The sequence below is a fragment of the Vulpes vulpes genome, chromosome 12 (assembly GCF_048418805.1).
Source record: "Vulpes vulpes isolate BD-2025 chromosome 12, VulVul3, whole genome shotgun sequence".
In the NCBI taxonomy this organism is placed as follows: domain Eukaryota; kingdom Metazoa; phylum Chordata; class Mammalia; order Carnivora; family Canidae; genus Vulpes; species Vulpes vulpes.
The window spans coordinates 116,623,751-116,743,071 of NC_132791.1; the positions used below are offsets into that span (position 1 = coordinate 116,623,751).

The window sequence follows — 119,321 nt, forward strand, 5'->3', positions numbered from 1 at the left end:
ACCCAGGTGCCCCTTAAATGGGGGCACCTTTTAGTGGAAGACCTAAGAAGCCTATATAACATGAAACAGTATATAATTCAAAAGATATTTATCAACTGAGGAGCAATGAGCACCCCCAGTATCCAGTCTGTAGCTCAAATACTATTTCCCACTAAAAGAATCTGGAATCATTGAAGAATTGTGGGTGATTTCAGGTCTAGGGCAAGAAGTGTACAAGACGAGCCTGGAATACCTTATCATGTGTCAAAATGATTATTATGTGAGAAATTACCTTGATGTTATGATAGCCTCTTCATATACTATAGAACAAGTAATCCCAGAGATCACTGAACAGAATGGCTCACAGGCAAAGTTAAGATCTTTGGATCATTTGGTTTATTTAACCAATGAAAAACATTTAGTGAAAAGCAGTGGAATAGAGATGGGGAAGGTTAACCCCCTTAGGATAGGCTGCAACTCAGTAAAGAACCATCCAATGTGAACTTGTGTTATGTAATGTTCATAGATCCTATCTTTCTGCTGCACCAGCCTGTTATAAGGACTAGAGTTATGGGTGAGCAAGGGGACTCAGCAGATTGATGATCACTGGTCCCCAAATGCTCTTGCTCTTGATGGGGTTCAGGACATGTTACCCCAACTATGACACCTTAGCATATTGAATACTTCAAGCTGAAGGAATTTGAGAAAATAGCAAAGCAAGACAGTCTCTCTGATCTTTCCCTGACCTTCCCTGACACAGGTTATAAAATCCTCACATAAAGGATTTCTCCTATGCCTGAAGGAAAAGAGTATCCTTATCTCCACCCTGAGAAGAATCTGAACAAAAAGCTCTTGCTAAGATTCCTCCAGTTTGCTACAATTACCTCGGACTCCTCAACTTATTCCTGGCAGCTGTCCTCTTTTCATCAAATGTTGCATTAAATACTCAGGTCTGTTTCTTGGAGCTTTCATTTCCTTGTGAAGTCTCCTGTGTCACATACAACTTATATTAAATTTGTAGCATTTTCTGCTGTTAATCTGTCTTTGTCAGTTTAATTTTCAGACTCAGCCAGGGACCCTAAGAGGGTCACGGAAAGCTTTCCCTTGCTTACACCCTGTTGTAGGAGCACAAGGGCAAGAATTTCAGGCTCTTGATGGAGTTTGCAAGTTACCATGATGGGTAGCTCTGAGTTTTAGCTGTAAATCTTAGGCAGAGGACACAGAGGGTCAGAATAGGTGTCACAAAGGTATAGCTGATTTAAGATTTTATAAATATTGAGTGTCTCATATTTATTGGAGTTTCATGTGCCTCATGAATATTCAGTGCTAACTTACTTTGTTCTTTTCTTCCATATCAGCAGACACCTGTTCTACTCATCAAGGTCTAACTTGTTTCAAAGTTATCTGATTCTTTTTTAAAATTTAATTAATTTATTTACTAGAGAGAGAGAGAGATATCATGCATGGGCACAACTGGGGGAAGGGGCAGAGGGAGAGGGAGAGGGAGAAGCAGGCTCCCGCTGAGCAGGGAACTCCCTATGGGGCTCCATCCCAGGACTTTGAGATGATGACCTGAGCCGAAGGCAGATGCTTAACTTACTGAGCCACCCAGGGACCCCAAGTTATCCACTTCTATACTTAATGTCATCTATCTTTCGTATTGGTTTCATTTTCTTATTTTCTATAGCAGATCTGAATATTCTTAATATTCTTAAGTAACGTGGCAAACTCATATCACAAGTGATGTAGTTTTTTAATGTTGGTGAGGTCTGAAACTGATGGCTGAGAAAAAATTCTTGAGAAGTCTTTGCTGTGAAAAGGTGATTTTATTAAAGCACAGGGACAGGGCCCGTGGGCAGAAAGAGCTGCTGCACCAAGGCTGTGAGGGGTGACTGATTATATACTTGGGAGTTGGAGGAGGTAGGAAAAAAGGGAGGTTTTCAAAAGAAATGTTCCTTTTTAAAAAAATTTTATTTTTTATTTTTTAAAAAAATTTTTGTTTATTTGATAGAGAGAGAGAGAGAGAGAGAGAGAGCACACAAGCAGGGGGAGCAGCAGAGGGAGAGGAAAGGGCAGGCTCCCCAATGAGCAGGGAGCCCGATGTAGGGCTCGATCCCAGAACCCTGAGATCATGAGCCAAAGGCAGATGATTAACTGGCTGAGCCACCCAGGTGCCCCCCAAAGAACTTTCATATACTGAAGAGAACCTACAAGATATTGGAGGCCTTGCCATGTCAAGTTAAGGTTGTTTTCCCCTCTAGCATTATATTAAGACAGTTTGGAGTTTCCTTCTGGAAGTTAGGTTATTGAGAAGAATGCTTTTTTTCTTGTAAATCACTAAGACATTTGTAAACTGAAGGAGTCTGCCCTCCAGCAGGATTGTAATCTCTATAAATTAACCATTTGTTTTTCCTTCCCCTGCTTTTAGAGCAGCCAGGAGTACCAGAGGAATGTCACACATATCTCGCCTCAGGGGAAGTGGGAGTGTGGGATGTCAGTTTGTGCTTTGCCCTCAGCTTGCTTTCTGCTCCTCCATCACCAGGATTCAGGAGCCAACTTGAAGAGGATCCCACTGGTCAAAGATGAGATAATTTAAGAATCAATAAGGATAATAATTGTAATGTAAATGGAATAGAAGGGATGGGAGAAGAAATGGGTAGGAAATATCAGAAAGGGAGACAGAACATAAAGACTCCTAACTCTGGGAAATGAACTAAGGGTGGTGGAAGGGGAGGAGGGCGGGGGGTGGGGGTGAATGGGTGACGGGCACTGAGGGGGGCACTTGATGGGATGAGCACTGGGTGTTGTTCTGTATGTTGGCAAATTGAACACCAATAAAAAATAAATTTATTATTAAAAAATAATTGTAATGTTCAAAATGCATCAAACACATTTAATGACATGAGTTTATAATGACACTACAAATAAATACAAATACAAACAAAAACAAATCTTTAGCTGGTAACCATTAGATGATGCTGGTGAAACAACTCATTATTCTCAAAATGGGGCTTTCCGATATGAACTATCCCACTGGGTAACTATTTAGTAGATGAGGAAGTTTCTCTTCCCACAAACAGTCTAGTTAGTAAATGAAGAAGGAATGATAAGAATATCACCATTTTGCAATACCAAATAAATGAATAGATCTAAGCACTGAGCATCAAAGACTATTCATATCACACAAAAAAGACAACCACACAGGTACCTCTTTTTAAATTTAAATTCAATTATTTAACACAGTGAATTGTTAGTTTCACAGGTAGAGTTCAGTGATTCATCAGTGGTATATAACACCACGTGCATTATGTGTCTCTGGACAGGAGAACACAATACCACAGGTGAGGTAGTCTTGCATACAAAAAGCCAACTCTGAATCTGAATGAGCCCCGGTGTAGTTTATATAATCCATTCTTGGGTAATGTCAGTATCACCTGATGACTTGTTAGAAATGCAAATTTTCAGGACTGCCCCAGACCAGAATCAGACACTCTGAAGGTAGGGCCCTGCAATCTGTTTTAACAAGTCATTCAGATAAGCCTGATACTTTTGGGAAGGATTGAGAGTCACTGCCTAATTTTTTTTTTTTAAAAAGATTTTATTTATTTATTCACGAAAGACACAGAGGGAGAGGCAGGGACCTATGTCAGGTGCCCTGAGAATCACTGCTTTAAATATAATACCGATTTACAAGAAATCAAAGGAAAATATTACACAATATCAAGCTCATATAGGTCAAATAAATCCAGACTGTGGAAAATTCTTATCAGAAAAAACGACCCAGGGTAGCCTGGGTGGCTCAGTGGTTTAGCGCCTGCCTTTGGCCCAGGGCATGATCCTGGAGACCCAGAATCGAGTCCCATGTCAGGCTCCCTGCATGGAGCCTGTTTCTGCCTCTGTCTGTCTGTCTGTCTGTCTCTCTGTCTCTCATGAATAAATAAAATCTTAAAAAAACAACAACGAGAAACTTAAAAAAGGAAAAGAAAAAACGACCCAGTTTCTTTACATTTAAATTGTATGGAAATAAAAAACAAAGAAGGGGAACTATGCATTAAGAGACTTGGGTAACATGCGGACCAATGACTTACTGAGTTCTTTGAAGCCAAATGCTGCGGCATCTTCCAACATTTTTTTTCAGCAGTGCTTATCATATAATAGGTGCCTTGTAAATGTTTAGCTTCAGTATTCTTATTCAATTAAATCATTATTTATTAAATGAATGAATAAATAGGTACACTCCAAATTCTGGGTTTCAGATCCCTAGATCATTTATTTAATAATTTATTTAAGTTCCATTATTATTCAATAATTTTTGATACTCATTCAATAATTAAGACTTTTTAAAAAAGATTTTATTTCAGAGAGAGAGAGAGAGAGAGAGAGAGAAGCAGACTCCTGCTGAGCAGGGAGCCAGATGTGGGGCTTCATCCCAGGACCCCGAGATCACAACCCAAGCTGAAGTCAGACACTTAACCGACTGAGCCACCCAGGTGAGGCAATAATTAAGACTTTTAAAAAAATAATTAAGACTTTTATTTTTAAAAATATTTTATTTGTTTATTTATGAGAGACACAGGGAGGGAGAGGCAGAAACACAGAGGGAGAAGCAGGCTCCACTAGGGAGCCCGATGTAGGACTCGATTCCAGACCCTGGGATCACACTCTGAGCCAAAGGCAGACGCTCAACCGCTGAGCCACCCAGGCGTCCCAATAATTAAGACTTTTAATGGTTGAATGAAAGTAGGAGACATCTTCTGACAATAATTATTCAATGTTGCATTACACATATTCAAATATAATCTATTATATATTTTATAGATTACTTTGCTCTTCTTATTTCATCATGGCTTCTAGGCTGAAAATAGTGTAAGATGGGAAGCTCTTGTGCAGTGCATATTTTTCTGTCTTGGCGATGATCTTTGTAAAAATACGCAAAGTTGAAGCGGGGACTGATTTTAGGTCTTTCCTCTTGGAGCTTCCTTGGGTTCCACCAGAGGGCGCTCCATACTGCGTGGCTTTAGGGAGGCACGAGGTACACAGGACACTACTCAGTACGGGCACATTCACTTATTTAGCAAATGTGTATTGAGTATACAATGGAATATTCCTCAGCCATTATAAACGACAAATACCCACCATTTGCTTCAACGTGGATGGAACTGGAGGGTATTATGCTGAGTGAAATAAGTCAATCAGGGAAGGACAAACATTATATGGTCTCATTCATTTGGGGAATATAAAAAATAGTGAAAGGGAATAAAGGGGAAAGGAGATAAAATGAGTGGGAAATATCAGAAAGGGAGACAGAACATGAGAGACTCCTAACTCTGGGAAAGGTACTAGGGGTGTGGAAGGGGAGGTGGGCGGGGGGTGAGGGTGACTGGGTGATGGGCACTGAGGGGGGCACTTGATGGGATGAGCACTGGGTGTTATTCTATATGTTGGCAAATTGAACACCAATAAAAAATAAATTTAAAAATTATTTTTCTTGTATAAACTTAAAAAAATGTGTATTGAGTGCCTATTATATGCCTAGAAGTCTTATGTGCTGAGGTTGCAGAGACGATGAAGACCTGGAATCTGGGGGATGCCTGGGTGGCTCAGCCCTTAAGCGTCTGCCATCAGCTCAGGGTGTGATCCTGGAGACCCGGGATCGATTCCCGCATCAGGCTCCCTGCATGGAGTCTGCTTCTCCCTCTGCCTGTGTCTCTGCCTCTCTTTCTGTGTCTCTCATGAATAAATAAATAAAATCTTAAAAAAAAAAAGAAAGAAAGGACCTGGAATCTTCCCTCAAGGGAGTGGACAAAGGTAGCACGTGGATGGCTCAGCAGGTTAAGCTTCTGACTTGATTTTGGCTCAGGTCATGATATTAGGATCCTGGAACAGAGCCTGGACTCTGTGCTCAGTGAGGAGTCTGCTTGAGGATTCTTCCTCTCCCTCTGCTCCTCCCCTTGCTCCTGCTCTCTCTCTCTCTCTCTCAAATAAATAAATCTTTTTTAAAAAGCGGAGGCAGACGTGTAAACAAGTAATGATGGCATAGTGCAGCAAGGGCTATAATAAAAGTTTTGCAAGGTGTTAAGGGAACTATTAACTCTGACTGGAGGGGCCAGGAAAATCTTCATAGAATGTGAGCTGAATCTTGAAAGGCAAATCAGGATTCATCAGGTGGACATAACATGTATGGGTACACCTGAGGAAGTAAGACCAAGCGCGTGATTAGTTTGGCATGGCTAAGAATAAGGTTCAAGGATGCTGGAAAAAGGGGAAGTGGGGCTGGATATTTGGCAGGGGCCAGATGATCAAAGGCCTTAATCCATGAAAAGAGAATACCCATTAATGTGTAGATCAACTCAATAACTGTATGAGAAATCTTAGACTTTTAAAATATATATTTTTTATTTATTTATTCATGAGAAACACAGAGAGAGGCAGAGACATAGGCAGAGGGAGAAGCAGGCTCCCTTTTGGGATCCCAATACAGGACTCAATCCCAGGACCCTGGGATCAGGGCCCGAGCCAAAGGCAGATGTCAACCACTGAGCCACACAGGCATCCCAAGATTTTAAACTCTTAGGGGAGATTATGCCCTTATCATACTTACACACAAAATAGTTGTTTATTTAAAAAATTAAAAAAAAATTTAAAGTAATCTCTACACCCAACTAGAGGCTCAAACTTACAACTCCAAGATCCAGAGTCTCATGCTCCTCTGACTGAGTCAGCCAGTTACCCCTATATTTTTATTTCTTAAAGGTCCTCAGGGACCATTTACACAATTCATAAGATAACCATTCTCGTGATTTTACAACTAATGCCCAATTTGGTCACTCATTTCTTCCTCCACCTTCTTAAAATTTGATCTGTGTGACTTAAATGTGTCTAAATATGAAACTCACTCTCACAAGTGTGAAGACTGGCCACGATTAAGGATCTCAAAAAACTTGTGGTTCTTTCACCCTTCTAAGACAATTCCAAAAGAGTCATTCTAGAAATGTTTGGGATGATGTCAGCATCATTACAATAAAAGCTTGCAGTGAAGGTGACAGCTCTAATGCATGAATAAATTTTATTTTAAAAATTGAAGTATAGTTGATGTACAATGTTGCATTTGTTTCAAATGTTTTATTACTTTATGTAATTTAGTTTTTAAATTGAAGTATAGTTGATACCCAATGTCAAGATGACAGCTTTATTTTTTTTATTTTTTAAGATTTTATTTATTTATTCATGAGAGACACAGAGAGGCAGAAACATAGGCAGATGGAGAAGTGATCCCAGGACCCCAGGATCATGCCCTGAGCCGAAGGCAGACGCTCAACCACTGAGCCACCCGGGTGTCCCAAGGCGACAACTTTAAGTGATACTTTTTGCTTTTTCTTTAAAAGAAAGACCCTTCCTCTGGTTATGTACTAGCCTGGCACCACAGACATTGATCCTGGGGCTTCACACACCGGAACTAACTTTTCCCTGAGCATTTCCGCCTTCTGAAGCTGGGGGCAGTCCCCCACCAAGAGGGGCAGGAGCCCTTTCCCTCTCTTGCTCTGACTCACCTGAGAAGACTCATACCCTTTTTGCCTGGACAAGTGGCTGACTGCCCTTTCCACCCAGAAACACTCCTGAGCCAACAGGTCCAACCTGCTCTCTTCCCTTCAAGGCCTCAGGCCTCAGTGGGGAGGGGAGAGGAGGGCAGACAGGCTAAAATGCCTTAGCTAACTCAGCACCTTTGCTGCTTCTCCACATTGAACAGATCCATGGTGAGAAACAGTGGTCCTGAGGCCTGAGGCAGCTTATTAGTGAAAGAATAACCTGACTTTAATTTTCTTTCTGAGTTCGACTGAACTCAAGGACAAAGCACTATATATATTTTTGAATTTTATTTATTTATTCATGAGAGACACAGAGAGGCAGAGACACAGGCAGAGGGAGAAGCAGGGTCCCTGTGGGAGCCCGATGTGGGACTTGATCCGAGGACCTCGGGATCATGACCCAAGCCAAAGGCAGACGCTCAACCCCTGAGCCACCCAGGTGCCCTGGATGAAGCACTTTAAATCAGAAGAGTAGACTCTTTGAATGGAAAGGGCTGGCAGGGTTCTTGGAAGTCACCCTGTCCACTCCCATCGTCTTATAAATGTGGAAACTGTGAACTCAAGAATTTAAAGTAGTGTCCCCGTGACAGTCCTGCTGTCTGCCTGTTTTTCCCATGTAAGTGTCAGTAATGCCACTTTCACTCTCAGAAGTGTCCTAGTTTGGATGATAAATTATACGGCCACCCACACGCCCTGACTTAAAAGAAAAGAAAGGCTGTGAGTAGGTGGGGAGCAGAGGAAGAAAGTTAGAAGGAGGAGACAGTATGAAAAAGAGATAGAGGTACATGTGGCCGGCTCAGTTGGACCCTGTGACTCTTGATCTCAGGGTCCTGAGTTCAAGTCCCATGTTGGGCATAGTGTTTACTTTTAAAGAAAAGGAGTGGGTAAGAGATGAAAGTAAGAATGCATTTAGTATGTCTGATCTCTTGATCTCTTTTTCAGTGATTCTGTTGCTAAATAACATTTTCTTTCATGAGTTTTTGCTTTTCAGGGTAAAAGAGATAATAATAATAATATAGGGGTGCCTGGGTGGCTCAGTTGGTTAAGTACCTGCCTTCAGCTCAGGTCATGGTCTCAGCATCCTGGGATCCAGCCCTGCCTAGGGTGCCCTGCTCCATGAGGAGTCTGCTTCTTCCTTTGCCACTCCCTCTGCTCATGTTCTAAGTTTCTCTCAAATAAAATCTTAAACAAATAATAAATATAAATTTTAAGATTTTAGCCAATTTGGGGCTCCTGGGTGGCTCAGTCGTTAAGCATGACTTCAGCTCAGGTCATGTTATCAGGGTCGTGAGTTCAAGCTCTAAGTGGAGCCCTATGTTGAGACCACAGAGAGCTCTGAGGGCGCTGTGCTCAGCGTGGAGTCTGCTTGAGATTCTCTTCCTCTCCCTCTCCCTCTGTGCCTCCTCCTGCTCATGTTCTCATGCTCTCTCTCTCTCAGGTTGATAAATAAATCTTAATTTTTTAAAAGCCAATTAGGAGTTTCTTATTACTAGTTCTATGGTTGAATTTGACTGTTACAAGCAAATCGCCACACATCATTACATATAAGAATACCAAAGAAACAAACTAGGCAAAAACCTCAAAATGGTAGTGGCTTTTTGGGAAAAGAACAACCTGACTTGGGTCTTGTCAAGAAAAAGAATTTTTACTCAATACTTATGCTTTCACCATTATCCTTAAGAGAACTCACTTCTGCTAAGCTAAGATCAGTTTACTCACCAATGTGTGGGGAACACCTGCTTTGTGTTAAGGTGCTGTGCTGATCAGTGAGATGGGGCACTTCTTTTCAAGAAGCTGGTAAACTTTTTAATGACCGTGTGTTTCGTGTGTTTCAATGAATGATTACAGATATTTTATAAGAATGTCACAGTGTCACATCTGTCTTATGTTTTAGAATTCCCTGTGTTCCATTGTACCATGATTAAGATGTCAGGTCATTGGTATAGAGAGTTTTCTTTTTTTTTATTTTTTTATTTTTTTATTTTTTTATTTTTTTTATTTTTTTGAGAGTTTTCTTTTTAAGTCAGGTTTTTATTTACCTAGCTGTAGAAAAGCATACAATCAGAAGCATGCAGCCTGATGAATTTCCACAGAGTGGATATATCCATGGAATGAGCACCAGGAGAGGAAAACAGCAGGTCAAGAACCTCAGAAGCCAGACTCATGCTCCCTGCTGGTTACTGTCCTCACACCAAGGATAACCCCCATCCTGCTCTTTACCACCATAGATTAGTTTTGCCAGTTGTTGAACTCAATATAGATTAAATCATATAGAGAATGTTCATATGGTTTTTAAAACACGTGTATTCAGGGGTACCTGGGTGGCTGGTCTGGGATTGGGTCCCGCATTGGGCTCCCTGTGAAGAGCCTGCTTCTCCCTCTGCCTGTGTCTCTGCCTCTCTCTCGGTGTCTCTCGTGAATAAATAAATAAATCTTAAAAAAAAAAAAAAGGATGTGATAGGATCCTTGTGGTGATGGGAATATTCTGTATTTTGACTGTTAATATCCTGGTTGTGATATTGTGCTAGAGTTTCACAATATGTTACCATTGGAGGAAACTGAGTCATACCATCTCTGTTATTTCTCACAGCTGATGTGAGTCTACAAGTATCTCAACATAAAAAGTTTAATTAAGAAACATATTAAGATTAATTTTAAAAAGCGATGTGACAGTATTAGGTCTGCCTTTCTCATGTCAACAGCATCAGGGGTCAGTGGATGGGGATGTGTTCTTTCTGGTTTGCCACAGTGCCCACTCACTTCTTATTGTCTCATCGTTGGCTAGCTTCACTCATTTGTTACCTGCTTATGCCTAGGTCGAGGTCCATGCTAGATGGAGAGAAGGGCTACAAATGGTTTTCCCACTTTTTTTTTTTTTTTTAGGTATGTGCTATTTCAAGATTAGATTTCCTCAATCTAGTTCATTATGGAGATTCTTACCAGATTTTGACATTAGCTTTGCCTCTTTTGAATTCATTTTCATTTCACATCTTTGTAGCATTGCTGGGAGGGGCTGCACGATGATTTGCTGGCTGAATGCCATTGACAATCAGAAACACCATCATGTAATCATTTTCAGTGACATTCTCCTCTTTTTAATTTTTCTAGTTCTTTAGATAGCTTTTCTTCCACTTGGCTCCCCCCATTGGCAACCCATAGGCTCACCCCTTTGCTGCTGACCTTCATGAGCTTGAATAACTTTATCTCTCTGGGTGTGAACACTGCCATATGTATAATAGAGATTAGGCCCATCAGTGTTTCCTTAACCAGCACTCAGCCAACACTGGAGTATGACCAATATGTGGTTCTACTGCATGTGCTTAGTACAAGGCTCACACCATATGCTTCCTGCCGTGCCATCTGCGACACCCACGCTGTTCTATACCCTATGTGATGAGTCCTCTGATCATGGCCTTGGATGCAGTGACAATGTCAAGTTACTTATAATACCTTTAAACACTTAGTTTTGCATTTTTCTCCTTAAGGACCTATAGTGTCCAGGTAGTCTGCAGATACCATTTGGAGAAGCACTGTCCTCATTTTTTTCGGTGAACAGAAAGTTCTGGAAAGATTAACAGGTGATGTGTACAGACATTTTTTTTTGTTCTACGTTAACCTATTAACACCCCTGAGAAGTACTGTAGCTATAAACAAAACAAACAAAACAAAATCTGTTTTTGTTTAACCTAGCATTTTTCCTGAGTACAGAATCATCTTTTTATTCAACACTTACTAACACCTGGAGAAATGGTGTTTGTCTGAATGATCATTTAGGGCATGTTAGTAGCAGCGACACATCTCCACGATTCCTTGCAGTTCTAAGACTTGGACCCTTGATCCTATGCTCTTTTCCTATCTCCTTTTTCCCTGGAACAAACACCATCCTTTCATTGCTTGAGTTACAGATGCCATACTTCTCTGGCCTGTGATGTCCTCTTAAACCTAGTGTGTCTCCAATTCCCTTTTCCCTGTGAGATGATTGTTGAAAATAGTAAAGAATGAGAGGTGGCATTAAAAGGACGCAGGAGAGAATAGTGCTGAGTCTGAGGCCAGGGGGAGAACAGAATTGCTGATTTGGATTTCAAGTAAAGACTTGCAGCAAACTTGTTCGGGAAGCTTCCACTTGCAGTTATCCTGCCAGCAGGGTGATTGCAAGTTCAGCTTTATTCTGGGAAGCTTAGGTCTGTTTTCAAAGGTAAAGCATGCTGTTTTCATGATGTTTATGGAGCAAAATATTTGGAGGTGTTGGAAAAGGTGAAGCCTTTTCCTATTTTGCTTGGCACAGTGTGGCTCAAGTGGAGACTCTGTCTTTTAATTAACCAACAGATTATTTTCCATCCTCTTACTGTTATAATTCAGTGGGTGCTTGTTGCCACCACTTTTGATTATCCTTAAATCCTTAAGTGGGTGTAAACCCTTTAATAACGTCTATTATCTTCAGGAGAAGTGAAGCCTCTTTATCATTACTGACATTCTTATTGCCGTTATCTTATTTGTGTTTAAAATTTCCAATACTGGGGTGCCTGGTTGGCTCAGTCAGAGGGCACATGACTCCTGATCTCCAGGAGTGAGTTCGAGCCCTATGTTGGGTGTAGGGATTACTTAAAAATAAAATCTTTTTTTTTAAAGGTTCTATTTATTTGAGAGAGAGAGAGAGAGAGAGAGAGAGAGAGAGAGAATGAGCAAAAGAGAGAGAACGAGTGGGAGGAGTAGGAGAGGGAGAGGGAGTAGACTCCCCACTGAGCAGGAAGCCTGATATATGACTTTATCCAGGGACTCTGGGATCATGACCTAAACCAAAGGTAGATGCCCAACAGACTGAGCTATTCAGGTGCCCCTTAAAAACAAAATATATATTTTTAAAGATTTTATTTGTTTATTCATGAGAGACTCACAGAAAGAGGCAGAGACATAGACAGAGGGAGAAGCAGGCTCCTCACAGGGAGCCAGATGTGGGACTTAATCCTTGGACCTGGGATCATGCCCTGAGCTGATGGCAGATGCTCAACCACTGAGCCACCCCAGGTGTCCTTAAAAATAAAATCTTAAAAAAAAATCAAATTAAATGCCCATGAATTATTAAAATATCCCTTACATTTTCAGAATTTAACTGAGAATGCTTGTCATACAATGGAGACAAAAGAATCTTACCTTCCATAGCTACTTTCCTGAAATTCTGCTCTTATATTCTAAGCTTGCTTTGTAGAAGTACCACAGGGTTTAGAATTAAAACCAGGCTACACCTGGGGCAGCTGGGTGGCTCAGTCAGTTGAGTGTCTATTGGTTTTGGCTCATGTCATGATCTCAGGGCTCTGTGCTCAGCAGGAGTTGCTTATGATTTTCTCTCTCCCTCTCCCTCTGCCCCTTCTCCCCACTTGGGTGTGCCCACTCATGCTTTCTCTTTCTTTCTCAAATAAATGAATAAATCTTAAAAGAAAAAAAAAAAAAAACCCTGCCACACTATATCCCAGCTATGTGGTCTTGGGCAAGTTTCTTCCAGGATCATTTCCTCAGCTGTGAAATGGGAATATAAGGGGTGGCTGGGTGGCTCAGTCGGTTAAGCGTCTGACTCTTGATCTCAGCTCAGGCCTTGATCTTGGGGTTACGAGTTTAAGCCCTGCATTAGGCTCCATGCTGGGCATGGATCCTACTTATAAAAAAATAAATAGGAATATTAATAAAGTACTTTCTAAGGTTGTTGTGAGATGTAAAGATATGAAAAGTAAGCTATATAACAAGTGATGGTTCTAGTATTACCACACTCCAGCATCCTACTTGAAATTCCTACACAGGCCACACTGTTTCAACCCTAATTCCAAGACCTTGGCCCAGAGGGCTCTGAGCTTTTGACAAGTAGATGCCAGGTATGTTTAACCTCTTCAGAGCAGGCTTCCCGAGTGCTCCCAGGCAGAGTTTGTTCTTATTCTTGTGCTATCACTTGCACCTGGCATGTACTTTATCATTGCAAAGCACCTCATATTGTGATACTTCTTAAAAACCTGATCACTCCTTGAGGGCTAAGATCTTATCTTTTCTTTAATCTTTGCATTCCTGAAGACAGCACCTGACTCTTGTAGTTGCTCAAAACGATTTAGTTTTTGAAACTGTTAAAACACACACACACACACACACACACACACACACACAGACACACACCCAAATGAGTAATAGGATACAGATAGAACAAAATGATGATACTTTGGCATAATCCAAACCCACGGTAGACACAATTTCCAAGTATTTTCCCATCAAATCTTTTCTTTTAGGAGAGATGCTGAGAAGAGGATGCCTAATGTGTACTTCACTGATGTGTGTTTCAAAAGTCTTCCAGAATGATGGAGGTGATAGTCGTGGGAAGGGAAGGAAGGCCCTGTGGGTCAAAGAGTGGCCTGCAGGCCAACTGAGGTTGACGGCAGACATGTCTGATAAATTCTAATGAGGAAGGGAGACTAGTATTGTAGAGAGACTTACTTGGCCCTGGAGATGGCCTGGAAGTTAAGCAGGCCTGGTTCCGGATTCTGGTCATGTCAGTAGGTGGGTAACCTTGGGTACATACCATACCTGACCTCTTAGTCTCAGACTTGGGTGAAATTCCTCTGTCATTCTTGCCATCAGCTTATCGCAGACCTCCTACTTTCTCTTTCACACAATTGATCCTCCATCTCCTGTCTCATTCTGGGGCAGTGACCTTTCTTTCCTACCAAACACATAATGGAGAAGTCATTAGGGGAGAACTCCCTCAAGAGGAGAGAAAACTTGATAAACACACACACACATACACACACACACACACACAGGAAAACTTCTTCAGTTTTTGTCCCCCACCCTTTTACCTTCAAAGTTAGCCTTGTCTATGCCCATCCTGGGGGTCCCCTTATCTAGGCTGACCATATAAATTACCTCCCAAACCATAACACTGAGGTGTGAAGGGGTACTGTTAATCATTACAGCAGGACAACAAGTATAAACTAGAATGTTCCTGAGCAGCCAGAACATTCTTAATCTCTTATTAACAATGAAAGGAGTACACTTCCTTCTGTTTACTGGCTCATTCCTAAAGCATTTTAACCTGCTAAAACTTTCCCTTCTTAAAATCAATATATGAGCCCAAATCTCAAAATCTTCTTTCTACCCGTGTTCCCTTCCAGCTATCTTGTTTTCTGCTTGTCTTCCTAAGCTCTGTTGAAAACTTCTTCCTCACCTTGTAGTTACCCCTCAAAGTACTGCAAAATAGCCTCCACGTCATGACTTTCCCGGTGAAACCACTTTCACCAAGGTCACCAATTGGGGCATCTGGTGGATACTTTTCAGTCCTTATTTTACTTGACTCTCAGCAGCATTTTCTATTTTGTATATTTGCTCTGCTTTCCTTTAGCTTCTGTGACAACCACTCTTTCCTGTTGCTTTCCTCTCTCCTTCCCTTTCACCCGGACACACCTCCTCAGTCTCTGCAGACATTTCCCTCTCCTTGTTCCTTAGGTGTTTTTCAGCCTGTAGATTCTGTCCTAGGACCTCATCCTTTCTCCCTCTACAGTGGTACCGGGACATCTCATCTATTCTCATTCCCACAATTGCCTTCTAGAAGGGTGAAAGACCTGAAACTGGAATCTCTAGCCCAGAGCTCTCTTTGGAGCTCAGGTCTGTTTATCTGGTGGGGTGCTGAGCATCTCTGCTTGGCTGTCCCACCACAAGAATGTCAGATTCAACCACTCCTCATCTGCTCTAATTCAGAGAAAGGCAGCCACTGTCCACCAAGTCAATTATGCTAAAAACTTGGGAATTGTCCTTCAGTACTGACTCACCCTCACTTCCACTTCTGATCATGTACCAATCTCTATCCATTCTATCTCCTCTCCTTCACATTTCCCAAGTGCCTAACTTCTCTCCATTCCCTCTGCCATGGTTTCTGTTCAGGTCAGATCACTGGCCTGAGTTACTATTCCTAGAACAGCCTCCTGCTTCCAGTCTCATTCCTCTCCATTTGCTTTCTCTATGTATTAGTTGAGTGATCATTTAAAAAAAATTTTTTTTTACATTTAAAAAAAAATTTATTTATGATAGTCACAGAGAGAGAGAGAGAGAGAGAGAGAGAGAGAGAGAGAGAGAGAGGCAGAGACACAGGCAGAAGGAGAAGCAGGCTCCATGCACCGGGAGCCTGATGTGGGATTCGATCCCGGGTCTCCAGGATCGCACCCTGGGCCAAAGGCAGGCGCCAAACCGCTGCGCCACCCAGGGATCCCTAAGAAAATTTTTTTTAAAAAGTAAACTCTATGCCCAATGTGGGGCTTGCACTCATGACCCTGAAATCAAGAGTCACATGCTCTACCAACTGAGCCAACTGAGCCAGCCAGGTCTCCAGTTGAGTGATCTTTCTTTAAAATATTTTATTTATTTAGGGGCATCTGGGTGGCTCAGTCAGTTAAATGTTTGCCTTGGGCTCAGGCCATGATCCCAGGGTCCTGGGATTGAGTTCCACATCAGACTTCTTGCTCAGTGGGGAGTCTGCTTGTCCCTCTGCCCCTCCTCTGGCTCATGCTCTCTCTCATTCACTCTTTTAAAAAAAGATTTTATTTATTTATTTAAGAGAGAGAGAGAGTGTGTGTGTGTGCATGGGCACGAATAGAGGAAGGGATAGAGGGAGAGGGAGAGAGATTGTGACTTGAACCAAAATCAAGAGTCAGATGCTTAATTGACTAAGCCTCTCAGGTGCCCCTTGAGTGATTTTTTTAAATATACAAATCTGATCAGGTTATTTTTTGGTTAAAAGTTTTCAAAGTCTCTCTACTTGTCTTCAAGATAAAGTCCAAACATCTTAACCCTTATCAAGAGCCGTTAGGGCCTGGCTTCTGATTAGATTTTTAACCTCACCCCTGGTTAATCATTCTTTTTAGTCTTTTCTCTCTACCTACAATAGGGTTCAATAGGTACTAGAATGAATAAATCTCTCTGAGCCTCAATTTCCTCATCTATGACGTAGAGACATTTGCTTATCTTGCAATTATGGAGATCAGAAATAATATGTATAATTTGCCTACCACAGCACTGGGTACATATTAGACAACTTAAAAAAAAAGATTTTATTTATTTATTCACGAGAGATACAGAGAGAGAGGCAGAGACACAGGCAGAGGGAGAAGCAGGCTCCACACAGGGAACCTGACAAGGGACTCGATCTCGGGACTCCACGATCACGCCCTGGGCTGAAGGTGGTGCTAAACCACTGAACCACTGGGGCTGCCCAATATTAGACAACTTTAAAAAAAATTATTTTTAAGTAATCTCTACACCCAACATGGGGCTGAATTTGTAACCCTGAGATCAAGAGTCTCACACTCCCCTAGCATGGGGAAGGGTAGAAGGAGGGGAGAAACAGACTGCTGAGCAGCTAGTCCAACTGAGCCACCGAGGTGCCCCGGAATTATTTTTTTATTAATGGTAATTTTTATTTGTTAAAAACTACTAGTGGGTTGCCTGGGTGGCTCAGTGGTTGAGCATCTGCCTTCGGCCCAGGGCATGGTCCTGGAGTCCCAGGATCAAGTCCCACATCGGGTTCCCACGGAGGGCCTGCTGCTCCCTCTGCCTGTGTCTCTGCCTCTCTCTCTGTGTCTCTCATGAATAAATAAATAAAATCTTAAAAAAAAAAAACTACCAGTATTCTAAGGAATAATGTTTAAACTAGAATAATGTAAAACAATAAATCTTAAACATTTTATAAACATTTACTTAATGGGAGGCGCCTGGGGGGCTCAGTTAAGCATCTGCCTTTGGCTCAGGTCATGATCCCAGGGTCCTGGGATTCAGCCCCATGTCAGCCCCATGTCAGGTTCCCTGCTTAGTGGGGAGTCTTCTTCTCCCTCTGCCACTTCCCCTGCTCGTTCTCTTTCTCTCTCTCTCTCAAATAAGTAAAATCTTTAAACAAAACAAAACAAAACAAAAACATTTACTTAATTCTAAGGAAACTTGGTGAAAGAGGGAATAGATTTTGCCAACATCTTATGAAAGTTTTCAAAACTGCAGAGAAGTGGGAAGAATTTTATAGTGAATATCTGTACATCCCACCTTGGTTCTTCAATTAATATTTTATTATACATGTTTTGTCATGCATCTGCTCATTCCTCATCCATCCCTTTATCCACTCATCCATCAATGTATCTTATTTTTCTGATGCATTTTAAAATTAAATTGCAGATATCAGAACACATCCCTCTACATACTTTAGCATTAATGAGTCTAATAGTTGTTTAAAATTCCTTTTAAAAATATTGAAATGGGTAGCCTGGGTGGCTCAGCGGTTTAGCGCCTGCCTTCAGCCCAGGGCGTGATCCTGGAGACCCAGGATCGAGTCCCGCATGGGGCTCCCTGCATGGAGCCTGTTTCTCCCTCTACCTGTGTCTCTGCCTCTCTCTCACTCTCTCTCTCTCTCTCTGATGAATAAATAAATAAAATCTTAAAAAAAATAAAAATATTGTAATAAAATTTTCATAAAATGAAACACACAAAACATTAAATGTACACCATTTAAAGAGTTTTTTCAAATGCACAAACCTGTGTAACCAAAGCCTCTATCAAGATGCAGAATAATATCACTCTAGAAATTTCCCTCATGCCTCTCCTGTCAACCCCTGTCCCCACTTTCCTAAGAGCAAACACTGTTATGATTTTTTTCTACCAAAGATCAGTTTTGCCTGTTCTAGAACTTCATATCAATGAAACCAGAGAGTACATACTACTTTACATCTGACTAATTTTGTTCAACATAGTATTTTTGATATGCATACATGTGCTTGAATGTATCAGAAGTTTGTTCTTTTTTATTGTCGAGTAATATCCCATTGTATGAGTATTCTACAGAAGTACCCATTTTTCTGTTGATGGAGCCTTGGACTGTTTCCAATTTGCAACTATTATGAATTAAGCTTTGTGCAGTGGCAGTATTGTAGCCAATGAGGTTTATCTGAGGCATGATTATTGCTAAATGAAACTATTATGAATCAAACTTCTACAAATATTCTTTTTGTTGTTATATAGCTTCATTTCTCTTGGATAAATACCTGGGAGTGGAATTGCTAAGGTGGTTAGCTTTATATGAAACTTGGGTTTATAAGAAACTCTCAGACCTCCTCCCAAAGTGGTCATGGGAGCAGTTTTCAATATCTTAACTGAATATAATCACAAACAACCGAATTTCCTGTTTTTCTATGGGCACTGAGCATAGAGCTGTATTTAAATATAGTATTTCATCTGATTCTTACACCAAGCCTATGCAGCAGATATTACTATTCTCATTTTACATATGACATAATCGAGGCACAGAGAATGAAAATATCTGCCCAAGGCCCCACAGCTAGTCAGTGGCCCAGTGTCCATTTGGGTCTAAGCAAGTGGGATTCAAACTCTTGCCTCATGCCTCCCAGTGTATAGTAGAAAAAAAAAAAGAAAAGGAAATGGCTGTGTCTTTTCTCAGGAAATGAATTAATTTCCTAAGAACGAATATTAGTCATGGTAACCAGAAGATACTATGCTCATCAATAAACATGATGTAAAGGTAAATTCTCACCTATTATTTCGATGTGGTACCTATGGTGAACAGGGAGGTCCTTCGGTTATCTTCAAAGACACCCATCTCTCCCGCCCTGTGCAAATCATCTAGCTGTTCTCTAGAGTAAGGGAAGGGTTAAACTTCAGAGTCACTTCCATGGGCTGGTTAATAAGAGCGCAATGCCCCTTCTCTGTAATTAAGAAAGGAGCCCGGGGCTTTACTGGGGAGGTATAAAAGCTGCTGTGAGGTGGGGAGATGGAAAGCTGTTCCCTCCCGTGGTTTTTCTAAGCTATTAGAGCTCAGTCTCAGATCCAGACTTGGCTTTGGAATAAATATCTCTAGAGGATGCAAGGCAAGGAGGCAAGGAGGGGAACCAAGGGGAACACATGGCTTCTTTTGGGCTGAGAGCCCACCTATCATCTATATCCCAGCTTCCCTCTCTCATCTTTGAGAAGCTCACCAGAAGTTTCAAAAAAAAAAAAAATAAATAAAATAAAAAAAAAAAAGAAAGAAAGAAGGAAAGAAAAGGAAAAGAAAAGAAAAGAAAAGAAAATGAAAGAAAGAAAGAGAAAGAAAGGAGCTATAAATTGGCACTGTTGTTGGTAGGGATGGCTGGGAGTCCCTGTGTCTTCTGAAGGTGGGTATTAAGTTTGTACTTTTCATTCTGGCTCCCAGGCCAGTGAGCCTATGAGAAAGTTGGTAGAGTATGTGGTAGTTGAGATTCCAAGGCTTTTCCTCATTATTTTCAATGGTCTGGTAAATACCAGAGTAGTTCCTCTCTTTTTGGGTCAAATATTAGCTACTTCCAAATGGTGTATTTGTCAGGATCAAGTCTGTACTCCCTAGGATGGAGAATGAGGACCCCCTCAGCCTCTGGCCTGGCCTGTCTCTCCAGCCTCCTGGCCTGCCACTCCTGCCTGAGCACGGAGAAATCATTTGCAGGCCCCCGCAGAGACCACATTTCCTGCCCATTCCCCTCCCATTTGTTTCAACACGAGTGCCTCTGTTTCTCTTTTCTCTCCAGAATTCCTGTTTGTCCTTCAAGGACACATTTCAGGGACACCTGGACAGCTCAGTTGGTTAAGCATTTGACTCTTGAATATGGCTCAGATCACGATCTCAGAGTCGTGAGATCGAGCCCCACGTGGGGTCTATGCAGGGGTGTGGTGTCTGCTTGGAATTCTCTCTGCCCCTCCCCCCAGTCACAAATATGGTAAGTATTTGTTAACATACACATTGCACCTCCCAAAATCTTCTTTGGACTCTGATTTTTCTCCCTGGGCAGATATGTCTTATTCTATATTATATGTCTTGCCTAGCATATAACAAAAATTAATTATAATCTTTCCTAAGAAGAAAACATATGGACAGAAAGTTTTTGAGTAAACAAATGCTTTATTTGAACCATCCTAAGAGCTCCATTACTTGCTTCCCTTGCTTTGTAGAATGCTAATTTTATTTTGTGGTGGAAAAAAAGCCAACAACACATTTTTGTCTTGCATGTGAAGATGACAGTTTTTACAAATATCGATACTGGCCAGTTGTCCTTTCTATCTTTTGAGTCCCTTGGGATGAGTTTCCTCCTCGTCAGTGGGTTTCTAGGTACCCTATTAGAAATATTTTTGGGAAGCATGGAGGGGTTTGGGACAGATGAGGTGCTTTCACAACTCTTGGTACTCCATCAATTTTAATGATAATCTGGATTTTTCTCCGGAAAAGTTTAGGGAAAAAAAGATGATGTTTCTAACATTTCTCTCTTCTTCGTTTCTCCTTTTCCTAGGCACGAAGCATCCTTTAGCTAGATGCCTCCAGTTTTTTTTTTTTTTTTAAGATTTTATTTATTTATTCATGAGAGACACAGAGAGAGAGGCAGAGACACAGGCAGAGAGAGGAGGAGGATCCCTGCAGGGAGCCTGATGCAGGACTCGATCCCAGGACCCTGGGCTCATGACTTGAGCCAAAGGCAGACGCTCAACCACTGAGCCACCCAGGTGCCCCTATGCCTCCAGTTTTGATCACAGCCCTGTGACAGGCACCCTGGGGACTCAAGGGCAAATGTCCTGTTTACTCATTGTTTTCTCCACTAAAGGTGTCCAGCCCTTGGTCTCCTCCCTCCCCTCCCAGGGAAGGGAATGGGATGACTCTGGAGCCACTCCTGTTCACAGGAAGAAATTGGGCGTTGCTGGGCCAAAAGCCAGGAACTTGAACTCTGCCTCTGATCTGAGGAGCTGGGGACCCTCAGAGCAGGGCTGGCGGCCAGCTCACAAGGCATCTGGCTACCTGGGGGCAGAGAGAGTCCTCTGCTCCTGACAACAGGCAGTTTGTTCAGGGCTGCCTGCCCTGATTCCTCTCCTGCTGCTTTTTCTGTGTCCTTGAGCTCTTTGGTAACTCTACCTCTCACCAAAGTTTGCAATTTGCTCTAGACTTCAAAACCTCAGGCTTTGCCCCCCTCCTTTAGAGCTGCATTTCTCTGCAAGTTGAAAGCCGACAAAGAGGATCGAGTTTCCTCCACTGCTTTTCTTTTGGGCTCCTGGAGCTGAACTCTACAGACCTACATACCAGAGAGCCTCTCTATTTTATCCCATCACCATTTTGAAGATTTTCCCCAGCATTCTGATTTTAGGTTGATCTCTGACCTAGAAGCTGACAAAGGAGCCACTCTATTTTCAGGAGCACTCATCTAAATAAAAAATTCATGCTAGGACCCTGCTGATCTTCATTTGGGGTAGCCCTTGGGTTTCTCTGTTCTAACAACTGTTGTTTGTTGTTTATCGTTTTTTTCTTTTTTTTCTCATTTTCTTTTTTTGCCCCACAATCATGACATTTCTCCTGCTGCTTTTCTTTATCTTTCTGGCTTTTCTTTCCCATTTCTTTTTTTTTCTTTTTTTTCTTTTTATTTTTTTTTTCTTTCCCATTTCTGTATGCTGCCTGTCCCTTAGTAGAATTTTCTTCCCTCTTTATGAAGTTTTGCCCTTTCCAGTCAGCCTGCCTCCTTCCTCTCCCTTTTCTGGCCACTTCTCCGTTCCAGGGTTTAACGAGGAATCACTAGTTTCTAGGTTGTTGATTCAGAGATTAGGCTAATCTGTTTCTGTTCAGGGTTAGGCTCCTGCTCGAGCCTATTTCTTCACTTCATGTGTAATCTTCATTTGTCTTCGGCTGTTTTGCAGTGCTGTGTCGTTAATCTGTAACAATTAGCCACCTTCTTTCCAGACAGGGAGGCACCTTTTCTCATTTAAATTTCTCAGTTCTTCAGATTTTTCAGACAGATGGCTGCCCTAAAAATGGCAGATGAAAAATGAGGCACAGAAAAGTTATTATGAAAACCTTTTCCTTGAGTGTCTTCTGGGTTTAATGGTTCACACTGGGTGTAATTTTGCAGCAAGAGCATTGGACTTAAGGTCAGATAAATTCCAGTTTTGCTACCTCTTGGCTGTGCCACCTTGGGCAAATCACTTACTTTCTCTGAGCTCTTAGTATTCTCTCTGGAAAAATGAGAACACTTTATGGGAGTATTGTAGAGGTGAACTGGATTAAGATAGGAGGTTAAACGAGCAGGGGTGATGTCCTGCTTCTTCTTTAAGTTCTTTGACGTGGAGGGATCATTACACATTGAGATTTGTTTGGGTCAGTTTATTTACTGATTGATTTATAGATTTTATTTATTTATTCATGAGAGACACAGAGAGGCAGAGACATAAGCAGAGGGAGAAGCAGGCTTCTTGCGTGGAGCCCAATGCGGGACTCCATCCCAAAACCCCAGGATCATGACCTGAGCTGAAGGCAGATGCTCCACCACTGAGCCACCCAGGCGCCCTGGGTTAGTTTATTTTAGGTGGATGTCAGGGAAAGCTCCAAGCTGGGAAAGATGCAGAGATCCTTGTGGTAACATTTGACTGAGACTGAGGGTACAAGAGGGAGGACATTTTGTTCAGAGAGAGTCTTAAGGAATACTGATTGCTTTGGAGTCATGCATCCAGTCTAGGCTCCTGTGGCCCCAGGGAGATGCTTTGGGAAGTGGAATCACAGCAAGGCGGTTTCAACATTTATTTCCCAGGCAAGCCAGAAGCCCGCTTAGAAAAAGCAGTGTGTGTGGGCCAAACCCAAAGCAGCCTGGGACGGTTCAGGCTGGCACCACCTCCTCTGGCTGTTTCTGAGGCCAAACAGAGGCCAGAGCCCAGGCAGATTGACTGGAAAGTAAAGAGCGGAGTGCGGAGTTTGGAACTTGTGCAGACAGACTGCTTGTAGAATAGAGGGCGGGAGGGAGGAAAAGAAGGAGGGCGTAGGGAGCTGAGGCCCCACCTTTCATTCCAGGAAGTGCACCGGCAGAGCAGGGATGAGTCACAGGCTCTGGCACTCAGCTTCCCAATAGGTGAGGGACTGGCTCTGGTCTCTGGGAAAACTCGGTGCTTGTTCTTACTGGAGTGGCCTTGGCAGGGTGCTGGAGCCATCGGTCTGCCCGGTCTGGTCTCTGGGGCCAGGGCTGGGTTCCCTCATGTATGGCAAGAGCACTTCGCGCGCTGGGCTGCTTCTCCTTGGCATACAGCTCACAGGTAAGGACAGGTGGGCGTCTCTCCGCGTGTCCTTCTTCACTGCTGACCCCACAAAGTTAGCTAATTATCTCAGAAGTTGCGAGAGTTTTGTGGGGGGAGTCTGAGCCATGGTGGCAGTTTGCTCAGGTTTTGACTTTACTGAAACTGAAGTTGGTGGGTTGGTTTTGGAGAACTGATTTTGGACAAACAGGTTTAAGTGTGTTTCCGCTGCTAGTGATTCCGGCACAGAGAAGGCTTTCTAATCTCAGGTTACAAACTGTGTGTGTGTGTGTGTGTGTGTGTGTGTGTGTGTGTGTGTGTCTACTCTCAACTTCCCAATGCAGGCAGGACTTGGCACTTGGGTTTCTGTGTGCGGGTCTTCTCTGGGACTCGCAGCAACCCTGGGAAAGCTGAAAGAAAAAAGACCCTCCGGTAATTTTTGCAACTGCCCCAATGTGCGCAAGCTCTAAATGCAAATATCGTGTTAAAAAAAAGAAAGCCACGTGGTATACAGGTTCCAGGAGTGCAAGCAGAAACTATCTGGGGTTGATTAATTCAATTTCTGCAGAAGATGAGGAACAGTATGAAATCATAACCTAACCAGGACCCTTTCTGGAAAGCTTCTAGGGGACCATTATACACACACATACAACGCATAATGCTTCATCTGAAAACATGTCTAATTCATGTTAGGATTACTTTTGATTTTTTTTCAGTTGTTTGTTTCTGCTTTGAATTTTCTTTGCCGACGTTTATAGTTTGTTAGAACCGTTTGGGGTGGGTACCATGAAGGCGAGGGTATGGTGCTGTGGAGACAATGAGCTCACCAAGACGGCTCCCTGTTGTTATAGGCATGGCAAGGTCATGGTTGCATGTAAGTGGGAGTGTGCAGACTCAGGGTGAAGTAAGTTGGAGAACTGGGGCATCTCAGTTCGGTTTCGTGCCTCACTCAGACATCTATTTCGGCAGTGTCAGCAGAAATTCTCCTAATACACATCTTCCTTTTCTTTTCCTTTGCGACAGCCCTTTGGCCCATAGCGGCTGTGGAAATTTACACCTCCCAAGTGCTAGAGGCTGTCAACGGGACAGATGTTCGGTTAAAATGCACTTTCTCCAGCTTTGCCCCTGTGAGTGATGCTCTGACAGTGACCTGGAACTTCCGGCCTCGAGATGGGGGGCCCGAACAGTTTGTAAGTAGATTATCGTCATTGGCCAGGGGACCCTTGGTTGGGAAGCAGGTCCTCCTCTCCTTGCCCTTCCTGTGTTCTTTTTGGCAACAAGTGCAGGGTGAAGCAGAGAAACAATTCTTGGGACAGAGACCAACAGAATGGAGAGGGTCGGTCAACGGAAAGCGGGAGGTTCTTGGAGGAGAGTGCAGGTGGGGCAGTGAGGCTGGCCCCCTCTACCTTGCCCAGGTACTGAAGAAGACCTTTGGCCACTTCTCCCTTCCAGGTGTTCTACTACCATGTGGATCCCTTCAAACCCATGAGTGGGCGTTTCAAGGATCGGGTGGTCTGGGACGGGAACCCTGAGCGGTACGATGTCTCCATCATGCTGTGGAAGCTGCAATTTGATGACAATGGGACATATACCTGCCAGGTGAAGAATCCACCTGACGTTGATGGGCTGGTAGGGGAGATTCGGCTCAGCGTTGTGCACACTGGTAGGTCGTGCAGGGGAAAATGGTTTTGGGAAGCGTGAGAGCTTGTAAAACAGACAGGGTGATCTTTTGTGATGGCTGGAAGGGTAGAGAGCAGGGCTGGCCCTTCAGATCCGCAATCTACAGAGGGAGACCGAAGAGTCGTGGGGTAAAAAGAGAAAGGCTTTGTTTGGTTGTGGAAAGAAACAGAGAGTTAAGCAAACAGACCAAGGGAATCTGTTACAGAAATGGCATTGAGATTGTAAAAGGGAGAGGAAGCAGTTCTCTGATAAAAGGCTGACAATAGATCTGTTCATTCACTCATTTATTCACCAGATACTTGTTGAGTACCTACTCTGTGCCAGGCACTGTCCTGCGCTTGACCTGTACTAGCTCATTTTTTTAAAAAATATTTTTTTTATGTATTCAGGAGAGACAGAGAGAGAGAGAGAGAGAGAGAGAGAGAGAGAGAGAGAGGCAGAGACACAGGCAGAGGGAGAAGCAGGCTCCATGCAGGGAGCCTGATGTGGGACTTGATCCTGGGACTCCAGTATCACGTCCTGGGCCGAAGGCAGGCGCTAAACCGCTGAGCCACCCAGGGATCCCCCATACTAGCTCATTTAATTCACACAACCACCCTAAGCGACAGATACTGATAATGACAGCTACCATTTATTGAGAACTTCCTACATGCTGGTGGCTTTGCATTTGTTATTTAATCTTTATATAGCACATCAGTTTATGGTGCACTTAGGAAGCTGAGGCTCAAAGAGATTAAATCACTTGTCCAAATTCATGGAGCTGATACATGGAATCATTTAGAACTCAAACCCAAGCATTTTTCTTTCTTTCTTTTTTTTTTTTTTAAAGATTTTATTTATTTATTCATGAGACTCACGCAGAGAGAGAGAGAGAGAGAGAGAGAGAGAGAGAGAGAGAGGCAGAGACACAGGCAGAGGGAGAGGCAGGCTCCATGCAGGGAGCCTGACTTGGGACTCGATCCCAGGTTTCCAGGATCAGGCCCTGGGCTGCAGGCGGCACTAAACCGCTGAGCCACCCAGGCTGCCCAAACCCAAGCATTTTGACTTCAAAACTGTACTCTAAATGAGTGCACCGTATTGTTTGCAGTCCTGTAGAGGCAAACCTGGAAACTGTGCCAGGTAACAAAGAGCCAAGGCCATAAAACTTCAGAGTTGTAAATCTGGGTTTGAGTTGCTGTTATTGTTTACCAACTGTCAATAAATCTTTTTCTTCTCTCCTTATAGTGAGAATAATATAGCGAGGATTATGGTGAGCATAAAATGAGATAATGAATGCAAAAATTCCCCAAATTCTGACTTGCACTGAAAAAAAAAGTTCTTAATATATATATATATATATAATATATTATATATATTTGAAAGATTTGAAAGATTTTTATTTATTTATTCATGAGAGACACACAGGGAAGCAGAGACATAGGCAGAGGGAGAAGCAGGCTCCTTGCAGGGAGCCTGACTCAGGACTCAATCCCCAGACCCTGGGATCACGACCTGGGCCAAAGGCGGACGCTCAACTGCTCAGCCACCCAGGCATCCCATAATAGTTACCATGTATTGAGTGTTTATCTTATGTAGGCACAGCATAGAACAATTTACACATTTTTTTTTAGTTTATTTATTTTAGTGATCTCTACACACAATGTAGTGCTTGAACCCATAACCCTGAGATCAAGAGTTGTGTGCTCTTCTGATTGAGCCAGCCAGGTGCCCCAGGAATAGTTTTCTTTCTTTCTTTTTCCTTTCTTCTTTTTTTTAGATTTTTATTTATTTATTCTTGAGAGACAAAGAGAAAGAGGCAGAGACATAGGCAGATGGAGAAGAAGCTTCCCGCAGGGAGCCTGAGCAGGACTCCATCCCAGGCCCTGGGATCACGACCTGAGCTGAAGGCAGACACTCAACCACTGAGCCACTTAGGTGCCCCAGGAATAGTTTTCTTAATGAGAAGTTAAGAAATGGATATTTTTACTCCTATTTAATAACTTGAGGAAACTGAGGCTCAAATAAGTTAATTACCCCAAATCACACAGCTAGTAAATGGAGGACCTGGTATTTTAACCTAACTCTCCCTGGAGTATGCTCTTAACCAACACATTATGTTACTGCCCAAAATGCATAAGCTATAAAGTGATAGATTTCCTCCTTTCATTCCTAGTATCATCCTTCGGGGCCCCATCAAGAGGGCTCTGTAACCCTGGAGAAGTCATTTGAGTACAGAGGGAAGTAATGGAATGTCCTTGGACCTCAGTGTCTGAATTCATCTGCATCTAACCTGCATGAACGGGTTAGACAAGAACACACGGTTTTTAGATGTACTGGATCACTACTCTGAGAATCTAATGAAAGCCAGAGCTCTGCTTCCCACAAAAATAAACACATACACACAATATGACATGGGGGTTTGTGGGCTTGTGGCTCCCCTCTCTCCCCGTTGTTCTTCACAGACTCCAGGCTGGGAACCCCTGGGCTAGACATTTTCTAATGTCTTTTCTGGCTCTGAGGGTTTACTGGAGCTTATTTATTTAATTTTTAAAAGAATTTATTTATTTATTTATTTGAGAGAGAGAGAGAGAGAGAGGGAGAGCATGAGAAGGGGAGAGAGCACAGAGGAAAAAGGGGAAGCAGATGCCCTCAGTCCCCGTTGAGCAGGGACTTGGGGCTCAATCCCAGGACCCCTAGATCATGATCTGAGCTGAAGGCAGATGCTTAACTGACTAAGCTGCCCAGGCGCCCTGAGCTTAACTGATGTTTAAATCAGAAATCGAACTAAAAGACAGGAGACCCAGGGATCTTTCCCTCTGTGCTCCTTCTTGCATCGTTTTATCTACTAGACTATGGTTACTGATTTCCTTGCCTATCTTCCCAGTGGGCATGAGTTCCTTGGAGGTAATGTCTTTTTTGGCTTTGCAATTATCACGATGTCTGAACATACTAGGCCCTTAATTAGTTGGATAATGACCGACCGAATGCCAGAGGTGAGAGGGAATCCAGGAGAAACAGTTTGGGTGCTGGATTTGATTAGGTCAGCAATAAACTTCCGCCCCCTAGGTGGTTCCACTGGCTCAGAGGTTCTCAAAGTTTTAGCCTATGTCAGAATAACTTGGAGGACCTGTTAAAACAGATTTGCTGGGCCCTACCTGGAATTCAGGAGGTGTCTGATAATTTGCATTTCAAAGTTTTTAAGAGTGATGCTGTTACTTCTGGGATCACAGTTTGAGAACCACTAAAGTAGTCTGCGTGGCTTTCTTATTGCTACTAGAATTCACAAGGTAATACAGCAGGAGAAAGGAAGATTCCATTTAATGATGAAAATACATCCTTATCTCTTTAGATTTCATCATGTTCCTTCTCTTTTTAGAAACATGAGATTCCCTTTTTCTCCTTACAGTCCGCTTCTCTGAGATCTACTTCCTGGCTCTGGCCATTGGCTCTGCCTGTGCACTGATGGTCATAATAGTAATCGTGGTGGTCCTCGTCCAGCATTTTCGGAAGAAGCGATGGGCTGAAAGAGCTCATAAAGTGGTGGAGATAAGACCGTAAGGCTGGGCAGTTCTGAGAAGTCTTTTAATGCTCTTTTATCATGACTTTTGGTATTTTACACTTGAGCTAAAAGATTGTGGAGCAGATGTTTTTCCCTCTGAGTAAGTCTTGGGAAAGAGTTCAAATTCACAGGATGGATAAATTAGGGTGTGATTTAGTAACTTTACAAAAGCTTTCTTAATTTTATAGAAGATTTCATTGTAGGCTTTATTATGAAGGATTTAATGTTATCAGAATCTGATTATGTAAAGCTTTTCTAGGATATTGCTTACTTCTATTTTTTTTTAAAGATTTTATTTATTCATGAAGACAGAGAGGGAGAGAGAGAGGCAGAGACACAGGCAGAGGGAGAAGCAGGCTCCGTGCAGGGAGCCCAACGTGGGACTTGATCCCGGGTCTCCAGGATCACGCCCCGGGCTGAAGGCGGCACTAACCGCTGAGCCACCCGGGCTGCCCAATATATTGCTTACTTCTAATGTAAAGTGTACATTTGTAAGAACCCCTGGGCACTCAGCATGGGCACTATGGAAAGTCAGCCATGCTGATAGAAGGTGCTCAATAAATATTTTTTTGAGATAAAATTTACCTACTATAAACACTCACCTTTTTTTTTTTTTTTTTTTAAAGATTTTATTTATTCATGAGAGACACACTGAGGGAGAGGCGAGACACAGGCAGAGGGAGAAGCAGGCTTCCTGAAAGAAGTCTGATGCATGACTTGAGCCCAGGACCCTGGATTCATACCCTGAGCTGAAGGCAGAAGCTCAACCACTGAGCCACCCAGGCGTCCCTAACATTCACCTTCTTAATATTTACAAAGTTGTGTAATTATCACCCACTAATTCCAGAATTTTCACCACCCTAAAAGAAATTCCATACCCTTAGCCATCACCATTGTCCCTTTCCACCTGCCCCTGACAACTACTAATCTATGTTCTGTCTCTATAGATTTTCCTATTGTTCAAAGGCAGGAGAACTTAAGTGCCCCCGAAATGAGAAGGCATTTTGAAACTGAAAAACAAAGCAGGCAACTCCATACGGAATACACAGAATTTAATGTTGAGTGACTTACTGACAGGGAGGGTCAGGAGGATTGCCACCTGGACAGCTAGTCTACACAGCTAGTCTTCTCAGAAGTCCCACGTTTAGTTTGCTGGTTTTAAAGGAGCAGGATGTGTGGGGAGTGTTCTCATACACGTGAGTGATCGCTAAAGTTTAGCAGACCTTCTGGCACCATCTGTGCCTCTGCAGAAAACTGATATCTGCACCAGTATCTTAATAGGCCCACTGAAATCAGGAATAGACTCCCTGGGCATTCTGGTGTTTGGAATGTGAGTGTGGAGTTCGTACATTCATCTTTTACATTATATCTTATACATTACTCTAGAACTTGTAGCCCTGAAGAGGTCATTAAGCACACTACAAGAAGAGGGTGGGTCAAAGAGGCAGCCAGTGTGGCCAGCATTCCTATACTTATTCTGGACATTTCATATAAATGGATAATCATACAGTGTGGCCTTTTATGTCTACTTCTTTGACTTAGTAGAATATTTTCAAAGTTCATCCATGTACAGCATATGGTAGTAGTACTGCATTCTTTTTTATGGCGGTATAATATTCCATGGCACATACATACCACATTTTGTTTATCCATTCAATTGACGGACACTTAGATTTTCTCTACTTTATGGCCAGTATGACTAATGCTGCTATGAACATTTATTTATAAATTTTTGTATAGACATATATATATTTTTAAGATTTTATTTATTTATTTGAGAGAGAGAGAGAACAGAGGGAGAAGCAGACTCCCTGCTGAGTAGGGAGCTCAACGTGGGGCTCAGACCCAGGATCCCGAGATCATGACCTGAATAGAAGGCAGATGCCCAACTGACTGAGCCCCTAAGATATTTGTTTTTAATTCTCCTGGTATATACCTAGGAGTGGAATTGTTGGAAGACATGGTAACTCTGTTTACCTTTTTGAGGGATTGCCAGACTGTTGTAAAAGACAGCTACATCATTCTATACTTCCATCACCAATGTATGAGCTTCCAATTTGTCCATATCCTTGACAACACTTGTCTGATCTTTTGATTATAGCCACCTAGTGGGTGTGGGGTTATATGTCACTGAGGTTTTGATTTGCATTTTCCTAATGACTAATGATGCTGAAAATCTTTCTATGTGTTTATTGGCCATTTGCATATCTTATTTGGAGATCTATCTATTCAAATGTTTTGCCCATTTAAAAGTTGGCTTGTTTTTGTGGGTTGTCTTTTCACTTTCTTCATGTTCCTTGAAGCACAGAACTTTTTAATTTTGATGAGGTCCAATTCATCTATTTTTTCTTTTGTTGCTTCTGCTATTGGTGTCATATCTAAGAAATCATTGCTTAATCCAAAGCCATGAAGATTTGTGCTTGCTTTCTTCTAAGAGTTTTACAGTTGTAACTCTTATGGTAGGTCTTTGATTCATTTTGAGTTAATTTTTGTATATGGAGTGAAGTAGGAGTCTAAATTCATTCTTTTGCATTTTTCCAGTTGTCCCAGCACCATTTGTTTCTTTTCCTCAAGAAATATTTACTGAAGTAAATACAATTTGATTTTAAGGAGCCGAATGAACCCAGTTCTGACATTAGAGTTTGACTACAAAGGAATAAAGATGACTTTTAGGTCAACACAAAACTTTTTTTTTTTCTTTTCTGAATAAGGAATGGAATTAGGGGCTGGATACTAATGATAAACTAAGGTGTCTTCTTTAAATCCTTCAAGTTTCCAAATTGTATTCCCATCTAAAAGTATTCTGAAGAATGTAGAAGTTCAGATACCCAGGGTCATGTGGAGGCACTACATGTGCCTACATGGAGGCACTATCTATTATTAGATAGATGGCACTAGTGGTTTAGATCTCTGTGACCTTGGATCTATTCCCAGATACATGTAATGCTTCTCAAAATGGGGTGGGGGGATACATTGCCCAAAGTTTTCTAGGATTTACCTCCCTTGCTTCTTGTTATTTTCACCTGAAGTTGGTTTTTGCTTCTTTGTTACAGAAAAGAAGAGGAAAGGCTTAACCCAGAAAAAAAGGTCTCTGTTTATTTAGAAGACATAGACTAACATTCTTACATGGTGAGGCTCATAGATGGTTGATTTCTTTCCTTAGCTTTCTTGTCTGGTCCATCTCTAATGTGGATTTCCCAGATTTTAGGACTGTTTGGTGTTTTCTACACGAAATTAGAGAAGCTGGGTCAGGGAGATAAAAGTCTTCTATTAGTGTTATGGACAGTTCCTCTTTTTTGTTTTGTGCAAAGAATGAGGCAGTTAGACCCTGTTGCCATTGAAGATGGGAGAATTCTAAGATTATTTGAGGCCTTGTGGTTATGCTTACCATAACCAAGAATAATAAATTCACTTTCAGCATGTAAATAATCTTTATTTTTTTAAACGAAAGAAGTAATATCTACTTGTTTTGTTTTAAACCAATCATGGCATCAAGAAAATGACTCAACAGATATGTCTGACATTAAGAAAGAACTTTTATACTAGTTGGGATTCATTTCTACTCCTTTCATTGAGTTATTGGAACCATGGATCTATTTTTAGTAGTGTGTAGTTTTTTTTCCAGTTTTTAGGTTTATTATGCTTAATAGGTAGGATGGTTTAATTCTTGTATCATCAGAATGTTTTCTATTCTCTGAAGTAGAAGTATTATTATTTGCAAAGAGAGTCACATTTTTGGAGGCTAAAGCTTCAGGGAAAGGCCTCAAGAATTTATAAAACAGAATATGGAGAGAAATGATTATATTGTAAACCCAGAAGAATTTGGTATCAGAGAGATTTTACCAAGGGCTATTGTCTTTTTATTTTATTTTATTTTTTATTTTATTTTATTTTATTTTATTTTATTTTATTTTATTTATTTTATTTTATTTTATTTTATTTTATTTTATTTTATTTTATTTTATTTTATTTTATTTTATTATTTTTTGCTATTGTCTTTTTGAAACCAAGCAGATCCTCTAACAAGTTAGGGTCATAGAAAATGAAGATGGAACTGAAAATAAATTTAGGAAGTTAACACAATCAAGTGCAATATGACTAGATGTCCTCACTGGATGGATACTAGTTTGAACAAACAAGTTGTAAAAAAATTTGAGGGGGAACAAGTGGGAGTCTTGAATATGAAAATTTTGAATATGGATAATATTAGGGAATTACTGTTCATTTCTATTAGGTATAATAAAGGTATTGTGGTTACAGAGGAATGTGACCCTATTTTAAATATACATTTATATATAATATTAATTTATTACACATACATTTGTATATGTATTTATTTATATATAACAAATTAAAGACCAAATAAATATATGGCAAATAATATCAAAATGCTTTAAAATTAGGTGATGGGTGATTTCTATACACTGTCTTTTCTATTTTTCTGTGTGCTTGATTTTGTTTATAATAGAAGGAGAGGGAAAGAGAGAGACAGAGAAAGAGAAGGCATGCATGGGTATGAGTGAGCTATGGATCATCCCAGTGTCCATGCAAGGCAGAGACTATGGATTAAGGACACTGACACTGAGAACTATGTAATAAAGATCAGGAAACATCTTTTAAAAGTTGAATGAAGAGGAGAACAAGTACATTAAAAATATTTTCTTTCATAGTGGAGAACATATCTAATAATATATATGTAATTCATAATTCCAGGTACCTCTATGCACTCTTCCCAAATGCATTATCCATTTAAACTTTTGTATTTCAGGAGGCTGAAGATTCCCAAGAACAAGAACCCTAGGATAAGCTGAAGTTGATGGAAGCTTTTCTTTGGCTTTTCCAGTTGTGACCTGTCTTCCAACCAGCTCTGCAGTACATAACCATGTAGATAAGCAACATCTCTCTGGAACTGGCATAGGGCCCTCTTGAGCAGATACCAACAAACAAACACACAGACCATTACTAAGGTTTTATTTAATTTCAGAGTGCAAATATTTTTTTAAATGCTCATTTTTAGCTTTTTATACTAAGAAGTTACATTTTTGCCCTTAAACACTCCTTGTGGATTATGAATTGTATACACATACAGTGGTATCAAATAGATGAAAGCCATCTTGTCTGTCATGACATTTCCTTTAATATATTAGTTTCTTTAGAGTAGCACTCCTGCTAAGGTTAATGTGTTTACTCTTTCCTTCTCACTCTCAATTAGAGGGTGAACTACTTCAGCTGTTTTTGATTGATTAACAGAAAATCTTAAACTGTTAAAGAACAGTTTGATTTTTCATGGCTGTCCTTAGGTATGGGGCACATCTTGTTTTATTGAATTTCTTTCAGTATCCTAGATGACATTTGTTTTTTTGTATTGTTGATCCAAGTTTTACAATAGCTCAAATCTAAATCATAAAGTAGTTAAAGTAGTTAGAAAAGTTTACATAAATGCTCATAGGTTGACAAATGCCACTTTAGGACGAATCACTTGTTACCTTTTTCACTGTGTTGTGAAAACTGACGGTGCAGGTCTTTCATGAACAGTGGATACTGTTTAGCTTACTACTCAGCTATCTATAACAACAGAGCAAAATCTTTGCTCACTTGCAGACTGGAGTCATTAAGCAGTTACATGTAAGGATTCTGAAATAGTATATTACGACTATAAAAATTTAGGGCTGGTGAAAAAAATCAACCCTAAATGTTAATTTTGTACAGTATTATATAAAGCTCTGAAAACTGGATGAGATTATTTATTTTTTCCCTTTATTTTATTTTTGCTTTTATTTACTTGCTTACTTTGTAGGAGGGAGGATATGGTATGGGACAAAGAAATAGCAAAACTAACAATATGAAACCAACTCTATTCATTTTTTCCCTTATACTAGTAGAGAAAGCAAACTTTGTAAGTGGGCTATGGAAAGAAGAGTCCTTTTTAAAAGTGTTTAGTCTCCCAGCATCCTTCCAAACATAAGGTATAGTAGCATTTATTAAAAAAATAGAAAACATCTGAAAGTTTAGTTGCCCACCCCTCAACCCATCTTTATGGTCTCATATTTTCAGTTTTCACTGACTGGGCCAAAGATGCTCTTTCTCTTAACAAACTGGAATTTTTTTTTTTTTTTTTCAAACTGGAATTTTGAAATAGGTCACCTGTATTTAAAGATGCTGAACCTTGATATATTTTTGAGTATTTAAAAAATAATGGGTACAATTTACATATGAACCTTGATTTTGAATTCATTCCATACTTGTCTCATTTTGTCTTACAATAAAAAGTAGTTTTAATACTTAGTTTTGAAACTAAAAATTAGATTTAAGGTCTATATTATCTTTAACTCACATTTTCTATTTTTCTCCATAATTCAACTTTTGAAAATAACAATATTTTTTCAAACAAATGGCCTGGATGATGTTCCATAGTGTAATGACTAAGTAATTAGAAACTCATGGAAAGTCTTTGCAGCAAAACTTGTAGCTTGTTTCTTGGTTAAATATTCAGGGGTTAATATGACCCTGTTGTTCAGTGTCTTCTTCCTTTTTTTTTTTTTTTTTTAAAGACTTTACTTATTTATTCATGAGAGACACAGGCCGAGGGAGAGAGAAGTAGAGACACATGCAGAGGGAGAAGCAGGCTCCATGCAGGGAGCCCAATGTGGGACTCGATCCCAGGTCTCCGGGATCAGGCCCTGGGCTGAAGGCGGCGCTAAACCGCTGAGCCACCTGGGCTGCCTCAGTATCTTATTCCTAAAAAGAAGTTTTGTATTGTAATTTATTTTTTATTGTGCCTTAAATACATATGTAAATAGCCTTTAGTAATAAAGAATCATCAGTTATATAATTTGCTTATATACAAATCTACAGATTATACAAAGCAAGTATCAAAAATCAGATGGTCAAATATTTTACCTTTCCTTGAGAATTTTCTTATAGGGAGCCTGGAAGTCAATAGTGGATAAAATTCGTTTATTCTGGATAAATAAATGTGTATGGATTTCCACAGAATTCTACATTGACTTGGATAACTGGGGATTGGGTATGACAAACTATTTAGTTTGGGAACTCTTTTGAAAGAAGAGTATCATCTATTCTGTTTGGTACTCTTTTGTTACCTTCTTAATAGAGAAAAATGACTAGCTTTCAAGTCTGGTAATGGAATGGGAATTGAAAAATAAAAGCGTATTAAACTTTCCCCAAAGCTGAAGCTTGCTTTTGTTCCCCTCTTGTTTTCATCAAATACACACAGATTCCAAGAGGATCAGTTGACTAATGATTGGAGCAGGGTACCACCCCAACTCTTATTTTTTTTTCACCCCATCTCTTTTTTAGAACAATGGGACAGCCTCTCTTCATGTCACTTCCAGCACTATGAAAACAGGAGTTGCTCACTTTTCCCACCCAAAGATACCCAAATCCAGTTCCTTTTCCCTCTATTTTTGTGTTGTAGTCATTTCATCATCGCCACCGTGAGCAGCAGTTTAATAAACAATTGATGCAGGTCCTGAGTTGGATGCTGAAGGCCTAATACATCTTTATCTATCGGCTGATCCTGTATGATCTAGGTTTTTTCTAGCTCTAAATTTATAGGAACCTATTTTGAATCAGTTCAAATAAAATAATCTGTAGGGAGTTAAAAAAAAAAAAGACTTCTGAGGAGTAGGAAGATCAAGACTATTTAGTACCACGGAATTCCAGACAAATAAATTGTAATTTTCACAAAGTCTGTGGCCTACTTCATTGTCAAGCAAAAGAGAATAATCTCTTACTCGGGACTCAGAGCACTTTTCAAGGTGTGGCTCTGGAAAGATGCCACGTTCCTATGGCAACTAGGAGTCGCCATTTTAAGTGTTCTCGCGGCCTCCCGCCCTGACGTCACTTCCGGTATCACCTGTGTGGTTACCGGGAGCCGTAAACAAGGTGTGCAAGCATCCAGAGAACTGTCGGGATGCAGCAGAGCGGAGCGGCTGGAGGCCGTGGCTGCGCTCTGCTCCCACTGCTGAGCGTCCTGTTCTTCCAGGGTGAGAGCTCCGGCTGGCGCCCCCCACTTCCGGCCGGGGGGTTAGGGAAGATGGTCGGTTTTCCGGTTCCGGTGGGGGGGTCTCAGGAAAGCCCCCACATTGCTCCTCGCAGTGCAGGAAGTGGGCGGGGGTGTGCGCCTCTTGTCTTCACCACCCGCTGAGTGGGCAGCTTGTCCGTGCTTTCCTGAGCCCTGGGCTCGACCACCTTGCGTGGCTCACGTGTATTCTGGCGATGGCTCCACCCGATGGAACCACGGAGGCCTCCGGCTTTGGGGGCACCCTGTGCTATCTTGTGATGGGTTATCAGCGCTTGACGCTGCTGTGGTTTTGTGGGCTGTGTGTCCTGATTAGGAAGGGGCAGTTCTAGTGTTCAGGAGTTCGGCTCAGTAATTTTGGGAGAGAAAATCGTGACTATTGGTACTTTTATTTTTTTGTAGGTGATTGCCAGAGCCTTGAAAGTGAAATATTTATTAGTCACAGAAAGGATGTGCTGTGATTTCGTTCCAAGAGGCACATTTTGTTGGGGGGAAAAGCAACCGGTGTAGCATTTTATTTTATTTTATTGTTAAAGATTTTATTTATTCATGAGAGACACAGAGAGAGGCAGAGGGAGAAGCAGGCTCCCTGCGTGGAACTCAGTGTTGGGCTCCATCCCGGGTTGGGGGATAACCACTGAGCCACCTAGGTGTCCCTAATGTAGCGTTTTAATAACATTTTTATTTTATTTATTTTTTTAAATAACATTTTTATAATACAAGATAGGGCGTATCAATGTTAAAAATTTTAATCTATTAACTAATATCGGAAGTACAGTATTCACGCTATGGTATAATCTTAGAATTAGGATAAATTTTGCTTTTATGCAATTTTCAAATTGCATTGAAGTCCAACCTAATTACCTTTCATTTTGGAGTGCAATTATTTCCTGGATTTGTGTGTGTGTGTGTGTGTGTGTGTGTGTGTGTGTGTGTGTTATCAGGAAATCATATGTTAGTAGGACTTGGATTGTTGAAACTTTATAAAGTTTCCTGTGGGTAAGTGGGAATTTCTGAAGGGGGCCTTTATCGTGAAGTCTTCAGTTCTAAATCTTAGCAGGTAATGAATGCCAGGAAGTTTTTATTTATTTGATGACTAATATTCATGTTGCTGGCACACTCCCTGATCCCTCCCAGCACTTTGTGTCATCACAAGTGTCCAGTTTTTCAGCTAAATTCTTTTGCAATATAATATTTAGGCTGACCTACTATCACTCTAAATAATCCCAGTTTCATTTGTCTCTCTCCCTCTCTCCCACGCAAATATTCAGATATTGTCCTATTGAGGGAAAAACCCTAGAAACGATGGGTGGTTTATTTTTTCTTTTTTTTAAAAGATTTTATTTATTTATTCATGAGAAACAGAGAGAGAGAGAGAGAGGCAGAGACACAGGCAGAGGGCGAAGCAGGCTCCATGCAGGGAGTCGGACGTGGGACTCCATCCCCGGTCTCCAGGATCACGCCCTCGGCTGAAGGCGGCACTAAACTGCTGGGCCACCTGCGTTGCCCGGATGGGTGGTTTCTTAAACTTGATGTCATTTCACATTGAGAAGTATCCATCAAATACTCCATATCAAATAATTCAAACTTAAAAGTTTGTTTTATGGTCCATAAAAACTCGAATTGACTTATATTTTGTCTTAAAAAAAATAACAGCTTTATTGAGATACAGTTCACGTGCGATACAATTTATCCATTTGAAAGGTACAATTGGGACGCCTGGGTGGCTCAGCCTTTGAGCCTCTGCCTTCAGTTGGGCTCAGGGCATGATCCTGGAGTTCCTGGATCAAGTCCCACATTGGGCTCCCTGCAGGGAGCTTGCTTCTCCCTCTGCCTGTGTCTCTTCCTCTCTCTGTATCTCTCATGAATAAACAAACAAATAAATAAATAAATCTTTAAAAAATAAAAGATACAATTGAGTGGTTTTTAGTATATTCACAGACTTGTGCATCACCACCATAATCAGTTTTAAAATATTTTCATCATCCCAAAGAAAAACTTCATACACATCAACAGTCACTCCCTATTCCTCCCTTCTCTCAGCCTCTGGCAGACACCAGTCTACTTTCTATTGCTATGGCTTGCCTGTTCTGGACATTTCACATAAATGGAATCATATAATATACATTCCTTTGTGGTTAGTTTCTTTCACTTTGTATGTTTTCAAGGTTCAACATTTAAAAAAATCCGTTAGCCAATAGACTTTGGTCTCATATCAGTGTTTATTTGCTTTTCCTCTTCAAAGATAGGGCTCATTAAATGATTAGCTTGTTTGAATTCTCCAAGTTATAAACACGGTCCTGTTATATTAGTTGTCATAGCATGTGGAAACAATAAATTAGCTTAGAGTTCTTACACTTTTCTCCATTTAAGTGTGTACTTTTATGAACCAAATATTGACAGATTTGTATTTCGGGAAATTGGTTGTACGAAACTGGGAGTTTTGACACATTTTTTTTCATTCCTTTGTGTATAAAATTAATGTATGTTTAAATGTGGTTTTCTTGGTTCCTCCCAAATTAAAAAATTGTTAATTATTATGAGTATATATATATATATATATATATATATATATATATATATACAGGCTATTTTGACCTGGTAAGAATGATTTTTTTACTCAGGAAAAAATCTAAATCTCACTAACCACATTAGGCCTAGGATGAAAATTTCTTTTTTCTTTTTTTTTAAGATTTTATTTTATTTATTTGAGAGAGAGCACACAAGTAGTGGGGAGGGACAAAGGGAGAGGGAGAATCAGACTCCCCACTGAGCAGAGAGCCTGATGAGGGCCTCAATCCCAGGACCCTTGAGATCATGACTCAGAGCCAAAGGCTGCCACTTAACTGACTAACCTACCCAAGCACCCCTAGGTTGAAAATTTCTAAATGAATGTAACAGTGGATTAGTAATTTTTTTCTTATTTTTTGAGTGGATTAGACAAATTGTTTTACATGTGTTGATCGTAAACCACTTTTAATTTCCATATTTATATATATATGTATATAAATGCACATATCATAATTAGCTTAATGCATTTTTAGAAACAACACACCTGGGTAGCCAGCACCCAAATCAAGATATAGAATGTTACTGGTACTCCAGAAATCTTCCATTTTCTTCCAGTTATTATCCTTTCTCTCCCAAGGAGAACCAACGTCCTGACATATAGATTAGTTTAGTTCATCCATGGCTCTTACTTTTCTCTATACACTTAAGACTCACTTACCTAGTGTTTAGATTTCAGCAAAATGACTTTACATATTGATAACTTTATGGGAGAATCATGCTTGTGAATATGGAATTCAAATATATTAACAAGAAGTTAGTTGGTGGGTAGATTTATTAATGGTGTACTTACTATAATTCAGTAACCAAAATTTGCTGAGAACTTGTAGTTTTTAAGCTTATTTTGCAATAATTTTTGTTTCATAAAAAGGAAAGTTTGATGGTTTCATTCAGTTGAATATTACTGAGCATTCACAGTGTGCTAGGCTCTGTTTTGATGAGCTCAGGGTCTATTGGAGAAGACCGACAAGTCATCAGGTAATTTTAGAATCTGGTACTAAGAGAAAAATGTGGGAGCACAGAAGAGGTGCCCTTAATCTGCCATGAGAGTACAGGGAAGACTTCCTGGATGTGCCACCAAAGGTAAATCTTGAAAGAAGATGGAGAATGAGTAAAATTCCAGATGTAGAAAGGAACATGAATGAGGCATAGAGGCATTAAATAACTTTCCAAACAAATTTTCTGAAACTTAAACTTTGAGTGGGTTAAATCACATGTGGAGTTTGTATGTGTGTATGTAACAATCAGTAGGCAGAGTTGGCTGGAGAGACATTAATGAGATTCCTACTTAGAAGTGTAACCCATATATTTTTATTTGCTCTAAACCAGGGTTGGCAAACTTTTGTAAGAGGCTAGAGAATAAATATTTTTTTAATTTTTATTTTTCTACCTGATATTAAGGTTTGTTATATAGCTACAGTAGTCCAAGAACTGTGGTACTTATACAGAATTGGACCCATAAATCGGTGAACAGAATAGTGAACCCAGAAGCAAGTCCACACAAATATGTTCAATTGATTTTTATTTTTTAAATATTTTATTTAATAGAACACGAGCAGGAGAGCAAGAGAGAGAACAATTGGGAGTGGGGGAGGGGCAGAGAGAGAGGGAGAAGCAGACTCCCACCTGCGCAGGGAACCTATTGCCAGGGTCAATCCCAAGACCCTGGGATTATGACCTGAGCTGAAGGCAGATGTTTAACCAACTGAGCCATCCAGGCACCCTGAGAATAAATATTTTAGGCTTTGTGAACTATATGGTCACTGTTGCAACTACTTATAAGGTTCTGTGTATCACAAAAGCAGCTATAGACAACCTATAAATATATAAATATGGCTATGTTCTAATAAAACTTCATTTACAAAGAGACATTGTAGGCTAGATTTGGCCCATGGGCCATAGTTTGTTGACCTTTACCCTATGCCAACTAACCATCGATATTATCTCTCAGCTATCTCAAAAGCATATTAAACATATCCAAAATCAAGCTTATGTTCTTTCCTATCAAGCCTGGTACTTTTCTAGTCTTTCCTATGTCAGTGAATTTCACCAAGTCAGAAACCTGGGAGTCATCCTTGACATCTCTGTTTCCCTAACATTCCACAGCTAAGCTAACACCAATTCTTGCTGATTTTAATCTGTAGGAATTGTCTTCCTGGTTCTTTCCATGTCTACTACCACCAACTCAGTTCAAGCTTTCTTTATTTCTCATTTGACTATTTTAGTAGCCTTCTAAGTAATCTTATCTTTACTCTTGACTCCTCTTGCATGTCTTCCCTCGAGTGACCTTTTAAAAATGAAAACCCCATCATGTCTCTTCTCCCTCAGTCTTATGTTTAAGTATTTTCCATGGCTTTCCATTGCTCTAAGAATAAGGACCCAAGTGTCTGAGGCTCTGCATGATCTGCTTCCTGCTTACCTCCTAGCCACACCTTTCTCTTATGCTATTTGTGTTGGAGCCATTCCGCCTTCCTTTTGGTTCCTTAGCTGACTGTGCTCCTTCCTGGCCCAGGACCTTTGCATATGTTGTATTCTCTGCCTGGAATGCTCTCCATCTCCTCACCTTGTTACCTTTTCTTCAGAGCCCAACTCAAAAAATAACTTTTTCAGTGAAGCTTTCATTAGTCACTCCTTGCTTCTTTACCATAACTGGTGCAGTTCTCATAATCAGTCTTTTTGTCTCTGCTTCATGGTACTTATCAGATTTTGTAATTATACATTTGTCTTTATGATTATTTGATTAATGTGGTGAACTTTTGCTTTATTTTAAGCTCCAAAATAGGGTGTGTATTTATTTTGCTCACATTTAATTCCAGGCTCAGAGGGTGGCACAAAACAGATCCTTAGTAACTATATGTTTGAAGAATGAGTGAATGAATAAGAGTATTGTCATGAAAGCCTTGGGATAGAGAAGGTCTAGGAGCAAGGAGTCACTGTATCAGAGAGATCAGTAAAATAAGAATAGAAAAATACCTATTGGAGTTTTTATCCCTTGGATTTTGTAGTTTTAAGACATGATGCCCTTTACCAGAAATGGTAGTGGACTCTGTATTGTACAATAGTGGTCCACAAGTGGATGGGAAGGGAGGAAATGCAGGCATACCCTGCTCTTTCACAAACCTGGCTTAGTTAGGAAAAAAAAGACAGTAGTTGGGGTAACATGTAGTATTTTGGGGTTAAGAAAAGATCATTATTATTTTGCTTTATTGTTACTTGTTTATTTGTTTTTAAGGATGGGAGAGACTTCTTTGTATTTAAAGTCTGAAGGGGGAGAGAGCCCCTCTGAAAAGGAAGAGTTCAAAGAGAGTAGAGACGTTTTTCTGCTGAAGCAGGACCTGGAAGGGAGGGATCCAGGGCAGAACCAAAGGATTTGGCCTTGCATAGGAAAAGAGATACCACACCCTTTCAGATTGGATGTGGGGATAGGTGTAAATGCAGGAGAGTACATGGATGGGCAGTTTATATGGCTTTAAATTTCTTGAAAAAAGTAAGAGGAGAAATTTTCTTCTGAGAATGAGGGATTTGGAGGTTGCATAGAGGATGGTGAGAATGTCAGAGGTTGGAGGAATCAGGAAGAGGAGCTAAGGCTGGTTAAAGGGTCATCATGCCTCATTAAGGGCTCAGCTATGGGTAGAATCCATGACTTTCTTATGGTATCTATCTGTGCAGTTGTGTGATTATTCTCCTTCAGTGTATGACAGGCATAGTATAGGAGTGGTCATCTAGGGCTGAGCTTTTCCTGAATGGGTACAATGGAAAGGGAGGAGTGTAGAGGACTTCAGAATGTGGGAAATATTGCAAAAACGGGATAGGAAGAGAGTGGGTATCTGATCAGCACACTTTGTCCCTATACTGGAATTTTTGGTGACCTGTCCACTTCCTTCTCTCAATCTCTGTCTGCTCCCTTCCCTGTGAGTTTTTGCCCTTGATGTGCTGTGTGTAACAGGGGAAATAGTCTTTACAAATTGAGGGCAATCAACAGTATGTGTGCTTGAGGAGCATTATGTATTAAATGCTATGAGAACAGTAAAGAAAGAGCAGTGAACTGCACCGGGGAATTTGGAGAGGTATCACAGAGGTGCAATGTGAGCAGAGTTTTGAAGGTGTGCGAGCTTTGGGCTGTGTGTGGTATGGAAGGACCAGGCAGGACTGGTAGAAATGGGGACAGCCTTCCAGACAAAGCCATATTCAAAAAAGAGGCACATTGGCATGAAAGGACAGAGTAAGTTTGGGAATGGCAGACATTCTGGGCATGGTGAAGGGGTTGGGATGGGTAGATAGGTGGAGGCAGAAGTTTAGGACCAGATTGTCACTATGTGGGTTTTATTCTATAGCCCAAAGAAGGAATTATTGAAGGTTTTTGAATGTGGTGTTCATTTTAATAATAACAGCTAACATTTATTGAAAGGTTCTATTTCACATGCTGTGCTAATAAGCATTTTATGTGTTGTCTTATTTAATCTTATCACATCATTACAGTGATCCAGTGAAGTAGGTCTTGTCATTTTTTTCCTTTCTAAGGAAATCGAAGCTTAAACAGGTTAGGTAACTGTGATTAAAATCTTACAGCTAGAAAGTAGCTGGGCTAGAATGCAAGTCCAGGTCTATCTAATTCTAAATCCATGCTTTCAAATCTCTCAACCATATTTACATTTTAGGATAAAGGAATAGTATGAGGAGAGTGTGGATTATCCATCCATTCCTGAGGTCGTGGGAGAGAATAGGGGCTGAGGGATGAAGGCTTTCCAGGTAGAGGAACAGCATTTGCAAAGTCAAAAGAGGAATGACAGGTTTAGCATGACAACGTCAAGAGTGGCTGCTGTGGAGGAAAGAGAGGTAATCCTCATCTTTGGGACGGGTCAGAGTCTTATTAGAGTTGTGAGCTCAGTCTTGGTGTCCTTTTAAGAGGAATGTGAACAAACTAGATTGTCTTGAGAGGAGCAAGAAAAATGATTCAAAGCAGACAGAGGTAAAGGTGTTGATGACTCATGACTGTGTCTGTGATGGGAAAGGTTGAGAGAGTGTAGGCAGAACTGAAGGCCCCGGTAAGGTTGAAGCCATCTAACCTGCACTGAGCACTTACTCTCCGGGGGTAGGCAGGCTTTATAGTGTTACATCTGTTTTAACTCATTTATTCCACACAGTGACTTTCTAAGGTAAGTGCTGTTAATTATCATTCTCACCAGGGTGAGAAGCTGGAGTGTAAAATAGCTTGCTAAGACCATAGAGCTAGCAAGCGATAGAGTTGGGATTTGCATCCTGCCTCGACCAGGAGGACTGTGGGTTTTCAGGATGGTGTATGGGTTTGTTCTCTTCTGAATCCTTGCTGCCCGGTTTGACTTGGGCCTGACAAAAGAATCGGGGCTTGTTGCAGTAGAGAAGAAAGCAGTAAAAACAAAGTGCTGGTGACTTCCCTAAAAAATGGCTCCCTAGTGGAAGATTAATTTCTACTCTGTTTTTTGAAAGGGGATTGGTCAGAAGAAATTGGGACCTCTTTCTGGGTGGAGCTGGAATGCCAAAGTTGGATATATGAGCCTGTTTTGGAAAGAGTTAAATCTCTAGGGAGTTTAAAAATGATTATCTTATTTTTGCATTTTAGAATGCATTAAATTGTTCTGTGTTCCTTCCCCATGATTTACTTTTAATGGATGTAGGATTCATTAAGCAGCTTTAAGAGGGGGAAAAAAATAAAACACAACTGGATAGAACTTGGGGGCAGTTTTCAAAAATTCTTTGAAAAAATTTCCTCCTCTTATTTTCTGTCCTCATTTTGCTGGTGGTTGAGAAAGTGGTAGCTTCAGGTTACATGTGTGCTGTACTTGGGGGTAAGTCCCTGAGACCACAGCAGCTGCTATAATTCCTGGGGTATAAGTGTGTCAGGGGGCGGGGGAGGGGGAGTACATGGCATTGTGTTTCAGCTGCCGTAGGCGGACCCACTTGTTTGTACTGCATTTAACCACAAGTCCGTATTTGGAAAAATGCTGGTGTGATCAGGTTTTAGAGTTTTTTACCCAAGCATTTATTCTGTGATTTAATATTGTAAAATGACAAAAAAAAAAAAAAAAAAAAAAAAAAAAAGACTACCCCTTGGTTAATGCAGATAGCTGCTCCTTGTTCTTGTGGGCCTGCCTGAGAAGATATTTATCTGTTACTACAAGAGCCCTAAAAAACTATAGTGTCTCTGTGTTGCTCACTCAAGTCTGTGTCTCACCCAGATGCATCCCTTTTACATGTTGGGCTTGCTTTAGGTGTTCATGTTGTCCTTTCCTTGGAGATTAAAGTGGATGGCCATGTCCGAGGTTATGTGGGAGAGAAGATCAAGTTGAAATGCACCTTTAAGTCAACTTCATCTGTCACTGACAAACTTACCATCGACTGGACATACCGAACCCCTGGCAGCAGTCGTACAGAATCAGTGAGTGTTTTCCTATTAAGGAGATTTCTTTGAGTCTTCAGTAATCAACAGCTCTGGAATCCTTCTATTCCAGGTCCCAGGTGTACCTCAGGTCTTCTCATCTTAGAACTGAACATGAGCTTCTATATGAAAAGAAGATGAGCTGCTACCCTATGTGGCGTTCATTTGGTCATGTAGGGCTTCTCATTCTTCAGTGTGAGATGTTGTACATAAGCTATGAGGAAAAACATTGTCAGAAATTCAGAGGAAACGTGGCTTACTTTTGTTTCCTCTTTGTTGTTTCCTCTTGCATGTTTTGAAGCTTGTTTTCAGATTCAAGATACTAAAAAGAGTACCTCCAGGACCGCTGGATAGAAAAATTCTATAGGTCCCAGTCATAGATGTCTTTTCTCATAAAGCTGCTCATTTCCTGTGGTATGAGGTTGTCTCAGTGGGTATATCTATTGGTTTAACTATACTCTGTAGATTTATCTTGGCATCGTCTCCTAGTATATAAACATCTGCATTGATTTATATAGTTCCCTTTGAAGGAGATGGTGGCACCTTGTGTGGATGACAGATGCTGTTAGTGACAGATGGTCTTGCGGTATTAGAAGCAATATACTTTATATACACATATAAAACACATTTATGGTTTGGATCTCATTGTGGATGTCTAATTGAAGATTGCAATGCTATAAAAAACCCTTTCTCTTTATGCTTCCAGCAGTATCCTCACTTCAGCATAGATGCTATCAATAATGTGAATGTTGTAGCTGTATGTTAAAATTGTATTTTTGAAAGCATCCTTAATTCTTTTATCCTGTTTCCTTCATTGGAGACCCTTCTCTCTGATTTTAATATATAAGCTTTGAGTTTTGTTTTAGGACCCATTATCGAATGCCACATAGCTAGGAGTTGGGGAGGGGATTCCAGTGAAGGAAGCTAGGCTATATTCGTGGTCCCTTTTTCTTTCTCTCTCTTTTAAAGATTTTATGTATTTATTCATGGAAAACACAGAGAGAGAGGCAGAGACATAGGCAGAGGGAGAAGTACGCTCCCCATAGGAAGCCTGATGTGGGACTTGATCCCAGGACCCTGGGATCACAGCCTGAGCTGAACACAGGCCCTCAACCACTGAGCCACCCAGGTGCCCTCCCTTTTTCTTTAGACTTAAAATAGTTTACTTTATTTTGAGTGGTCAGAAAACTACAGCTGGCCTTTTTCGACTCTGCCTCATTGGCCAAAAGTAGGACAGAGCAAGCAGTGGGGGATCTTCTTGGGTCAGAAACCTTAACTGCAAGCATCAGTTCTTGTATGGTCCTGTTTTCTATGAGGCTGGTCAGAAACTCAGCAAGCTCACACAAGTTGGGATCAGTGGACCTTTAAAGTCATGTGACATGATGTCATGGTCCAGGTCAAGTCAGTCAGGATCCTGTCACACTAATTGGGTAGCAAGGATATGAGTATCACCAGTTTAACTTGGAATTTACAGGTTGGATTAATCTTGAAGATACACATGCATGCCTTGATTTGTCAGTAAGGAGTTACAAACCCTTTTATATAGATGCTAATAATCCACTGATTATTATTTTAAAACTTTTTAAAATATTTTATTTATTTATGATAGACACAGAGAGAGAGAGAGGCAGAGACACAGGAGGAGGGAGAAGCAGGCTCCATGCCAGAAGCCCGACACGGGACTCGATCCCGGGACTCCAGGATCGCGCCCTGGGCCAAAGGCAGGCGCCAAACTGCTCAGCCACCCAGGGATCCCCTCCACTGATTATTATTATAGGCGTGCTTTACCTCCCTCTTTGTTCTTTTTAAGATTTTATTTTATTTTTAAGATTTTATTTGTTTATTTGAGCAAGAGAGAGTGAGAGAGGAGAGGGCACAAGCCAGGAGAGGGGTAGAAGGAGAGGGATAAGCAGATTCCCTGCTAAGCAGGAAGCCCAATGTGGGACTTGATCCCAGGACCCTGGGATCATGACCTAAACCCAAGGCAGACACTTAACTGACTGAGCCACCCAGGCATCCCTAAGATTTTATTTTAAGTAATCTCTACACCCAACATGAGGCTTGAATTCAGCACCCTGAAATCAAGAGTTGTTGTTCCACCAACTGAGTCAGGCAGGTGCCCCTTATCTCTTTCTTTGGAACATTCATCACACATGTTACTATTTCTTAATATCTGTATTTCCCATTACACTGTAAAAATCCATGAGATCAGGGACTATGCCTGGTTGGCTCTCACTGAATTTTTTTGCTTAACATAATGCCCAATATATAGTAAGTGTGCTATAAGAATTCATTGGATGAATGCATGAAGTGTTAAGTGATTCAGCATCTTCTCTGGGAAGTTGCTCTTCAAAATTGGGCAATTTGGTGGTTGTAAATGAGGAAGTACCATGTAAACAAAAAAAGAGGAAAGCCTTGAATCTTGCATAAGAAAGACCATATTGTGTTGTAGTACCTGTCTGCCCTCTACCAGACATAATGAGGTGCTTTTGGTGACAAAGTGTCTGACCATCAATCTGAAGCAGCGCTGTTTTAATTCAACAGACATTCATTGAGTCCTGATCATGCATTTGGCTTGGGGTTTTATTAATCGCCAAGATAGATAACTTGAGAGAGGCTTGATTATATTATACCTACTTCTGTTTGAGGAATAAGCAAAAACTTCCCCTGCCTACTTATTAGCTGTGTGCCTTTGAGTAACTCACTTAGTTTTTGGCTTTGTTTCCCTTTCTGTAAATTTGGAATAATCATATCTGCCCCGTGTATATAGTTCAGTGTTGTTATGTGGCTCAAGTGCGTAAATCTGTGGGAATCATTTGCAAACCAGAAAGTACCACACAAACAACAGATGCTACTTTAGAATAGGGGTTCTCAGCTTTGGCACTATTGACATTTTGAGCTGGATAATTCTCTGTTGTGGGAAGCTATCCCATGCAATGTAGGATTTTTATCAGCATCTGTGACCTCTACCCACAAGATGCCAGTAGCACTCTCCCCAACCGCGACAACCACAACTGTCTCCAGAAATTGCCAGATGTTTCCTGGAGACCCACATTGGCCCCCAGGTGACAACTACTGCTTTAGGAATTCAGGGAGAATTTAGAAGATCTGAGAGTTAGGATCCTAGGACTCTTTTGTCAGGCCTTTTCCTGATAAGTGTATTAACTTGTCTTTTAACCCATAGGATGGAGGTGAACCAAATATTACAAAGAAAATGTCCAACTGAGAAAATCCATTATACCTTTGTACTTGATTTTGGACCTACTTAGCTTTACATTTTCATTGCATTTTGCAAATTAACTTTTTGTTGTTGTTGTTGTTATGGTGTTGCTTTCTTAGATTTTCCATTATCAGTCCTTCCAGTACCCAACCACAGCAGGCACATTTCGGGATCGAATTTCCTGGGTTGGAGATGTATACAAAGGGGATGCATCTATAAGCATAAGCAACCCTACCGTAAAGGACAATGGGACATTCAGCTGTGCTGTGAAGAATCCCCCAGATGTGCACCATAATATTCCCGTGACAGAGCTAACAGTGACAGAAAGGGGTAAGCCAACTGCCACCAGCCTTCTTCTGCCAGGCTCTGTGACTTCCATGGTGCTTACTGTAGAAGTTAGGGACAAGCAAAACCACCTACTGTCTTTATAAGCCAGTCAGTCAGTGGAACAGTCTGCCATCCTGAATTGTCTATTAGGATGAATTTCTTTTCTTTCTTTTCTTTCTTTTTTTTTTTAAGACTTTATTTATTAATTTGACAGAGAGAGAGCACATGTGAGCACAAGCAGGGAGAGTGGGAGGGGAAGAAACAGATTTCCCACTGAGCAGGGATCCTGATGCAGAGCTCCATCCCAGGACCCTGGGATCATGACCTGAGCTGAAGGCAGCCACCCAACAGACTGAGCCACCCAGGCATCCTAGGATGAATTTCTTAATCTTTATTTTGCAAACTGAAGCTGTTTTTCTTTTTCTTTTTTTTTTTTTTAATTTTTTTAAATTTTTCTTTACTTATGATAGTCACACAGAGAGAGGGAGAGAGGCAGAAACACAGGCAGAGGGAGAAGCAGGCTCCATGCACCGGGAACCGACGTGGGATTCGATCCCGGGTCTCCAGGATCGCGCCCTGGGCCAAAGGCAGGCGCCAAACCGCTGCGCCACCCAGGGATCCCTGAAGCTGTTTTTCAAATGCTGTTATAGTTTCCCGATTATGTATTTTTTATTTTAACCTCAGGTGACCAGAGGTCTTGTGCAATGCATAGCAAACCCGAGTCAATGGAGGCTTGTTATCAGTATGAAATAGAAGCCATTTGATTCCTCTAATCTGTTCATATCCTCAGTTATGAGGCCGTGATCTTGCCTGTGTGTTGAAAGAGTGCCCCCTCTAATGATGGGAGGCAGCACATTTCTGTTACAAAGGGCAGCATTTTCCTTTTAGTGTGAAAGCGCAGGAAAGTAGGTTAAGGACGCACCTTTTTTTCTACATTATTCCCGGGTGAATACTGAGTGGTCATTCTAATCCTCTGTTGGATTTGAACCAAAGATGTAGAGATACAGAGCTGCATTATGGTTTGTTATAGATGCTTTATCTCCCAGGTCTTTCTCAAATTTACCTGTCTGTCTTTTTTTCCCTGTTTCTTTCTGCCTCCCTTCCTCTTCCCCCTCTCTTTCTTTTTTTGGGACGGTAACTCAAGATTTCAAAGATATAGGCATGTTCATGCTGCAGGCTGCGTAGAAAATAGTATTGTTTTTTGGAAGACAGTTCGGTAGTATGAATCTGAAGCCTTAAAAGTGTATGCCTTTCAACCCAGGAATCCCATTTTAAATCTTATCTTAAAGAAATAGAGGTAAATATGAGGATTTATGTACAAAGATGATCATCATAATGTAGCTTGTAGAAAGGAATTGGGAACAGCTTGAATGCCCAGCATTGGTTCAGTAAATTGTTCAGTGTAGTAGAATACTGTGCAGCCATGAGAAAGTAACACTGGAATTTTTAATGACATGGGAAAAATTTATCATATATTACATTTAAAAAAAGGAGTTTAGAAGTAGTCTGTAAAATATGATTCATACTTCTAAAAATAGGCACTCTCCTATCTGCAGACCCATACCCACATACTCCTAGAAGGAACGCTGAATGGGTAGATACCAGCGTGTCAATCCTATGTAGTGGCATTATGGCTACATTTTTGCTCTTCCTTGTAATTTCATGTACTTTCCACCTCTTCTACAATGAATTAATGCTTGTTGTTATCAGAAGAGATACAAAGGCAAAAGTAAAATCTAGTTATGTCAAAGGAGGCCCTTTTGCACCTTGTCCGTCTCTCTCACCTTCCTTTTTTCTTCCTCTAGGTTTTGGCACCATGCTCTCCTCTGTGGCCCTCCTCTCCATCCTTGTCTTCCTCCCCTCAGCTGTGGTGGTTGTTCTGCTGCTGGTGAGGATGGCGAGGAAGTCGGCAGGGCTGAAGAAGAGGAGCAAGTCTGGCTATAAGAAGTCATCCATTGAAGTTTCAGATGAGTAAGTCCAGCTGGAGCCCTGAGCAGTTAACTCCTTTTCTCTGCAGAGAGACTATCTCTGGATAGTCCCCAGAGCCCCTGAGTCCACCCCTTTCCTTTTTCCCAGGCCAAGTTTAGTTCTGCCAAGGAGTATTAGAGGGAAGGTTGGAAGTGAAGCTAGTGGATATTAATTTGGAGAGAGAGATGGAGCAGTGAATATGGGGTCCTAGTCTCTGCTTTGGAAATCAGATTGTACTATGCTATGGTTCTACATATAAATTCTGAAGTGGTGGGGGTGCCTGTGTGGCTCTGTTGGTTAAGCATCTGACTCTTGACTTCGGCTCAGATCATGATCTCAGGGTCATGAGATCAAACCCTGCATCAGGTGTTGTGCTGGGCTTGGAGCCTGCTTAAGATTCTTTCTTTCCCTCTCCCTCTGCCTCTCCTCTCTTGCTCATTTTCTCCCCCTCTCTAATAAGTAAGTAAGTAAATAAATAAATTCTGGAATGAATATCACAATCCTTAAAAATTAACAGGAAATTCCAACAAGTCAGTTATTTTTCCCTTCTCATTTTGGCACCAACCTGGTGTGTCCCAACAGAAAATGCCTAAGCAATAGGAAGGCTTTAAGGATAGCCTTGGACAGCAAAACCATTTTATTTTTTATTTATTTTTATTTATGATAGTCACAGAGAGAGAGAGAGAGAGAGAGGCAGAGACACAGGCAGAGGGAGAAGCAGGCTCCATGCACCGGGAGCCCGATGTGGGATTCGATCCCGGGTCTCCAGGATTGCACCCTGGGCCAAAGGCAGGTGCCAAACCGCTGCGCCACCCAAGGATCCCGCAAAACCATTTTAAATAAGAAAGATCTGTTCTTGGTCAGCAGGTGCTCTGAGAGGCTAATTGGACTGTGATTATCGAAGGCATTTATGAAACATCATGTTGCCAGTGAGCAGGCATGATCCAGTATTTTCCCTAGGAATAAATCTACTAAAAACAGGTGACCCGGACACCTGGGTGGCTCAGCAGTTGAGTGTCTGCCTTTGGCTCAGGGCATGATCTCGGGTTCTGGGATCGAGTTCTACATCGGGCTCCTTGCGGGGAGGCTGCTTCTCCCTCTGCCTGTGTCTCTGCCTCTCTCTGTGTGTCTCTCATGAAAAAAAAAAACACAAAAACACAAATCTTCAAAAAAAAACCCCACAAAAAACAGGTGACTAAAGTTTGCCTAAAACCTCTTTTGATTCTCCATTGTCTATATCGGAGGTTCTTAACCTTAAGACTTCCTTAAGGAACCTTAAGACTTAAGGAAGTCTTCCTTGGGGAGGTCTAAAATTTTATTTGTCTGTGCATGTGTGCACATGTGCATGTGTGATGTGTGTGTGCATGCACATGCTCATGTGTACATGTGTTTATTTGATTGGAGAGAGAGTGCCCTTTGTGGGGATCTTTGGTCCCCTGAAAAAGGTAAAGAGCTCTTGGTAGAAATACTAAGAAGTCTATTTCTTTTTCTTTTTTTAAAAGATTTTATTTATTTATTTATTTATTTATTTATTTATTTATTTATTTGAGAGAGTGACTGCCTGAGACAGAGAGAGAGGAAGAGAGGGCACGAGCAGGGGGAAGGGCAGAGGCAGAAGGAGAAGCAGGCTTTCTGCTGAGCAGGGAGCCTGACGTGGGAGTAGATCCCAGGACCCCAAAATCATGACCTGAGCTGAAGGCACTTAACCAACTGAGCCACCCAGGTGCCCTGAGGTGTCTATTTCTTAGCATGCTCTAACAAGATTCCTTATGATCTAAACTTCAGGCCCATTGTTTCCTGACATTTCACCTGGTTCACTCCAAATGCCAGCTTACACAGCTTATTTTCTTCTCTAAATAAGCTGCATTCACTCAGGTCTTTCTTCTGCATGCTTTTCTCTGACTTGGAATCCTCTCCTTCCCTCCCTGTTTGCCTAGAAAACACTTCCTGATCCTCCCTGACCCAGTTGAAATATCTCCTTCTCTGGAATCTCCCTGGAATCCACCTAGGAGAACAGGCCTCTCCCCCGTCTTTGCTGCCACAGCAGTTTGACCTTAAGCTTATTAAAACATTTTATTATGTTGTATCATAACGTACTTGTTAGGTTTCAACAGGTTTCTCACACCCTGGAGGTTGTGAACTCTTCAAAGGAGCAGTGTTTTATTTGTGTCTTGATCCCCAGCCCAGGAGGATGGCTCAGGCATGGTTGGTGCTCAGTACATTTCTAAATGAATGATTGGGACCAGCTTCTATTATCGGGCACTTCCTATGTGTCAGGCCCTGTGGTACGTGTTTTACATGCGGTTATTTTTTATCCCAGAGTGTAGGTAACCTGCCTACTCACACTTCTTGTAAGTGGTAGAACTGGAATTTAAAATGAGACCTGTCTGACTTCAACAGCTATGCCCTTAAGTGCTCTACTGTACCGAGGACAGTAATTTTTCAGATTTGGTTTTCTTCTTTTTCTCCAGCACTGACCAAGAGGAGGGGGATGATTGCATGGCAAGGCTCTGCGTCCGTTGTGCTGAGTGCCTGGTAAGCCCATGCCATTTCTTTGTTTACTACTTATGTTCCATTTTCCTGCTTACTTAAGGGGATCCTTTGCCCTCAGAGGCAGCAGAGGATATGCAGTTAAGGTCCAAAGTAGGGTATGAACCAAGGTCTTTCCCCAAAGTATTTTGGTCTCAAGGAGCCCCTACCAATTCTAACCATTATTTTGGTTTCATCTCATGAGCATAGAGTGGTATCCTTAGGTTAGGGAAGGGGACCACGTCTCTGCCTACTGACAGAAAGCACCCTGAGAGAGGAGTGGCCCATGCTACTAATGTCACACTAGGAGACTTTGGGTGCCTGGACTCAGAATCCTGAACTGAACTTTCCTGCTCTGCTTCAGTTTTTCTGTTTTTCCCAGGGAATTGGAGTGATATAACTTTTTAGGTGACTTGTGGCTTTATCAATAAAAAATACCCATGTTGGAGGATTGCTTGGGTGGCTCCCAAGTGTCTGACTCTTGATCTTAGCTCAGATCTTGATCTCAGGGTTTTGAGTTCAAGCCATGTGTTGGCCTCCATGCTGGGCATGGAGCCTACTTAAAAAATAAAATAAAATAAAATAAAATAAAAAGAAATACCCATGTTTGAAGGCCTGAGTGTTGATTTAAATTTTCAAAGCTGTCATCCCTCCATTTTTTTTTTAAAGCTCTTGCTGTGATTGGTAGGCTTGCGTGGTTGTCCCAGCGTCCTGGGAGGAAAGAGCCTCTGATGTGGTAAAGTTGGAAACAGGTCAAAAGCAACTTATGATCTAATATGAAACATACCTGTCATTGCAGGGTTTAAACTTGAGTTCTCTTTGTACTTACGGCCAAGCTCAGTACTTAGCCAGATGACCATAGCCCAACTATTCACTGCAGTGTTCTTTGTTTCTTTCTCTTTCAAACTTGAATATAATATGTAAGATGAGGGGAAAGTTGAAGAGGATCTAGCAATAACTCTTCAGGGTTTGAATACTCTAGTAATACAAAATAAGTTAGTATCCATGATTATTATACACATTTCAGATATTTTTTAAAAAAAGATTGCTTGGGCAGCCTGGGTGGCTCAGCAGTTTAGCACTGCCTTTGGCCTAGGAGGTGATCCCGGGGTTCCGGGATCGAGTCCCACGTTGGGCTCCCTACATGGAGCCTGCTTCTCCCTCTGCCTGTGTCTCTGCCTCTCTCTTTCTCTCTCTGTGTCTCTCATGAATAAATAAATAAAATCTTTAAAAAAAAGATTGCATTTATTTATTTGAGAGAGAGCAGAGGGCAGAGGGAGAGAGTGAAGCAGGTTCCCCATGAGCAGGGAGTCTGACGTGGGACTCGAAGCTTAACGGACCACCAAGGTGCCCCCACATTTCAGATATTAATTCATTCAGTAGTTATTTACTGAGTATCTGTTATATATCAGATATGATTTTGGGTACTTAGGAAACCGGAGTGAACAATAGTGACAAAAATCTCTGCCCTCAAATAACTCACATTCTTTTCCATGTGTAGAAAACTCTCATTCTTCAAGACACAACTGAAACGTCACCTTCCCTTAAATTGTGGGTACAAATAATAACTAACTAAATCTTTAAAAAAATAAGCAAAACATAGAATATACCAGGTGGTACTTGATGCAGTAGGAAAAATAAGATAGGCAAGGGAGATGGGATGGTTGGATAGAGGGTGAGTGGGGACACCCTCGCTGAAACAATATTTGAGCAAACACCTAAAAAAAGTAGATAAGCAGCCATATAGCTGTTGTGCAGGAACATTCCAGATAGAGGAAATGGTAGGTGGAAAGACCTTGTGGAGGGAAACGCATTTCAGGGACAGCAAGTTCTAGGGACAGCAAGGAGACCAGTGTGGCAGGAATGAAGTGAGCAAGGTGAAGAATAGCATTTGTTGATATCAGAGAGGCAATGTCACATCTTAGAAACATTATAAGTGATTGGAATAATCTGGGCTTTTATTCTTAAAGAAATGGAACATGCTGGAGGTTTTTAAGAAGAGAAGCGCTACTTATTTCCAAAGGCCTCTGGCTTCTGTGTTGAGAATAGGTGATATCACGGTCAAGGGATCATGAGAGTCAGAAAACCCAATTAGGAGACCTTAGCAATAATGCAGGTGAGAGAAGGTGGTACTAGTTTGAGCCAGGGTGGTAAGGAGTGGTCGTATTCTGATTCTAATTGGAAGGTAAAGCCTGAAGGATTTATGGATGGGTTTCACGTATCTGTGAAAGAATGAGAGGAGTCAGGAATAATTCATGATTCTTGATTTGAGCAACTGGTGGAATTGATAGCATAGGTGGAAGAGATATAGACTAGAGCCCCAGAGCTCTGAAAGGTTGGCAGTTTGGAAGAGGAAGGGGGAATTGGGAAAGGAGGCTGAGAAGGAACATCCAGTGAGGTAGGAGAAAGCCAAGGGGGTTTGCCATCCTGGGAGCCAAGTGAAGAACGTGTTTCAAGGAAAAGAAAGTGATTAACCGTGTCAGTTGCTGCTGAGTCAGGTCAAGTAAAATGAGAGCGGAGGGTTGATGATTGGCTGATCTGGTGACGTGGGGGTCATTGGTGACCTTAGCACAAGCAGCTTCGGGAGAATAGTGGGGAAGATGGGAGTAAGGTCGAGAAAGAACGAGAAGAGAGACATGGGTGACAGTGGGTGTAAACAGCTCTCGCCAGGAGTTTTGCTATGAAGAGATGCAGAGAAATAGAGCAATAGGTAGGTGGGGGATGTGTGTCAAGAGTTACTTTCTGTTTAAGATGAGAGAGATTATAGCACATTTATAGGCCGATGGGCATGATTCAGTAGAAAAGGGAAAAATGATGCTGCAGGAGGGAGAAGGGGAAGTTGCTGACATAGCTCCAGGATGTGATGCACAACAGGAATGTTGATCTTGGAGAAAGGCAGGGAGAGGGTATCCATAAGACGAGTAGGGAAGGCCACGCAGATGAGCCCAGATGCATGTAAGTATGGCGACAGGAGCTCAGAGTTTCCTTGCTGACTACTCTATCCTGAGTGTGGGAGACAGCAAAGTGATTAGCTAAGAAGGAAGTGAGGAAGAGGTGCTGGGGGTTTGAGAAGAGAGAGAAAGGTTGGGAACAGTCATCCAGGAGAATAGAAGAATGAATGGGCCAGAGAAATGTGGCGTGCCAGGTAGTACTAATGGGCCACTTGCAGGGAGGAGTAATGAATCCAAGTTTAAATGATAAAAATAAGAATCATGGTAATAGTAGCTAATCTTTTTTTTTTTTTTTTAAGATTTTATTTATTTATTCATGGGAGACACACGGAGAGGCAGAGACAGGCAGAGGGAGAAGCAGGCTCCATGCAGGGAGACTGATGTGGGACTCGATCCTGGGTCTCCAGGATCATGCCCTGGGCCAAAGGTGGTGCTAAACCGCTGAGCCACCCAGGCGTCCCAACAGTAGCTAATCTTGAATGAGTGTTTGCAAAGTGCTGGGCACAATGGGAAGTGATTTCCATACATCATCCCATTTAGTTCTTGTAGACTTTCTGTGAGGTGTCTGTATTTTTATTACCCTCCATTTTACAGATAAGGAAACTGAGGCTGAGAGACGTTTAATAACTTTACTCAAGGTCGTGCAGCCAGCAGGGGGTGGAGTTGGCATTAGAACTCAGAGAAACTGAGAAACCCAGACTCCGAGGTATGGTCCTGCATGTTCTGCTGCAGACAGATGCCTTTTCATGTGTGTTGAGGTTTTTAAAAAATATCCGTCATGGAAAAGGGAACTGTTAGGGTTTCAAAGCAGAAATCAGTCCAAAAGACAACCAGTGTATGGAGGTCCTGTGATGCTTCATGGGAACACAGGTGTGCTGAGTCAGTGCCATTTCTCTGGGACTGTCGCCTTGTGCTGAGTTCCACCTGAGGGGTCATAGCACGAAGTCTTCGTCTAAAGTCTGACAGTGGCATTCTACTTCATATAAACCACCACAACTGCTGTTCTTTCCCTCCAGGATTCAGACTATGAAGAGACATATTGATGAAGTCTTCACAATATAAGAAGAGTCACCTGCTAGCAGACAATGTCCCATCCCACTGGCAGCTAAAGCACCTGCGAGAAGTAGGAGCTGGCTTGGATGGCAGTGCTGGAGGATTCGGGAAGTCATCAGTAGAGACTTCAGGAACTATTTATTTATTGAAGAAATGTTCTTTTTATATTTATAAACTATTCAAGAACCCTCAGAAGAAACTCAAAACTATCCCTTTTAATAACTTATGTGCTAGTTGAATGAAGGAGTTCTTTTCCTGAATAGAAAGATACTTTTTGACTCCCCTTTGCTCTTGAATGTATTACATGTTTTCTTCTAGTTATTTGGGGGAGAATCTGAAATGTTGGCCACACTGCTGATGCCAGAATATTTTGAAAATATGAAATGGAGCTCGTATGTTCCTGACGTGCTACCGATGAAATGTTTGTTTGGGATAAATATCTTTTGATATTTGCTCCGTGAAGGTTTTCAGCTGTGAATCAGCAAAGAGCAAATTCTCACTGGTTTTGTAACACAATGAAACTTGGAACTCTAATTTCTGTAGAGTTGGTAGGGTCAGGAGTCCATGGTTTGCCTTGACTGGGTTTTTAAAGTATTAAAGTGTCATCAATTTATAATTAAGGAAAGGAATGGTGACCTAGAGGGATTCCTTTCTTTTGTCTTGTGAGGATCTAGGTTTGTTACTTTCCTTCCTTATAGCTGACTGATTAGTGATTTCCTTCTTGACATCCCAGATCAGAGGCAAGAAAAACTCTTTGAAAGACTTATTGGCGAAGGTAGAGAGTATTTTCAGTTCTTTGCAAGGAAATACTTTTTTTTTTTTTTTTAACAAATGCCACTTGAGTTCAAATGTTGGATTGACTTTAATGAAGCTTCTATTTATAGGAAATAATCTTTTTGACCTGTCTCATTCTTCAGAACTTCTTTGTGTTCTAAAAGGTGCCAAATATGAGTGAACTAAGTATTTACAAACGTTTTTTGCATAATATTTGACATAAGGAAGTGAGGTGGTACATAACCTCTACTTCTCATTTCTCTCCTCCGATACCTTATATTAACTTCCTCCATTTTCCCACAGCAACCTATTCCAAATTTTAATTTACACAGGATTTTCTATAAGCCATTAAGAAATATGTGTGGCATGCCCAGAAAGATTGACAGTGTAGTCCTCTGTAAAAGAGTGATAGAGTTTACTTCTCAATTACGAGAGACAAAAATTACTCTCTTCTCCCATCTTTGTTTTTTCAACAGGATAGTCTGAGATTCTCCATTAGGTGGCTCAGAAGGTTTCCATACCAAAGCATAATACACTGTATACGTTATACAAAAAAAAAATCACTTTGCCGAGATTTATTTTTTAAAATTTGGGTTATGAGTTCTGGAAGTCATCAGTAAAGACTTTAAGAAATACAGTATAGGTTTGGCCTGACTTCTTTTGTTAATATAGTCCATACGTTAGAGAAAAATCTGTTTCATTAAGAGACATTATACCTTTTCTTTGGTCACGTAAGGAAGTAGAAGAGGAAAAGACACATTGACTGTTTATTTCCAGTGGTTAACCCTCAGAGTCTTGAGCTACATGGGCTTGTCTGGAGCCAGTCTAGTGAGACCATCTGACACCTCAGCAGAGAGGGGAAAACATGTTTGAGCAACGTGAGTCAATACTTTGGGCTCTAGAAGATTTAAAGATAGAGATCTAATTGTGAGACAGACTCCTCATAGGTCCTCATTTCTCTGAGAAAGAGATGATGCTACAGGAACCCAGCTAAAACCACATTTCATGAATTGAGGAACTGTTTTTTAATCTGGGTTTTCTTGTAATTTCCTTTCAGGCATGCTATGAGGATCAATCCAGTGTAGTGTGTTTGTCACTGTAGGTGGATGGTGCTGTGTGGATACTCGGTCATGTTATTTGTATGTTTGATCATGATTCAAACAAGTGCCTTTCTTAAGTGACTGAATAGTAGCGTCCTTCATGATAAGAGTAAGCTGATCATTTAGTCTGCTCCATTGGTTTATGGTCACATCAGTCATAAGGCTGCTGTCAGTGACCTTGGCCAGCTCTCATACTGAGTCTGGATTACAGCTTGCTTCCTTTTCTCTCTCTCTCTCTCTCTCTCTCTCTCCTCTCTCTCTCTCTCTCTCGTCTCTCTCTTCCTCTTTCTTTCTTTTTTCTTTCTCTTTCTCTCCTTCTTTCTCTCTCTTCCTCTTTCTCTCTTCTTCTCTCTTCTTTCTTTCTTTCTTTCTTTCTTTCTTTCTTTCTTTCCTTTTTCTTTTTCTTTTTCTTTTTCTTTTTCTTTTTCTTTTTTTTCTTCTCTTTCTCTTTCTCCCCTCCCATCTCCCCAAAGGAGCAAAAATCAGTGTTTGGATACCTGCCTTCTTTAAGGATGGAAGGAAGAGATTTTTTAAAAAACTTACTCTTTTAATATTTCCTCAAGTGCTATTCTCTCTCTTTTTCTTTTTGCTGCTTTCTATGCAGAACACACTGTATGAAGACCAGTCTGGTCTAGAAAGGAAATTTAATTCTGAAAACTTCAGAAGGGGCAAGAAGCCTTTCAGAATTTTTCTTTGGCTGCTGAAGACTATCCTCTTGGTTACATTACCTTATGAATTTTGCGCATTGAGCTCTTAATTCTGTCACCGAATGTGAATTTGTAAAATGCTTTGTGTTTCCCATGTGGCCAGTTACCCCAGGCTTCTTGGAGAATATCTTAGTTTTCTGCAGCTCCCAAACCGTGAACTGGTGCTTCAAGAGGGAATGTTGTATGCTGCTGTGTAAAACAAATGTTGGACGCCAAATCCTTGAATCTGAATGTTCTGTCGTGTCACTCTGTTATAGTTCCAAAAGAGAGCCATAAGAAGACCCATAGGGAGTGGACCAAGGCTGTCATTTAACTGCTCAGCTGGAAACTTTGCTGCCGGAAGAGGCAGTTCCATTCCTTTGGCTCCTGTGTTGGACTGTTGGACTGTTTACAGCTGCATTTCACTGTGTTTTTTTGTTTTCGTTTTTTTGTAGGAGCATGTGCACTGTTGGGCCATGTGCACAGATGTCATAACTCTTGAGATCTTTACTACATCACAATTAATAAACTGCTTTGCACTTTCTGGCTACTTTTTGGTATGTGTCTAAATATAAAATGAGAGCTGTCATATGAAAGAGAAAGATTGTGATTTCCAGCATCAAGCAGCCATTTGTCTCTAAGCTCTACCCCTGCAAGAACCTGCATAGACTTGGTGGTGTGGTGGTGGAGCCAGCTCACATAGCAAGAGCTGATTGTTAAGTTTTTAGGAATTTTGCAAGCCCATTGTTAAACTTATCAGTAGTTTGAAATAGGCCATGGTGGGAATATTTATGTAAATTGCTAGCTTACCAGTGTACACTGCTTCTCAAGAACCATATAGCATAGTCCTTGAGAAGAGCACGTATTCAACAACTTTTTATTTATTTTTTTAAAAAGATTTTATTTATTTATTTGAGAGGTAGAGTGCGAACAGGAGCAGGGGTGGGGATGGATGCCACAGAGGAAGAGGGAGAAACAGACTCCCCGCTGAGCAGGGAGGCCACCAAGGGGCTTGATCCTCTGACCCTGAGATCATGACTTGAGCTGAAAGCAGATGCCTAACTGACTGAGCTACCCAGGCACCCCTTTAACAACTTTTCAAATGATACAGGACAAGTTCCAAGAAAGCATATGGCCATGCATAGGTCAAGCCAAAGTTGAAGGTGTATACACTGAGAACATTTATTCTGAAGTGGCAACTAACAAGCAAAAGATACCTTGAAGTACCTAGTTCTTATCTAGGATGTTAAAATCGCCCTATGGGTTCTCTGGGGGGAGAAAACACTACCTGCCTTCTGTGAATGCTATCTCATGGTCAGAGGAAATCAACATGGTAAATTGAAGGACTGAGCAGGCATGTCTTTGTAGGCAGGGACTGAGTGATCGCCTGGCTATACTGTACCACTGTGATGAGAGTAAAAAATAAGAGAGGTTTTTAAACAGAGAAAAATGTTTTGTGTTAGTCTTAAATTTATTTTTAAGAACCCCAATCACACACAGCTGATTTCTTTCTTAGGGAATGTTTGCCTGATGCCATTGGAGACCCTGCCCTCAGAGGGCCTCTGAAAGAGTTAATAATCTAGAAGGGGAGATGGCACCTGCACAGGTCTGGAATATGAGGCACTCCTCAGTAAGTTGAATTTATTATCTCTTTTTAGAACACAGTATAAATAAAAATTGGATCATGGGCCAGATGACTGCAACGAGAACCTTGATTTAGAGGTTCCTGTTTGCATCTGTAGCTGCTTCAGAATGCACGCAGTTGGTTTGTTCTGAGCCTGACCTTCTGTGCGGGCAGAAGTCTCTTGAGTCGGTCTTGGGTACTGCACTTGAAGCAGAATTCAGTGCATTGCTTCCCCTGGGTGCGCCTCATTGTGGGTAAGCAGTTGCTTTGAATTTCTTAAGGAGTGATTCAAATTTTTCTCTCTCAGAAGAAGGCTGGTTCTGAAGGTTTTAATTTGATGGCCACGTTTACCCTGCTCTCAACCTCTGCAGGAAGAGACTACTGGTATAAGGTAGGCTGGTGGGCGCAGTTTTCCTTTCTGGAGAGTCGCTTCTTTTAAGATCCCCAGAGAAAAGAGGGGGTAAGAGGTTTGCTGTTAATGAAAGAGTGATGGTGATGATGGTGGTGGTAGGACTTGAGTTTCTAAGTTGCCTGTGTTTTCAGGTAGAGCAGTGACTAGTTGTTCTCCTGACTAGTTGTCCTTCAACTCATGGCAGAACTTGTCCCTCATTGTTTCCCTTCTCCCAATCCTAGATAGGACACTGTGTTTGCGTGTGTGTGTGTGTTTTTTTTTAAAGATTAATTTATTTATTAGAGAGGGAGCATGCATGAATGGGAGAGGCAGAGGGAGAGGAGAGAGAATCTCAAGCAAACTCCACACTGAGTGTAGACCTGGACATAGGGCTTGATCTCATGATCCTGATATTATGACCTGATGCGAAACCAAGAGTCAGAGGCTCAACTGATTGTGCCACTCAGGTGCCCCTAGATAGGTCAATATTTAATGTTAAAAAGTAAGGAACTTAAACCTCCCAAGAGAGCTAAGCTATTATTCTTTCTTGTCATGCCCCTTGTAAAGCTCTGATCTCATGAAGGGTGTAGGGTGACCTGAGCTGCTGTAGGGTGGTTTAGATGTAACCCAGTCTAAGGAGGGAGTGGCAGTAATGACTTCCAAAGTCCCCTTCAGGTTAGAGGGTTGACCAATGTAATCGAGACTGCCTTGTAAGGAGCCATGTAACCTCCCAGCCCAATGTAGAAGTGGTCTTAGAAGGAAAAATAAGGATGCATTTCAAGAAGTTAATGCCTTGGAGTGGTTACATGGATTCATACACCTAAAACAATGAGAGCCTTGAGGTGTGCAGCAAAGGGTAAATGGAGAGCACTTAGGGGGGGTGAGGGGTGGGCTAGGCAAAGGGGGATGGGCCATTCAAAGAGAAGCCTGGACAGTTGTCTGTTGCTTAGTGGTTGGTTGTCCTTACGAGCGGCAAACACTGGCATTCAGAAACAGCGCCTCTCCCTTATTTTGTCTTGTAATATTGTAATATATGGGGGTTGTTTTCGCATCCTGTGTGGTAGTCTCATTGTCACGAGTCTCTTTTCTGAAGATGTTTTTCTGTCATCATTGTGCCAAGGGTAACAATTCCTCTGCACTGTTAATAATGGGAAAGGGGATCCTTATAGTTACAACCCTCCGAGGGAGATAGAAGACATGCATTAGGAGTTCTATTATGAAAGCACTGTGAGCTCGGGTCAAAATGTTTGGCCAACATATGAACTGCCTTACTGTGCAGAATTATCTCAAGAACATCTGCTGAGGAGATGTCAAGATCTGAAGGAGCAGGATAGAAGCTGAGAATTTAAATGGAATCTTATTTAGAAGGTGCTTAAAGGAGCATCTGATGCTTTGGTTGGATTTCTAAATACCGAGATTCATTTATATAGATATTATATGTTTGTATATGTAAAATTCTGACTTTCATTATTCAGCTATATATATATTCAGGACATATATATTTGGTATATACCGAATATTTATGTGTATATATATATGATAGGAATTTCTGAGTATTTGCCAACTAACAAGGAAATGAAAACTGGGCTAAAGTATCTTTGGTCTTGTTGGGTATTTTTCTGTCCTTTGAAAAGTGGTTCCTGGATCCTACCCTGGGCCTCACTTGATGCTGGCACTGGAGTTCCAGTGGCACACAGACACAACTCATGGCTTTGTGGAGCTTTATAGTCTTGGGAGGTGAAGGTGGAGAGCAAGACTTTAATTAAACAGGCATACAAAAAATAGATAACTAGAAATTGTGACAAATGCCCTAAAGGAAAGATAAATAGTACTATTAAAAGTTATGGCTAGGAATCTGACTTGGTAAGCATGGCTCAGGAGAGATTTTCCTAAAGAAATCACATTTAAAAAAAAAAAAGAAATCACATTAATTTTCGATCTAAGAGCTGAACAGGAGTTCACTAGGTGAAGTGGGTGGGAAGAACAGCCAGGGAGCAGATTCACCCTGTTTTGATAAATGAAGTTCAGAGAAGTTTTGCTCTAAAACATGGAATACTTTCACTAACATGAGGAGCAGTATCACTACAGAGAGGGAATGGGTTCTGATCCAGAATGCCTGAGTTTATTTTATTTTATTTTATTTTTAAAGATTTTATTTATTTATTCTTGAGAGATAGAAGGAGAGACAGAGCCAGAGACACAGGCAGAGACAGAGCCAGAGACACAGGCAGAGGGAGAAGCAGGCTCCATGCACCGGGAGCCCGACGTGGGATTTGATCCCGGGTCTCCAGGATCGCGCCCTGGGCCAAAGGCAGGCGCCAAACCGCTGCGCCACCCAGGGATCCCCAGAATGCCTGAGTTTAAATCCTGGCCCTACCACTTACTATGTGTTATTAGGCAAGTCACTTCACCAGACGGTACCTTAGTTTCCCCTTCAGTAAGACCTCATAAGGTGGTTGTGAAGATCAAGTGGGTCAATGTGTATAAAGCACTCAGGTAGTACCTGGCATAAAACCCTCTCTGATTTTTAAAAAAGATTTATTTATTTATTCATGAGAGACACAGAGACAGAGTCAGAGATACAGCAGAGGGAGAAGCAGGTCCCCCGCTGAGAGCCTGATGTGGGGACTCTATCTCGGGATCTGGGATCGCGCCCTGAGCCAAAGGCAGCCCGTCAACCACTGAGCCACCCAGGCGTCCCTAACCCTCTCTGATTTATTGCCTATCAACAACTGGTTTCTAGTATGCTACTATATTAACTAGGCGGGGAGAAGTCCCATTCTTTCATGGTAAGGAAGAGGCCTAGGGAGATTGAGCCATTTCCCAAAGATCAAAGAATTAGTTAATGAAAGGTCTGACCCAGGAAGAGAACTTTTTTAGAAATTCAAATTAAAAAAAAAGAAGAAGAAAGAAATTCAAATCAGTGCTTTTTCCATGAATTTATTGCCTCTCTCTTCATTCACATAGAATTCTAATGGTGCATGAGTACTTTGAACCAAAAATGGTATCTTCTAGTCATTAGATTGCACATTTCTCAAAATTTGTTTGAAAATGGTTGAGTGTGGCTCTGAGGACTTGAGTGTGGTGACTAGGTTCAGAGTTCCTTTAGGACTGCCAGTGTCCTCTTAGAATAGAATGGTCTCGTTGTAGGAGATCTAAGTTGATGTCAATGTGATGGTCATATTGGCAGCTATCAGCAAGTACCCAGTATTTGCCAGACACTTTACTAGTGCTGTGGCACAGGCCTGGGATACTTGAAAAAAGAATGTATGGTCCTCCTTGAGACTCTAGGCTTATTGGAGTTTGGTGTTAGACCTGTAAATCCAAGCAGGTGATGCACTGCTCTGGAGAATGTATGAGAACTGTTTGGTGGACAAAGAGCGGGGAGCATAAATAACTCTCTGCAGAAGAATGCATCCAGAATGGGAAGTGGTCTCAGCTGTCCCAGATATGATGAATTAACATCATAACATACTGTAAAGGAAGTCCTTTATCATGCTCACCCATGTAGGGTGGGATGTGATGGGTGTTAGAGCCAGAAGAAAACTATGGCTATCTTGAGAGAGATCTGTGTTTTCATCAGATGTACTTATGTTTGGGGAAGCATAGTGTGACTTTTGGTATATCTGAGTCAGTTCAATTATTATCTACATTGTGATGGGATTCAAAAATTGAAACTTAAAAGTTTCCAGTTCATTCTGAATCATCATTTGCCATTCTATCTAAAGGTAGATGCTCAGAACCCCAAACTCTATTAACACTACAGATTTCCTATCTCATTTTTCGTTAGTTTTCTTTGTTTTAAAGATTTTATTTATTCAGGAGAGACAGAGAGAGAGAGGCAGAGACATAGGCAGAGGGAGAAGCTGACTCCCTGCCGGGAGCCCCATGTGGGACTCGATTCCAGAACCCGGAATCACGACCTGAGCCAAAGGCAGATACTCAGCCCCTGAGCCACCCAGGAGTTCCTCATTTTTAGGTTTTCTATCTCATTTTTAGGTTATGAAAAATAGGATCTTATGTGGTAATTCAAAGCACTGTTATCTACATGATCATACGTGATCCTTGCATTATTACTCCCATGTCATAGGCAAGGGAACAGGTTGAGCAAGGTCCTCTGACTTCTCTGCATAAGGGGGGCCTAGGGTAGGACCTTCTTGAATAGTTTGACCCTGATTTTCCAGGTGGAGGATTTTGTTGATTAGAATGCAGGTAAGGAATCTCTTAGGTAATATTTTTTTATAAGTTAAAATGCCACCACATGTGCTGGACTTCCCAGCAGAACTGGGCATGGTGCTGTGATGGGATTTCCCAAAAGATAACTTTCCTCCTAGCAGATTTGAGGTAGAGTCCCTTCATTGGCAGGCTGTTCAGGATGCAGGGATCATGGCTGAGACCAGAGTAGTTGGTAGGAACCCAAGGCTGGTTGGATTATAACTCCTTGGGGTTGGTGTTCTTCTGTTTCATTAAGAAAAATGTGGGGTAAGGGTGCCTGGGTGGCTCAATCAGTTAAGTGTCTGACTGTTTCGGCCTGGGTAAATGATCTCAGGGTCCTGGGATGGAGCCCTCCCATCAGGCTCTGTGTTGGGCATGAAGCCTGCTTGAGATTCTCTCTCCCTCTGCCCCTCCCCTCTCTAAAAAAAAGTGGGGATAAAAGGGCAAAAAAAAAAAAAAAAAAAAACCAACCTCTCCATGGACATTTCATGCAGCTTGCCTGCCACAGAGTTTGCTGAATGCCTTAACTGGGTTGAAAATTATCTCCTTTCTCACATGCCCTGAACATTTTCTATATGTTTAAAAGTAGTAATTTTAATTTAGTTGGAGAGATAGGCAAAGCTTGCACTCTGAGTCTCTGGTAATCTCCTGTTTATGTGAAACTCTAAGATTGTAGAATGGCTAGGGTTGTCACCTCAAAGATATCCTGAAATTATTCACTTTTTTCCTCTTGAAAAGCCACTTTCATCTAATTTTCCCTTACAGCCAATATAAAGCGGCCCCCAAGTGACTCTCCAAACACCGCTCTGTTTTGTTTCTTCATAGCAGATTCCAGCATCTGCTACTTTCTTGTTCATTCATTTGCCTCTTTTTTTCCCCTTCCACAACCCCCCCCAACTTGCAAACTGCACGTGAGCGGGGACCCTGCCCTTCTTGTTTGGGGCTGCATCCCAGTGTCTCTGACAGAGGCTGGCCCACAGAGGCACTGGTTGTGGGTTTGTTAAAGTGACAAACTTCTCTTGACGCTGTTTTCTATTTTTGTTTTCTTTTATCTTAAGACTGAAAAATTGGTGAGCAGCATGTTTTGCCTACTGAAACTCATCCTGATGCCAGTGTTACTGGGTAAGTAGAAACCAAGGGACCAAGGAGGGTACTTGATTTCTCATAAGTCTCGTGCATTTTCAAAAGCCAATTTTATATATTTTCATTTCCCCTTGGTTTGTTGAAAACGGAAATACTAACCTGGAACTTTGGAGTTTTGCTGAAACAGCTGTTTTTGAAGCCAGGGAGCAAACTCTTTCTTGGAAAGCTGAATCTTCCTCTGTTTCTATTACACACGGAAGGCCTTCGGGTTCTGAGCTGGGTGTTCTAATGTGCTGCAGAGAAAGTCTCTCTGGAATTCCTACATTTTAGATTGTAACTTTAAAACCACAGCTAGTCTTGGATCAGGAAATGAAATCACCAGAGAGAGCCCCAGAACTCAATGGCATTCATGCTTTTTGTCATTCCAGCCTTCTCTTGGTTCTGCAAAAGTGCTGAGCTCTTTCACAATCTGGGGGAGTCCCTTTTGCCAAGAGCTTTCTTTCCTCAACTTACCCTAGCAAGCCTGCCTAGGGCTTCCTTATCTTTCAGGTTTCTCCTTAAACCCCACTTTCTTCTAAAAAACCTCCTCTAGCTGCCCGTGCGGGCCACAGGCTTAGTTGGAGTCTCCTATTCATGAAACCTCTGTGCTTGGAGCTGCTTGGGGCTCATCTCTTCTTTCTAAACTGTTCATCCTCTCTCCCCACCTTTTTTCTTTATCCATGGATAGCGCTCCATAAGAAGAATAAATGACTCAGGAGGTGCTTTGCTCTCATCGTCTTTTATTTTTTTTATTTTTTATTTTTTTATTATTATTATTTTTTTAATTTTTACTTATTTATTATAGTCACACAGAGAGAGAGAGAGAGAGGCAGAGACACAGGCAGAGGGAGAAGCAGGCTCCATGTGCTGGGAGCCCGATGTGGGATTCGATCCTGGGTCTCCAGGATCGCGCCCTGGGCCAAAGGCAGGCGCCAAACCGCTGCGCCACTCAGGGATCCCTCTCATCGTCTTTTAGTTTTCTCTTTATTACTATATGTTTTTTAAAAACTGTGCATAGTGACCTAAACACCTGCTCAGCAAAGTACAAAAAGAACTGCCTTTGCTCTAATTCCAGGCAAACCAAGAGCGTGCACAAAGAGGCAACCAGACAGGCACACAGACACCCCCCTCCCCCAGAAAATAGTATGTTTTTAAGAGAATTTGTTTTCATAGAAGCAGGGTTGTAATGCTCTGGGGGTCTTTAGACATTTCCCCAGAGGTGCAGGAAGCAGCCTGCAAGTTTCTGCCCTTCCAGCCAGAGTTAACAAGCCAGTCCTGTAGGTAGCCACTTGGCATGAGGGGTGGTGGTGGTGGCGGTGGTGGTTGCATTTCTCTGTGGAGAGGTTTGTCTTCCTCTGTAGAAAGTCTCATTTTGGGGGTGCCTGAGTGGTTTAGTCAGTTGAGCATCTGCCTTCGGCTCAAGTCGTGGACAAGGGTCCTGGGATCACGTTCTACATCAGGCTGCCTGCTCAGTGGGGAGCTTGCTTCTCCCTCTGCCTGCTGCCCCTGCTTATGCTCACTCTCTCTGATCAATCAATCAATCAATCAATCAAATCTTAAAAAAGAAAATCTCATTTTCTTCAGCCATCTCTCTGCAAAGGTGTAAGTTTCTCTTCACTCTGGTGGCTGCTCTTTGCTTTCTAGCTACCCTTCACTTAATTCTACATATAGCACTCTTCGTATTAAATGAAATTTGCTTCTTATACCTTTCACCACATGTAAAGTTGCTCAGTTCTTTCTTACAGGAAAATTCCAAATCAGTTTTGGAGCTAATTTTGATTTCTTTCAAAACAAGTCCCTCCAAAGGGTTTAGAGTTCATGTTTTCTTTTCCGTCTTCCCTACTGTGTGTGCCTGCTGTTGGGCAGGAAGTTAACTCTCTTCTCTCGGGGCGACAGCTTGCATGGAAAGACTGGCACATTTTCTGTTTATTCCCACATGCGTTCATTTGGCTCTTCCTCCATATAAACTGGCCAGCATCTAAACGCGTCTTTCTTGATGTTGTTGTCTCTTTGCACAGTGCACATCTTGTGAAAACAGAAATATCTGTGTACCGGTTTTGTCTTTTAGTGAAAAGAGAAATGACTCGAGCAGCACTCAGATAATGGAATGGGGTCATGTGTGCAAAACACCCAGAGGCTGAAGAGACAGGGCTGATGATAAAACTGGAGTGGGAAGGTGGGGAGAGGACAAACACAAAGGAAATTCAATGGAAAGCCATGCTTTTGTATTGGCCTTTTTAAAAAAATATTTTATTTATTTATGCATGAGAGACACAGAGAAAGAGGTAGAGACACAGGCAGAGGGAGAAGCAGGCTGCCTGTGGGGAGTCTGATGCGGGATTTAATCCTAGGACCCTGGAATCCTGACTTGAGTCGAAGGCAGATGCTCAACCACTGAGCCACCCAGGTGTCCCCCCCCATTTTTTTTTTAAGATTTTATTTATTTATCCATGAGAGACACAGAGAGAAAGGCAGAGACACAGGCACGGGAGAAACAGGCTCTCTGCGGGGAGCCGAATGTGGGACTTGATCCTGGATCCTGGGGTCATGCCATGAGCCAAAGGCAGATGCTCAATGACTGAACTACCCAGGCATCCCTATTTTTTTTTAGAATGTTTTTTTCCTCTATTTTAGAAATAATTTATTTATTTGAGAGGGAGAGAGAGAAAGAGAGAGTACAAGCATGAGTGGGGGCAGGGGTAGAGGGACAAGCAGACAGAGCCTGAGTCCAGAGCCTGAGTCCAGAGCCTGAGAAGACATGGGGATCCATCCCAGGACCCTGAGACCATGACCTGAATCAAAACCAAGAGCTGGACACTTAGCCCACTGTGCAACCCAGGCACCCCTGGATTGGCCTAATTACAAAGACCTGCATGACAGCCAGAATTAGCCAGCAAAGTCAGAGATAAGCTTTTGTCAAGGAACTAAAGAAGGAAAAGAAGAAAGATACAAAAATACCTGTTAAGGGGCTTTTTAAAATAGGGAACCCATGGGAAACTAGGATCCAGAGACATCTTATTTCCTGTTTATGGATGTCTAAATTAATGACCCGAAAGGAGGATGTCAAGGTTTCTCTTCTTTCTTTAGAAAGGAGCCTGGAGAAAGGAATTCTGGGGAATGGAGAGGGGCCCAGTTAGGAGACTGGGAGCAGATAACCTTTTTGCAGTATTAATATTGCAGTACTCCTCTGACTTGGGAGGCATGTGTGTACCTAGAGGGTCTTTCTCTTCCTTTGGGAATGCCATGCTGGCTTGAGTGAGGGGCCTCTGAGTACTTTGTGTCACGTCATCTGGGGAGGGAAGATGTAGAGTTACTTAGTGATTAACACTGATTTTTGTATTTGTCTAAATGATGTCTCCTCTTGCCTTTGACTTCTATAGATTATTCCTTGGGCCTGAATGACTTGATTGTTTCCTCCCTTGAGCTAACAGTCCGTGTGGGGGATTCAGCCCTGATGGGATGTGTTTTCCAGACTACAGAAGAAAAGCGTGTGATCAAGGTAGACTGGATGTTCTCATCAGGAGATCGCGCCAAGGTAACAAGGAGGAAATATTACTGTAGAAGTCCCTGGCCAATGGTGTCGGGACAGTGTGGGCAGAGGAAAAAACAGGTCATTAGGTGCTATGAGGTAGTGTTGCAAGAGTTTGGGCTCTGAAGCTTGTCAGAACTGGGCCTCTTCCTAGATTGGCCCCTTGGCTTTGTGATCAGCTGGGCAAATTACTCAACCTTGCTGAACTTCAGCTTCCTCATCGGTGAAGATGAAGGTCATTATCATAATGGTAATGCTTAACTTTTGGGTCATTGAGAAGTAATGGAAGACATGCACATAAAGTTTTTTTTTGTTTCTTTTCTCAATGTCTGCCCTTTGTAGAGTTGTACAGGTGGGTGGGAGGGCTGAGAAGGGTAAGAGCCCTGGTCCAGACAGAAGAGGTGTGAGAATGATGTCATAAGAATCTTTTCTGCGGAGGAGAGGGCCAGATTCTTTTTTTTCCTTTGATACTTTCTCACATTATTAAGATTAACAGGATACTTATATATCTAAACACTTACTGTAAGCTTTCAGTGACATTTAAACTCTGAATTATCTTCCCATAATTAAGTTTCTTTAGGTATATTGGTTTATATTTTATAGAAAATACTTATCTTTAGGTCACAAATAGGAAAGAGTATAATTTGCAAATGTTACAAAGATGATTCCAACCGCAGCTAACCTTTTCCCCAAACTGCAACGACTCTTAGTATTTAACGAAAAGAAAGACCAAAAACAATTACTTAAATGTTATCACTGTGTGATTGTGGTGACTAAGAAAACTCCATAAGCCATGATTACTGGAAAGCTCAGAACACTAGCAAGGCTTAATTGCAAAGTATTTAACAGAAGGCCACAAATTGTGTTTTCCTATGAGGAGCTAGGAACTATGGATGTCATTTAGTAATGCATTAGAATGGTATTGCCTAGTGCAAGTGTTGCACAGAAACTCCAGGTCTCCTCTTCTTTATCTATTATTTTGGATAAGCTTCCATAATCATAGCATGGCAGCCACTAAGCCATACTGGCCTCCGTCCTTCCATAATCTTTTGGCAGCTGCCGTGACCAACCGGCAGCCAGTAGCTCCAAATGGGTATCTCTGGGACAGCAATCCACCCCAGTTGTTAAGCTTCTCCAGAAGAGGTGAGAGGGCCAGATTCTTTTACCATTCTGTGCGCCGTTTATGTGCTGGGGAGTCACCTCTTTCTCCTTCATGGCTGCTTCAAGTTTTCAAGTGATGGGATTGCTGATATAACAAGGCTGAGGGAAGGTGTTTAATGGGAGCTCCTCAGGGTGGGAAACAGTGTATAAACCTCATCAGAGGGGATACTTGTATCTCTGGATTGTTTATAAAATCCATACTAAGTAATGTGTTACTCATAATAAAGTCCTGAAGCTTGCCAATGAAATACTCTTTCTGTAGCTCATAGCACATTATTTTTATAATGCTACTCTCACTCAAAATTTTATTAGATTTTTTTATTATAAGAAGGACAAGCCCGTGGCTTAAGTAGAAATCCTTATTTCTCCCTGTCCCAGCCTGTAAGCCATTCACTGATGATGATTCCTTCTCAAGCTGTATGATATACACTGCCTGGGGGAGGGCAGAAAGGGGATGAGTGACAGCTGACATGCCAGCCAGGAATTGTCACAACTCTCAGTCTGGAGGGTTGCATCATGCCTTTGAGTGCCATCCAGTCCAGGGGCCATGGCAGAAAACAGGGTGAACATGAAACAAGGGTTTCAAAAGTTCTGGGTCTGAATCCCCAGAGAGGGATCTTCAGAGTGGGTGTTACATTTTACCTTAAACTGTAGGAAATGAATGTGTGGAGCTTACTTCACTAAGGCACAGGGCCTTGTTCAAGTTAGAATGTTGCCCAGCACATTATTATTATTATTATTATTATTATTATTATTATTCACTGGGTATCAAGTGCTTTCTGATGATGATGATGGTGGTGATGATGGTGGTGATGATGGTGATTATGATGGTGATGATGGTGATGATGGTGATGATGATGGTGATGATGGTGGTGGTGATGATGGTGGTGGTGGTGATGATGATGGTGGTGGTGGTGATGATGATGATGATGATGGTGATGATGATGATGTGATGATGGTGGTGGTGATGATGGTGGTAGTGGTGATGCTGCCACTTCCACAGAACAGGGTCTTTTGGATCTGGACTCCTGGGTCTGGTTCCAGTGACTCTAGACTTTCCCCAATGTTGTGTTGCCCTCCAGGATGAATATGTGCTATACTATTATGCCAACCTCAGCGTGCCTGTGGGGCGCTTCCAGAATCGTGTGCACTTGGTGGGGGACATCTTACACAATGATGGTTCTCTCCTGCTCCAAGACGTGGAAGAAGCTGACCAGGGAACCTATACCTGTGAAATCCGGCTTGAAAAGGAAAGCCTGGTGTTCAAAAAAGCAGTGCTGCTGCATGTACTACCAGAGGAACCCAAAGGTATGGGAATGCTTACTCAGAGAAGGGTGAAGGGGCAAGAGATTTGGTGTGCAAAGAAGGAAGGAACAGATTTTAATGAACAAATGCCAGCCTTTGGTCTAGATACTTACCACAGAGTTAATCCACAATAATCAGTGCTCTTTAAATAAAAATAATGAGAATAATTATTTTGTTTTATTATTTTAAAAAGATTTTATTCATTTATTTAAGAGGGTGGAGTGCGGAGAGGAACAGAGGGATAGTGACAGGCAGACTCTGGGCTGAGTGAGGAGCCCCTTGTGGGGCTTGATCTCACGATCCTGAGAGATCCTCCGAGCCAAAATCAAGAGTAAGTTAGTTGCTTACCTGGCTAGCCACCCAAGTGTTCCGGGAATGATTATTTTATTATTACCTTACATGTGTTCCATCCTCATGAAAATGCCATGTAGGATGTATTGGTCTAGCTTTGCGCAGTGGCAATATTGTAGCCAATGAGGTTTATCCAAGGCATGATTATTGCTAATTGGAAGTATTGATCTTTTCATTTTACAGATGAGGTAATTGAGGCTTAGATGTGACTTGCCTAAGGACACATATTTATTAAATGGGATGTCTGGTACTTAAAACCTGGCACCTCTGACAACAAAGTCCCTATTCCTTTTATTCTACCCGGGTACTTCCTGTTGGTTATCCACACTGAGGCCATGTCCATATGTCATAGGTTCCTGTGGTAAGTGTTCTGGGGGATAGAAAAGAGAAGACATCTCTCTAATTTCTTTGGAGTTCATTTTCCCATTTGTCAATGGAGGGAGTGGCTTCAATAGGTGGGTGGTTTTATACCATGCTCTGTAGAAGCCTGAAGGTTCAAAACCTGGTAGACTGCACAAAGGGTGAGAACAGAGTAGGGGGTCAATAGAGGACCGAGTCAGGTAGGACCTCAGGCTCCAACCTCCACTGGGACCCAAGTCCTTTATCTTTTTCCTGTTTTATTTGTTGGGCTGCCATGTAAGATTATATATATATAATATATATATATATTTATTTATTTATTTTAATTTTTATTTATTTATTTTATTGGAGTTTGATTTGCCAACATATAGCATAACACCCAGTGCTCATCCCACCACATGCCCCCCTCAGTGCCCATCACCCAGTCACCCCAACCTCCCGCCCACCTCCCTTTCCACTACCCCTTGTTCGTTTCCCAGAGTTAGGTGTCTCTCATGTTTTGTCACCCTCACTGATATTTTCACTCCTTTTCCCTTTATTCCCTTTCACTATTTTTTATATTCCCCAAATGAATGAGACCATATAATGTTTGTCCTCTGATTGACTTATTTCACTCAGCATGATACCCTCCAGTTTCATCCACATCAAAGCAAATGGTGGATATTTAAAAAAAGAAATCTGCTGGGCAGCCCCTTTGGCTCAGTGGTTTAGCGCCATCTTCAGCCCAGGACGTGATCCTGGAGACCCAGGATCGAGTCCCATGTCAGGATCCCTGCATGGAACCTGCTTCTCCCTCTGCCTTTGTCTCTGCCTCTCTCTCTCTGTGTGTCTCTCATGAATAAAAAAAAAAAAAAAAAGAATCTGCTGCCTTAAGAAAGTTTGAAAACCGCAGAATTAGACACGTTCTTTAAAAGTATGCGTTGAAAGAATAGTGTGTGGTCTTAGGAAAGCTTGCAGTCTAGTTAGGGAGCTAGAATCTGGACCTCCTCCCCTCTCCCAGCTGTTCAGGTCCCCTCTGTTCGTGAGCTCCTTTGGAGCATCCTGTGCACCTCTTTGGTGATACTTATCATACCTGTCCAGTTGTATCTTCCCTGTCTGCGTGGGTCTGTATTCTTTATCCTCTGACTAGCCCGGGACACCATGCCTAACACAGAGTAAACAATTAATAAACATTTGCTAAATGAATGAGATTCTTTTTTTTTTTAAGATTTTATTTATTTATTCATAGAGACAGAGAGAGGCAGAGACACACAGGCAGAGGGAGAAGCAGGCTCCATGCAGGGAGCCCGACGTGGGACTCAATCCAGGGTCTCCAGGATCACGCCCTGGGCTGCAGGCCGTGCTAAACCGCTGCGCCACCAGGGCTGCCCTAAATGAATGAGATTCTTGAATTAGCATCTCTCACTTGAATCCAGTTTTGAAAAAATGGAGTTGTAGAAGGAATTGTAGAAGGTGGCCTCTGGCCCCTTCTCCTCATTTTTCCTTTTTTTTTTTTTTTCAATTGACATTTTAAAATTTCTTTTTAAAAATATTTTATTTATTCATTTGAGGGGGGGCGGGCGGCGCGCACAAGCAGGGCAAGCAGCTGAGGGAGAGGGAGAATCAGACTCCTCACTGAGCAGGGAGCCCGATATGGGGCTGGATCCCAGGACTCTGAGATCATGACCTGAGCCAAAGGCAGATGATTAACTGACTCAGCCCCCCGGGTGTCCCTTTGTTTTGACTTCAAAGCTTGAGTTCTCCAAAAAGAGGAGATGAATTGGCTGCTTCCCCAAGGATTATTTTTGGGCTACTCCTTTCTGCTTTATCTTCTGATGCCATGCCCAGACACTTGTCCATACAAGCATGGTCTACAGAATAGGTGCCTTTTCTCTCTTTGAAGAGACAGAGAGGGCACGAGCCAAAAAGAGCCAATTTCAGAATTGGAGAATCCATAGAAACAGGCTAGAACAATGTTAGGGCTAGTCACACACTTCCCTGGTAGCCAGTGGAGCAACCTGTATTTTTCTCTTCAAGCCAGAAAGGGAGTAGAGGCACCTCCTCAAAATGTGCCTGGAAGCCACTGGAAGGTTATTCAGCTTGCTTGATGGAGGTTGGCTTCCCCCATGTGAAGCCATCTGTACTTTTCTCTACAAAGTTTACTCCTCACTTTATAATTTTTCTGCGACTCTCCAACTTCAATTCCCTTTTCTCATAGTTCTTACTTTAAATACCATAGGCAACATTGTTGCAAATAAAAATAATATTAACTTCCTGTGCCTTTGCTCAGAATCAGCTCTCCTTCCACTTAATGTGAGGTGGTATAGTGAATGAGAGCTTGGGCTTTTCTTCCCTCCAGCCTGAGTTTGCCTGCTGTCTCTGCCTTTTATGGGCTATGTGCCTTTGGATTCTTTCACCTTCTTCTGAAAATGGGAGGATAACAGTGCATATCTCAAAATACCATAATGACGAGCTGACATGCTACATACAAGGTGTCTGGCCCATGCCTGGTACGATAAAAGCTGCAGAATGGCTCAGTTATTATTATTGCATTTATTTTAGTAGGCTTCATGCCCAGCGTGGAGCCCAATGTGGGGCTTGAACTCATGACTCTAAGGTTAAGACCTGAGCTGAGACAAGAGTCAGACGCTTAACTATCTGAGCCACGCAGTCAGCCCATCACTGCATTGTAAATGTAGAGTTCAGTTCTTAGTGTACTGTCAGGTTTAGAGGGACTTCCCCTCCCTACTATTCTTTGGAGTGAATTTTTATTACTTTCAAAATTATTCCCTCCATGGAGTTTCAAGTTCATAATATTTTCTTTTGCTTTGCTTTCCTCCTATTGTGCATCTCTCCCACTGGGCAGGAAGTTCATGTTCTCCCAGAGAAACAATTTGGATGAAAGGCCAGCTTATGCACTGTGTTTGTTCCTTCATGAGCTTTGCCTGATGCTCTTTTGAAGGAATTCGGCCCAGCTAAGACCCAGGCTTGTTTCTCCCTAAATACCATCTTGCCTTTCATTTCTCAACTGACTTTGTGGTTGATTTGTGTAGTACATTATTGAAAAATCAGAAACATCTTGCTAATTTTTTTTTTCAGGAACCCCTCAAAATTACTTATGCAATAAGCATATGATGGGGTCAGCTGCTCACACAAATAAGCAGAAGGAAGAAGGGAAGCAGGATCTTCTGGGGGGAGTGGGGCAGGGATTGAAACAGAAAAAAAAAATCCAAGAGGAAAGCTGTCTGTTGTCTTGGCCTAATTAGCAAGCAGTCCTGTGACCTGTACTGTAGCCAGAACTATCCTAAGCAAGTCCTAAGACAACTTGTAAAAAGAATAAAAGAAATTGAAGAAAATCGCCTGTGAATCAGTTTTTCAGCTAGAAGAGCCAGTGGGTTATATATAAGCATGAAAATTATGTAACTTTCTACTTCCTGTTTATGTTCAACAGATGTGGGTATCTAAGTTGGTGAACAGAAAGAGGGGGCTTTGAGATTTTCTGTACTTTCTTTAGTACAGGTTGATGTGGAGCTGGGACTCAGGAGAAATTCTAGAAAAGGGGAAGGAGCAGGGAGCTAAAGGGAATCACAAAGTGTTTATTGTAGTATGAAGATCCCCCAGAGTTGATGTGTGTAGGTGGCTGTGGCTACTCCCTTACCCACGGGGTGTCATGTAAGTGAGAGGCCTCTGGGTACTTTGTCCACACAAGATCATCTGGCTCATCTGCAAGAGTGAATGTGTACAGTATTTGGTGGTGACATTGATTTTATGGCTGAGGATCTTTGGCTAAGCATGATTTCTTCTAGAAGTTCTTGGACCTCTGTAGATGATACCTTGGGTTTGACTTGAGTTACCATTTTATCCCCAGAGCTCACAGTCCATGTAGGGGACTCGACTCAGCTGGGGTGTGTTTTCCAGAGCACAGCAGAAGACAAACACATGACCAAGGTAGACTGGATGTTCTCATCAGGAGAGAATGCCAAGGTAAGAAGAAGGAGCCATCACTGTGTAGCAGAAGCCCCTAGCTGCTGCTGTCAGGGCAGTGTGGGTAGAGGGAGAATTTAGGCACCAGGTGCCATGTGATGGTGTTGCAAGGGGCTTGAGCTTTGGAGCTTGTCAGAACTGGGCCTCCAGCTCAGCCACTTGGCTGGGCAACTTCAGCTTTGTGGTGGGAAGAATGACTCTCATGAAGATGACAAATAAGAGGATAATATTCCTGCTGCTGCTGCTCAACTTGTAGGGTTGTCAAGACACGTATTTTAGATCGTCCATGTAAAGCATTTGTATGTGCTTTGACTGTGTTTTAGTTTCCTTCTTCTTTTCCATTCTCCTCTTTGTAGAGTCCATGGGAGGATGAGGGGGATGACTTCTGTGGCCTTGTCTCTAAGTTCATGGGAACTCTGAAGCAGCAAGTGGCAAGTTAGTTCACTAGACTGGTAGATGTCATCCGTGCATGGTGATGTACATGTGGGTCAGGGTATGTTGTGGGGGCTATCTCAGGTCACTTATTAATAAAAATTAAGGCACAAAGTTTATAAAAGATTTAACTAAATTAAGAGTCATTCCTAGAAAAAAGTCATTTGTACTCACTTGATTCCTGTATGCCCCAAAGAGTGGCATCATGGTAGAGGATAGGGAATTACATGTAGTTCCAGGTCCACCTCTGGGAGCTTGTCATGCATTTAAATGTCAACCACAAAGTGAGTCACAGCAGAAAATAGGTTGAGAATGGACATTTTGAACTATGAATTCAAAACACAATAGATAAGATATTAGGAACCAGGTGTTTTCATTCATATTTATGTCTGTATACCCATTTCCTTTTCTTAAACGCTTTTAAAAATAGTAATATTTACTTCCCTTCATAAAAAGCTCCAACATGTACTCATTTACCAAGTATTTTAAGTGCCTATGTGGCAGACATGCAGAACTCCTGATTTATGATCAAGATCAAGGGAGGTACATGGTAAAATAATGAGGAAATAAATACATAATGTCAGGTAATAGTAAGAGCCATGGAGAACAAGAAAGCAGGCATTAAAAAAAAAAAGATTTTATTTATTTATTTATTCATGAGAGACACAGAGAGGCAGAGACATAGGCAGAGGTAGAAGCAGGCTCCCTGAGGAGAGCTTGATGCGAGGCTTGATCCCAGGACTCTGGGATCATGACTTGAGCCAAAGGCAGATTCTCAACTACTGAGCCACACAGGTACCCTGAAAGCAGGCATTTGTGGTTCATGTTTTATATAGATGGGCAGAGAGACCTCACTGAAAAGATGACATTTGAGCAGAAGCCTGCTGGAAATGAGAGAATGAACCATATGTATTTCTTGGGGGGAAGCATGTCCCAGGCTTAGGGAGCAGCAAGTGCAAAGGCCCTGTGGCCAGTAGTCAAGGAGAGCAAAGAGGCCAGCGTGGATGGAGCGAATTGACCCAGGTAGGTGAGGAAAGAAAAAGTAGAAGATGAAATCAGAGAGGAAAATGGAGTGGGGCACATCATAGAGGGCCTTGTACTTTTAGTAGAAATGGGGGGCTATTGGAGGGTTTGGAGTAGATGAGTAACATGATTTAACTTATATTTCTAAAGGCTCACCTGTGGAGAATAGATTGTAGTTGGGAGTAAGCAGGGAGACAAGTCAGAAAGCTCCTTGCAGGAATTTAGGTGAGAGAAGGGGTGGCTTGGACCAGAATGGTAATCGTGGAGGAGGTGAGAGATGGCTAGATTTAGGATATATCTTGAAGGTAGAGGTGACAGGATTTGCTGAGGGACTTTCACTGTGTGTTTAGGAAAGAGAGGAATTAAGAATGACTCCATGAATTTTAGCCTGATCATCTGGAAGAAGGCTTTGCCATTTACTGAAAAGAAATGGACTAGAAGGAGCTGGCTTGGGGCAATAATTTGGAGTTTTAGTTTTAGACATGTTTCAAGTGCCTATTGGAAATCCAACTGGAAATGCTATAGAAAGTGAAGGTGTATTTTTCTTCCTTTTACTGGAGAATTACAAAAAGGGAAAGCCCCTCGTCCTCCTGTCCTTCCTCATCCTTTTCTGCCAATGGAACAGTTGCTCATGGTTTGGTGGCATCCTTCACAGCCACACAGGCTGTGGACACATGTGTGTGCATGACTTATGATATCAAATACTTTCTCACCACACCTCACCACCCACATATCCAGGACCCGGTAAGTCCTGAGAGCACCCCCACTCAACCTTCCCCATGCCCCTTCTTCCTCGGTCCTTGCAAACTCATATGTTGCCTTTCTGTTCTAGGAGGAGGTTGTGTTAAGTTATTACCCTAAACTCAGTGTACCTGTGGGGTACTCCCAGAACTGGGGCCGCTTCCAGAACCGTGTAGCCTTGGTGGGTGACACCTCCCGCAATGATGCGTCTATCATGCTCCAAGGAGTGAAGGAATCTGACAGAGGAAGATACACCTGCAGTATCCACCTGGGGAACCTGAGCTTCAAGAAAACCACCACGCTGCATGTGATCGTGAAAGAGCCCCAAAGTATCTGATCTTCGGCTGGGGAGGCATGAGGGTCCTTGTAGTTGGTAGGCATGGCCAGGACTAGGGGAAGGCCAGAGAGGCATGTAGGGTGCCATGCTGAAGGAGGCATCACTCTCAGGTGCTGTACTCACACGACCCTGATACAAGTCCTTGTACCCTGGACTTACAGGATCTTCACGGTGATACCTCCTTAACTTTAGAGTCCTAGGCACCTCGCTTTCCACACTATTTGGTGAACACCAACCTTCCGCCAGAACTCACTCACTGCCCGTGTAATATCCTGATCTAAAGATACAGGAGCTCAGAGATGGGTTGGAGCTGATGTCCAAAGTTCTTTTTACTTGGATGCTGTATGCTCTGCGGCAGAAGGGTAAATGACCCTGGGCTGGTGAGAGATGGCACAGAAGAGAGAGAAAACAGGAAGAGACCAGAACCCAAAATAGAAATGTTCTCTGATGAAAGGTTCTCTATTCTGGCAAACCCTGTACATTAAAACCAGTGGTGTGTAGGGGAATAAAGATCTGAGAGAAGTCGGTAAGTGAGGGGTTAAAGTTAAACCATAACACAGTTAACAGTCAGGATGTGGCTGTGGACTTTGCATTTTGCTACAGACCTTTGCTGGGGGTTGGCTGTGGTTTTTTTGGGGGTGGGGATGTGGGCAAGGATGGAACTCACCTCAGTATCTTTGACCAAGGACTTGAGTCTGTGGAGGCCCCTTCTTGTAATACATGGCAAAGGGGGGAGCGGGACAGAGGGATTTCTTCCCTCTCAGAAGCCCTATTTCCATTTCACAGAGAAAATACACTCCATAGTGGGAGCCCACTCAACCACCAAGCACCCACCCCCCAGGCCTATCTCCATCGCCCACATCCTCACCTCTCTGTCTCGCCATCCCAGGGGCCCTGCTGCCCTGAGCTTATCCAAACCTCTGTGCTCAGGTGGCACTTTCTCCCTGTCTCAGGCACGTCACACTGTCTACTGGCTCCTGCCACCCAGACTGTAGATATGCTCACCTCTTCCTCTCACCTTCTGTCCTGGGCTACTTTAGCTCTCATCCTGTGTGTCTTTCTTCTCTTTAAAACAGAAACAACTCACATACTATACAGTCACCCACTTAAAGCCTACAACTCAGCGATTTTTAGTATATTCAGAGTTGTGCAACCTCCACCACAATCAATTCTAAATCTTTTTTTTTTTTTAAGATTTATTTATTTATTCATGATAGATGTAGAGAGAAAGAGAGAGGCACAGGCACAGGAGGAGAGAGAAACAGGCTCCATGCCAGGAGCCCGACACGGGACTCAATCCCAGGACTACAGGATCACGCCCTGGGCCAAAGGCAGGCGCCAAACCGCTGAGCCACCCAGGGATCCCCTCAATTATAGATTTCTTTCTTGACCTAGCTAAGTAGCTAAGAAGCAATCTGTGGTGTCTCTTGTCTCTCCTCCCTTAACCTCTTAGTGCACCACATCCTGGCTTCTGCTTCTGCCTCTGCTCTAGCTTAGGTCACCAATGCTACTCTAATTGCCCACCTCGGCCTTCTTTACCCAAGTAATATTGGACACAGTATTCTCCATATAATCAATATATCCTATGTTGGATTCTCCCTCCCCCCTTCCCTCCCTCCCTCTCTCCCCCCCTCCTTCCTTCCCTCCCTCCTGCTCTTCCTTCCTTCCTCTCTTCCTTCCTCTCTTCCTCCCTCCCTTCCTTCCTTCCTTCCTTCCTTCCTTCCTTCCTGTCTAATCTATGTCTCCATCTAAATCCTAGCTAAACATTCTGCAAAAATTCAAATGCAACATATCCAAACCTGCTCCTGCACACCTCTCCCCTAGCTCATCTCTGTCACCATCTACATGGTTACCTAGCTGGATGCCTGAGAGTTGTACTGATTCTTCCCTTTCCTGTGACCCCCAGACTAACAGGCCAACAAGTCCTGTTATTTCTACTACTGACTTTGAGTCTGCCTTCCTCCCAGTCCTTCACCACGCTCTAGCTGTCTTCCTTTGTGTATTGGCCTGTAGCCCTCTAACCAGGGTCTGCTCTCCTTCTCAGCCCCTGCTCTCATTCTTCCTGCAGCCCTCAGTGCCACCATTCTAAACCACAAGTCGCAACATTCTGTCCCGGTGCTTAGAGTCTTTCAGTGTTTGGTTTTTCCATCACTTACTGAAAGAAAGCCAGACTCCTGGCTGAGATCAAGACCCTTCATGATTGAGACTCTGTTGTCTACTTCCCCACTATGCCCCCAACTGCAACCTAGACCCAGACCCATGGAACTATTTTAGTTTCTGAAAGTCCCATCCTCTTGGGCCTCCAGACCTTGTGTGTAATGCACCACCCCCATCCTTTCCCATATTGTCTGCCCAACAAACTTTATGTTTCCTTAAGACTTTTAAACTTTAAAACTGTTGAGAACTTCTCATCTGCTCCCCATAGAATTAGGTACCCTTTTCTCTGTGCCCCCTGTACCCCATATGGACTTCCATCCTGGTCCCTATAGCAGACTGTGATTTTCCATTGACATGTTCATCCCTCTCCTTGAAGGCAGGGACCATGCACTAACTGTCTTTGTAGCTTCTTTGCCTAGTGATATCTGGCACCCAGGAGGTGTTTATGTATATACGTAGAGTGAAAGGAAATGGATGTAGAGGAAATGGATGAAGGGTACCATATGGGTGGAAGCGCTCTACTTGGTATCATGACTATGGGTCTGAGGGTTGTACCATATATCCTTTTGAAACCAACCACTTTCTCATTGAAAGATCTGAAGCCTCTAAAAAAATCTGTTTTGTTGTTTTAAGATAGAACTGTTAATGTAAAAGGAAACTCTGCTGTAGGTAAGGTGCTATTCTCTTCTCCCACCCACCTTAATCTACACTGTAGAGGTAAGCAAGGAGGCCAGACTTGGTTCTCCATCTAATGGGGACAAGTGGAATGCCAGTATTTCAATATGGGATGGAGTCTGGCCTTCTCTCCCAACTTCCCGAGTTAGTATAGATCTGGTGGGATTTCCAGCTCTATACTGGAATATTGAGACTGTCTTGTTGCTTTTTTCCTTTTCTAAGCAATGGTGACCCCAGTAGCCCTCAGACCTGAGATCCTGGGTGGTAATCAGCTGGTGATCATTGTGGGGATTGTCTGTGTCACTATCCTGCTGCTTCCTGTTCTGATTTTGATTGTGAAGAGGACCCACAGAAGTAAGAGGTACAGGGCCGGGTTGGGAGGCTGGCGGTTCCTCAACCTGAAGTGGAAGAGTAATAGGGCCCTAACTGTGCCACTTTCCCAGAAGGGGATACTTTAAAATAGAATTGTCTGTGGTTGTCAGATTAGATGTCATCTCTCTAGTGACCCTAACCCTCCACTCACTGTGTTGCAGAAAGGCCTTGTACATCCCTATACCCTCTTCATTCGTTTTGGTATGTTACAAAGATTTTTCAGCTCTTTTGTAAATGGTGGTTTAAGAGGAACATAATTAAGTATAAATCTTATGCAAGAGCTATAATGGTGCCATTCAATGCCTGAGGGAAATGGGTTTTTGAATTATGTACAATACACATTTCATAAGGAAGATCAGATCTTGAGGGTTATCAGTGGCTTTATTTAAAGGACCACACTCTAGGACACCTGAGTGGCTTAGTCGGTTAAGTGTCTGACTCTTGATTTCGGCCCAGGTCATGACCTCAGGGTCATTGGATCCAACCCCATTTTGGGCTCTCTGCTCAGTGTTTGTCCCTTTCCCTCTGCTCCTCCCCAAGATCTCGCTCTTCCCTCTGCTAATAAATAACTTTTTTAAAAGGACCACATTCTAATTCTGAGAGGCTGTTTCTGAATGGATGTCCTTAGGTCCTAAGTTATTTATTGTTGAAATGTGTTGTTGAAGGCTTTAATACCCCTTCTCCCAGCATCTTGGAAATGCCCAGATGTTCCAATACGCCAGCAGTGTTTGGCTGTTGGCAGGGCCGCGTGCAGCCATTTATTCAACTGTTGATGATGAGATACATTGCTGGGGCAGATTGGCTCTCTTGTTGAAATGTCAATGGGCAAAGGCCTCCATTAGAATGCTGACTCTGAGTCTCCCCATAAAACATAGACTCTAGAAAGTGCTTTGCCTGCTGGGCTTCACTTCATTCCCCAGGGCCTCTCTGACTTGGTTTGAACTTGGCTGGCCTCTCTGAGGGTCTTTGCTCTGGGCATGCAGATGGCCCCCAGCCCAAGTTAGACGACCATATCAACTCACCTCCCCACTCTGGGCCTCAGTGTCCCTCAAAATGAAATCAGTATTTCCATGTCAGTACCAAAGACATGGAAATCCTAAAGATTTAGGAAATAAAGAAATAATCAGACTTGTATACTGAGATTTATGAACATGGTTGCTGTAGCCCTGATGATAATTCAACATTGAAATCATCCTCAGTAACTGTCAGGAAGGTGATGATTCACTAAATCAGTATTCCACTCAGTGAAATACTACACAATCCCAAATGTAACGGCATGGGAAGATGTCCCAGGAATCACATTACAGAATATATAGCAGGATCTCATTTTTATAAAAAAGAAAATTAGATAATACTCACTTTGGCAGCAGATGCAATAAATACATTTTGTGTGAGTGCAGTAAGGCCTGCATTGAGAAAGGTTGGAAAGAATAATTCCAAAGTATTAGTAGTGCTGTTTGGGTGAAAAGAGAAGGTGGATCCCACAGGGGCAGGAGGTTTACTGGAACTTCAAACTTAACTCTCTGTGTTTCTTTATTATTTGAATTATTTTACAGTGAGAAGATACAACTTTATAATCAGAATGTATGAGAAAACTATTTCCTCCACTTTGAGACAAAAAAAATATATGACTTCTAGCTTCAACCCTGATTTTTTTTTTAAGTTCTACCTTAGACCAAAATAGAAAAAAAAAAAGGAACTATATAAGTGGCAGATGCAGAGGGCAGATGGTCAAGAGATCAAAGGCCAAGGGCTGGGAAGGGGCCAGGGTTGGCAGCTTAGGGGGTTTGTGGCGCTATTTCTGCTCAGCCTCTTCCCCAGGGGAGGAGCCTTTGAACTGTGTGTCTCAGCTGAGCTTCTATTGCCCCCTGCTGGCATGGCTACATCTCCCTACTCCCGGGTTAATGATAAAAATCCAATCCCATGATGGCCCTCCCTATTAATTCACTTAAAACAGTGTGGACACAGAAAGATGTTAAGTAGGTAATAGGGAAGTCAGAGCCGTTCAGCCCAGACTACCTCCGGAATGCTTCATTCTCTCCATCAGAGAGATGCACTGCTCAGATTTCACAGTGAGCTGGGTGGCTTTGGCGGTGGGAGTCTAGAGACAATGGTCCCCCCTCTGGGGTCCCCCTCATCACAAGACTCTGTGGGGTCTCATGTGGGCACCCTGGAATTTACAGGGCCAGCCAGTTAATTCCACATGCTTTTCCTGCCTTGCAGCTCAGTGACATCCACAACCCTGGTAAAAAGCCTGGAGAACATAAAGAAGGCTGATCCAGAGGTAAGGCAAGAACTCAAAACTCCGTTTTGCAGCTGTGTCCAGTGAGGGCAGGGTAGATATGGCTCCAACATCCAGGGTGTCATTGGCATTCTCTGTGGACTGTCTTACTCAGTATTGTATCTCAGTGTGGTGGTCAGTGCTGGGCACAGCTCAGGAAATCTTCATCACCAGAGTGAGAGCCCCCCACCCCACCCCAGGAGGGAGCGGACAGGGCCCTGAGGACTCTGGGTAGGGTCACAGGAAAGAGCCCTGGGCTCAGCGTCAGAGAACCCCCATTCAAGCCCACCTCAGCCACCTCCCAGAGCCACACTTGTCTCACCAGTAAAATGAGGATGAGGACAAGCATATTTGCCCTGTGGTAAGGTTCAAATAACCGGATGATCTGTAAGTGCTTCATCATCTGTGGGCACTGTGGAACCATAAGGGAGAATTGTGGTACATTCAGGAATTAAGTGAAGGAGTTAACAGTTCAGATCAAATATTCAGGGACTCTAGGTGGCTGGGTGGCTCAGTTGGTTAAGCATCTGGCTTCGGCTCAGGTCATGGTCTCAGGGTCCTGGGATTGAGTCTTGCATGGGGCTCCCTGCTCATCTTTATGCACTCTCTCTCAAATAAATAAAATCTTAAAAAATATTCAGGGACCTTAAGAAAGAGGATCAAGAAGAGCTTTTTCTTCCATATTACTTCGTAATGGGGCTATAAATAATTGCTATTAGGGTCTGAGAAATGAATTCATTCCCTTAAACTACCTTTCCTCCCTCCCTTCCTCCCTCCCTCCCTTCTTTTAAAAACTCCTCTTGGAATATTTACTTTTTCCACCTTTTGCCCTGTTTATGACCTAAGTGTAGGATTTTGTCACAACCTAGTGCAGGGGCCTCCAGAAGCCCAAGAGTTTGTCACTGGATGACATCACCTCCCTAAATAGTGACAGGAACGTGAATCACAAAGTGCCACCCACCTCACAGATGTGAGGTTCAGTGAGGGCTGTCCCTGCCATATAAACCCTCTCAGAGATGACCACAGTTAGTGGCCAATCAATGCCATCCTGCCATGGCTCCAGTCAGAAGGAAATAAGCACGGAGTACAAATAATCCGGCAAGGTAAGAATTCCCTGCTGCTGCCTAAGTGCCTGTCCAAACAAGGAGCTTTGTCTTTTGAAGCAAAGAATTTGGTTCTCAAGAGAGTAATCTTTGCTGACGAGCCAACTCTCTTAATTGCCAGGAAGACTGGGAACTAAATTATCATTATCCACGATAATTTTCTAACTCTCAATTACCTTTTGGTGTTGATGCCCTGTGAATAGTAGTAGATGGTTTTTTCCCCTGGCATCTAACATTTGCTGATCTTTGGTTAATGTTCCCACCACTCCTGTCCCTCTAGAAACACGTTTATTCTTCAGTAGCCACACGGATGCTGATTGAGGACGAAGAATCAAATGGAAAAGCAGAGGCCACCTACATGACCATGGTGAGAGTGCTTCTGGGCCCAGCCGAGCCAGGTGTCTGGAGGGTGGACAAGGAGCTGGCAAGGATGTGGCAAGCCCATGCATGGTGGGCGTAGCTAGGTCACCTGGGGAGGTGACTGCTGAGGGCAGAGATTTTTCTAAGTCATAGGGAAGTCTGAGAAGCTGATGCTCTGCTGGATAGCAGAGTAATACCAAACTTGCCTTCATACCTGGTCTCCAGTATTAAAGGTCATTAGGGCTAAAGATGATCGATTTGGGGGGTGAAAAGAGCACTTTTATCAAGGATAAATAAAATGGCTCATTCGAGGTTAAGCACAACCTAGTAGGGTACCTTAGGTCCTTGGACAAACGTTGTGTCGCAATTTTCCATCCTATTCAAGAACCCTTTCCAATTCTAACATTTTAAAATTCTGTGGCTTATGATGTTTTGACATAATCTGATTGCCAGGAAGTCTGCATGCTGCATTCCATATAATAATATGGAGTCGGATTCCTTTTTTCTCTTTCCTCCACTCCTCAGGGAGGCACAACACCTACAAGAGGCACCTGGCGTGTAGTGAGTAGGAGTAAAGACAGAAGGAGTGAGCTGGCAGTGGGCACGATACTATTTGTAGGCTAATTATAGGCACCCAGGCCATGAAGGCAGCAGTGTTCCTCTGGGCTTGGGAAGGCTGACCTCCTCTTTTTGGGGGATGGTGGCTTCTGTTTGTTCCCATCACACCAGCACTGAGGACACATGATTCCCAGATGATTGCCGCAGAGAAAGATCCTGCCAAGGAAGTGTGAGATCAGGGACCTGGCCGGGTTCCAGCAAATCAAACAGTAGCTCCACTCTGAAGTTGTGTGCAGTCATATTTCCCCCTCCGTCCCTCTCCCGTTATTGCCATGTGATGCTTCGGGCACTGCCAGGCCTTGTTTGGCCTCTTAGAGACCTGCTGATGACAGCTAACGGTGGCTACTGCTGAGTGTGGCACCACCTGGGTGACGCTGTTTGCAGAAAACCTGGGAGGTCTATCCTCCCCATGATCGGCAGAGGTTCTTGGATTGAAACGCTATGGGAAACAGCACTTCTGTCCTTTTGAAACAGATCCAGTAAAGCAAGTATGATGAGAGGCCAAAGCCGCAAAACTTGGAGACCTGTGGAAACTGGTCAAGTTATTTTAAAGACTGTGTGCCAAATTCAGGAAGCCTCAGGGTGAATTCTGGCCTGCAGGCCACCTGTTTGAGACCTCAGGTGTAGAGGCGTTACTTAATTAGAGAGTAGAGATAACAGATCTTTGTTTTTTTGTTATTGTTGTTGTTGAATTGATTACATTTACTTCAATGAATGGGGCACCACACTGTGTCCCCTTTCTAAGGCTGGACAGCACAATGGTTAACACCACAAGCTTTGAAGTTGGGCAGACCGGGCCCAAATCTTGGCTCTGTGACTTAGAAGCTAGATGGCCCTGGGCAGGTAACTTAGCCTCTATGACACTCAGTTTCCTCATCCTTAAAATGGGAATAATAGTACCCACCTCCCAGGTGGAGGCTCTAACTCATTAGTGCTAGTGAAATTCAGAATTGGGCCAGATAGATGGAAAGAGCTCAATAAATGGTAACTATTATGATCGAAATACTTATGCATGTGCTTTGTTTCTCCCCCCCCACCCCTGCAGCACCCAGTTTGGCCTTCTGTGAAATCAGCACCAAATAATCCACTTGAAAAAAGTCAGCTGGGGGAATTCTAAAACCAGAGCAAGACTTTTGAGAAGAAGGGAGAGTTCCTTTTGTCTTTAGCAGTGGCAGCGGCTCTCTCCTCTGTGTGTCCTGAGTTACTATGCTGGTCATTCTGGGACTCCTTGCTTCCTGTGTTGTTCTCTTGCCTCATTGGTCAAAGGGCTGAAGAAGGAGGGTTCAGAACCTGGCAGAAAGACAGGACAGCTTGGGAGGAACAGGCCCGATGGAGGGAAGCCTGGCATGCAGTCCTTCTGGACTGGGACACTGGCCCTGGGGACCGTGGCGGAGCTGCTATGGCGGCCTCAAGCATTCCATTAGATCCTCTGCTTCGACGGTGTTCTTCGTGGATGGGTTCCTGGGAAGAACTGCAGAAATAAACACCAACCCAAATGATTCTTTTGGCAGATTACCCCTAAATAAACATGGCTTGTGGAAATCATCTTGTTTGTGTACCCTGGCTGAGGGGCAAGTGGAGACTTGGTAAGGAATTTATGGTCAGGAATGCCTCAAACAAGTGATTGGAGGAGAGTCATTCTTGGCTCAACACACAGGAGACCAGTGTTGGCCCTGGGACAGTGTGGGGGTGAGTGGGTTGGAGTGGGGTATGAATACAGCTTGAGGATTTAACCCAGCACTTTGTTAGCCTGGCTGGCTATAAGAATGGCTGGAGGCTCTTTGCTGGGCTGTTGCTGTCCTTTTCAATAATGGCTGCTCATGGGTTGCCAAAGTGGACAGCCACCGATTTAACTCTTGGTCTGAAAAGTGAGGTTCCTATACTTTTTGGTTACCACTGTAAGATATAATGAGGTTTGTTTTAAAAACCCTTTGGTTCTGAGCTCCCATTTCTAGCCTGGGCTCTGCTCAGGCCTCCTCTCTTCAACCACTGAGGCCCTTCCTCATTCCCTGCACCCCATCCTTCCCACTTAGCCATTCAAGGCATGGGTTTCTGATCCAACCTCAAGTGGAGCTACATTTTTGTTTTGTTTTGTTTTGGAGGGAGGAGGAGGGGCAGACAGAAGAGGGAGAGAGAGAATCTCAAGCAGACTCCTCTCAGAGCCTGATGCAGGGCTCAATCTTACAACCCTGAGATCAGGAGCTGAGCCAAAATCAAGAGTCGGATGCTTAACCGACCGAGCCACCCCAGTGCCCCTGGAACTACATTTTTAAAGAATTCTCCTAACTAGGGCATTCCTGGTGGCACAGTGGTTTGGCACTGCCTGCGGCCTGGGGTGTGATCCTGGGGACCCGGGATCAGGTCCCATGTCAGGCTTGCTGCGTGGAGCCCGCTTCTCCCTCTGCCTGTGTCTCTGCCTCTCTCTCTCTCTCTGAATAAATAAATAAAATCTTAAAAAAAAAAAAAAAAAAGAATTCTCCTAACTCTCCAAACATCAGGACCCTCTTATAACACATCCATTTTTATATCTTTTACCAACTGTTCTTCAGTGTCTACTTGGAGTCCTGTAGTCTCTTATTGTTCTTGGTCAGCCAAGGCTAAGAGTCATTAAATGTTCCCTTCTCACCTGTTAGCTCTAAATAAAGAGTATGTCAATAATTTGCAATACATGCATCCTGTCCAAGACATACCAGAGAAGTGACACATGTTGCCATGATAAGTAGAGCGGGGAGAAAGACTCTTTCATATCCTAAAAATTCATGGAGAGGAAGTGATTTCATTTCTGGGCTCTAACACTCTCTCCTGGCTTAGGGGGTCTTTTTCTACTTCCTCAAGTATTATTTGCAGAGGATGAGGACCTTGAGGATACGAGTTAGGTGGATGGATGGTGATTTTAACTCTGCTGTTCTGGGTCAAGGAGAATGAATGGGGGTAAGTGTTGGAGGGTGGGCTGTGCAGTTACCCACAAGCTCCTGCAGAGGGCACTTGGATGGGGGGCAGCGTGGGCACACCCCTCCGGAGGTGGGTAAGTCCAGATTTGAACTTGATTCATTCCAAGTGTCGCTTCCATTCTGGGTGGAGCAATTGTAACTGAGGAGGAAGAGAAGCCTACTTCTCTCTCCCTACCCTACCTCCGCACAAACCTGTCTTTTATACACAGGCCTCAAGTCGAGGTGGAGACGGAAAATGCACAGATGTCAAATACTAATTTTGCCTCACACCCCAACAGCCCTGCGGGGCCATGAGACCTGCTTGCTTGTCATGCCCTTCTCCTAGGGGGTGTTTGTTAAATCCAGGAGTATGAAGACATATGGCATAGGGGATGTGCCTTACGCTCAAACAGACCTGGTTCAAACCCTGGCTCTCCCTTTTGCTCTCTCTTCAATATTGCAAACTTTACTTCACTTCTTTGAGACTACTGCCCCTAAATATAAAATGGAGACTCACAGGGTTTTTTTTGTGAGGGCTACATGGGGTCCCTTAGGTGCCAGTGCCTGGTGTAGGCCCTCCAGCCCCTTCCAATATGTTCTTCCCCCACTGGATTTGTCTTCCGGGGACTCAGTCTCCATTTCTCATTAATTTTTATTTCTATGGGGAGGAAACCCTTTACCCCAACACACCTAAATCCCTCTTCCCACCCCAAGGAAGAGAGAGCTAGGAAGCTGAGCTTCCGGAAGGGTTTTACATGGCTCCTAGGGCTGGGAGAGCTGCTGGAGACAGCAGGCTGGAGCTCCTTGTGGTAGGTCCTTTTGCCAGCACTTTTGCTGCTTGAATTTGCACTAGTTTAAGTCCCTAGAGCACCAGATGCTCCCATATTCAAAGGTTTCCAGAAGTATGCAGGCTTTTGGCAACAGAAATTGGGCCTTGAAAGGGTGGAGAGGGTGGGGTCACCCATGAGTAATGCAGAAGCTAGCAGCCTCGGAGCTTGGCACTGGAATTGAAAACACTTCAGCCTGTCCCGTGGGGACCTGTAGATGTGCCTCCTGGAAAAGGCTGCAGCCTTTCACCAGCCCTTTACTCTTTGTCCCTGATTCCCACCCCACTTTGTCTCCTTTTGGCTGCTTAGTATGCTTCTATGTCTACACTGGCAGTTTATTTTACGAATCACTAACTGTGCGCACGTGTGTGTGGGCGAGGGGAGGTGGTTTGGAAAGGGTCACGCTACCACTGAATTAGCTTAGTTACTCAGGGCCAGAGAACCTTAGGTTACAAATTTTGCCTCAACACAGACCAGTTATCCCCTTATTAAGAAAAAAACAAAGTTCCTAAGGACTACTGACCTCTGCCCAGGCCTGCTGGTTTGCAAATGTGGTCTGGCCTTCCTCAAGGGAAATCAGGCAATCCATAACCACTTCTGTAAAACTCAGCTCTCAAAACATCTTTTTTAGAAAAAAAATAAGGGAACTCAGAGTTTTCTCAGAAAGCTAAAACCTTATTTTATGGTTGATGAGAACAACAGTGGGTGGCCTGTCCCAGAACTTTCAAAGCATCTGTATGGACCCCACATCCTATGTTCTGAGACTGAGTGCTATGTTGTCTACCCATCCATTTCTCTCTCTCTCTCTCTCTCTCTCACTCTCTCTCTTTCATGGAAACTTATGCTCCATATACCTGTGTCTTTCTTGCTTCTGAGCCTTTGTTCTTGGTATTTCCCTGCCTGGAATTCTCTGTCCCTTCTTTCCTGCCCAAATCAACATTCTTTCAAAGTCCTGCTTCAGTCCTGCCTGGGTGGACTGTTTCTCACATCTTCCTAGCTGTCTCTGCATTTACCAGATTTTATCTCCTAATGTTCTCTAATGGTCTCATGGGTATGGGGCTTTATTTTCTCCAAGAGATCTTAAGCTCTTAGAGATCCTATTTTTAGGTCTTTTTCTGTGTGCTTTGTAGCATCTGACCCCATGTGGGTCAGTCCCTTGTTGAATGGGATTCCTAGAAGCGGCATAGGCCAGCATGTACAGGGAGCTGCTGGATCCGTCTCCCAGTTGGGGCTCTACCACACGTTGGCCGCACAAACTCAGGCTGATGGAGTTTCTGCCCTTTCCCCAGATGTAAAGTAGGCATTCATTCATTCTCATGTGCTCAGGGACAAGGAGAAGCTCTGCTCAAATCTGGAATAAGACCCAACACCTGTCCTTCAAGAGCTATAGTTTAGTTGGGGAGATAATATATATTAAACAAAATATGACAATACTTTCTGACACCCAAGCAATACCCAGTATACCTTTGTTTCTGTACCCTTGTCAAGGGTCATTTATACCTTTGTCTCCTTATCTAGAACGCGAGCTCTCAGAGGGTGAGCTGTATCTCATTCATGTCAGAGTCTCTAGCTTCTAGCCCAGTGTCTGGACATGGGGGATATTAAGTAGATATTTGAGTTTGTTGAATGAGGGAGTTGGTCAACAAACGAGTTGAACGTACTCAGTGTCACGGGCCCACGGGAAGAAGAGGTACATAGGAGACAAGGAGTAGATGAGTTGGTGGCAGATTTTTTGAAGAAAGGCTAGGAGGCTGCTGACCAGACAAGACAGGAAGGGCATTCCCAGACTAAGAGACTGCAAAGGAAGGACACCCAGTTGTGAAGCGCTGTGCTGGATGAGGGGAACCACCCGGTGTGCAATGGCTGGAGAAGGGCATGGGGCAGAGAAGAGAGGTGAGTAAAATGAGTCTACGCCTTTGTTATTCCTCATTGGGTGGCTGGTGCTCTGCAGAGCGTGGGACCAGCTTTTCATCCTACACTTGCTCCTGCTTACCAATCCCTTCTCCCCAGCCCCCAGCCCTGGGTACTCATCACCCTTTGCTCACAGGATGCAAACCTTTTACTATCAGTTGAAGTCAACACTTGGATGTGCTCAAGAAGCACCTGGAGATCTTGTTGAAAATGCAGGCTGTGGTTTCATGGGTCCGTGGTGGGGCCTGTGGCTCTGCGTGTCCAAGGAGCTCCCACATGATGCTGCCGATGCTGCTCCAGGGACCACACTTTGAGAAGCAAGGCTTTAAGGCAAATTGACTAGGGAGACTCTCTGTAGAATTGGGATTGGGCATTCCAAAGGCAAAAGGAAACGACCTTCCTTTGGATTATTGAGAACACTGCTTCTCCCAGCAGGGTAGGTGATTGAATGTTGTCTCATAAAATATTCAGTGGTAAATGGTACCGGGTAGAAATGCCAAAAATAGGGCTTTACTCCCCAGATAGCTCATCTTTGATATTGGTGTCTTCATTCTGCAAAATACTTCTGAATTTCAGCCTCCTCGGCTTTACTGGCTCCTAGGGAAAGCTTCTCTTTTGAAGCACGTGGGCGTTTGGAGGTCCAAGTGAGCCATGGGAGGTTCTAGGGTAGCCCTCCTCCTGCCTCACCCTGCCAGCACACTTCAACACCCCTCACCGCCCCCCCCCCCCCCCCCCCCCCCCCGCCCCCGGATCTTTTGACCCTTAGTCCTGGGGGACAGAATTGCACAAAGGCTATTCTGTTATAAATGGGACACTTGGTTTCTCTTAGTCAAACTTTGGATAGAAGCAGAGAAGCAGATAAGAATTTCTTATCTCAGATGTCCCCAGAAGTTTCTGGACCCTGCGTGAGACCAAATGAGCTGAGGAAGCAGCTTCTCTGAGCCCCACAGAGTCACCCTCAGCTGCATTAAGGAAAAGGAGGAGGCCGGCTACGTCAAACCAAAACTCTCTGGCTGACATGTGCCTGCGGCAGCATGGGTGGCTGAGCCGCAGACCCGGACAGGCAGGGCTGTGGCCGGGCTGGTGCCAGCCTCTCCCCTGGGCACACCTGCAGCCTGGCCGCTGCGCGGTGGAGGAGGACTGCGGCCCGAGGGCAGTGGGGAGGGAGATGGGCCGTGGACACCCTGGAGGACACCTTCCCTAGGCTGCCCCCTCCACGCCTTTGCTCCGTTGCTCCCTTCCTGTGGGCTGTGCATCGGGTGGAGGAACCTGCCTGCTGGAGGAACCTGCTGAACCAACCACAGCCAGATGCTAGTCAAGTGACAGAGGCTGAAGATCCGGCAGGGACAGGCACCTCTCCACCCACCCTTCTGCCTTCAGCAACTGCCACAAAACCTGGCCCACATCACTCCTCCCAGCCTAGCACAGCTTTGGCCGCCTTGGTGGCTAGGAAAACCTGCCTTCACAATGCTGTCTGTGTTCCCCTGTTTCCTCATCAAATTCATTCATTCGCTCGTTCACTCATTCATTCATTCATTCATTCTTTGGTTCCTTCATTCAGGCATGCTCTTGTGCAGTGATGTATCACCTGTTTCTCGAGTGTTTGCTCTGATCCAGACTGCACTGGGCTCCCGGTTCTGTTCCTCTACACCCTGCAATTTAGCACCTTTTTATATCCTATGCAAAGGTTCCTTGCTTTGTCCATTCCAGTCTTCTCTTCCCCGTGCCTCTAAACATCCTGGTGCAAGGTCTGGGGTCTCCTCCCCTGGGAGATAGGTAATGTGGAATACTTAGAAGTACCCCTTGTTTCACACAGACCTCAGTTTGAATACTGCTCTGACTCTGCCCTTGACTACCATAAGTCATTTTGGTTGGGGTAAGTTCGGTTATCCTCAGTTTCTCCATTTGCAAGTTAAAAAAAAGAGAGAGAGATAATAAGAAATTGCCTATCCCAGGGTGACAGTCCAGTTGGGGTATCGCAGGTGGAGTTATAGCTCAAAAATATTCATTGCTCCCTTTTTGGTGCCTCAATAGCCCATTGCAAGTGTGAAGAATTGTTGCACAGGAACCTGCGTTCTACTTCAATGTCTCCCCAGAAGCGTGGGGGCCACCTTCTGTGCCCAGGGTCACTTTGCTACTCCACCACAAGTCCTTCTACTTGTGCTATTTGCCTATATTTCTCTTCCTTTTTCAAAAGGAAAGTTTTCAAGCATATACAACCCAGGAGAGAATTGTATAATGAGTCCTTTGCACCTGCCACCAACTTCATTGAACAGTCACATCTGTGCTTGTGTCACCTACCTTCCCCAGTTCTTTTTTTAATTTTTTTCCTGGAATATCTTAAAGCAAATTCAATTCACCCTGTCATCTTACCTATAAACCCTCCAGGGTATATAACAGATAAAGATGTTCAAATCAAAATGAGATACCATCTCACACTGGTCAAAATGGCTAAAATTAACAACTCGGGAAACAACAGGTGTTAGTAAGGATGCAGAGAACAGGGAATCCTCTTGAACTGTTGGTGGGAATGCAGACTGGTGCAGCTACTTTGGAAGACAGTATGGGGGTTCCTCAAAAAGTTTAAAATAGAACTACCCTAAGACCCAGCAATTGCAGTACTAGCTATTTATCCAAAGGATACAAACATAGTGATTTGAAGGGGCACATGCACCCCAATGTTTATAGAAGATTAGCCAAACTATGGAAAGAGCCCAGATGTCCATTGACAGATGAATGGATAAAGATGTGGTATGGAATACAATGGGATATTAGCCATGAGAATGAAATCTTGCTATTTATAACAGCGTGGATGGAACTAGAGGGTATTATGCTAAGTGAAATAAGTCAGTTAGAGAAAGACAAATACCATATGATTTCACCCATATGTGCATTTAAGAAACAAAATAGATGAACATAGGGAGAGGGAAGGAAAAATAAATAAGATGAAATCAGAGAGGGAGATAAACCATGAGACACTCTTGACTCTGGGAAACAAACCTAAGGGTCGCTGGAAGGGAGGCAGGTGGTGGGACGGGGTAACCGGGTGATGGGCATTAAGGAGGACACGTGATGTAATGAGCACTGGGTGTTATAGAAGACCGATGAATCACTAAATTCTATCTCTGAAACTAATAATACGGTATATGTTAACTAAATTGATATTAAATAAAAAAATACAGATAAGGACGTTCAAGAACAGAATCGCAATATTTTTATAACACTCAACAAAATTAAGAATTATTCATTAATATAATTTAATACTCAGCCCACATTTATTTTTTTCCCAATTGTCTCAAAAAATGTCTTTTTACTATTGATTTGATTGGGTATCAGGAGTCCCCAAAGGTTCCTATTACATTCAATTGCAAGATCTCTTAGGTGTTTTTACACTGGTCTACTTGGACATGTTCTGGTTTCAGTGGAAATGGTAGAAAAACGAGGAAGTCTTTACTTCCAGAAAGTTTCCCTAACTCACTTCCCTGAACCCTTTCCAAATAACACAAAACAAGCATCTCCTTTTTTGGGTGTTTTTAAATGACAAAATAGTTCCCCCCCCCTTTACAGCAGTTTTGAAATGAATGAGCTCCTTTACAACTTTCAAATCCCAACAATCATCTAAGAGCAGCAGCAGCACAGAAGAAGAAGAAGAAGAAGAAGAAGAAGAAGAAGAAGAAGAAGAAGAAGAAGCAGAAGAAGAAGAGAGGCAGGATTTGCTTTAGTTCTTGTTTAATTGGGAGAGAATTGCTGGGGAACTTTGTTCTTTTCAAAAAGACTTTTTTCCTGCCCTCCCACCTGCTTTTCAAAATCCACCAACCACAAAATTTACTCCATCCCCCCTTTTCTCTCTCCCTTACACACTCCCTCTCTCTTTTTAGCAGCAACATACAAGCCGGCCATATTAGAGAGATGGAAATAAAGCTTCCTTAATGTTGTATGTGTCTTTGAAGTACATCTGTGCATTTTTTTTTTTAGCATCTAACCATTCCTCCCTTGTAGCCCTCGGCCCCTCAAATCACCCTCTCCCCCATCCCACCCGACTAACATCTCAGTCCCTGAAAATGCACAGAGATGCCTGGCTACCTCGCCCTGCCTTCAGTCTCACGGGGCTCAGTCTCTTTTTCTCTTTGGGTAAGTTAGACTGCACATCTGCATGCTCCTGATGGTCCAGAGGTGTAGCCACAGCTGGAAGAGGATGGGGGCCGGGGGCAGGAAAGAAGATATTGGTTGAGCTTCCCTTCATGTCCTTGGGAAGGGAGCTAATGAACGGGGACTGGGGAAGACATTACTGGGGACTGCATAACGCTGAGACTACTTGGTCATGGAAATGTTGGGTCGTGGGATCTGAGTGTGCCTGTGTGTGTGGGGGGGGTGAGGGTTATCACGGGAGGTGATTTTTCTTTGGATTTCCCTGAAATGGACTTGTGTGGGGGTGGGGGCAGAGGGTAGGTCAATCTGCAAAATCTCTTCGTGGATTTTTTTTTTAAGCTGCTACAAATATGGGGTCCTGGGTCTTCTTGCTCCCTTAAGGGGCTTCTCTTGCAGACCTTGATCTTTGGGATCTGGTGGATTCAGGATATGAAGAAAGAATGTTTGGGGGAGTGGGAAGTGGGAAGTTGAGTCTGGGTCTTGCTTCCTGGAAATCTATACCATTGATTTTTTTGAAATGTGTTGGGGAGCAGGTGGGAAGCAGGCTTGAGGTATGAGCTTGGCACTGGGAAGAGATTTGCTGAAGCAAGCGCTGATGGAGGCCTCTGACTTGGGCCCGATGGAGTGGAGGAAGCGGTCAGGTGAAGGGACCAGGAAAAAAAAAAGAAAAAGAAAAAGGAAAAAAAAAAAAAAAAAGGGAACTCCGGGCTGGGTGTAGCTGTGGCCCTTTAAGAGCAGCCCAGCCTCGCTGACTGCCTTGTCAAGTGATCCACATGTTAATTTCATATTTGACCACTCATGACTTCCTGGTGAGTAGGTGGGCTAGAGAGTTATTTGCAAGCCTGCTTTATGGGTAGTTTCATTCTTGCTCCTACACTTACTCATCAGTGGTGTACTCATTGGTCAAGTCCAAGGACTGTCAGTGGGATACTCCCCATCATGGAATCCCACTTCCTCTCTCTGTCTCCTCTTTCTCTGATGTGCTGTGTTGGATATTAAGCAGGAGTCCTAGACAGAGACAACATAGAGCCCCTGGCAGCATCATAAGGCCCATTAGCTTTGCTGAGTTACTGGACATGTTAACAACAGAGCAGGAATGTGACAGAAGCCAGTGCGGGGCAGTATCAAGAGGGTGAGCTTTGGAATCGGCTCTGGGTTTAAAGCCATCTTTGCCATTTACCCCATGACCATAGGCAAGTTACTTGACCCTTCTGAGATTTGGTTCCTTTGTGGGTAAACTGGAGAATGCCTGCGTTTTTTGGGGGGGAAGCTGGCATACAGCAGGTGCTCAATAAGAGCTGAACTTTGTGAATGCTTGTCATGCGTTCAGATGCTGTAGAATTTTAGTCCTCACGGTAATCAGTAATCGAATGAGATAGATACTGCTATATCCTTCTGTAACGGACGAGGAAACAAGCACAGAGAAATGAAGTAACTAACTTATTTAAATTAAGTGACTTAAAGTCACATGACTAGTTTAAGGTGAACCGAGTTTTGAACTCATTTGTCTGACTTCCGGTACTTACCTGTTGGACTCTACTGCCCCCAATGTTCAAGAAATGGTACTGCTATATCAACAGTGATCAAAGAATTTCAAGTGCAGGCAAAAAGATGGGGAGTTGGGTGGATGACCTGTGTGTAAGGAGCCAGGGATAGAGGACAGGTGACTCCTTTGGGAGTTAGGGAGAGCTTTCTGTGGGAGAGGGACAGTCTTGTGAGAGCCTGATCTAAGTGAAGGAGGGAAGGGGGCTCCATGACCGTGACCAGGGTGTATCTTAGGGGGAGGATGGGGTCTGGAGTGAAGAGGCCAAGGAGTGGGGGTTGTGAGGCAGTGGTGGGAAGAAGCTAGGGCCTCTGCAAACCTGGGTGGTAGAGGATGCAGGAACAGGGAGCTTGATCGATGCTATGATGAGGCTTGCCCTGGCACTCCAAGGCTAAGGGCTCAGAGGCACAATGGAACTTTGGTGGTTGTAGTGGTATCAGTCCCCAAGATGGAGGGACAAATTATGAAGGAGGGGCCGCCTTAGGGGCAGGGTTTGTGAGAATAACCATAGAGCTGATAAAGGGGGAAGGGGACCAGCTGGGCAACCTGCCTTATACACAACAAAAGCATGTGAGACTAGTTTTTATCTAGAAGCAATCCAAATGCCTGGACTTCCCAGAGTTTTTCTTAAGACCACTGGCTCTGCGGGCACCAATCTAGTTATCCAAATGTGGGTTATGTTAGACGAAGCCTAGAAAGTGGAGTCTGGTCCTCACTGAAGCCCACTGCACATGTCTGCTGCTGGGGGCAGGGATCCAGACATGCAGGGAAAAGGCCTTTCCTTCCTTTTATAGACATTTATTGAGTGCCCATCTGCGCATCACATACTGTTCTGGATCCAGAGATACCAAGATGAGCAAAAATCAGCTCCCCAGAGCCTCCTGGGGGGCACAGGCACATGAACAGATAATGAGAGCACAGCATCATAGGTGCTGCCACAATGATAATCATAATGATGATGACAATGACAGCGGCTAGCCTCCGTCAAGGGCTGACTATGCACCAGGCATTGCTGTGAGCTTCCTACATTAGCAAGTCATGTAATCTTCACAAGCGCCCTAGAAGTCAGGTTCTATTATCATCCCCCATTTTACAGATGAGGAAACTGAGGTCGGAAGGTTCACTATCTTGCCAAAGATCAGGCCGCTTGGCCACATTGCCGTTCTGCCTTCTGGTCATATAGAAGCGAGAACAGGGCTGGGGAGAGGGCCCAGGCGCTGGGGATGCTGTCATTTGGGCATGCCTGGTTAGCTGGGAACCGCAGGACAGGTAAGAGGGCCCCAGGTGGAGAAGGGTGAACGAGCTTCCCGACTTGAAGCAAGCATGCGTGCAGAGGCATGGCGGTGTGAAAGAAAGTGGGATTAACAGAAAAAGTAAAAAGTCGGGGATCGCTGGAGTGGAGGAAGCATGGAGGGTTGGGAGCTGGCAGGAGAGGAGGCCAGGACCTAGATTGGTCCCAGATGGCAGAGGGTTGGAAGCCGTGCCCAGGAGCCTGGACTCGAACCTGAAAGCAACAGGGAGCCAGTGGAAGGGTGATGAGGACATGCTGCGTGGGGGTAGACTGGGCTTCCATCCTGGTGTGGGGGAGGGTCCGAAAGCAGTAGGCGAGGTCTGGGTGTCACACTCCCCTGGATGCTGGGGCTGCTCCAGGAGACAATGTGGTCCAGAAGCTTGGGGGGACCATTTCTCTGCTTGGATGCTCTCTCTTTTATTTTTTATTTTTATTTTTTTTGACACTCTCTCTTTTAAACAAGAAGAAAATAAACCTACCTCATCGGTTGCTGTAGGGTTGGAAAGAGGAGTGAAGAAAATTCACTTTTACCTTCCAGGAGGTAGTGCTTCACCGGAAGTGAGCAAATTTTTGTGATCTCTGAAAGATGGGCCAGTTAGAATAGTGGATAACATGGGGCCTGGGATGCCCAGATGTGCCCCCAGAGAAAGAGTGGGGGCCTGGGTGCCAGTGATGCCTTGGAACTAAGACCAGAAGCCACATCCTCACTGTGCTCCTAAATAATTCTCATTTTCTTTCTATGAGTTGGAAATCAGGAGACCGACCTGGTCCCAAATGGGGCAAGCAGGAGGACTGAGCTTCCTTGTATGGAGGTTCCTTTAAACAGGACCATTCCCCTCTGGCCAGCCTGCCCTGAGCTGGGAGCTGCTCTGCTATGGAGACAGTGGGAGGCCTGGCGGTTCCTCGCAAGCCTTGGAATGTCACCCAGTCTCAGCCCCTCACCCCTGTCTGGAGCCCAGCAGCCTGGGCTAAAATCAAGCTTTCTCACTTACTAGCTGTGACCTTGGGCTGTTCGTGTAACTTCTTTGTGCCCAATTGCGTTGTCTGGAAAGTGGGGTGGTAATAGGGCTGTTGTAAGTATCAAATGAGGTCATATTCTTGGAATGGGTAAGACAGCCTCTGGCACACAGCAAGCACTTAGTTGTTATTGTGAAGTCCTTTCTGGGACCCTTGCTAGAGACTCGGCTACTTTCCTGAAGCCGCAGAGTTTATTGGGATTTTGCTCACAGCTCTGACCCTGCTGCATGGTGGTTTCTTTAATGGGGGCCTGGATTGGTGAGAGACCGAAAGCCCCGGTGGGGACTCAGGCTGACGTGGGAGCGTTGGAGTAGGAGCCAGGAAGTACGGTCTGGCCTGGGCTCTGGCCTGGGCTCATCCCTGTCCTCTGTGTGTCTCCCTTGGGCCTCACCTGCCTCGCTGGTGAGCCGGTGGGTCTAGATTCACAATTCTGGAGGTGCCCCTGCCTGGCTGCCTCTGATCTGGTGATCCTGCGCCCCGATCTGCAGTTGGGACTGGCTGGACTTCTCTGACCACTAGAGGGTGCACGGTTCCTTCTGGAGCCTCCAGCAAGGGCCATGCTGCAGGGTTGCGGGAAAGGGACTCTGCATTGCACCTGTGCTCTCCCTCCCCCGCCAGCCAGGAAGGACCTCCCCATAGCTCTGCCCTTCCACGCGGGAGGATGCTGGCTCCTTCAGAGTGGAGGGGGCTGCCCTGGGGGTTCAAGTTCTAGCCTAAGCAGTGTGGGCCAGGCTGGGAAAGGGGTTGCAGATAGGTCAGCCCGATTCAAAGCCTCTGCTTTCTGGGGTCACTTGGAGACCCCTTTTGGTAGGGGGCCCTGGGAAGGTCGCGGAGCTCGAGCTTAGAAGGGGTTAGAGAAGCAGGGCCTTCCCCGGGTAAGAGGTGAACTCAGGACAAGGCCCTGCCGGGTTCCTTCCCTACAGATTCTCTGCCTCTGCAGAGCAGGGGCGGCAGTGGCATTTGCTGCACACCTCCTCCTTGCCTGGCGCCGAGCTAGGTGCTTTCATAATGGTGATGAAAGCGGGGCTGTGGGAACTGGGCTTTGTTCTTCTTGGCAGGCCCACTCAGCCTCCCCAGTTCATGCTCCCCTAGTGAGTACTCAGCCCACACACGAACCCGAACCCAGGGCCCTGCAGGTGGGTGTGCATGCCTAATCCCTCCACCTGAGGCTCTGCTGGGACTTCTAGGGCCAGCATTTTGGAGCATCTCCTGTCCTTAAGTCCTGTTCGCTAGCCCTGGCCACTCATCCTGAGGGACGGGCTGAGCAGATTGACAGTCCTACTTGCAGGCTGCTGTGAGGCTGCGTCCTTCCGGCTTGGCACCCATCAGCAGTGCCCTACACAGTTGTTTGGGAAACCAGAGCCCTGTAGGGGATGCTGCTGGACTGTCACTGCGGGGGTTTGGGGGAGGGGCTGGGCCTTGTGCCAGAGCTGGGAGGATTCCAAGGGGCTGCCCTCTGCCAGGAGGAGACTGTCCCAGAAGGCCTTCCTGTTTAGAGAACTTAAGGAGAACATAGGGTAACAGGAGCTGCGACTGTCCACCATGCTTCATGCTTTACATATTTTATCTTTTTAAAATGGTCATGGCAATCCCTGGAGGTGGGTGTCATTAGCCAAGTTTTACAGAGCAGGGGACTGAGGCTTGGAAGGTGAAGGAGCTTGTGCACATTCTCCCAGCCGGTTGAAGGCAGAGCTGGAATGGGACCCGAATCTCATGGGATATCCTTGTCTACACTAATCCTGCATCCACAGCCTCCTAGTCAGCTCTCGGACTCCCTGCCTCCTCAACCCCACTGAGTCCGCTGCTAGCTTCCTATCTCACTCGGAGATGAAAATCCTAACTGCCAGTTCTAGCCCCCAAGGCCCCCAGGGCCTCGCCCCTGCCTAACTCTGGGACCTCCGGTCTCACCACTTGCCCTTTGAATCACCACTCCTTGTGCTTCAGACACACAAAGCTTGTTGCAGCCACTGGGACTTTGCTCTTAATATTCTGCTGCTTGGAACTTGATTCCTTCAGAATTTTAAATGGCTCACTCCCATACTTTGCCAGGGGCTGCCTACCTGTCAGCCCCTCCGAGCAGTCCTCCCTGACTACCAACAGGAAACAGCACCTCTTAACGATGGCCACCATGCATCACGACGTAAAGTCACATTATTATTTTTTTTCTTGTTAACGTCAATTCCCTTCCCTAGAACACAAGCTTTGTGTTGTGGCCACTCGGGCCTCGCTTGTTCACAGCAATAACCCCCAAGGCCTAGGCTAAGTGCGTGGGGCATAGGGAGCGGCTTATAAATAGGGGGTAAATGAGCAAATGCATGGCTCATACTGACCATTACTGTTTATCCCCTGTAAAGAAAATGAACCATTTGGGATGATGTTTTGATGATTTTGGCAGAAAATCTTAGTGTTAAGTTCAGGACTTGGGTGAGGCCAGTGAGGTGCCTATGGTGTACAGTTTAAGGAGGTATTTGCCTGACACTGAGGATGGGTCCTCCCTTCGACTCTGTGTTCAAGGCCTTCTGCCCCATGGCGATCACTGCAGCTTCAACTGGAAAGGCTTGGGCTCACCTACCTCACCCTAGACCTTGCTCTGCTTCGAATGTCGGAGCGGGCCAGGCAGCCCCAGCACCCAGCTCTTCTGGCCCAGGGCTGGTGCTCCTTACAGGATTTGACAGAAAACTGCCATTCCCACCCTGCCACCCCTTCAGCCTGGATCAGCTCCTTGCTGTGGTGCTTTCAGGCCTGACATCTGCAGAAGGGACTCCTGTCCTCATAGAACCATCCGTCAGTCCTTTGGAATTGTGCTTATTCTGGGACGCATCTTCCCTCCCACTGCTCGTCTGCCTTCTTTCCTACTTGCTAGAAGCTGGGGGGAGATGAGGGGGCTGGGCTGGGCTGGGCACGCTGCTTCACTCTGGTCTTGGTGTATAGAGAGCAAGGCCTTCTGAATCTCCATCTGTCTGAAGGCTTTCTGCCACATGGGAGACACTGCAGCTTTAGCTGGAGGAGCTTTGGATCACCAGAGATGGTTGGAAGTGGTGGGGAAGAAGGGGAACCTGAGGCCAGTACAGTAGAGTCCGAGGTCTCAGTTAGCAGGTGGCAGTGGTAAAGCTGGGGCAGGCCAGCCAGAGGAGCGGCTGCACAACCATGGTCCTAGGTAAGTCTTGGGGCCATTTGTCTGCCCCTGGCTTGGTAGGCGATTCAGTTCTCTCCACCCCAACCTTGCTCTACCCCAAGGCCCACATCAGGTACCCCTTAGGAGCTTTGCCCACTGCACTCCACTCTCTGACTAATTTCAGACGTAAGGGACCCAATCCACTGCCATAGCTCTGCCCCATTGGCAGCAGGTGCAGAAGGCTTGCCCCCCTCCCTAATCGCCACCCCCCCCCCTCCCCGCAACCAGAATTCTCACCAGTTTGTGGCTTTATCCACAGTGCCACCAGGGCGGAGCATGGAGGTCACAGTACCTACCACCCTCAACGTCCTCAATGGCTCTAATGCCCGTCTGCCCTGTACCTTCAACTCCTGCTACACAGTGAACCACAAACAGTTCTCCCTAAACTGGACTTACCAGGAGTGTAGTAACTGCTCAGAGGAGATGGTGAGTCCGGGATGGAGGTGGAGGTGAGGGAGGGGGTGGGAGCCCCTGGGTATGAAGCCCCCATTTCTCACCACCTGCCCACACACTCGACCAGCACCCTGGAGATCCTGGTGGGCTAGTCTGCTCCAGGGGACTTTGGTAGAAGGTGTACTGTCACGCCTGGGTGGCCCTGGGAGGGTAGGGCCCTGGAGGTAACCGCCTTTCTTCCAGTGGGGTGGGGAAGGGCACCCCCTCTCCCGGTGGCTCCTTGCTCAGCCAGCTTCCATCCCCAGTTCCTCCAGTTCCGCATGAAGATCATCAACCTGAAGCTGGAGCGGTTCCGAGACCGCGTGGAGTTCTCGGGGAACCCCAGCAAGTATGATGTGTCCGTGACGCTGAGAAACGTACAGCTCGAAGATATGGGCACCTACAACTGCTACATCATGAACCCGCCCGACCGCCACCGCGGCCATGGCAGGATCCAACTGCAGGTCCTCATGGAAGGTGAGGGGCGGGCGGGGCGGGCAGGGTGGGGAACCTGCTGCCCTGGGAGCCCCTGTCCCACCCACCACCCTCCAGCAGGAGGAGCCCCCTGGCTCCTTGGGAGGGGCTGTGCTCTTGGGGTAGAGCAGGGCTGGGGTGGAGAGAACTGAATCTCCAGCGTGTGCTGGGCACCCTATTTACCAGGGATTAAGTAAGGATTAAGTTAAGGATTAAGACGAGGTTTTATCCTTATAATGACCCCAGTCAGGGTCATGATTCAAAGAATCATAGTAGCAGCTCTCATTCATTGGGCACTTGCTAGAGAGAGGTCATCACCCAAGGTCACACGGTGAGTGAATAGTACAGTTAGGACCTTTCCACCAAGAGCATCCGGTGAGGACCATGGGGGTGGGGCACACAATGCAGGGAGGGGGTGGTTGGGGGAGGCTCCTTTTCGGGGCCCCGTCCTCAGTGGGTCTGTTTCTTTTCCTTCTCCAGAGCCCCCTGAGCGGGACTCCACAGTGGCCGTGATCGTGGGCGCCTCCGTGGGCGGCTTCCTGGCGGTGGTCATCCTGGTGCTGATGGTAGTAAAGTGTGTGAGGAGGAAAAAAGAGCAGAAACTGAGCGCCGACGACCTGAAGACGGACGAGGAGGGCAAGACTGATGGAGAGGGAAACACGGACGACGGCCCCAAGTAACAGGCCCCGCAGCCCCCCTCGCGTCCTGTTGCCCTCCCACCCTCCGCCCCGCACACTGTGCCCCTGCCTGCCCTCTCTTGGTGTGCTTCTCCTGAACCGGGGTCCCAGTGCCCACCTGGGGCCTCCCGAACCCCTCACGTCGTGTCCCCCACCCTGCACCAAGAGTGACCCACCTCTCTTTCATTTGGGAAACCTGCCATGGCGCGTGGGATGTGTGGGCCCCCAGGGGAGGGACAAGTGGGCTCTGACTGCCGGCCCCTGAGTGGAGGCAGGAGGCCTGGGAGAGGGTCCCAGGAAGAGACTGGGAGCCCAGCCCGCCCTGTCTGTGCACTGGTCTGGTGGGCCTCAGGGAGCAACTGCTGGCGGCAGAGGGGCTCTCCTGCGCTGCCTCCCGGAGCCGCTCCAGGCCTGGAGGCCCTGTCAGGCTGGGGGTGCTGGTGGGTTCCTATAACTTGGGTGGCGGGTGTGTCAGAGGGACGACTGTGTTTCCTGGACATTGCAGGGAAGCTGGGGCCGGAGGGCAGGTGGAGAGGAGCCTAAGCCTGGGGACCCATGCTCTTACCCCCTCTCCATCAGTAGCTGCTACCACAGAAGCCTTGGGGGGTTTCTGTGGGCTGCTAATCTCTTGGGATTTGGAGGGGGGAGCATTGTGCTGAAGAGTTGCCAAGCTGGGCGGTGGGGAGGTTTTATCATTTTTCACCATAGCCATAAAGAACAGGAGACAAAATTCAAAGTCAGCTAAGATCTGAAGGGGTGGGGGTGCCACTGTAACATGGAGTTGGTTGCAGACTGGCTTCTCCAACCTGGTGACCTCCCTGTCAGCTGAGTGTGGGGCTGGGGAGGCGTGGAAGCCATGCGGAGCAGTGGGTGTGGGGAGTCCGGGCTTTCCTCTGGGCCCTTGTGTTTTGTGTTTGAACTTTCCCAGGTACCATCAGCAGGGCTTTTAGTTGGCTTTTGGGTAGAGACTGGGAAAGGAGCACCCCGAGGGGAGAGTGGGGCCTTGGAGCTTCTGAGACACTATGGGCATGTTATACCCTCCCTGCCCCAGGGACTCCCTCTATGGGGAGGAAGGTAGCATTTATGGAGAGCCAACTTTCACTGCCATTTTACTCACATTAAGAGGGAATCATTTAAGCCTCAAGAGAGGGAGAGAACCAGAGAGAAACTGCTGACGTGAACACTACCTTGGAAGATCCTCAGGGATCAACCAGGCAAGTCCCACTACAGATGGGGAAACGGGTTCAAAATGACAGAGACCAAGGGTCCTGCCATCCCCTCCTCTGGCTCCTCAGTCTCCAGTTTGAATCAACAGAGCCATAGTTTTCCTCTCCATAGGGAGGGGAGGAGACTGGAGGGAGGGCTGCTCCTCTCCCAGGCCAGTGGGAATGGAGGGATGGAGCAGGAGGGCAGAGCTGCTGGCAAGGCCCTGCCCCTGCACCACACTGACTGACCTTCAGCCCTTTCCTGGCCTTTCCAGGAGCTCAGACCCCACCCAGGTTCTGGGAGTCAGCGCCCTGGGCAGGAACCGGTCTGGGGAAAGTGAGTGGAGACAGGACTGTGACAGTCTCAGGGACAGTCTCAGGGACCATTCTCTGCCTCTGCCCATCAGATGGCCAGTTTGGGGAGAGAACAGTAGCATCCATGAGGTTCAGTTTAATTCACTTCAATTCGACATCCATTTATTGAGCATCTCCTGTGTGCCAGGCACTGTGCCAGGTGCCAGGGATGCACACAAAGCCATAACACAGTTGGAAGCTGCCAGGTCAGCACTGTGGGGACCAAGATTAATTTTTTTGGTGCATCTAATTCCACCTCTGCAGCCACTGCTTCCAGGGCTGGAGTTGGAGAAGGAAGACAGTCCCAAATCTGGGCCCTGGGAAGGGAAGAAAGGCAAGAAGGCGGGTAGTGGTGGTGGTGGTGGGAGATTCAACAGGGAACAGGGTGACAGGCCAGGCAGAGTGGGCACAGAGTGGGGGATGGACAGCCTGGGTGACAGCTCCGGGGTGGGGGGAGTCCAGCTCAGTACCTAACTGCCAATCAACACACTGCCAATGGGGGTGGGCTAAGCCACCAGGATGCCTGGGGCAGGAGGACACAGCCATCCTTGGAGAGCCAACCAGCCATGAGGGGAGCGATGGGCAGCTGAGACCAAGGGCGGTTGCGATACGCAGAAGCAGCCCGCAGATTTTTCTCCTCGCAGCCACCTCTCAAGTATTCTCTTCTCCCAGGATGAGTGAGGATCTGTGCTGATGCAGGGCACGCCTCACATTTAGGGAACTTTTTGCGCGATTCCCTAGGTTTATTCTAAGAAATCCCAACTCCCCATCAAGAAGCTCCAGACTTCTGGGCTCCTTCCTTCCAACGCCCTGGCCCAGGGTGGGCCCCCCCCCCATCCCGAGCTGCCCCACTCTCTTGTGCACTTTCTCCTGCAGCCTCTTTGAATCTCTTCGGGAGGAGGTCTCCTAGAGCTGCCTCCCCCAGGGCCATGAGGTTGGGAACAAGATGGGGCTTCTGTGCATAGAGGTGGGAAACCCGTGACATGTTTCCACAGCAGCCGTTTCTCTACCCTGCTTTCTAGTTTATACCAGCAAGCCTCTCCTCTCCATGCACTGTGGGTTCACGTCCCACTTGTCCCACTTGCGGCTGCATGTTCCCATCACTGCGCTCTCCTGGGTCCAGTCTGCTGGTTTTCCCAACAGCCCCTGCCTCTCCTGTTGTCTTAGAACTCCCTGTCTGTCTCTTCCTCCTAATTTAAGGGCCACTGTAAGGAGATGGGCTGGCCAATCCATGCGATTGAGCTTATAAGAGCAGAGTACAATTTTTCAGGACTGAAATGCCTTGAGGTGCCTTGAAACTGGCTTTGAAAATGGCTGTCTGCCCCTTAGCGATGGACTAATCACAGTTATTCCCAATCTATAAAAAGGAAAAGCCAACTGATTCCATATTTCTCCCTGGAGGTCCCCTTGGGGAAGTTGGGCTGGTATTTACAAGGTCAGGTTAAAGCAGATGGACGATGGAAAATACTGGCCAGGTCCCAAAAGACAGTCCCAGGCCATAGGAATGGCGTGATGCAGGTGGAATGAGTGATGAATCAAGAAATTTTCCTTGCAACTCATCTTAAGGATAGACAGCCTGTGTCTCTTGCTGTGCCTCGTGCTAATGTCTTCCTTTATTGAAGCTTGCTGATGCATTTGTACATAGTCTATATATAGGTATAGATATATATACAAATATAAAACATCTCACTACATCCACTCCAAAAGTTACACTGGGTGTTGAGGGAAAAACCATCATTTCTCAGTGTTTTGAGTTGATTCACCAAAGGCAAATTATGGAATGTTCTTACTGCTTTTTGTGCACTTGGAGGAGAAAACTCAGCTACTTATGCACTTTCTGGGTTTTCTGTGCTGCAGGGTGGTTGGAGGGGGTGGTGGGGAGAACAACTTTGATGGTCCTCTGTGACCCAGCTGCTGTGATGTGTCTGCTTTGGGGAGCAGGCTGTGTTTTCTTTGCAGTTTGTTGTATTGCTTGGATCTATTGGCTACAATAAACAGATCATCTCCCCTGAACATCCCTTAAGTGTGGCTTTTTTCAGGGCTCCAGAGCGGGGCAAGTGGAGGCTTTGCCAGGATCCTGCCAGGGACCCCTCCTGCTCCTCTCATGGGAATCCCACTGCCATTGCCGGGCCCGCAGCAAGGACACGGTCCTTCTGTTCTGCTCATGTAGACGAATGCCTCATCTCTTTCCCTCTTTGCCTTCTCTCAGAATCCTGGAGGACTCTATCCACCTTGGAAGCACCCTGAAGACGGGTGTCTGAACACTCCCACATTTGGGGGGGCCTCTTGATTACTTCTGGGATGACAACAACCTTTGATATTGTGGGTGCTGCCTATTTTTTCCATGGATGGGTGACCCATCCTGCCTGCCTGTGTCTGAGCTGCGTCTGACCAGACAGACGCTTCCTTTGTCTGCTCTGGACTCGGGGGAAAGAAATAGTTGACAGTGGCTCTGAGTCTGCCCTCGTGCACCTTCAAGGTTGAGGGTGTCTGGGGGGAAGAGTCAGGATGTTCAGGTCCCACCTGAGTCCTGCTGGATCTTATTTACATGCACCTGGATCTTCGGAAGCTCAGGGCCAAAGGGGACCCCCTGGTGGAGGGGCTCCACTAGTCCGGACACACCCAGCCTTTTTCTCTTTTGCTACCTGTTCTCCATCTCTGCGTTTTTCTCCTATGCGCACACACGAAAAGTAAGAAATGTTTCAACTTTCTGAATGGCAAGTGGAAGTGGTTGGTTCCTACTTTTGTTCTGGTTTCTTGGTCATTCCTGTCTCTTCCCTGGTGACCCAGAGACCTTTGCCAGTGTTCAGTGGCCAGATGCACTTTAGAATACTTCCAGAGGACCCTGACCCTGTAGTTGTAGCACCTGCGGGGGTTGCTGCTGCTACCTGGGAGCGAAGCCAGAAGGAGCGGCAGCATCAAACAGAGGGGGCTGGTAGTCAACTGAACCACAGATACCTTGGCTTAAAAGGGTGTCTGTCCTCCAGAGCCCCTGAGTCCTTCCAAGGGTGGTATGTCAGGCGGTGCTTCTCTACCTGACAACTAGGGAAACTGAGGCAAAGCCTGTGGACTCGGCAGCAGAAGACACTAGGAATTCTCGCTGGTTCTCTCTGGGGTAGGGCCAGCATCTTCCTCATTCTAGGGCTTTTCTCCCAGAACACTTTGGATCTGGGCCTGGCTTCTGGGAGAGTTGGATTTGGCTCTGGCAATCTCCTTAAATTGATGTTCTCTAGCCCAGCCTGCTTGGGGCCTGGGTGGGGATAGTTCTGATTGCAGAATGAGGTGCCTTGTGGGGGAAGAGCTAGCTGCCATTCTGGGGTTCGGAATCGATCACCGGCTTTCTGTACTCCCATTTGAGATAGAGCCTCTCCATTCCCGCGGCTCCTTCACTTCCTTCCTGCCGGAGCCCCCTGCAGGGCTTGGGCACCCCATCCACCCGCCCACTGCCTGCCACCTGGAATAGGAGTCCATATGGGCACGGGGAGAGGGTGATTTCAGAGTTCCTAGGACAGGTCCCAAAGGCCAAAGGGAGTGGGATGGGAGAGGAGATCTCTACAACATCAGAGACAAGGAGGGGTCTTGGGGACCATTGGCCAAGCCTCCGGAGTATCCTGAAGGGAAAGTTGAGGATCACAACAGGGAAGTGACTGGCTTAAGGCCACACGATGCGTCAAGGACAGGACAGGATCTCCTATCAGGCTCTAGGTCGGTGGTTCTTCCCACAGTCCACAGTCTGGGCACAGCTAGGCACAGCTGGGCACAGCTGCACACACAGCCCGGGACCCTGTCTGCCCCTCCCCAGCTGGGGCTGGGTGGAGCTTCCCCAAAGGCTGTTTATAAAGCTGAGATTCAGAGAGCGAAAGCGTTTCTCCCAAAGTCACGCAGTTGGCTAATGAAGAGCCTGGGCTGGCAACCAAGTCTCTCTTCCCTAGGTAAGGCCTTCCCCAGGTTGACCTGATGCCCATCAATAGACAAGAGACGCATGTCTCCCGGCTCCAATCCCCAGAGTCCCATTCCCACACGCCGAGTATAGCTTGCTTCATGCTTTTATATGAGCCCCCTCTTAGACTATGTGTCTCCTTCTCATTTTGCAGGGCTGGGGGTAGTACCTGAAAACCTTCAGGTGAGGGGAGGTGGGCTGGGCAGCTTGATGGACAGGAGCATGAGCCCCCACTAGGTCTCTGGCCCTCCTGCACGGCATTTTGAGGTCTCAGAAGGTCCACACTGGCAAGGATCTGCAGGAACTCTTCTCATATGGCCCTGGGAGCATTGCCCCCCACAGACCTCTCACCCTGAAGCCCACCAGGTTCTAGTCCTCCCTGGCTGCACACTGCCATGCTAATGTTCAGGGCACCAGCCATCCTTCAAGACAAGCTCCACCTGTCCAGTGGATGAGAGCTCCAGGGGGCCTTGGGGAGGGCAGCCCATCTGAGAACTCTATCATGGCATCTTGACATAGGTTTGATCCTAAGATAGACTGGCCTAGCCTAGGAGCCCCTTGCCCTGCAGGGCTGAGGAGGCCTCTGGCTAGAACCAAGAGAAAGACTGATGAAGTAGCTTTTCCTTTTCTCTGGCAATAATGATCTTGAGAGCCCAGGAAGTGCCAGGGAAGGGGGCAAGTGAGCACTGGGCACTCAGCTTGGCTACTTGGGATTCCACGGGAGGGGCTTCCCTTACAGCCCTGGCAAAGTCACCTTGATCTCAGCCACAGCTGCTTCTGCTTCTCAACAATGACAACTGCCCCGTAAACAGGTGACACAGGGAGTAGAAACTGTTTGCTTCAATAGACTGAGAGCCCCTCTTGTGGGCAAATGCGCAGATGGAGAGGGTTTGTTCTCTGCCTGTGGGTGGGGGAGAGTGTGCATTCCAGCTGTTGGCTAATACGGTGGCTGGGTCTGTGGCCACCGGGATAGGGATGAGACTTGTCCCATTCTGCCCCAAGGCAAAAACACTAGGGCAGGCGGGCAGAGACAGATATTGATCCAATGTAAGTCAGGGCTGTGCAGAGGGTTGAGTTTCTCTGAGGTAATGAGATCCCCATCCTGGAAGGTATTCAAGTATAGCTTGAGGGTGTTGTTGAGAAGATTCATATATCAGGGCATACTTTTAGATGACTTCTAAGTTCACTGACGATTATCCCTCTGCAGCTCTCAGTTTAGGATTCAAGTGATAGAAGGGGGATTAACTCTTGCTTGCCTGAAGAGAAATATGACACATGTAGGGTCAAGCTCCTGTCCCTCTGCCTTCTAACTCTGTCACACTCTACTCCAGCCTGCTTCTGTGCCCTTGTGCCCCCTTACCCTGTTCCTCTTTACCTGATGGGTGGGGGGAGGGGAGGTGGTAAGCACCTATTCACAGTGAGAAATAGGCTGGAAGAGGGCAGAAATTTGGGGCCACGCATCCTCGGGAACCTATTTCCAAAGATGAGGCCATGCAGAAATTGCGTCCTTGGCCCTTTGGCCAGGGTGAAGCTTTCTCTGTCCTTCCAGCCAAGACTGTAGAGAACAGTCTTCACAGCCTTCTCTTCTGTGGAGGGCATTTGGCTTCATCAAAGTCTCCAGCTTCCCCTCCCTGCCCTGTGTCCTGCTCACACCACGGGGATACTCTGCTGCTGGGAAGGGCTGTGGGGTTGGGTTTGAGTCCAGCCCAGAGAGCTGGGGGGTGTAGTGGGGGGCCGATGAGTAAGAGCTGGCTGGGCAGGTAAGGATGGCCACCACTTTCCTGGTTTCCTGAGTATGGACCCTGCCGCTGGCCCCGAGCTCAGTATTCCATGGATGTCAGCTGACAGAATCTTCAGGGCAACTCCCCAAACAGGCACTTTCCTGACTTTTACAGATGGGGAAGCCAAGGCTCTGCTCTATTAAGTCCAAGGCTAGAGCAGGGCAGAGGACTCAAACCCAGGGCAGAGTGATGCCAGAGGCACCATGTCATGCAGACAGAACGGGGCTGAGGACTGGTTCTCTCTCGGCCCAAAGCCCTAGGAGTGAGAGTGGGGGAAGGGTGGCTCAGCGCCAACTGACCAGATGACCATGGACCAGAGAAGGGCAAAAGTGTTTGGAAGCAGAGGCGAAGCCTTCTCAGTGGGCCCCTAACACCCCACTGCCCTCCACTGCCCAGCCCTTGACTCCACAGCTCTGTGGCTACTACAGCTCTGGTCTCTGGTGGCCGCCTTCTCCTCTCTTGGTTTATAAAAACCTCCAAAACCTCTTCTTCACTCGCCCAGGGAAGGAGTTGTCTCCGGGCCCTACCCCTCCTCCTGGGCCTGTGTCACACTCTGACTTCTCCAAGTTACCCTTCAGGGAGCCACCTCTCCATCTCCCCCACCTTCTTCCCCTGCCATGTCTCCCTCCTACCCACATCCTCCCCTCCCCTCCCCTCCCCTCTCCTCCCTTTGCCAGATCTGGGCTCCCGCACTACAGTGCTCAAAGCTCAAAGCGGACAGGATCAGGACATTCAGCGAGTCTTGCCTGGCACTCCACACCATTTTACACTTCCGTTTTGGTCGATGCGTCTCAGCACCAGTCTTCAGGGCAGAACCAGGTCCAGGGGCCAGGACATCTGGCCATCCAGCTGACGAGGCAGTCCCATGGGGCAGCTGGGCTGCCACTGATTTCCCAATGCCTCTAGCCCCCAGCCCTCCTGAGCCCCCATGCTCACTTGACGGGAGGGCAGGGGTCATGGCAACCCACGAAGCAGGGAGTAACACAGCTCTGGGGTGTTGGCTGGGGCAGCTGAGACCCCGGCCTGGGACTTCACACCCCACCCCGATGTGGCCCAGAATAAAGAGATGTCCAGGACTCACCCCATCTCTGAGCTGCAGCGGGGAAGCAGACGCCTGCTCCTGGAAATGGGCACACGCCCCTCCCCAGCTTGGGACTGTCCGGTGAGCACCTTTCTGGTCAGGATGCTTCAGCTCCCTCCTCCCTCAGCCCTCCTCCTCCCAATGAGCTCATCTGTCTGGGGCTCCCCAACCCCTTTGCCCGAAAGGATGTTTGGAAAGAACCTGGAAGAAAACAGAAGACGGGGGTGGGTGGGATGTAGGAGGTGCCTGCCTACCTGCCTGTGCCCAGAGCCCTTAGAAAGTGGAGGGTTCAGGAAGAGCTTATCTCTACTCCAACTCCACCAGGCAAGGCGGGCTGGGGAGCAGCGGCAGTGGCCAGTTTTGGGTCCCAGTCGGACTGCTAGACCACGTGCCTGCGGGCTGGTTTGGTGCATGCTCTCCTGTTAACCCCCTCGGCACCTGCCAAACTTCAGTGGATGCCGACACTGTGGCTGGGGGTGGGCAAGCAGGCACTCTGAGCTGGAGGGAAGGAGTGGAGAGGAGGGGTGTGCAGGGAACAGATGTAGGTGCACGAGGGAGGAGGCGCCCAAAACTTTGTGCAGGTGGGATCCACCCAACCCCAACCCGAGAGGCAGAAGGGTTTGAGGGCATTTAACTTTAAATTAATGCAGGCATGCAGGCGAGAATGTCACCAGCATTTCCACTGTCCTGAGGTCGGGACTCTGTGCATAAGCAGAGGGAGGACAGCTCAGGGAAGTGGTGGAAGCAGATCCTGGTGTAGATCAGAGGCTGGTGGGAGAGGAGCTGTGAGGTGGGGGTGTAGGGACTCCCCACAGAGCCCCATGTTCTCTGCCTCTCGGAGCAGAGTCTGCGCCACTGCTAGTGAGCTCCGTTACCTGCAAGGCTCTGACAGGGACAGAGACAGGAGCCTTGCGCAGGGGCTTGTGGGGGTGGAGAGGAGAGGGGCAGCAAGGGCCTGGGGGAGCCAAGGGCGGGAGGCTTCCTGCCAGGCTCCTGTTACTTAGGAGAAACTCCTCTTAAAAAAGACCTCTTAGGAGCATTCCCTTTCCCTCCCTCCCCTGTCAGGGTCTAGACAGCCTTTCTGAGAACTGGCAGGAGACAGGGAACCTTCTATCTACCTGCCCTGGTAGAAGGTGGGACCCTTCCCCCACCCCACAGCCACCCCTGCATGAATGCCTTCCCATGGGAGAGCATTTCCCAATTACTGGGACCTGGAGCTCCTCCGCAGAACTGCTGGGGGCTGCCTTTCTCCCTAGCCACACACTGACCCTCTACAGCTCTCCCTCCAGCTCCAATCCAGCTCCCTGGAGGACAGGAACTGACAGGTCATCTGCTCTTGGAGAGGACTATTGGATTGACTGTTTCAAAGAATCTACATGACTCCCTTTCCCAGGAGACAACCTCCTTCTCTTTAAATCTGGGCCCAGTCTCCTCATCCTTCCGCTGCCACATCCCCTCCCCCAAATGACAGCTCCCTGGCAGCTCCTTGGCATGTGGCCTGCTCCCTCACTGCATCCCTGAAAACTGGCTCTCCCAAGACCTGAGTGTGTATTACCCATCATCGAGGATCAAGCCTCTCAGGTGCACTGGAAGCTGTGTCCAAGCCACCATCCCCACCCTCAAGGGACTTCCAGCCAAAAGAGGGAAGAGAACCAAAGAACCGAGGTGCTGTGACATTGCTTTGCACCCCCATCCAGAGACTGGGGGCTCTGGAGTTGGGTGGAGGGGGCCAAATAGGGAGGGTTCCTCAAAGAGATGGTTCTCAAAGGTAGGAGAGAATGAGCCTGACCTTCTCTCACCCTCTCCCTGAGCACCCTCAGGAAGATCCTCCAAGCTGGATCAATGGTCCAGGATTTTGAAAAATTTTGAGGAAAGTGCTCTATAAATGTAGAAATCTTCTAGCCACTAATGCATTTCTCAAGCACTTTTTTCCTGCCCAGGGTGTGGAACCCTCCTGATGTTCTTTAGAGAAAAGCTGAGGGTGGAGGGAGGGAATCACATAGTGGGGGAGGTTCTAATCCTGGCTTTAAGACACAATTTCTCTGTGACCTTGGGCTACACATTCTACCTCTCTGGACCCATTTCTTCATCTGTGAAATGCCTGTGTCTCCTAAGGATCCTTCCGACTCTCAGCAAGGTGAGCAGTGAGGCAGTGGGGAAAGTGGAGGGCACTGGGGACACTGGCCCCTTTTCCTATCGCCAAGATCTAAAGATATCCAGAGCTCTGTCCCCTTCCCTCCCCCTTCTCTAGGCAAGGGTCATTTTCCTTCCCTTTGGCTCACCTCCTCTCTCACCTCAGCCTCCTCTTCTGAGAAACATGACCCCTGCTGTAAAAATAAAGTGGGAGGGCATGGATGCCTGGCTCTGTTGATCTAGTGTCCAGGACCTCCGTGGGGGGGGGGGGGGGGGGGAAGGAGAGGGCGAGCCTGCAGATGGGAAGAGACTGAGTGTTTTTGGGCCACAGACCTCTTGGAAAATACCAAGAACTAAAATGGACTGTGTGCTTATTACCTTGTCCAGCACTCTGCTAAGCACTTTTACACTCAATCATGTATCATTCGGTTCTTCACAGCCAGGTCCCCTTCCGATGTTCATAAGGCCTGGAGCAAGTGTACACATGGAAATTACATATATGCTTAAATATAAGTTATAAATCAAGATAACAAGTGTTAAAGTTTATGTTATCCTCTGACTTGATTACTTTTCCCTGGCCTTAATTGGAAGACCAGGACCGGAAAGCTTTCTCTGGTCCACACTCATGCATGTCTGAGAACGTTCAGCCCGCATGTCAACTTTTAGCCCCTCAGCAGCCCCTGCGAACAGCTATCTGGGCCACTATCTGGGCCTGCGGTTGCACATCTGGCTCAGGTGGGCTCCTGGGAGGTGGAGCCTGGGGAAGAGTCTTCCTTGCAGGGAATTCCAGGGTTCTGGATCCCCAGAGCATCGTCTAGAAGTGGAGGTGCATGGACCACCCTTCCTTTCTGGCCCGTGGGACCCCTTTGCCAGGGAGGAGACTATGGCCAGAGGAGGGCCAGAGTGAGGCTCCGGAAAGCTCAGGAGCCCAGGGCCCCTGAGGTCCCCTCCCTGTTGTTGAGTCTAAGTGTGGCATTGTTCTTAACAATCTCACGAGGTAAATATCATTCCTTTCACCGGAGTACAGATGAGGCTTCTGCAGAAGATTGCATAACTTGCTCAAGGTCGTACAGCAATACATGCTGGAGCTGGGATTCGACTCCCCAGTGCTTAACTCCAGGGTGACAGTAGCACTGTCACAGCTACACTGGGGAAAGGCAGTGGGGTCTCTCTTCTGGAAAAACAGACATTCAGCTTTTTCCAGCCAACCTCAAGGGGTCCTTAATCTCTGGGTAGCACATGGGGGGGCAGGTTAGGAAGGTGGGGGTGTTGGAGAAGCACTGGTGGGGCTGTAGCAGGGGTTGAGCGATGTGTGGGAGCAGGTTTCCCAGTTGGAACCAGCCTCCAGACCTACAAGGAGTGAAGGACCAGGATGTAGACAGGATCTGCAGGGGAGGGAGGGGGGTCTGGGTGGTTGGCTACCACCGCCAGGGAAAAGCAGTTCTCACTTTCCCCTCCAGGTTCGGAAAGATTTGCTGGTTAGCAGTCTCACCTCCACCCTCTGACCTGGCTGCAACAGCAAGCAGGATGGCCTGCTCTGGGCTCCTTCACCCCTGCCCCCAAAGGGAGGCCCAGGGAATCTCTTGGAGGAGGGTGAAAGCAGAGTCTTGGGGGGGGGGGCAGCCTAGGTGGGAATAATGATAAGTAGGGGTGTGGCAGATAGGGAGTGTCTTGCCTGATTCCCTAGCTGGGAGCATCACGATTTCCAACGAGTCCACGGAGAAATGGGGGAGGTTGGTGGGCGGTGGGCGGGGGCATGTTGCAATTGGAAGCGCTGTTCTCCGAGCCCTGAGCC

General features: G+C 44.7%; 4 protein-coding genes and 2 pseudogenes across 6 annotated transcripts; all 6 read left to right on the plus strand.

Moving 5' to 3' along the window:
* Nucleotides 1-18,479: 18,479 nt before the first annotated feature.
* LOC112920406 (U4 spliceosomal RNA) lies at nt 18,480-18,595 on the plus strand (annotated as a pseudogene).
* Nucleotides 18,596-23,200: 4,605 nt separating this feature from the next.
* Nucleotides 23,201-36,034, plus strand: MPZL2 (myelin protein zero like 2). 2 transcript variants are annotated; one of them, XM_025999136.2, is made up of 6 exons: nt 23,201-23,654; nt 24,657-24,823; nt 25,086-25,296; nt 28,699-28,846; nt 31,905-31,980; nt 33,620-36,034. In XM_025999136.2, exons 1-5 carry the CDS (start codon nt 23,597-23,599, stop codon nt 31,966-31,968), a joined length of 648 nt encoding a protein of 215 aa, XP_025854921.1. In that variant the 5' UTR covers nt 23,201-23,596; the 3' UTR covers nt 31,969-31,980; nt 33,620-36,034. The 2 variants fall into 2 exon arrangements, with proteins under 2 accessions (XP_025854921.1, XP_072585765.1); XM_072729664.1 differs by lacking the exon at nt 31,905-31,980 and having other exon boundaries at nt 23,322-23,654.
* A 652-nt stretch (nt 36,035-36,686) lies between these two features.
* On the plus strand, nt 36,687-61,036 carry MPZL3 (myelin protein zero like 3). Its single transcript, XM_025999137.2, has 6 exons — nt 36,687-36,860; nt 45,712-45,878; nt 49,218-49,428; nt 51,231-51,396; nt 53,865-53,928; nt 57,890-61,036. The coding sequence occupies exons 1-6, from the start codon at nt 36,788-36,790 to the stop codon at nt 57,914-57,916; spliced, it is 708 nt and encodes a 235-aa protein (XP_025854922.1). The 5' UTR covers nt 36,687-36,787; the 3' UTR covers nt 57,917-61,036.
* JAML (junction adhesion molecule like) lies at nt 60,405-90,151 on the plus strand. Of its 2 annotated transcripts, XM_072729665.1 has the most exons (12): nt 60,405-61,043; nt 62,003-62,116; nt 62,418-62,501; nt 67,775-67,838; nt 71,219-71,373; nt 73,611-73,836; nt 78,392-78,507; nt 80,795-81,032; nt 84,095-84,233; nt 86,468-86,528; nt 87,909-87,995; nt 89,652-90,151. In XM_072729665.1, the coding sequence occupies exons 2-12, from the start codon at nt 62,078-62,080 to the stop codon at nt 89,721-89,723; spliced, it is 1,281 nt and encodes a 426-aa protein (XP_072585766.1). In that variant the 5' UTR covers nt 60,405-61,043; nt 62,003-62,077; the 3' UTR covers nt 89,724-90,151. The 2 variants fall into 2 exon arrangements, with proteins under 2 accessions (XP_072585766.1, XP_072585767.1); XM_072729666.1 differs by lacking the exons at nt 60,405-61,043; nt 62,003-62,116; nt 62,418-62,501 and adding an exon at nt 62,221-62,364.
* LOC112920407 (U4 spliceosomal RNA) lies at nt 74,278-74,349 on the plus strand (annotated as a pseudogene).
* Nucleotides 90,152-98,101: 7,950 nt separating the features above from the next.
* On the plus strand, nt 98,102-110,604 carry SCN2B (sodium voltage-gated channel beta subunit 2). Its single transcript, XM_025999139.2, has 4 exons — nt 98,102-98,405; nt 105,709-105,875; nt 106,148-106,358; nt 106,836-110,604. The coding sequence occupies exons 1-4, from the start codon at nt 98,204-98,206 to the stop codon at nt 107,033-107,035; spliced, it is 780 nt and encodes a 259-aa protein (XP_025854924.2). The 5' UTR covers nt 98,102-98,203; the 3' UTR covers nt 107,036-110,604.
* Nucleotides 110,605-119,321: the final 8,717 nt, after the last annotated feature.

Coding starts and splice junctions, on each gene's coding strand:
- MPZL3 (XM_025999137.2), top strand. CDS start 36,788: ATGCAGCAGAGCGGAGCGGCTGGAGGCCGTGGCTGCGCTCTGCTCCCA. Junction 36,861..45,711: donor GAGCGTCCTGTTCTTCCAGG/GTGAGAGCTCCG, acceptor GGCTTGCTTTAG/GTGTTCATGTTGTCCTTTCC. Junction 53,929..57,889: donor TCCGTTGTGCTGAGTGCCTG/GTAAGCCCATGC, acceptor CTTTCCCTCCAG/GATTCAGACTATGAAGAGAC.
- SCN2B (XM_025999139.2), top strand. CDS start 98,204: ATGTTGTATGTGTCTTTGAAGTACATCTGTGCATTTTTTTTTTTAGCA. Junction 105,876..106,147: donor GTAACTGCTCAGAGGAGATG/GTGAGTCCGGGA, acceptor TTCCATCCCCAG/TTCCTCCAGTTCCGCATGAA. Junction 106,359..106,835: donor ACTGCAGGTCCTCATGGAAG/GTGAGGGGCGGG, acceptor TTCCTTCTCCAG/AGCCCCCTGAGCGGGACTCC.
- JAML (XM_072729665.1), top strand. CDS start 62,078: ATGGCACCTGCACAGGTCTGGAATATGAGGCACTCCTCA. Junction 62,117..62,417: donor GGAATATGAGGCACTCCTCA/GTAAGTTGAATT, acceptor TTTCTCTCTCAG/AAGAAGGCTGGTTCTGAAGG. Junction 62,502..67,774: donor GAAGAGACTACTGGTATAAG/GTAGGCTGGTGG, acceptor TTTTATCTTAAG/ACTGAAAAATTGGTGAGCAG.
- MPZL2 (XM_025999136.2), top strand. CDS start 23,597: ATGTATGGCAAGAGCACTTCGCGCGCTGGGCTGCTTCTCCTTGGCATA. Junction 24,824..25,085: donor ATGGGGGGCCCGAACAGTTT/GTAAGTAGATTA, acceptor TCTCCCTTCCAG/GTGTTCTACTACCATGTGGA. Junction 25,297..28,698: donor GCTCAGCGTTGTGCACACTG/GTAGGTCGTGCA, acceptor TTCTCCTTACAG/TCCGCTTCTCTGAGATCTAC.